Source organism: Dendrobates tinctorius, unplaced genomic scaffold, assembly GCF_039654945.1.
Source record: "Dendrobates tinctorius isolate UK_male_01 unplaced genomic scaffold, ASM3965494v1 ptg000095l, whole genome shotgun sequence".
In the NCBI taxonomy this organism is placed as follows: domain Eukaryota; kingdom Metazoa; phylum Chordata; class Amphibia; order Anura; family Dendrobatidae; genus Dendrobates; species Dendrobates tinctorius.
The window spans coordinates 14,451,684-14,595,862 of NW_027361763.1; positions in this window are offsets into that span (position 1 = coordinate 14,451,684).

The following is a 144,179-nucleotide window of genomic DNA, read 5'->3' on the forward strand; positions in this document are numbered from 1 at the left end:
GCATGCCGCATGCAGAGGCCAATGGGCAGCGGTTTTTATGGAGGTTGTGGACTACTACTGATTCTAACCATGCTCCACTTAGGCCTCTGGCTCCACTGTCTCTACTATTTACCCTGGCCTCCAACCCCGCCAGCTACATCTCTGAAGTGGCGTCAGCACAATCTACACTTGTTCCTGTGTTACTGGTGCTCAGTCCCATCAGTTGATCCCCTGATGTTTGTCCGGCAAGTTCGCCAGCTCTGTCCTCATTCCCACTACTGGTTATGGGAATGTGGACAGAGCAGGAGACCTTGCCGGACACACATCAGGGGATAAACTGATGGGACTGAGCCACAGGAACACAGGAACAAGTGTAGATTGTGCTGACGCCACTTCAGAGATGTAGATGGCGGGGTTGGAGGTCAGGGGAAATAGTAGAGACAGTGGAGCCAGAGACCTAAGTTGGGCACGGTTAAAAATCAGTAGTGGTTTGAATGTTGATGGAGCTGGTGACTCTGCCGTCCACACAGCAGGGGATCAGCTGGCATTACTGAACCCCAGTAACACAGGAGCTAGTGTGTTTCTCTGTGCAGACGACACATCTGAGCGACAACTGGCTGTGTTGAAGCACAGGGATTATAGTTCAGGTGGTAGAAAAATGAACACACCAGCAGACCTGGATACAGTTGCCAACCACTAATTTAGTCTGTAAGAGGAATGGCAAAGTCTTTGGAGATCCAGGCCTTGTTCATTTTCAGAAAAGTCAGCCGGTCAACATTATCGGAAGATAGTCGCGTGCGACGGTCTGTTAGTACACCACCTGCGGCACTAAAGACACGTTCCGATAATACACTGGCAGCAGGGCAAGCCAGCACCTCCAATGCATACTGGCTAAGCTCTGGCCATGTATCCAGCTTAGAGACCCAAAACTTGAAGGGGGAAGAGCCATCTGGGAGTACAGCGACAGGGCAAGACATGTAGTCTGACACCATCTGACGGAAGCGTTGCCTCCTGCTGACTCGAGGCGTCGCTGATGGTGTAGACAATTGTGGTGGACACACAAAACTTTGCCACATTTGGGCCATAGTGGTCTTGCCTTGTGCTGCGGCACTGCCTCTGCTCCCTCTTTGTGCAGAGTTTCCTCCACTGCCTCGACGCACAGAGCTGCTTTGTAAAGCACTTGCAACAATGCTGTCGGGTGGAATGGAAAACATTATGGACTGCACCAGTGACTCTTCGTACTCCCGCATTTTACGCTCCCGGTTCAACGTTGGTATGAGCCTTTGTACGCTGTCCCGGTAGCGAGGATCTAGGAGGGTGTACACCCAATAATCAGCCGAGACGAGAATGTGGGCGATGCGGCGGTCGTTTCTCAGGCACTGCAGCATGAAATCAACCATGTGCTGCAGACTCCCAACTGCCAAAGAACCGCTGTCCCCTGTTTGAGGCGTGACCTCGACCTGCTCTGCATCACCCCACCCTCGCTGTACATACTGAGTAGAGGTTTGTGTACCTCCCTCCTCTGGAGAGATGTCTTCCTCCTCCATCGACTCCTCCTCATCCTCCTCACAAAGTGTCCCCTGCCTAGGCCTTTGTGAGGAAACACGTAGCGCAGACTGTCCAGAAGCAGATGGCATTTGGGACTCCTCATCCTCCACCTCTTCTGAAACCTCATCCCTTAGTGCTTGCAGTGTTTGTTGAAGCAGGCAGATAAGGGGGACAGTCATGCTGACTAGTGCATCATCTGCACTCGCCATCCGCGTGGATTCATCGAAGGCACGCAAAACGAGGCAGATGTCCTTCATAGAGGCCCACTCAATGGTGCTGAAGTGTGAACGGCGCACAGTGCGACTTGTTTGCGCCTGATGCAGCTGGTACTCCATGACTGCTGCCTGCTGCTCACACAACCGCTCCAACATATGTAACGTTGAATTCCACCGGGTGGGTAGGTCACATATGATGCGATGTTCTGGAAGGCCAAATCGTCGCTGCAGAGCAGCGAGGCGCGATCTTGCCGTGCTGGAACGTCGCAAGTGAGCGCACTCTATGCGGACCTTGTGCAACAGTGCATCAAGATCCGGATAGTCCCTCAGAAAGCTCTGCACGACCAAGTTAAGAACATGTGCCAGACATGGGATGTGTGTGAGGTTGCCTAGGCCAAGAGCTGCCACCAGATTTCGGCCATTGTCACACACTACCAAGCCCGGCTGGAGATTCGCTGGCCCAAACCACACATCGCTCTCCAGCTTGATAGCATTCCAGAGCTCCTGCGCTGTGTGGCTTCGATTCCCCAAAGAAATTAATTTGAGTACAGCCTGTTGACGTTTGGCCACGGCTGTGCTCATATCGGTCGTAACAGGCTCCTGCTCTGCTGTTTCTGAGGAACTTGAGTAGGAGGAGGAGTCTATGTGTACAGACTGGAGTCCTGCAATCCGTGGCGTTGGAAGAACACGTACAGCGCCACTCTCCAGATCCGTACCCGGCTCCACAACATTGACCCAGTGGGCAGTGAGGGAAAGGTATCGTCCCTGTCCATGGTTACTGGTCCACGCATCGGTGGTCAGGTGGACCTTGCTACTAACGGCGTTTAGTAGCGCATGTTTTATTTTGCCCTCAACATGTTTCTGCAGGGCAGGGACGGCTCGCCTGCTGAAATAAAAGCGGCTGGGCACGTTGTATTGGGGGACTGCCAATGCCATTAAGTCCCGGAAGGTGTCAGTGTCCACCAGCCTGAATGACAGCATTTCAACTGCCAGAAGTTTGGCAATGCCAGCATTCAGAGACTGTGCTCGGGGATGGTTTGCCGAGTAAGGGCGCCTTTTATCCCATGCCTGTGCTACCGATGGCTGTGATGGATGGGAACGTGCTGTTATGGGTGGAATCTGACAGGGTCTCCGGACAACAGTGGCAGAGGTTCTTCCTTGGCGATCCTGTGAGGAAGCCGAACCAGCAGTGTGTGAGCTGGAGGAAGAGGGCCCAACACGAACTGAAGAGGTGGTAGGTGGTGCTGTACGTTGGCCTACGTCTTGAGGGTGTCTCTGCAACTCCAACTCGTGCTTGGTGCGCACATGTTTCCACATATTTGTGGTATTGAGGTTGCTGACATTTCTCCCTCTTTTGACTCTCTGATGACACAGCTTGCATTTGACAAAGCAAATGTCATCTGCAACTGTGTCAAAAAAGGACCACGCACTGCAACTCTTGTGAGCGCCCGGTTTGCCTTTGGAAGGAGGAATGCTCCTAACGGGTGCCGAAGTGGAGGGTACAGGCAACCAAGTCTTCCCCCTCCCTCTGCCTCCTGTTTTGGCCGGTAGGGGAATCTCTTCCTCCGAGCTGCTCCCACCACCTTCCTGTTGCTCACGCCATGATGGGTCAAGGACCTCATCATCTTCCCTCCCCTCTTCAAACAGCTGCTTCTCCGGGGTTGTCTCGCCAGCACCGTACGCACCAGAAAGTGGCAACTGAGTCTCGTCATCATCTGATGCGTACTGAGGTGTGCTGACCATAGGCACTGGCCCACTCGCCTCTTCAGATTCAGAGGGACAAAGAAGTTGCGCATCACTGCATACTCCCTCTTCTTCACATTCAGGAATGCTGCTTGGCTGGCCCCCTCTTTCCAAGCCAACAGATTCCGAGAACAGAAGTAGAGATTGTGATGGCTCCTGTCCATGTCTCTCTGACTGCCTGGGCACTTTGGCAGGTGGTGAAGAGACAGATGGTTGCTCTTCGGTGCTCTGACCCTGAGAGGATGCGGAAGTAATTGAAGTCGATGCGTTAGCTGCCATCCATCCGACAACGGCTTCAATTTGTTCCTCCCGCAGCAGTGGGGTACGTTGAGGTCCTACAAAGCTGCGCATAAAGGACTGTTGCCTGCTAAAACTGGGGGATGCTGATCCACTGGTGCCCGCAGCAGGCCCAGAATCCCCACGTCCTCTACCTGTAGAATCCCCACGTCCTCTCCCTGCAGAATCCCCACGTCCTCTCCCTGCTGAAACTCCACGCCCACGCCCACGCCCCCGCGCCTTACTCCCTGCCTTCTTCATCTTGCAAGACTGCTTAAGATAGGCAAAAAAGGACAAAGGGGGGCCTTAGTGTGCTTATTCCTGAACAGCTGGTTACAGGTACAAGAAACACTAATTTTATGAAGTGTGTGTGTGTGGACTAGACTTTAATAGGAGCTGATGTGGCCTACACAAGTTCAAAATGTAGTGTTTGGTGAACTTTTTATGTGGTTTCTTTGTTTGAAACAAACTCAAAGTATGAGAACAAAGAATTGAAACTGATAGTATCACCAACTTTTTGGAGCTATTACAATGCAGGCAGGTAACCTACAATGCAAAAGATGAGGCTCCAAAAAAATTGGGTAATACTAATCTGGCTGCGCCGGCAGGGCACAAGCCAGAAAAAAAGGCTCCTCTATCTACTCCTATATAGTGTTTGCAACCAACCAATGTTGATGGATACGGATGGATGCACACTAATAGGAGAAGAAAAAATGAGCTGCACTCAGAGACAAATATGTGTGAGGCAGTGACGCACGTTGAGCGTCCTACAACCAGACGTAGCTGCAGGACACTCTACTCAGCGTGAGCTGCACTCACACACAGTCAGAGACCTCTCAGACAGCCGTCAACAGTGCAGCTAAGTGGGCACTGGCACTGACAGGCTGCAGAAAGGCTCCGCTGTGTACTCCTATATAGTGTTTGCAACCACCGTAGATGGAGACGGATGGATGCACACTAATAGAAGAAAAAATGAGCTGCACTCAAATAAAAATATGTGTGAGGCAGTGACGCACGCTGAGCGTCCTACAGCCAGACGTAGCTGCAGGACACACTACTCAGCATGAGCTGCACTCACACACAGTCAGAGACCTCTCAGACAGCCGTGAACAGTGCAGCAAAGTGGACACTAGCACTGAAAGGCTGCAGAAAGGCTCCGCTGTCTACTACTAGTGTTTGCAACCAACGTATATGGATACGGATGGAAGCACACTAGATTGAAATTATTTAAAAAATGCAGCTCAAAAAATAAAAGATGTATGAGGCAGCAGTGATCACACTGGGTGGCCTACAGCCTGACGTGGCTGCAGGACCCACTCCACAGCGTGAGCTGCACTCACACAGCCCTTGCAGACAGCTGTGAAAACAGCGCTGCTAGGGAAAAGCAAGCTACAGTGGTGGTTTATGTAGCCTGGATAAAGCACAATATTGTTTTTAGAATCGCTATTTCTAACTGTCCCTCACAGTCTTCTACAGCAGCCTGTCCCTAACTGAATTCACAGCAGAGTGACCAGAAATGGCGGCTGCGGTGGCTTTTATAGTGCATCATGACATCATTTCGGCAGCCAATCACAGCCATGCCAATAGTTAACATGCCTACATGCCTAACAGGATGTGCCCACACTTCGGAGGATTCCCATTGGCTTAATCAAAGCAAGCAGGCTCATAGCATGATGGGAACTTCCTATTCCGATTCCGATCCCGGAATCCGATATGAAAAAAGTATCGGAATTAAGTATCGGAATTCCGATACCGCTGATATCGGCCGATACCCGATACTTGCGGTATCGGAATGCTCAACACTAATTACCAATCTACATGTATGAATACCTGTCTATGTTCATCAGCTCATGAAATACATTTACATTTGACCAGCTTGCTTTTTCTGAAATCGCCTGTACCCCCGACGACCAATGTGCGAAAATTTTGCACGGGCCAAGCTGGCATTTTTAAATTTTTTTTTCACTTTGTCTTATTTCACTTTATCTTTAGTTTACATTGCTTATGTACAGTATACATACAGGATATATGATATTGTATACTATATGCTATATATATACGATACAATATATATGTAAACTTCTGGTTTCAACTGTATATATACAGTATATATAATATACTGCAACACTTCAGTATTGCGGTATAAAGGGAAAATCATATCTTCCTCTGCTAAGGCTTCATAGTAGTACCAAAAATGGCAATGTCTGGGGTCATTGGGGTCCATGACTCCCATGGTAATCCAATCATTACCCCATCAGGAAAGAGCCACTTACATTTACCTAAGAGTCAGTGATAAGCGGTCATAGAGGAGCGCTTAGGAAGCAACCCAGGGGCAGACAAAAATGTCAGGTCTCCACCGCAGCTCCTGCCGAAAACCTCCAATGGAGGATAGGAGCAATGAGAAAATGGAAACGGTCTTAGGAGCGCAGGAAAGAGACTCAGATAGGAGGTGGGGTTAAACCACAACGCGTTTAGACGGAGGAAAACTTCCACCTGATGAAGACGGATCCTCCGTCGAAACGCGTTGTGGTTTAACCCCACCTCCTGTCTGAGTCTCTTTCCTGCGCTCCTAAGACCGTTTCCATTTTCTCATCACTTACATTTACCTGTCAGAATTTAACAGCAGCATATATCTGGTCACACAGCAGCGTTCAGAGCTAGGTCTGAGAAGCAGATGCCGGCTATATGAGACAGCCGGCACCTGCCCTCTTCTCCATACACCAATATGCACACTCCATGATGTAATAATATGTCATGGCCCATGGGGCAGAAAAATGTTAATGATGGCTCACACCATATGTAAATTTCTATATTACAGGCAAGGAGATGGAGACAGTGTACCAAAAGGCTGACCGTACCTAAAACCCACCCAATCTAATTTGATTGATGTTCCTGAGGATATGCTAAGTCATTTATGCCCTTTCCTTAGAGATGACAAGCCAGACATGACAGGATAATTGTTTGGCCAACTTAACTTCTTTAAGTTATCCCGCTACGGCAGGGGTGGGGAACCTCAGGCCCCAGGGCCATTTACGGCCCTCGATGACCTTTAATCAGGCCTCCGAACAGATTCTCAGGGACCGCATTATTGGGCAGGGAGCTGTATTTTGATTGCCACAATCTTATTAATTTCTTCTTGTTCTGTTAGCACACACATGCAGTGTTCACTACTGAACATTGAAGGGCATGCAATGAAAGATTAAGTCATGAAACCAGTGCCAGAGTCAGGATGTAGTTTGTGGGCAGAGTTTGTATGGCCCCCGAAGGATGGTATAAACATCCAAACGGCCCTAGGCAGAAAAAAGATTCCACACCCCTGTGCTACGGGAAATATAAAGCCTGCTTGAAAAGAACTAGAGGAGAGGTAGACAGTGGTGGTGGTCTGAGGGCAAGCAATCCATGATCATTTCTAGTCCATGATGATTCCCAAAGGATCTTCCCAAGTCGGCCTAGCCCATAGCTTGCTCCTGATCACAGTAGAAACATTTCCAGAAGAAGCAAAATGCATAAAGAAGTACAGGGAATAAAAAAATACAAGAAAAAGTGGCAAAAACTGATATAAAGAAAAGTAATTACAATGTATACCATATTCTGCTAAATTGAAATCTTCACAGAGTTTAGAAAGCAATTACTTGTTTCTTCGCAGGGGTATTGAGTCACACAGCTTCTTGATTTCGCTCGCAGACTGCCGATGTTTCCTCCGGAATATTTCCCTCTGAACGACGATTCGTCAATACTTAGCTGTAAAATGTAAATTGGTTATACAAAGTGTAATAATAAAAAAAAGTCCAATATGGGTGGAAGTCGGGTCTGGAAAATCCAGGGAATAGATTTAATTAAAATCAATTTATTCTGTTCTTTTTTTTTTGCCACTTGTACTTATCATAAAATGAAGTGAACATTATAAACAAAGCTGAAACCTGTTAATGACCGCCAACGCAAATTTTTTAGGTACTTAGAAATAAGTGTATAGCGCTCCCCGATGGGACAAAATGCCACGGATGTCCGAGGTATCCTGTAACTGATATTGTGCTGCATCAAACACAATAGATGTTAATACTCCCCATAGATGCAGCTGTCAATAGCAACCGCGGCATCTGGATGGTTAACAAAAGGAAGGCGCTCCTACTGTAACCCCATCGGTTCCCCTTGATCTGCGATCCAGTGTTGATATCCATCCGATAGCAATCTGAGGCCAAGTATAGCTATATTTTAGAGAAAAAAAATGTAATTTTTCATTTTTTTTATTCCAAATTCTGTAAATTCCTGTGAATATATCTGAAATTTTATACAAAAAAAATTGTGGAAAAATTTGCAATTTTCAAACTTTGGATTTTTATAGCTTAACACGTACATGTGGTATCTATCAAACGTTAAAGGGACGCTTAAAAAAATGGCAGCAACAGTAAACAAAATATATTGGCATTTACAATAGATTATTTTTGCTGCCTAAAAAACAGTATTAGACGGAGAAATTCTGCATATTTTTGCCCAATTTTGGGTGCGTTTTTCAAGCATTTTTTCCAGTCGTTTGAGTGAAAATTGCTGCAAAAATTCTGAAAAAATTGAAGCGCTGCAGATTTTTTTAAAAAAAATTGCTTGGAAGGTTCAAATCTGCAAGAAAAAATAAAGCAGAATGTTCATGAGATTTCATCATATCATACTGTAGAGAACAAGGCATGAACTCAACATGCGAACAAGCCTTTCGCGATCGACTCGTATGGATTTCTACAAGATTTTGTTTCGGGAATCGATTATTATTTTGACCAACAGTGGGGCCAAGACTGTCTCATGTTTACTTTCAGCAGTCACTTCGAGATTTAGTCTTCCGTGTCTGGATTGGGTTCTCTAAGGAGGGATAGTGATGTCACTTGGTTGGTGTATTGTTGAGCTTGTGTGGATGAATGCTTTCAAAATGGAAATAAAGTGTAAAGAATTAACAAAAAATTGTAAAATGAAGAAAAATATATCGACATCTATTAGATACTCCGATTTAAAAAAAATCTAAGGCGTCAAATCATTAAAACTGGCCAGACTTAATGAGGAGTATGCAAGAATAAGATGCATCGAATTTATCGTGTGCATGCCGCTTACCGAATGTGCCCCACTTCATCAATGGTGAGCTCCTCCGTGCTCTTCACCAGGACTGTCACTGCAGTTAGGGACTAGAGTAACATTTTTGATGTAAGAAATGGTGCCGCCATAGATGAATTTAATGATTGGGCGAGGCTCCTTTCAAGCGCTGCCCATTGTTGTGAAGCTACACCAAAAGCTGTAAAATTTTGGAGTTCTAGAGCTGTGCAGAAATCCTATAATTTGTTTTACACCATTTTTCTGATGTGAATGCTTTGATGAATTAGGGCCAAAGTATTTTTACAATACTATGCATTACTCGGACATCTTTGTCGTATTCTTCTCTACAGTACAGTGCATATAGTGGCAGATACAAAATAGAAATTAGAAAAAAAAACAATTTGACATAACTTTGCGGATGAGCTCTTTTCTAAATATTGAGCCATGTAAGACAGTGACATGTAAAAGCATGAACAGGTATAGTAATGTAATGCATTAGCCTGCAGATGGCTCTAACTATTATTTCAGCCCATTTTCAGAGGTGTTAAGTGGGTTCAGGAACTCAGTTCCCATTTGATATTCAGTAGTTATTGTTGGGAAATAGTGGAAGGAGCAAGAACTATTGTGGGAAGACTAGAATCGATTAATGATGTTGTGTGTGTATGTGTAAGGCGGCCAGGGTGGTATTCGCAACAATCTTAGTCCGCGGATCCATCCTGAGTGTGATTCTGTTGCGCTGGTGCCCGACTGCACTATTCTCCAGCCTGGGGCCCCTTACTGCCATCCACAGCTTGATCCCTACGGCCTGTAACTGGCTGCCCGGGCTTCTTACTCTAATCAGGAAGTATCCTGACTATACTTCCCTGCTCTGTGCTGTTCCTCCCATTTAGTTAACCCCTGTGCTGCCTATCTTCTACGCTGTTCTCGATCTCTAATGTGCCCCCGCTCTATTCTCCCCCTCTATGGTCCTATACTATCTAAGATCCTATACTAGCCCTCATCCTATAACAGTACATGACATCAGAATGTATAAACATTATATTACATATCACATTAATAACAATGAGGTGCCCTATGTAACCGTGCAAACAGCATCCAGGAGAGAGAAGGCACGTGAGGGTCCCCGCCACCTCCTTACATATGGAGAAGAGAGAAGACTACATTCAGGTAGCAACTTCTGAAGTAACAAAATATCAGGTGGCACAAGAGTGCCTTTATAGCAGGTAAAATGGGCACAGCAAGTGTTATCTATGCTAGATAAGAAAGTTCAAGTGTAGCCAGACCTGAGGGTCAAGCAAAGATTGGTCAGGCTGTGACACCTTATCTTCTAAGAGTTGCAGTTCGGAAGTTGCAGTGGCCCACCCGGATGAAGGGGCACATATGAATCAGAATCTTAGAGTAGTTGTGAGGGGCTGTAGTGACCCACCTGCTGCCCTCACAAGAAGGGAAGATAGAGGCCCCTAATGTATCCTGCTTTTCCAGTGCAACAAGTATGAAGAGAAATGTTCCACCACATGTGACCATCAAGCCTTTACCTCTGAATTGTGCAGCAGACGTTTTCCTTAAGTGCTATTCCTACTACCGTATTTACATATGTTTTACCAGTTCCTTTAGTAAGGAAAGGTTTATTTTACTACTCCGGTCTCTCTCTTTCATCTCTATTTCGTCAGGTCCTGGCCTGCCATGTCAAGCGGCAGCATGCGGTCTGAAGTTGAATCTACAAGAGGTAACAACCCGCACACAATGCCAGGTACCCTTTTCTGTAGTGTTTGAGGACGTGGAAACGACCCTCGGCCAGGGAGCCCAGGATCGCTATCTGTAGACGGATGAAAGACAGAATACATTTCAGCCTACATCGCATTATATGTCTAGAATGTAGCTACACAGTAGGAAACGTTCCCACTGGCAAAATGTCTGCATAGAATATTAAAACAATATCCATGAATGTGTGGAATGAGGCTACAATCTTTCATGGTCCATTTTACAATTTTAGGACTTCCAAACTGTGCTGCCACGTTCTAGCTTTAGTGTTTGGTGCTGCACAGCAGGTCAGGCAGATGTGAGCCATTTCTAAAGCATCGGACCTTCCTAATAAAAATGTTACTGTAGAATACCCTTTTTCAGGGCATTCTCTATTAACTTGCCGTATCATTATTGCTAGGCTCGATTCGCATTTATAGAGTGTTCTACGCAGAGCACAGCTCCAGACTTTCCTTCAAAATCTGGAGAACAGCAATCAGGTGACACCCCTGAAGTCACTTTTCACTTCCTTTTGACCGTGATTCCACCTGCCTCTTTTATACTTGATTGCTCAGTGGGGATTCAGTTAAAATCCAGTTTTTGGGGGAATTTATACGGAAACACAAATGCAAATGCTCAGCACACAGCAATATATAAAAGTGACTAGGAATTATAAGGATCCATTGCTGACCATCAGCAAGAAGCCTCAGTGGTTAGGACTGCTAATTGCAGCGCTGGTCCTGGGTCCAAATTGCATCAAGGACGACATCTGTAGGGGTTGGTATATTTTCCCCATGTTTGTGTGGGTTTCCTCCGGGTACTCCGGTTTCCTCCCACAAACCAAAGACATGATGATAAGGAATGTAGATTGTGAACCCCAATTGGGACAGTGACTATGGTGTCTATAAAGCGCTGTGCAATTAATGGCACAACGTAAGCAAGTAAAAAAACAGGTGCGTAACTGAGCCCCCCGATGATCACATGTAATCTAATACATAAAGCTCAATGTGTGTATGATGTATGCATCTAATATATAAAGCTCAATGTCGGTGTGTGTGTATGTGTGTGTGTGTTTGTGTGTGTGTGTCCGGGATTGGCATCCGCACCGTCGCAGCTACAGCCACAAAATTTGGCACAGTCAGAAGTCTGGACCCCGAGAGCGTCATAGGCTATGTTGTGAGGTGAAATTTTAAACCAGCGCGTTCCAGTTCACCAAAAATTTTTACCCCTATCTACATAATGGGTAAAAGTGTATGTATGTATTGGCATTTGCACCGTCGTAGTGTAGTGGTGGGGGGCTGACGGCTGAGGGTGGCGATTAAGGGGGTGCTGAGGAGATTCTGATGATAGTGCGGATAAACGGGGAAGGTGTGCTGTGATGCTGATCCCACAGAACTGGGGGGTGACCCACCTCTCGGCGTCGACAGGCACGAGACAGAGACAAGAGTTATATTCAACAGGCTCCGCTTTTATTGGCCGCTCTTCTGATGACCAGAACACTTCTTGACAAGAATGTTACACAGTTCCTTTGTTCACAGGGCTGAGTACCTTCATTTATTGATTGTCACCGTCGTGGTGCCCTTCGCGGCTCTTTCCACCGTGGCTGTCCTAGGACAATCCACCACGGCGTTTCAACCTTTGAAGTACACCGAACACCTGGTACTCACAGGCTGTCTCTGTCTGCGACCGCTGTCTTTTAGGGTCACCCCCCATGACCGTCTCCACTGTCAGTTAGACTCGGTAGGGGTATTCCACTTTCCTTCCTACAGCAGGTTCTCCTCTCTAGTGAGCTCCCTGGGCTGACTGAAGCTTCTAGAAGCTTACCTCAGGATTTATACTGTCAGCCCAGGTAGCCCCACGCACTGTCACCTGACAGGCACCTCTGACTAATGAGAGTGACCTTGACCTCTGGCAGTTATGTAACTCTCTCTTGACAGTTACATAACCACCCTTTGCAAGCTCCTCACTGCCCTCTAATGGTCACTCTCATTATGACACCCTTTTTCATCGATCTGAGTGTCCCTGTCAGGTCAACCTCCCACAGTAGCTACAGCCATAAAATTTGACACAGTCACACGTCTAGACCCTGAGAGCGTCATAGGCTATGTTGTGAGGCAGAATTTTAACCCCGCGCATTCCAATTCACCAAACAATTTTGCCCTTATCTACATAATGGGGAAAAAGTGAAAGGAAAAGTGTTGGAGGCAAATTGACAGCTGCCAGATGTGAACTGGGTCGCCCTCCCAGGGCTGTGGGGTACTCGGTACTGGGCCAGTGTCAGGGGAATATGTCACAGCAGCAGTGACCCGGTCCGTGGCCCTGGGCGCCCAATATCAATGGAGGTGGTGTTAAAGGTGTTAGAGTTTATTGGTATAGTTCGTGACGCCACCCGTTGTATTTGGCAAGTGAGGTGTTAGCCAACGCTGCGTACAGATCCTCTGGGACTGATGGTGTGGTGCAGCAGAGATGGTATAGCTCCCCACAGGTGGAGCTGTAGTCCCAGGGCAGTGTAGGTGCAATGGATGAGGAGAGGCACAGGATGGTGTAGATGTTGTTACCCAGGTATAGCGATGCGGGAATAACTGGAGGACACCCGAATATGCGGTTCCAAAGCTTTACTCACTGTTTCAGTTCCCACCACTGCCTGCCTCTGTACTGTGTTCTCCAGGTCAGGGCTCCAGCTAACCTCCAGGCAGGATAGGATTCTCCCTTCCACACTCCGCCAACATGTACCTTCACTGAACGACACCTCAAATGCGCCTTTAGGTGTGAAGCACTCCAGTACTTAGTTACCCTGGAATGCCTCTCTCTAGGTGTTCCTAGTCTCTACTTGTATGACAGACAGCTGTAGCCTGCTTCGGGGACTCCTCTCCTGAGTCCCGGCTCTCTATCCGTTTCGCTGTTGTGTCCCAAGTCTATGGTGGGAGTAAGGCGTTAGCGGTTCACTACTCCTCCGGTGTCTGTTGCCGGATATAAAGATCCAATCAACCTCGGGGACCGGGCCCCGGCCTTTGCGCTGAGAACCTATAGGCAGGGTTCCTATTCAACCCACTCCTCCTCTCTGTTCTCCTTCGTTCCGATCTGTTCTATCTCTCTCTTATGGAATCTGTAGTCTTCAGTCTATGTCTCTTTCTCCTTCTCTTCCTTCCCTGAGAAGCTTGTTCCACTAAGACCAGTCCTCAGCCTCTCCTGTCTGACTGCCTTCCTCCGCCTTGAGCTCCTCTCAGGCTGACCTCCTGTCAACCTGCTCTCTTCTCTGGGTCTCTCTCCAGACTGACCCCTTCTGGGTCTCTCCCAGACTCCTCTCTGGGTCTCTCCCAGACTGACTTGAAATCCTACACTTTCCCTCTCTTTTATATCATCTACCTCCACCCACCTCCCAGCACATCTCGTGTTACGAAGCAGGGTTCCACGAGGGGTGCTCTGCTAACCCCCAGCATGAAGCTGTTAGGTGGCCCCACTGAACTATCCTGTGTGTGGAATGCAGGTGTGGACCGTGGTCAGGAGTTCTCACCTTACCTGGATGGTGGGGCACTACACCTTAGGAGAAGGTGCAGTACCTCTGTGGCGACTGAAGCCTCAGTGGCGCCACATGAACAAAGGGGACTTAAAGAATGAGAGCGATGGCGCCGAAGAGTATATACTGTATAGTTGCTAAGGTGAGGCCCTGACATGGGATACTCACCACACACGGGGATATGAACACACACACAAAATGCGCCACACACTACCACATGCTTCAACACATATACCACCCTCAGCACACATTTCACCACACATGCACCAACCTTGCCACATAAAAGTCGAAACACAAAAGCCGCCACTCAAAACTCACCACGCTGTCCCAGAGCTGTTTAAAAGATGAAAAATGAGCTGTGATTGGTTGCTATCAGCAACAGTTTTCTTTGTAGACAGTTGTGGTAACTGAGGCCTATTATTCTTATCATTTCTATGATGTTAGCGTCCTTCTGTAAAGCTGGAAATAACACAATTTATTACCGTGCCAACACAGACCACCCTCTGACACAGACTGCAGGGGGAGCCCAGTATCACACAGGATAGGATTAGATACACGGCTCAGCAGTCAGTATCACACAGGATAGGATTAGATACACAGCTCAGTAGTCAGTATCACACAGGAGAGGATACTTGGGTAATCGTTTAGTTAATTTGTGTTGCAAATCTGTAGTGTTGAATATATGATGTGAAATGGTTTTATGTGCAATATAATCATTATAATTTGTTATAACTAACCACAGTTGGTTACTATGCCCAGGCAACGCTTTTCTCCTTCACTGGACATGCACATTCTCTTTGGTGTCTTCTCGGTGGGCCTTGACCATGAATCTGATGATACTACACACTCTATCATTGAGATGAATGACATGACGTCTTGAGGTCACGACATGCATTGCCAGTGGCCAAATCAGAACCTCTGGAGATGCATGTCGGTAATGATGTGTACTGCAGCAGCTCATTGTGCACTGATTTCAGAGGCTTGCTTGAATGGGAAGTCCCAGTCGAGAGTGGAGAAGGCCTAAGAAGATGTGGGTAACCGGGAAGGATGAAACGAAGAGCAAAAAGTACCAGATGGTGGGCGGTGGGGATGTAGTTCAAGGTGAGCAGTGAGCTGAGCATTAATATTGTTTTAAACCTTTTGATGACCCTTTATGGTTCAGAACAGCAAATTCATGTGGAGCGAATTGTAAAAAATCTCGTAAAAATTGTAAAAAATTAAAAAGAGATTTCTATTTCACTCATCTGTAATCAACCATATCATTCAAGGTCTAGTCACAATGTTTCATACAACGTCGTGCATTGCACCATGAGGTCATAGGACAAAGTAAGTGGAAGAGGCTCCTAGGGTGCCAGACTGAGGATGCCGGCTGGGACAGTGAAGGCTGCCATAGAGGACTAGACTGGATTTCAGACCAGGACAACATGAACTTTTACTTAACCTTACTTCCAATAAAATCCACACATCCACTTTTTAGTTTAGGGTTATCATGGTCCCTTCACCCCTCCATTGGTGGTCAGAACAGGCACTGAACAATTCTCACTATTGATCGGCTTCTCAAGGCGTACATGTTAGCCTTTAGCCTTATACCGACTGACATATGCAAAACTTAGAGCAAATCAGAGAATTCTACCTGAGTGAAGGTTGTCCAATAATATAATCTTACCTTGCTGATTTAATATAAGTGAAATATACACACTTCCCAGTAATCCCCCTCCATCACATTCAGAGACTGAATTTTATGGCTCCGTGGTGATAGCAGGTTATGTGTTTCATTTGACAGAAAGTATTTGGAAATTTAATTGCTTTTCTTACGTTTGGTGATCGTTGCCGGCGGAATGTTGTAATTTTCTCACTGAACTGTAGCTGAGGTTCATTGCTTTTACCTGCACCTGTAATATTTTGTCTCATTTTGTTAAAATGGATGGTGCTTATAATTGTAAAGTGCTCCGAACGCCTCCATTTTACCATCATGTATCAAGAACGACGTATTACAGAGCTACAGAAACCGGGTGAAAAATATTAACAAGGTAAATTATCTGTAAGGAATGCTGGACAAGACACAGAATCCATGAAAGGAAGTTTTTCTACACATCAAGTTTAACCCCTCTCCTGCATTCAGACATAAATAAACTTCTGGGCAAGAGTCCGCAGTTCTGGTGGTGTCTTAAGAGTTGAGTCCCTCCAACAGGTGGTAGATGCTGGCTTTACTACACAACCGGCATCTGTATCTAGCAGCCTTGTCTGAAGAGAAACGATAGGTGGGTCCAAATGGAGACCCGAAAGAATGGTCCAGGATGCAAGGTAGACGTAGACTTGATGCGGTTTTATTGTCTATGCGTTTCAAAGTCTTCAGACTTCTTCATCAAGATATAACCTCATACAAAGGCAGTGGTGTCCGGAGCTGCTGTTGACCATTTAAAGGGAATCTGTCATCCATTTTTAGTGATATCATGTAAAGATATTACCCAATTGTGCGTCCCATAAGAATTCTATTAGTGTTTTTGATTCCCCCCGACCCCGCAACTTTGATGCATAAATACCTTTTTTAACCTTGGTGGAGATGTATGTAAATCGCCGCTGCCTGGTCCGATGGGCGGGGCTTATTCGTCTCCCACCTCGGCTTGCTGAGCGTAATCTTCATCTGTGAATATCACAGATATTGTTGTTTTCCGGGCTTGCACATTGACAAGGCCTCCAGCGCCTGCGCCACATGCAGGACACACTTCTGGGGCATAGACCGCGCTGAAAAATACCGGCGCATGCGCAGTACCGATTATATGCTTCACCCACAGTTGGTCAAAGCATACTACGCAGGCGCCGGAGGCCTTTTCTATGTGCAAGCGTGGAAAACAACGTTATCTGTGATATTCACAGATGAAGATTACGCTGCAATTTTTTTTGCAATTGCCATAGGTGGAACTTACAGAAGACCAAGATTTTTACTACATACAGTAATACTTTGGTATTGCAGTATACTGTATAGTACAAATAGTCAAACAACTGCAGTCCCCAAAAGGGACTAAAAAAATGTAAAAGTAATCTTTAAAAAATGTAAATAATATCTAAAAATTCTAATAATTTCTGGGGCGACTGAGGATTGATCTTATTAGTGAGAAAGGGGCAATATTCATGGACCTTCCCAGCCTATTAATATCAGCTCCCAGCTGTCTGCTTTGCTTTAGCTGGGTATTAAAAATATGGGGACTCCACATCATTTTTTTAGCGTCCCCCCAATTTTAATAACCACTGAAAGCAAAGATGACAGCTGGGGCAAATATTAATAGGTTGGGAAAGCCATGGATATTGGCCCCTTCCCAGAATAACAAAAAAAATTACTTGGCGTCCCCCTTATTTTTGAAAATCAGCCAAGGTAAAGCAGACAGCTGGTGGCTAATATTCTCAAACTGGGAAGGTCCATGGATATTTGGCCTTCAGGCTGAAAATTGCAGGCCGCAGTCCCACCAGAAAATGCGCATCCATTACATGTGCCAATTCTGATGCTTTGCCTGGCTTTTCCCACTTGCCCTGGTGCATTGGCAAGCAGGGTAATATCTTGGAGTTAATTTCAGCTGTGTAATGTCCACGGACATCAAGCCCAGAGGGTAGCAATGGAACGGCATTTATCAGACACCCCAATTTCTAACCTGGTAAGTGTCAGTGACATGCAGGAGGGTGAGAATTTCGGTGCCTGCTGCTGATCGTAAGTTACACTATTGAGCCTCATTCTCAGAGTGAGACTCCATAGGGTTACTTGTGGACAGGGGCAAGCAGTAGTATGAGAATTTCCATACCTGCCGCTGACCACGAGTGAACTATGAAGTCCTGTTCTGAGAGCTTTCTCACAACGAGACTCCATAGGATTTGATGGGCTTTGTAGGACATTACACTCTTGGATTGCCGTTAGAATTTCCTGGATTTATATTTAATTAATAAATGGGTAAAGGAGAGAGTATAGGGGAGTTTTTATTCAAAGAAAATATTTTTTTTCTGTATTTTATTAACTATTCAAATACCGGCTTAGTAATGGGGCTTGATGTTAATGAATGATACACAGCTGACATCAACACCAAAATATTACCCTCCAATGCACCAGAGCAAGCAAGAAGAGCAGGGCAAAAATCTAGAATTGGCACATCTAATGGATGCGCCTTTTTTGGGTTGACTGTGGGATTCTATTTTTAGGCTGGAGAAGACCAAATCTTTATGAACCTTACCAGCATGGGAAAAACAGCTAGCAGCTGTTTGCATTACCTGTGCTTGTTGTAAAAAATAGAGGGGATCCAATGTCTTTATTTTATTTATTTATTTTTACATCCTGTAATGGGGCCATAAGTGCCCAAACTGGAAAAGCTTGCTGATTGGCTATGCTGCTGTAAAGGTCGGCCAGGGCAGTAGTCGTGGCTGAGGTTGTTGGGCATTGAATACCATGGCCTCCCTTTACAGGAAAATGGTATTTTTATCTTGCATGGCACGGTCAGTACTCACTGTGCTTTCAACACCTTCCTTGCTGTGCTGGCAAGCTGCTACTCCTGGTTTCCACTGAATTGAGTCACAGTCCAGGATAACTCTTAAATTAATCATTTTATTCACTTCAGGACACAGCACATCCATGTAGTTTCCAGCATTTCCATCACAAGAAAAACGGCACAACACTTCATCTTTCCCTTCTCTGTTTCTTACGTCACTAAGTGTTTCAGCGGGACGGAGCATCTCAGATGAGCCCTCAGTGTCCTCCTTGTCAAGCGTTACCACGATGAAGCGCTCTCCTGTCCATTTCACCCCATACATCAGAGACTCAGCCCACGAAGTTATACGTCACATTATGGAGTGACCTGCATGTACACTTTTACGGTGACTGGTGTGCCTTCTCTACTTCCTTTCTTCTTCCTACATGGGAAACTGCTGTACTCTCTTCCTTCCAGTGTACCCTGGAAGGCTGGGCACATTCTTAAACGTTGCAGGGTTATAAGCCAGCTCGGGCATATAGCCCTTCTGAGCACTATGGGGTCTGACCCCTGACTGACTACAACAGGAAAACCTTTCTGGCTTATTCCCCCATGAACCCCTCCTACAATAAACTCCTATATGTCCTACAGTGTACCTAACATGTAATGGACTCAGTTCCCCCATCTAGTGACTACAATACAGACTGCACTATCTCTATCACATACATGTTACAACATATTATACATGGGTAAAACAGCAACAACAGTATAAATACATTATAGATATCTACACAGTATGAAGGATTGCAAACGGTTAAATCTCCAACCCCTTACACTGCAGCCTTTCAACAAGCTAAATTTACAATTTGAGTTTGCCCATCACTAAATACAAAAAATTTACATTATCTATATCCTCCTGTCCCGAGATTTGACACCTTTTTACATTATGTGACCCATGTTTAATCCTCTCTTGATGTAAAAAAAAAAAGCCTTTTTTGCATCAATTTTCTGCAGCAAAACCATTATGATTCAATTACAACCATGGCAAAATAAACAAAAAAGCAATGGAGCCACAATGTGTCAGTGCACAAAGAGGGGCTATCAGTATCGGTGGTTTCAGCCAACATTAGTCTAATGTTTATGGGTGCCTTAAATGTTGCTAGTTCTGTAGGTGTTTTATTCCATCTAGAGGCTCCCATACACCTTAGACTAATGTTGAGCAGACGCGCTGATATCGACAGCTTCAGCCGACAGTCTAATTTGAATAGGGGCCTTTGACAATAATAATTTGGGGAGATAAGTATCCGACATGCATGATTCAATCCGTTTGTTCTCCAAAGATAAGCCACCACCATAGAAATCTAAAAAAGGCTCTCACATAGAAAACACTTGAGCGCTCGGCAGAGCTGGCGCCCCTGTGTGTGGGATAGTTGGGCAAGAAAGCAGCTAGCTAATCGATCTACTGAATCATTGTGCGGCCAACAGCTAGCTAATGTGTACAGGGGGCTTAGGACCCTGTAACTGATGAGAAAGCAAGATTCCTCAAGCTAAAAGTAGAAAATATAATCTTGCTACAACATGGTCCATTACCAGACCCTGTCCAAATATCAGTAATCTGTAGGCTACTATTTTGAAAAATCAGACATTAAACATTAGGCAACCTTTGTACTGAACACCAGTGTATAATGGTTGTAACCTTATGAAGACATTGAAGAACATTTACTCTAAGTTTGGCATTTCTATCACTCAAGTTTAGACCAAAGTCTTAGAGACAAGGAAGAAGGTAGAGAATCCATGGGGAAAAGTTAAAGGGGATCTGTCACCCCATTTTTGGCCTATGTGCTGCGCCACCGCCATCAGGGGCTTATCTACAGCATTCTGTAATGCTGTAGATAAGCCCCCGATGTAACCTGACAGATAAGAAAAACGAGTTATATTATATTCACCCAGGTGCGGTCCCGGGTCCGGTCCAGTCCAATGGGTGTTGTAGTCCGGTCTGGCGCCTCCCATCTTCTAGAGATGACATCCTCTTCTTTGCTTCCCTTCGCGCCTCCGGCGCAGGCGCACGGCTCTGCCCTGTTGAGGGCAGAGCAGAGTACTGCAGTGCGCAGGTGCCAGACTGCTCTGACCTTTCCCAGCGCCAGACCTCTCTGACCTTTCCCAGTGCCTGTGCACTGCAGTATTCTGCTCTGCCCTCAACAGGGCAGAGAAAGTACGCCTGCGCAGGAGCCGTGGCAGAAGTAAGGAGGAAGACGTCATCTCTAGAAGATGGGAGGCGCCGGACCTCGGCACCCACCGCCCCCGCCCCCCGGTGAGTATAATCTAACTCCTTTTTCTTATCTTTCAGGTTACATCGGGGGCTTATCTACAGCATTACAGAAGGCTGTATATAAGCCCCTGATGGCGGTGGCCACAGCTTTTAGGTCAAAAATGAGGTGACAGATTCCCTTTAAGTCTTCAGCCTAGTTAAAAAGCAGGAAACTATGGAATTATAGATCCTTCTATTCTTAAGAAAGGAGAATAATTTTAATAAGAAATAAATTGCAAAGTTGCTTGGTTTTACAAACATTTTGCAATTGTAACCATTTATCATGCTGAGAAAACCCCTTTAAATGGTACGTATATGTTTAACTCTATGGGATAGTATCATATTAGTCTTTGTTTGGTTCAGTTTCAGTACTAATAGTCATAATAACGCACCGCACCCTTAAGGGATTTTAGAATTTATCCATTATTAATTATATAATTGTTTCATGACAGCACTAGGATGAAACTTGCTTGACAAGACATCGAAGGAAGGAAAAAAAAACAAACTTTTGAAAAAGTTCAAAAAACAATGATTTTATTGAACAGAAAAAAATGGATAATAAAATGCTAGATGCTTCTCTCCTTTAAAGTGACATTTTTGGTAATATGATCGGGCAGGATTTCTCCCATTGCCATTCCTCTGTATTTTGCTGTTGCTTTTAAGCTTTGTGCTTTATTCCTTTTATATTTCCTTCTGATCCCGGCAGGAGTTATGTCTATTTTAACATTTCCACAGCATAGCGAATCCTATATTAATTCATCTTGTTTACAATTGTTTTAAATATATGTGTTTGGGAGTGTGGGAGCGAATTTCTGGAAACAGAGTGAAAACATGAAAGAAATTCAAAGAGATAAGCAAAGACATTGACTTAAGGCATTAATGGCCACCTAGGGGAGTAAAAAACAACCATAAGGACGGCACAAAGGATTGGCACTGGGCCTAACTAAGAGGCATTGATTTCCTATTGCCTATACAGTAATCAACATTCTCAATAGTCTATACATGTGTGAGAGGGTCAGGGCCTAGCCCTGTAGAAATGTATATTATCTGTATTCCTGACATGACATGGGTGCAGTATGTGTGTTATGTGCATGTGGGTTTGCGGCCACATGACATTAGTTTGTTAGATAAGCGTAGTGTGGGTAAAGGGACACTAGATGGGGGCACTAAGCACACTAGGATGGGGCCATTCTGGAGGACACTAGAGGGTTAATATTAGAGGAGTGGTTAGTTGGTACTAGAGGAGAGAGACTTCCTGTTTGAGCTCAGTGTAGCTGGGGGTTAGTGATGGGCAGTCCGGCTGTTTTTGGTGATCCAGCTCTCATGGCTCCGCTCACCAAAAAGAGCCGGCTCTTTTTGGATCCTAAATGGATCCCTATTGCATCCGTGTTCAGGCGTCCGAAACTCCGCCCATCTACCGCATAAACCCCGCCCACTTTCTAGGAACAAATTCAACCGCAGAGTGGGCGGAGTTTTGTTCGAGTGGGCGGAGTTGCGTCTTTCGAACACTGGGATTTTATGCCCAATGAGAGCCATTCAAGGATTTTAGTGGCTCTCACTGGGGTGCCGACTCCCGTCGGTCACAGCTGGGAGCCGGCTCTTTGTGTCAGATCATTCGCGAATGACACATCACTACTGGGGGTAGCCTCAAGGTACCAAAGTGGAGGCAGAATAACAGAACAGAGAAGTGGAGAAGTGTTCTCACAGCAGTAGTCTTGGAAGAAGTCAGCTTGAGTATGAGAGCTGTTGAGCCAGGGATGAGAATAGTGGAGTCCCTGTGGAAAGGACAGCCGGAGTCTGGAAGCTGTTAAGGCAGGGTGTACAGAGAGTCCCTGTGTAGAGGACAGCAAGTGTGTGGAACGGAAGTGATACTGAAGCCAGTCTGTGACACCAGACCGTGTCTGGTAGTGGTCAAGCCAGGGAGGTCAGTGAGTGAGTCCCTGTGGAAGTGACAGCGAGAGTACGGGAGCTGTTCCAAGAGCCAAGTGAGCTACAAGCCTAGTACACGTACAGGAGCAACAGTGCCGTAAAGGGGTGAACTATAACGGAGTGGACAGGTACCTTCGTGGGCTGAAAACGGTCGCAGGAAGAGTGGTCGTAGTGCCGTGTTCACCGTGTTCCATGTTCCGTTGCTTGTTTGGTCCATCCATGTGTAACTGAAGAGGAAATGGTGTTCTGCTGTAGAAGACGATGTACTGTTGGTATCATGTTAAGAGTCCTGATGGCGTTTGGGATGTGCTGTGCCCTGAAGAAATTAAAGTTGAACTGTTTAAGTTGTTCCCAGCTGTAACAACCCTGCTGGCATCACTGCATGGCCTCCAATCCCCCGCACACCAACTTACTTTCTGCTTCAAGCCATGCTGTGAAATCTGTCTGTTGCCTGTCCTGTGCTCCGTACTTCTGCTCTCCATGTTTCCTGACTGTGTGTATAGGGGGCGGTGCCAGAACTCTCTGGTTCTTATGCAGTCAGGGTGCACCTGCCTAATCTGTCCCTGACCAATCACCTAGAGCCCTTGACTATTTAGTTTCGCCACACCCACTGAAAAATGGCCTGTGCAATGTCTAATCTCTGTTAGTATCTTGCTGCTGAGGAAGCCAGGCCTTGTTCTGTGTATTTCCTCCTTCTCTGGAGGAATACTTCTTGTCTTGCCTTGTACCTTGTCTGCCTGCCAGGAGGCTGAATATCCCGGCCCTTGAGTCTTGGTTCCAGTACCCTGTCTGTACTCTGTCCTACCTTAATCTCCCTTTCTCCTTGTCCGTGGCATCCTTCCCTGCTGTGTCTTTCCTTGTGTCCTCTCTGTCTGTGAATCTGCACCCTTGCAGCTCTGTCTGTGAATCTGCACCCTTGCAGCTCTGTCTGTGAATCTGCACCCTTGCAGCTCTGTCTGTGAATCTGCACCCTTGCAGCTCTGTCTGTGAATCTGCACCCTTGCAGCTCTGTCTGTGAATCTGCACCCTTGCAGCTCTGTCTGTGAATCTGCACCCTTGCAGCTCTGTCTGTGAATCTGCACCCTTGCAGCTCTGTCTGTGAATCTGCACCCTTGCAGCTCTGTCTGTTCATCTGTACCCTTGCAGCTCTGTCTGTGAATCTGCACCCTTGCAGCTCTGTCTGTGAATCTGCACCCTTGCAGCTCTGTCTGTGAATCTGCACCCTTGCAGCTCTGTCTGTTCATCTGCACCCTTGCAGCTCTGTCTGTTCATCTGCACCCTTGCAGCTCTGTCTGTTCATCTGCACCCTTGCAGCTCTGTCTGTGAATCTGCACCCTTGCAGCTCTGTCTGTGAATCTGCACCCTTGCAGCTCTGTCTGTGAATCTGCACCCTTGCAGCTCTGCCTGTGAATCTGCACCCTTGCAGCTCTATCTGTGCTTGGCTCCCTAGCCGCTCTGCCTGCTCGGCTCCCTAGTCGCTCTGCCTGCCCGGCTCCCTTGGAGCCCAGCCTACTCCGCACTCCTGCGGCTCTGCCTACTCCGCACTCCTGCGGCTCCGCCTACCTGCACCTCCTGTGTTAACAGGTCCAAACCTGTTCCTTCATATTCCACTCCTTCCTGCCTATATCCATACCTGCACCTCCTGTGTGAACAGGTCCAAACCTGTTCTCTCATATATCACTCCTGCTTGCCCTGTGTCTCAAGCCATCACCTACCTGCTCCGTGTCTCCAAGCCATGCCCGCTTGCCCAGTGTCTCCAAGCCGTGCCCGCTTGCCCAGTGTCTTCAAGCCGTGCCCGCTTGCCCAGTGTCTCCAAGCCGTGCCCGCTTGCCCAGTGTCTCCAAGCGGTGTCTTCAAGCCGTGCCTGCCTGCCAGTGTACCAAGTCGTGCCTGCTTGCCCAGTGTCTCAGCCTGCCTGTTAGTCACACCTGTCCAAGTGACTTGTCCCCGAGTGGGATCAGGGGATCAGCAGCCACAGCCAGACACCACCCTGGAGTGGCACCCGACAGCTACCTGCCGCACAAGCCTGATCTCACCATCAGAGGCTCCAGTGAAGACTGAGGTAGCTGTCATAGTCACGCCCCTTCCAGGGTAGCCTGGTTTGTGGCACAGTGGGGCCACAACCCCCCGGCTCATGGCATTCAGCCAAGGCATGAGCGTGACACCAGCCTCTGCCTGCAGTCATTTGAACCTCAATGGTGAACGGCGTACCAGGGAAGGAACAGCCTCCAGCACAGTGAGTACAGAAGCGGCTGAGGAGGCTACCCCCCGGCGGCCATGGTTTTACACATGGACAAATTCCAACTTCCATTTTTAATAATTGTTAGATCAAAACTTTCCTCTCTATTTTGGAATAGACGATAAGCTTTGTTATATTGGCCAGTGTATGATTTTACCAGATCCTCTCTCCCAGTCTCTGACTACAACCTTCTTTCATTCTCTGTCAAGAACTGTCATCCCGCTCAGGACACCCCCACTTTCCACATTTATAGAAATATAAGTGCCAATAACACCCAGAAACTTATGAAGAATTTGCAGTCATCATTGGCCCCTATCTCCTCCTTCTCATTTCCTGATTCTGCACTGCAGCATTATAACGAAAGACTGCAAAGTGCACTGGATGAAGCTGCACCTCCTGTACATAGAACAGCTCGGCATGTGAAGTACAGTATTCAGTTGTACAGGATATCTTGTTCTTCAGACTCCATTTTTGTGCTTGCGACGCCATTTTGTTGTTTACAAGATAAATTTTGTAATTAGGTGAAACTTCGCAGCTGTTATGAAACTAGACTGTTCTAGGATGTACAAGATATGAGATATGAGACCCTAAAAGAATGCGCTATTGTTCTATTTTCTACGTCACGCAGCTAGGGACATATTCCGATTTTCTTGCAATACTATTGGCTTTTAAAGTGAATGTATTACGACGATGCTATTGGTAGCTGAATACTTTGCACAATTAAGCAAAATACTATAAAAAGGTGACAAAATAAAGGGGGCAAGTGATCTACCTTGATCCTCCCGTACAGAGACACCCATCTCCGTGTGATCATTCCCAGTTGCTAGCAACGCCCTATGGACTAATTTGGAAATCACTGGATCAACTCAACCGTGAAGGGTTAATTTAGCCCTCCCTCAACAGGCACAGGCTATGACAACCCTGGCACATGCTGCAAACACATTTTCTCCAACAATCCTCCAGGTGCACCATACGTCTATGGAGAAAATCCAGTCTGCCCGAAGATTCATCCATTATAAGTTTATGCTTAAAACATTCAACTCTGCCCTTCACCTCTCCAAACAAAACTATTTCAACACCCTCATCACCTCACTGTCCAATAACCCGAAACGTCTCTTTGACACTTTTCATTCTCTACTCAACACAAGAGTGCAGGCCCCAACCACGGAGCTCCGAGCTGACGATCTGGCCAAAAAACATTGTCCATATCCGACAGGAAATTATCTCCCACTCACCTCATACCATGCACTGTCCTCCCTCCCCCACTGCATCTAGCTCACTCTAGCTGACTTTGAACGAGTCAAAGAAGAAGAAGTGATTATATTGTAATTTTTACTGTGATGTATTAATGCACTCTGTGATATCTTTAGTGTGGCTTCTATGCCTGCTGTGGCTGCTGCTGCTGATGTAAACACAAAATTGTGGAAATGAGAACAATCTGCTGGGTTAGCTGTAGTGGAAGACGTCTTGGTCCCAATTATACTATCTATTCTTGTGACAGTTGTTCCACTTCATTGGTGTTAGGCCCTCCTTTTTCAAAATGTGAACACTTCTGGTTGGGTGTCCATCTGATGGATTGGGTGTAGTGGAAGCATGGTGGCTCAGTGGTTAGCACTGCAGCCTTGCAGTGCAGGAGTCCTGGTTTCAAATCCCACCAAGAGACAACATCTGCAAGGCGTTTGCGTTGGTTTCCTCTGGGTTATCTGGTTTCCTCCCGCATTCCAAAGACATACTGATAGGGAAGCTAGATTGTGAGCCCCATCGGGGACAGTGATGATAATGCGTGCAAACTGTAAAGCGCTGCGGAATATGTTAGCGCTATATAAAGATTATCATTATTATTACCTGTCAGTCCCTATTATACTATTTCTACTCTGGTGAAATTGATGCCACTTTGGTGGTGTCTGCCAGTAATTTTTTGTAAATGTGAACCGACCTGTTGGGTGTCCATCTGCTGGATTGGGTTTAGTGGAAGAACTGTCGGTCCCCAGGGAAACTATTTATACTGTGAGAAATTGATGCCTCTTTTGTGGTGTCTGCCAGTAATTTTTGGAAATGTGAACACTCCTAGTTGGGTGTCCATCTGCTGAATTGGGTTTAGTGGAAGATCTGTTGGTCCTTATTATACTATTTCTACTGTGGTGAAATTCATGCCATTTCTGTGGTGTAAGGGCCTCTTTTGCTTAAATGTGAACGCTCCTCCTTGGGTGTCCATCTGCTGGATTGGGTTTAGTGGAAGACCCGTCGGTCCCTATGCTATTTCTACACTGGTGAAATTGATGCCACTTTGGTGGTGTCTGCCAATAATTTTTGGAAATGTGAACATTCCTGGTTGTCTCTCCTTCATGCGTGTTGTCTGTAGCAGTAGGCCACCGACACCGTCAGGCCTCCACCTTCTTGGACTCAACTACCCGATCATTAAAATTTTCTGACAAATTTTCAGATCCTTAAATTTTTTTTTTACAAAACTGATATTTGTGCCACCTGAGTGTGGCTCAGCATGAAAACAGGTAGAGGTGTTGAATGTGGCATCAGGGCTCCCAGCAAAGGGGGCCTACACTGATCCCTCACCCACCTCGTCTTACTGTGACGTTCAATTGAAAGCTGTAAATGCTGTCCCAGACCCCGATACCTCATGTCTAGCTGATTGCTGCAGTTCCATGCTAACATTTGAACTGTGGGTGAATTGAGGCCACTTTCCTGGTATCTGTCCCTCATTTGATGTGTTTTGGTAGCATTTGGGGCCGTTATAAGGTGTTGTGCATGCGTTTGTTTTTGCCTACCTTTGAGATCAATGGCGTTCGGTTATGTTTGGCGATTATTTGACAAATTAATCGGCGAATATTGCAAATTTGGCGATCATAATCCAAACCGAACATTGAAATATTCGTTCATCTCTATCGCAGAGTATTATATCAGCAATCAATAAGGGAAAGTTGATGTCTCATCCTGGGACAATGTAAAAACGAAAAAAAAAAAGTTATAAAAAATAGTAAAAATATTTTTACAAAATAAAGAGCAAAAAAAAAATATATATAATACAATAAATACATTTATTTATGTAAACGCTAAAATAATAATAAAAAAAAGAACACGTATTTGGTATCGCTGAGTCCGGGACAACCCGATTTATAAAACTGTCCTATTAGTTAACCCCTTCAGTGAACACCGTACAAAAATAAGAGGCAAAAACGATGCTTCATCATCGTCGCCAAATAAAAAATGGAATAAAACACAATGACAAATGTATGAATTTAAATAAAAATGGTACCACTGAAAAAGTCATCTTGTCCCACAAAAAACAAGCCACCATACAGCTTTGTCACAAAATTGCTGAGTGGGTGAGAAATACATTGAGGCTGTGGGGACCCTAAGGATTGTAAGATGCTGTAAGATTAAATTGTAATATACTAAGTGAAAATAAATTAGGATAATACTATGTATTCAGAGGTCTCTAGTAATTCCACATGTGGCCACCATGAATTATGATCTGATAGCATAAACAATTAAAAGTATGACCCACAGTCTGTATATAATGCAGTGTATCACAGTGCTAAGTCAGTAGGCACATTAGACAAAAGGTAAAGTACAACAGATATAAATTGCAACATTTTAAGCAGAGATACTAACCCACCAGGCACCCGACGCGCGTTTCACAGTTGTTTAGTCAGGGGTGACTGGTCAGTAAATGGCATACAAGATGACATATGCAGGTGCACATAATCATAAAAACAGCCCATGGATTGGGTACCTGCAGTAGTGTTGAAGCTGACCCACCGTTAAAGGGCTCCAGAGTTATTAGCATATAAAGTGACACTGGTAAGAATTGTAAAATTTGACCTAGTCATGAAGGTGAAAACAGACTCGGGGGGGTGAAAGAGTTAATGACTGCACCATGTGGTTTACTCTCAATGGTGCAGTGCCCATCAAGGACTAGACGACACAATGGGATTTAGTGAAGAACACTGAACTAGGATTGAGTTTGACCACTTGGGTCCTTCTTCCTATTTCTGGCTCTTGTGAATGACAGCTCCAGTTTCCTTACAAGAGAACTAAAGTTTGGACAGGTGGGGCAATGAAAGCTTCTCCCCGCCAAATGACAGTGACTGGCAAGCCTTTACCTGTTTGCACATTTAGAAGCCGCTCGGGGCCAGCCTGTGCGACTAGTCACCCGTCCCCGGCGGCTATTAAAAGTATGTTTTTCTCTGAAACACCGCAGCTTTCCAGACAAACATACAAGTCTGTGATCACACAGCAAGTGCCCGTAAGTACTGTATGTTGCGCATTGTGTGGGCAGCATGTACCGTATCTTTAGTGGTTGCAGACTTTTTTTGTGAAATCTGGTGACAAATTGCTTGAAATTATAAAAATCCTTTTATTTATTCTTTGGTACAAAAAGGATTAATGCAAATTTTTTCTTTACGCCTTTAAGGAGTGCAAACTACAGGTGCTTTCAACTTGATTCACTCTGCACTGTAAATCTGACTTAGTAGCGAAACTTACAAAATTTCTCTTGGTTGCAATAATCCAATCAAACAAGAGGAATTTCAGTAGCTCAACACGAATTTAAAATGTGGACTGGTGGCTGCACCTCACAATTATAAGAAAAGATGTATATGCTGAAATGTGGACTGGTGGCGGTTGCTGGAGCACAGAATCGGTAGCACTATGGATTTATATGCAGCAGCAGCCTCACTACGCTATGACACTCATAAAATGGTGCCAATGCCGCATGTCCACTTTTTATATGGGGTCTAAGGGGTAAGGTTTCTCCTTGTGGAGAGTGACATACCAGCTCTGGCTTGTCAAGGTAAGGAGGCTTAACCCCTTAGTGACAGAGCCAGTTTGCAGCTTAATGACCAGGCCAATTTTTACAATTCTGACCACTGTCACTTTATGAGGTTTATGAGGTTACAACTCTGGAACGCATTAACAGATCCCGCTGATTCTGAGATTGTTTTTTCGGCACATATTGTACTTCATGTTAGTGGTAAAATTTATTCGATACGTCTTGCGTTTATTTATGAAAAAAAAAACGGAAATATGGCGAAAATTTTTGAAAATTTTGCAATTTTAAAACTTTAAATTTTTATGCCCTAAAATCAGAGAGATGTGTCACACAAATATCTTAATAAATAACATTTCCCACATGTCTCCTTTACATCCGCACAATTTTGGAAGCAAAATTTTTTTTGTTAGGAAGTTATAAGGGTTCAAAGTTGATCAGCGATTTCTCAATTTTACAACAAAATTTACAAAGCCATTTTTTTTAGGGACCACATCATATTTAAAGTCATTTTGAGAGGTGTACATGACAGAAAATACTCAAAAATGACACCGTTCAAAAAACTAGACCCCTCAAGGTGCTCAAAACCACATTCAAGAAGTTTATTAACCCTTTACTTGCTTCACAGGAACTAAAGCAATGTGGAAGGAAAAAAATTAACATTTAATTTTTTTTTGCAGAAAATTTAATTCAGAACCAATTTTTTTTATTTTCACAAGTGTTAAAAGAGAAAATGAACCACAAAATTAGTTGTGCAATTTCTCCTGAATACGCTGATACCCCATATGTGGGGTTAAGCCATTTTTTCAGTGCACGGCAGAGCTCGCAAGGGATTTAGCCTGTTTGACTTTTTCAACACAGAATTGGCTGGAATTGATATCGGATGCCATGTCGCGTTTGGAGAGACTCTGATGTACCTAAACAGTGGAAACCCCCCACAAGTGACCACATTTTGGAAACTAGACCCCTTAAAGAACTTATCTAGATGTGTGGTGAACATTTTGAACCTTCAAGTGCTTCACAGAAGTTTATAACGTAGAGCCGAGAAAATTAAAAATATTTTTTTTCCTCAAAAATGATGTTTTAGCCCGCTATTTTTTATTTTCACAAGGCTAACAGGAGAGATTGGACCACAAAAGTTTTTGTGCAATTTGTCCTGAGTACGCTGATATCCCATATGTGGGGGGAAACCACTGTTTGGGTGCATGGGAGAGCTCGGAAGGGAAGGAGTGCAATTTTGGAATGCAGACTTTGATGGATTGGTCTGCGGGCGTCATGTACGTTTGGAGAGCCCCTGATGTACCTAAATAGTGGAAACCCCCCACAAGTGACCCCATTTTGAAAACTAGCCCCCCCCCAAGGAGCTTATCTAGATGTGTGGTGAGCACTTTGAATCCCCAAGTGCTTCACAGAAGTTTATAACGCCCGTGCGTGAAAATAAAAAGTCTTTTTTATTTCCACAAAAGTGATTTTTTAGCCTCCAATTTTTAGACCCCAAAATTGGTAAATAGTGGAAACCCCTCAATTATTGCTCCAACCCTAACCCCAACACACCCTTAAAGCTAATTCCAACCCTAACCCTAATCCCAACCCTAATCCCTAATCCTAATTCTAACCCTAATCCTAATTTGCCCTAACCCTAATTCTAACCCTAGCCCTAACCCTAGCCCTAACTCTAGCCATTACCCTAGCTCTAACCCTAGCCCTAACCATAACCCTAGCCCTAGCCCTAACCTTAGCCCTAACCCTACCCTAACCCTAGCTCTAGCCCTAACCCTAATGGAAAAATTTCTTTATTTTATTATGTTTGCCTAGCTAAGGGAGTGATAAACGGGGGGGGGTTATTTACTGTTATTTTATTTTGATCACTATGATAGTTTATCATAGTAATCAAAATGAATGAATGGAATCTGCCAGCCGGAGCCTGCAGATTCCCGACAGGCGCACTGCGCATGCGCCCGACATTTTCTCCGGATCCAAGATGGCGGCGCCCACTGGAGGACGCCGGCGGGACGCAGGACCACCGGGAGGGGACCCTGGAGCATGGAGAGGTACCAGGGACCCTATTTCTCTCTCCTCTGATGTGTGATCACATCAGAGGAAAGAAAACTTAAATGCAAAATTGCGACTTTTTTTGCGATTGCCGTTATAGGGTTAATAACGGTGATCGCAAAAACGGGGTCAGTAAAAACCAACCTGATTTCATATTCTCTGGGGTCTCGGCTACCCCCCTGCTGCCGAGACCCCGGAGAAAATCCGACACTGGGGGGCGCTATTTACTTACTCCACAGCGTTGTGAATTCACTGCGCTGTGGTTTAACTACCCTTAATTACTGCCGTTAAAAGGCATATCGGCGGTCGTTAAGGGGTTAAGGTACTGTCCCACTTAGCGATGCAGCAGCAATCCTGACCAGCGATATGACGCGGTCAGGATCACTGGTGCATCGCTAAGTGGTCGCTAGTGAGCTGCCACACAGGCAGATCTCACCATCGACATAGCAGCAGTCGGGGGTCGCTACTTACCTGTCAGACACGGCGATCCTGACGTCCTCCCACCCGCGTCCATGCATTGCTCGTTGGCGCCACAGGAAGCCCAGCACGAAGTGGCCGACGAGAAATGGCCCAGGACGTTCTCGTGCGATCAGCGATAATCAGCGGGGGAGGCGGTCGGAGGTAAGTATCACACATGGCGATATCGCTAGCAATATCGCTGCTGCGTCACAAAAATCAGTGACGTTATAGCGTTATTGCCGGCGATATCGCTTAGTGTGACAGGCCCTTTATTCGCCGTGCAATGCTCCTCTGGGAAATTTAATATGCAAATTGCCTCTTCAGAGAGAAAGAGGACTTGAACTCAATAGCGCCACCTGTTGGTAGTAGCGATCCTACTAGTCACAGTCAACCCTTTAATGAGTCTTGCAATATGGATTAGGATTAAAGCCAAATCAGAATCTCAATTTGCAGACGAGGTGTTTCCCCTCGCTTATCGTAGAGCACCACTATCCTAGCCAAAGTCCTAACAAAAGGATTAGCGGAACTTCATTTTCCTGATTTGAGCATTTGGCCAGGATCACACTTGTAACTGCAATGGAAGAAACTCGCGCTAGTCTCTCGCATCAACACCTTACACTGTCGCCGGCACTCAGGACTGGAGCACTCAGCTGCATAGAAATACATGCAGCCATGCACTCCAGTCCCAAGTGCCGGGTATTGACTTGAGGGACTCGTGTGAGTTTCTGGCATTGCTGTTGCAAGTGTGACCCCGGCCTTTGAGGAAAACACTCCGGAATCCAAACATGAATCCGAATGTGCAAAGTTCATGCCTAATTTTAGATTGTCGAAAGTTTTCCGAACAAGTTCTCCCACCTCTAGTTGCCACCAATTCTTGATGAAGATTTTTTGGAGTCATGAGAGGTGACCACCAACCTCCTCCATCTGACAGCTTCTTTTTTCTGTGACCTTCAGTTTCCTTTAACTTTGAACTTGTGAACTCTGCTCCGATTTGCATCTCTAGGAAAATTCAACTCTTTTTTTTTTAATCATTTTTCCTTAGTTGAATAAGGAAGCAAACGATCTGTTCTTTTAACCGCACTATGAATTCCTTCCTGCTAAATATGGTGGAAATGTGCAACAGTCCGGCCCGTACTCCATTCTACGCTATTGATCAACCTGAATTGATTTTAAAATTGTATGTAAATGTGTAGACGCATGAAACATTTCTGACCAATTAATGGCAAAAGCAGCAGAAGACAATCACCTCCCAATAAACTATGACGTGTTAATAATTACATGCTGTCAAGCTTTTTACTAAGTCTGACTTATAATAACATCACAGAGAATAAAAGAACTTTTTATTCTTCTTCTATTATTCCAAACAATAACTCACCCGGAGGGCAAGTGAACACGAAAAGAGAGAGCGAGTCCTCAGCATATTCTCCGGATCTTCAGATTGTTGTTTTCACGTTCGGAATCCTGCAGAGTATTTTGTTCTGTTGAGTGCATCGTTGGGTTTTTTGTGCTTCACTTTTATTCTGTACTTACTCCTCTATAATTGAGATAACACTTGTCTTCTAAAATACACCTAGATTTTCTTTGGTTTCCTTTGTTCCTTGGGATGTTTCAAACCAGAACCCATACTGTCTGGTAGGTGTGGAGGAAAATGCCTGAACAATTACAATGTCAATCGAAACGCGGGAGTTGGCTGAACTCGTACTGTACCGCTCTATTCACCAATCATCTAACTATGCTGGTTAATAAAATGTGCTGCACTTAGTCATTATCTTCTTTGCCTCAAATCATAGACAATGCTTGTACTGTTTTACTCTGCGTGTTCGACTCTGGCTTATGTTTTTTTCTCTGGAAATAGAATATTAAATACAAATTCCCTGTGTTTCGTTCTTCGTTCTCAGAATGGAAATTTGACAGTAAAAAAAAAATAACGGGCAAAAAAAGTCTCTACAAGACCAGCACGAGGCTACAATTACTCGTGCCCATGAAGAAAATTATTCTGGTGGCCAATAGAGAGGAGCGAATATGTTAGGAAAACGATCGTCGATTAAGAATTTGCCAAATTTATGTTTGACGGTTGCTTTCGAACTTATTCGCTCATCTGGACACCCATTGACTCCAATTGCGTTCAGCCATGATCGGCGAATATTACAAACACGGCAATTGTAATCCGAGCGAAATATTGATATATTTGCTCAGGTCTCGTAGCCGACCCTCCCCAAAGATGACACATTATCTCTAAGCTCTAATAGGCAACTAAGGCCGGGGTCACACTAGAGAAGAATACGGACGAGTGAGAGGCGTTAAAAGCACGCATTACACACGGACCAATGATTGTCTATGGGTTTGCTCCCATCAGCCATATATTTCTCGGCCGTATTCTACGGTCCGTGCCAATCGCAGCATGCTGCGATTGTCAGCGTACTACGCCCGCAGTACACCAATGCAAGTCTATGGGTGCGCAAAAAATACGGATTACACACGGACCAGATGTGTGACTTGCGAGAAATACGCACCAGGTGTCTTTTAGAAAAGCCGGCAATTCAGTGCGCTATACAGTAAACTCACACTGACAGGTTTAATAAAGAAAGAAAGAATAGATATATACACATAGAATTCATATGCATATATATACATATATATATATATATATATATACATATAAGTCATTGTGACAAACATATATAGATATATTTATTTTTCACAGAGTTCTTCAAAGCAGAATAGCCGCTAATTAAATTGCCGGCTTCTATCAAATAATTCCCCAACCCGACATGAAATGACACATGGTTTACACTAAGTAAAGCATTTCATTTCATGTTTTTTTATATATCCCTGACTAATAATTAGATGAGGGTTTGTGTGCAAAATTTGGGAGTTGTAGTTGTTGTTTTAATGGGTTAATTCGTTGTTTAAAAATGCGTGGGCTTCCCATTGCCCTATAGTGGTGGCGAGTGGGTTAATCTAACAAAGTGTTAATGTCACCATTCGATTGTAAGGTGACATTAACCCTTTGTTAGATTAACCCATTAATTGGCCGGTCCGTGACCCGGTCCGTGGCCCTGGGCGTCCAATAAAAGGGGATATTTACAGGGGAAAAATAAAGAGCTTGTAATAAGTGTTCATAATGCCACCTGTGGTTTCTGGTCAGAGGTGACTGGGACTGATGGTGTGATGCAGCAGAGTTGGAGTAGCTCTCCACAGACAAAGCTGTTGTCCCAGGGCAGTGGTTGCTAGAAGAGATGTTGTGGTTAATGATGATAGATGTAGCAGAGCAGAGTGAGTGTTGCAGAAAGAATTCAGAGGACACAGCTGGCTCCTTTTTTTGGTGCAAAATCATGTGAACTTTTTTAGGAATTTGCTGAACCTAACAAAATCAACCGATTTATGATTCTATGAATAGACAACACCATTTTGCACATTGAAGAAGATTGCATCAGCCAGAGAAGGCTCACAAGACTGCAGGCTGGGTGGACTTCCCATAATGCCTTTCAGCTATCACATAGCACAGCATAGTCCAAAAGGAAAGACTATCGTAACATAGTAACATAGTTATTAAGGTTGAAGGAAGACTTTAAGTCCATCTAGTTCAACCCATATCCTATCCTAACTTGCACTAACTTGTTGATCCAGAGAAAGGCAAAAAAAACCCATGTAGCCAGTTTAAAAGCTGACACATGGAATGCAGTAGCCATGTTGTGGTGAATAAGGAAAGTGAGAGGGCGTCACAGCTCAACAATAGAGATTGAAGAGAAATCTATAGAACACTGGATTAATTGTACAGTGTTATGAATGAGTCACCGTAGGAGGCAAAAGCAGAAATACAAGCTAAGTCCTGAAAACCAGAGAAGTTGGCAACTATCAGATTGCAGACCCCTGAACCTATCAACACAACTAGCAGTAGCCGTGGGGGGTTCCTACGATGCCCTAGACCCCTCGATCACAGCCGGAGAAATACATAGGCCTAAAGAAAGAAAGGGGAAATCTAAACTGCCCCAGAGCAGACCCCAAAGCAATAGGCAGCCCCCAACATATAATGACGGTGAGGCAAGATGAAAATACTAACACAGACAGAAAGATAGACTGAGCAAAGACGGGGCCCCAAAACTACCTAGATAGGAAAGGACAGGAAGGCTGCTGTCTGCAATCTGCCAAAACCCTATCAAAGACATAAGCCAACCAGCTGATATGAAAAAGGCCCTGAAGCAGCTAGGCTTCAAAAACTGAATCAGCACTCAGGTATTTTCAGAAGACAGAGCTAAATTAATTCAGCACACCCCAGCAGGGAATGGCAGAAATCCAGAAAAACAAAGCAAAAACAAAGTCAAAGCACAAAAGCAAAAGGCAGAGCAACAAACTTAGCTTTGGAGGAGCAGGAATTCAGACTGGTCTCCAAGGATCCCACAGAGAAATCACCTGCTGGGCAGAAGGGCGTCGGCAGCATTATATCCAGTCCGTAACTCCACTCAGCCAGTCACAATCATCAGCCTCAGGTGTTTGACAATCAGGCTCACTACCTTTCTTTACCAGAAGAGGGAGTTCCTCGGGCCTCAGTAATGAAGGGGAAAATGAACTCACAACAGTACCTCCCCCTTGAGGAGGGGTCACCAAACCCTCATCTATGCCACCAGGGCGATCAGGGTGAGCCCAATGAAAGTCACGCACCAATCGTTTGGCATGAATATCAGAAGCGGAGACCCAGGAATTATCCTCCTGACCATAACCCTTCCACTTAACCAAATACTGGAGTCTCCGTCTAGCCAGACGGGAATCCAGTACTTTCTCTACCTCATACTCCATGTTACCTTCAACCAATACAGGGTCTGGAGGTGCCACCCCCGGAACAACAGGTTCAACAAACCTCTTCAACAAAGATTTATGGAACACATTATGGATTTTAAATGTGACAGGAAGAGCCAAACGAAAAGAGACCGGATTAATAATCTCCACAATCTTGTAAGGTCCAATAAATCTAGGCTTAAACTTAGGAGAAGCCACCTTCATAGCAATATTTTTTGATGATAACCACACCATATCACCAACCTTAAACTGGGGACCAATGGTCCTATGTCGGTTGGAAAACCGCTGGGCCTTCTCCTGGGAGAAGGATAACTTATCCACCACTTGGTCCCAGATCTGGTGCATTCTCTCCACCACAGTGTCAACACCTGGGCAGGCAGAGGGCTCCACCTGCCCTGAAGAAAATCGAGGATGAAACCCAAAGTTACAAAAAAAAGGTGACATCAAAGTGGCAGAACTAGCTCTATTATTCAAAGCAAATTCGGCCAAGGGCAAAAATGAAACCCAATCATCCTGATCAGCAGAAATAAAACATCTCAAATATGACTCCAAGGTCTGGTTTGTTCTCTCTGTCTGCCCATTGGTCTGAGGGTGAAAAGCAGAGGAGAAGGACAACTGAATTCCCAGCCTGGAACAGAAAGTTCTCCAAAATCTAGACACAAACTGCACTCCTCTGTCAGATACAATGTTCTCAGGAATCCCGTGCAAACGAACCACCTGTTGTAAAAACAGGGGCACCAACTCAGAGGAAGACGGCAACTTAGGGAGTGGTACAAGATGAACCATCTTAGAGAACCTATCACAAATCACCCAAATAACTGTCATCCTCTGAGATACAGGCATATCAGAGATGAAATCCATTGAAATATGGGTCCATGGCCTCTTGGGGACAGGCAAAGGCATCAACAACCAAATAGAGCGAGAGCATGATTTAGACCGGGAGCACGTCCCACAGGACTGCACAAAATTCCTGACATCACGAGACAAGGAGGGCCACCAAAAAAACCAACTCACCAGATCTCTAGTACCAAAAATACCTGGATGACCAGCCAAAGCAGAGCAATGAACTTCAGACATCACTCTCTTCTTCCACTGGTCAGGAACATACAACTTTCCACTGGGACAACGCTCAGGTTTGTCCTCCTGGAACTCTTCCAGAGCACGTCTCAAATCGGGCGAGATGGCAGAAAGAACTACCCCTTCGCCTAAGATGGTAGCAGGCTTGGTCACCACAGGAGAATCAGCAAGGAAGCTCCTAGAGAGGGCATCTGCCTTGACATTCTTTGTTCCAGGAAGAAAAGAAACCACAAAATCAAAACGTGTAAAAAACAAGGCCCACCTAGCCTGTCTAGGGTTCAAGCACTTAGCCGACTTTAGGTAAATCAAATTCTTGTGGTCAGTGAGGACCACGACTTGATGCTTAGCTCCCTCCAACCAATGTCTCCACTCCTCAAATGCCCATTTCATGGCCAACACTTCCCTATTCCCCACATCATAGTTACGTTCAGATGGAGAGAACTTTCGGGAAAAGAAAGCACAGGGATTCATTTTAGATGTTACAGGATCCTTTTGGGACAAAACAGCTCCTGCACCAATCTCAGAAGCATCCACCTCTACCTGGAATGGAAGTGAGACATCAGGTTGCCACAAAACCGGGGCGGAGGTGAATCTTTGCTTCAACTCCTGAAAGGAAGAAACAGCCTCCGGAGACCAATTTAACACATCAGCACCCTTTTTAGTCAAATCAGTCAATGGCTTGGCAATACTAGAAAATTTTGCTATAAATTTCCGATAAAAATTAGCAAAACCCAAAAACTTCTGGAGGGCCTTCAAAGAAGTGGGCTGAACCCAATCGTGAATGGCCTGTACCTTGGCCGGGTCCATTTCAATAGTTGACGGGGACAAAATAAATCCCAAAAAAGAAATCCTCTGTACTCTAAAAAGGCATTTAGATCCCTTGACATACAGGGAATTCTCCCTCAAGATCCGGAACACAGTCCGAATATGTTCCACATGAGAATCCCAATCCTTGGAGAAGATCAAAATATCATCCAGATAGATAATCAAAAATTTATCCACAAAATCTCGGAAAATATCGTTCATGAAGCACTGGAAGACAGAAGGGGCATTAGTGAGCCCAAAAGGCATCACCAGGTACTCAAAATGTCCCTCCGTAGTATTAAACGCCGTGTTCCATTCATCCCCATGCTTAATGCGAATAAGATTATACGCCCCCCTGAGGTCAAGCTTGGTAAACCAGCAAGCACCTTTAACTCTGGAGAATAGATCAGAAATCAGGGGTAACGATTACTGATATTTAACAGTAATTTTGTTGAGGGCACGATAATCAATACAAGGTCTTAATGATCCATCCTTTTTGGCTACAAAAAAAAAACCGGCACCCAAGGGTGACGAGGATGGTCTAATATGACCCTTCTCCAACGCCTCCTTAATATAGGATCGCATAGCCTCGTGCTCGGGTACAGGTAAATTGAAGAGCCGACCCTTGGGAAATTTACACCCCGGGCTCAGTTCAATTGCACAGTCATAACTCCTATGAGGAGGCAGAGACGCAGACTCATTCTCACTAAATACATCATAAAAGTCCGCCAAATAATCAGGAACATCATGCGACTGAGGAGAGGTGGAAAACACCGGAGCCTCACTAAAGGCACACCGACAACCCCAACTCACCACAGACACAGATTTCCAATCCAAAACTGGATTATGAATCTGTAACCAGGGAAACCCCAGAACAACAGTATCATGCAGATTATGCAACACCAGAAATCTGCAATTTTCTTGATGGCCTGGGGCGACCCGCATTACCACCTGGGTCCAAAACTGGGGTTTATTTTTAGCCAAAGGAGTAGCATCAATTCCCCTCAAAGGGATAGGCGTCTGCAGAGGTGTCATCGGAAATCCACAACGTTTAGCAAAATGCAAGTCCATTAGGTTTAGGGCTGCTCCCGAATCCACAAACGCCTTGGTGGAAAATGTGGACAGGGAGCAGATCAGAGTAATAGCCAGAAGAAACTTAGGTTGAACACCCCCAACAGAAAACGTGTGTGCAAAGTGTTTCTCTCGTTTGGGACAGACAGAAATAATATGCGAGGCATCTCCACAGAAAAAACACAACTTATTACGCCTTCTGAACTCCTGACGCTGCTCTCTGGAAAAAACTCTATCACATTGCATAGGTTCAGACATTTGTTCAACAGGTGGCAACACCTCTCTTGCAGCTTTGCGTTCGTGCAAACGCCGATCAACCTGAATGGCTAATGACATAGAATCGTCAAGACCAGAGGGAACAGGAAATCCCACCATAGTATCTTTTACGGCTTCTGACAACCCCTTCCGAAAGAGAGCAGCCAAGGCATTATCATTCCAGGTAGTAAGTACTGCCCACTTTCGGAATTTTTGACAGTACAATTCTGCAGAATCACGACCCTGGCTCAATGCCAGCAGGGTCTTTTCAGCCTGATCAATGGCATTAGCTTCGTCATACAACAACCCCAAAGCTTGAAAGAATGCGTTCACATTAGTCAGAATAGGATCATCTAGTTTCAAAGAAAACGCCCAATCCTGGGGATCGCCACGCAGCAAAGAGATGACAATTTTAACCTGCTGCGCGGAGCTCCCTGATGAGTTAGGCTTCAAGGCAAAAAATAATTTACAATTATTTTTGAAATTCCAAAATTTAGACCGATCCCCAAAAAATACATCAGGTGTAGGAATCTTTGGTTCAGCAGCATGTGAATGAGCAAGGTAGGCGGAAATTCCCCGCACTTCCGCAGCGAGCTGCTCCACACGATCTCTCCATTGAGAGAAAAAAAAAAATTCCCCCTACGGCCTCAGAGATATAGAGGAAAAAATATACACACTTTTTTTTTTTTTTTTTTTTACAATTCTTTTCTGCTATTGAGTACCCTAGAATCTGCGGTTTGGCGGGTGATTCTGTTATGAATGAGTCACCGTAGGAGGCAAAAGCAGAAATATAAGCTAAGTCCAGAAAACCAGAGAAGTTGGCAACTATCAGATTGCAGACCCCTGAACCTATCAACACAACTAGCAGTAGCCGTGGGGGTTCCTACGATGCCCTAGACCCCTCGATCACAGCCGGAGAAATACATAGGCCTAAAGAAAGAAAGGGGAAATCTAAACTGCCCCAGAGCAGACCCCAAAGCAATAGGCAGCCCCCAACATATAATGACGGTGAAGCAAGATGAAAATACTAACACAGACAGAAAGATAGACTGAGCAAAGACGGGGCCCCAAAACTACCTAGATAGGAAAGGACAGGAAGGCTGCTGTCTGCAATCTGCCAAAACCCTATCAAAGACATAAGCCAACCAGCTGATATGAAAAAGGCCCTGAAGCAGCTAGGCTTCAAAAACTGAATCAGCACTCAGGTGTTTTCAGAAGACAGAGCTAAATTAATTCAGCACACCCCAGCAGGGAATGGCAGAAATCCAGAAAAACAAAGCAAAAACAAAGTCAAAGCACAAAAGCAAAAGGCAGAGCAGCAAACTTAGCTTTGGAGGAGCAAGAATTCAGACTGGTCTCCAAGGATCCCACAGAGAAATCACCCGCAGGGCAGAAGGGCGTCGGCAGCATTATATCCAGTCCGTAACTCCACTCAGCCAGTCACAATCATCAGCCTCAGGTGTTTGACAATCAGGCTCACTACCTTTCTTTACCAGAAGAGGGAGTTCCTCGGGCCTCAGTAATGAAGGGGAAAATGAACTCACAACAGTACAGATAATTTGTGATAGCACATCAGTGATGAACAGTTACCATTCGTTTATCCATAGACAGATGTGTTGAAATCACTTGAATTTCATTAAGACTGTGTTTCCATTAAAGAATTTGAAGGTGGTTCAATATAGCCCTTGTGGATCGCAGAGTGTCAAATATGTCTTTTCAGGACAATTGAAGTACTTGCAATTTACTGCAAGATTAATATTTTTGAAAAATTTGGTGAAGCTGGTAAATTTTAATTTCAAAATATTTTCTCATCTATATTCACTATCCAACCAGTTTTCTACTTTTTCTCATTTCAAGCTATAGAGGTTTCATTTACATTGACCGTTTTGCCCCATTTTCTCAGCACTTGTGTAAATTAACCTTTACCTTAATTATGTGATGGCTTTACAGTGAATTTACTGCATTGATTAGGATGTGGTAATCCATTCTATCTGAAAGGGAATGACCGTGTAGTATTCTTTACGTCCTTACATTATCCTGGGACTTTATTTAATCTTATCCATCAGGGACAATGACTCAGTGTATCATCAACTACATAACTTCCCAGTTCCCATTTCTCGATGAGCTTACATGCCTCCAAGGTCAATATACAGTTGTACTCAAAAGTTTACATACCCCAGCAGAATTTTTGCTTTCTTGGCATTTTTTTCAGAGAATATCAATGATAACACCAAACCTTTTTCTCCACTCATGGTTAGTGATTGGGTGAAATAATTTATTGTCAAACTACTGTGTTTTCTCTTTTTAAATCATAATAACAAACCAAAATGTCCAAATGACCATGATCAAAAGTTTACATACCCCATTTCTTAATACCGTCTATTGCCCCCTCTAACATCAATGACTGCTTGAAGTCTTTTGTGTTAGTTGTGGATGAGGTTCTTTGTTTTCTCAGATGGTAAAGCTGCTCACTCTTCTTGGCAAAAAGCCTCCAGCTCCTGTAAATTCCTGGGTTGGCTAGCATGAACTGTGCGCTTGAGATCTCCCCAGAGTGGCTCAATGATATTGAGGTCAGGAGACTGAGATGGCCACTCCAGAACCTTCACTTTGTTCTGCTGTAAATAAATAAATTTATATAATTTATACAAGGTGATTTTCTGGATTTTATATTTGAAATGCTCTCTCTCAATGTTAAAGTTATCCTACCCTTAAAATTTTAGACTGTTCATGTCTTTGTCAGTGGCCAAACTTACAAAATCAGCAAGGGATCAAATACTTATTTCCCCCACAGTACATAATAACTGTGGTGTAGTAACCACTGTGTCCGCTAGGGGGCGCTGTGTGGATGTCCCAAGAGAGAGGATGAGTGGCAGAATCCTGAAGGACGGTTATGTATCTCAAGGTGGGTGGCCTTGAGATGGAGACTTATGTGCATGTTGATCAGCAGTGATACTGCTGAGGTGCTGCTTTAATGTGTCAGGGAGAAGTCTCCAGGTAACTAGAGAGTTGGGCCTGGTTACCTACAAACCCACCAAGGGGGTGTGTTTAACGCTTGTAGTAAGAGACTGTGAGTGTGTGAAGGACCTGTGATGAGGTCATAGTCATGTGACCTGGTGGGCATGGGTATGGACCATATAATGTGGCCAGGGTAGGTCACATGGGGTGAATGCTGGGACCTGGTTGGTCCAGTGTGGAAGGTCCCGCTGAGATGGGGCCTCCTGCCTCACAGCACGTGTGGACGCTGTGTTTAATGGCTGCAAGTGCCTGAGAGTTCCCTGGAGGGAATGAATGTCTGCAGTATGGAGAAGCAGCCATGAGAGAACCCTGACGGGGTGAGATATAACTGTGAGGCTGAAAAGCCTGCGTATTGGACACTGCTAACAGAGTGAAGCTCTGTCATGGGACACTATGCCGTTTATATAATGCTGGTCATGGTTTATGATGTTTAATAAACAGCATGGACCATTCTGAGTTTATGGAAATAATAATAATAATATTAATAATAATCTTTATTTATATAGCGCCAACATATTCCGCAGCGCTTTACAGTTTAACAGTTTCAAAACACAAGTTATAAGTAACATTATTAATAATACAATAATTAAAGCAAAATAAGACGAAATAAGCCGCCCCTGCTTGTGAGAGCTTACAATCTACAATGAGGTGGGGGAGATACAGAGTACAGGTTAGTATTTACAATGGTGTATTTACAATGAAGGTCCAGCCATCTTGAGGGAGTGAAGGATGGAGATAGTGAATGGGCTACACGCTCACACTTACACATAGAATGACTGTGATTAGTGAACGTGATAGGCCGCTCTGAACAAATGTGTTCTGAGGGAGCGCCTAAAACTGTGCAAATTGTGGTTAGTCCTAACAGGACTAACAGTCCGGCACAGGAAAACCTGTGCCGGATCTGATTTTGTGGCTGCCAAGCGAGTGATCCCCTACTTAAATGACAGCGCTACCTCACATAACATTTTGGGGAATTCTAAGCTCTAGTGGAGATTACTATATCTACAGTTTATAGGACTGGTATTCTTCCAATCTCAACTATTTAAAAAGTGAACATTTCTTCTTTTACTAACCGTACCATTTACAGGATGAAAATTGTAGAAGAAACAGTAATTCCCTTCTATTCCTGAAGCATCTGAAATGGATGGAAAAAAATATATCATCCTCCACTTTCATAGAATTAGGACTATTGTGGGATTAACAAGATGAACTAAAAAGCTAAAAAAAAAATAGAATAAAAAAAGTGATAACAAATTTGTCTTATAAAAAAGAAAAACAAAAAAAGTCAATTTATTGAATTTTTGCAAACAAAATTCTTATTATTTATTATTAAATTACAAATATGTTTTTGTCATGCTCACGCCTTGGCTGCTGGGTGCGAGCCAGGGGGTTGTAGCCCTACTGTGCCACAGACCAGACTACCCTGGAAGGGGCGTGACTACGACAGCTGCCTTGGTCTTCGCTGGAGCCTCTGATGGTTAGGTCAGGCTTGTGCGGCAGGTAGCTGCCGGGTGCCACTCCAGGGTGGTGTCTGGCTGTGGCTGCTGATCCCACTCGGGGACAAGTCACTTGGTCAGGTGTGACTGACAGGCAGGCTGAGACACAGGGCAGGCTGGTACAGACGAGACACAGGGCAGGCGGGCACGGCTTGAGACACAGGGCAAGCGGACACGGCTTGAGACACAGGGCAGGAGGGCATGGCTTGAGACACAGGGCAGGCGGGCACGGCTTGAGACACAGGGCAGGCAGGCACGGCTTGAGACACAGGGCAGGCAGGCACGGCTTGAGACACAGGGCAGGCGGGCACGGATTGAGACACAGGGCAGGCGGTCACGGCTTGAGACGCAGGGCAGGCAGGCACGGCTTGAGACACAGGGCAGGTGGGCATGGCTTGAGACACAGGGCAGGCGGACATGGCTTGAGACACAGAGCAGGCGGACACGGCTTGAGACACAGGGCAGGCGGACACGGCTTGAGACACAGGGCAGGCGGGCACAGCTTGAGACACAGGGCAGGCGGGCACAGCTTGAGACACAGGGCAGGCGGGCATGGCTTGAGACACAGAGCAGGCGGGCATGTCTTGAGACACTAGGGCAGGCAGGCATGGCTTGAGACACAGGGCAGGAGGGCACAGCTTGAGACACAGGGCAGGTGGGCACAGCTTGAGACAGAGCAGGCAGGTGTGGTGTATGAAGGAACAGGTAGGGACCTGTTCACACAGCAGGAACGGGTACTGATACAGGTAGGAAGGAGTGGAATATGAAGGAACAGGTTTGGACCTGTTCACACAGCGGGTACAGGTACAGATATAGGCAGGAAGGAGTGGAATATGAAGGAACAGGTTTTGGACCTGTTCACACAGGAGGTGCAGGTATGGATACAGGCAGGAGTGCAGAGTAGGTGGAGCTGCAGGAGTGCAGAGTAGGCGGAGCCGCAGGAGTGCAGAGTAAAGCTGAACCACAAGGTCTGTGGAGAGAAGCTGCAGCAAGAGGTTCTGCAACAGCAGAGCAAGCAGAGCTGCAAGGGTGCAGAGGCACAGACAGGGGTGCAGAGGCTCAGACAGAGCTGCAAGGGTGCAGAGGCTCAGACAGAGCTGCAAGGGTGCAGAGGCTCAGACAGAGCTGCAAGGGTGCAGAGGCTCAGACAGAGCTGCAAGGGTGCAGAGGCTCAGACAGAGCTGCAAGGGTGCAGAGGCTCAGACAGAGCTGCAAGGGTGCAGAGGCTCAGACAGAGCTTGCAAGGGTGCAGAGCACAGACAGAGCTTGCAAGGGTGCAGAGGCTCAGACAGAGCTGCAAGGGTGCAGACCCTCAGACAGCGCTTGCAAAGGTGCAGAGCCTCAGACAGAGCTTGCAAAGGTGCAGAGCCTCAGACAGAGCTTGCAAAGGTGCAGAGCCTCAGACAGAGCTTGCAAAGGTGCAGAGCACAGACAGGGAGGACACAAGGAAAGACACAGCAAGGAAGGAAGCCACAGACAAGGAGACAGTACCAGACAAGGTACAGGGAACAGGAAATACAGCCCCCTGGAGGGCAGTAGGACAAGTAAACACAAAGCTAGGACTGAGACACAGGGACCAGGATAAGCAGCCTCCTGGAGGGCAGACAAAGAATACAAACCAAGGCTAGGAGTATTCCTCCAGAGAAGGAGATGCACATAACAGGGCCTGGCTTCCTCAGCAGCAAAAAACTAACTGAGTTTTAGACATTGCACAGGAAATGTTCAGTGGGTGTAGTGGATCTAAATAGTCGAGGGCTCTAGGTAATTGGTCAGGGACAGATTGAACAGGTGCACCCTGACTGCATAAGAACCAGAGAGTTCTGGTGCTGCCCCCTATACACACATAGCCAGGAAGCATGCAGGAGAGCAGAGGCACAGAGCACAGGACTGGCAGCAAACAGAATTCACAGCATGACCCGGAGCAGTGAGTAAGTTGGTGTGCGGGGGATGGGAGGCCATGATGCAGTGATGCCAGCAGGTTTGTTACAGTTTTATTTCTATCACTTTTGCTTGATTACTTTTCCATTTTCTATTTCTTATGTATTCTTCTTTTTATAATTTCAGTCTTTCAGCAATTGTATTATTTTATTTTGCTGCTAGTCTATTTTTTGTTTTATATTAGTATCTTTTTCTTTTTTTTTTTTTTTTTTCCAATATGGCTTTAGCTTCTTCCGTCTTCTCTCGTGAATACATTTTATACTTTCCGTCCTATTGCAGACAGTGGACAGGAAATTATATACAGCATGCTTTGTTTAGCTGGATTACTCTTTCATTAGCTCATGGCGAGACTTTTTTTTTTTTTGGTTTGCAGGATGTTTAAGTGTTTTTTTTTCTTCTGTCTTTTATCGGCAGTATTCTCCATCATCCCGTCCTTGTTGCTTAGCAAAACATAAATATAAGCCCTAATCCTTTAAAGGAGCAGAAGTGGAAGCCTCCGGAATAGATAAAGCTAATTTATGGCTCGCGAGCGTGGAAAGCCTGTTTGTCGAGTTCTGCATAATTACAAACACTTATATTATTTACTTAAACAATTACGACTGAACAATGGAGCTCTTTGGAGGAACAAATTAATTTTCTGGAAACAGTGACCTTCCTTATGTGTACAGTATGTAAACCCTCAAAATCCAACCGCATGGAAGAGGCCAGATGGTGCAATCTCTACTTTATAGAATGTCTTTCAGCTGTGATTGAGAATGACTTTATTACCCATTATGTCCCATACAATATTATCAGAATTATCGAAAAACAGACGACGACTGGAAGTCACTGGGAACTCACAGAGGGAAATGTGTGGAAGTATTAATCATTCTTAGATGCTAATGGGTCATTCCTGTTCACCGGATGACAATATTTTACACTCGGAGGGTTTTTTATATGAATTTGATCAGAAAATACTGAGATGAGGGACAAGAAAATCTTTGCACATTTAGATTCTGGGTTTAGGTTTATTATTTGCAGGGTAAATCAACAGCTATTTACAGACAAACCTCCTAGGAGAGTTTTAAAATTCCTCCAATTGAATAGTACAGGCAGCACGGTGGCTCAGTGGTTAGCACTCTGCCATATACAGTATAGGGCAGCATGATGGCTCAGTGGTTAGCACTCTGTCATATATAGAGCAGCATGGTGGCTCAGTGGTTTGCACTCTGCCATATATAGGCCAGAACGGTGGCTCAGTGGTTTGCACTCTGCTATAGGGCAGCACGGTGGCTCAGTGGTTAGCACTCTGTCATATATAGGGCAGCACGGTGGCTCAGTGGTTAGCATTCTGTCATATATATAGGGCAGCACAGTGGCTCAGTGGTTACCACTCTGCTATAGGGCAGCATGGTGGCTTAGTGGTTTGCACTCTGCTATAGGGCAGCATGGTGGCTCAGTGGTTAGCAGTCTGTCATATATAGGCCAGAATGGTGTCACAGTGGTTTGCACTCTGCTATAGGGCAGCACGGTGGCTCAGTGGTTAGCACTCTGTCATATATAGGGCAGCACGGTGGCTCAGTGGTTAGCACTCTGTCATATATATAGGGCAGCACAGTGGCTCAGTGGTTAGCACTCTGCCATATATAGGGCACCACGGTGACTCAGTTGTTAAAACTCTGCTATAGGGCAGCACGGTGGCTCAGTGTTTAGCACTCTGCAATAGGGCAGCACGGTGACTCAGTGGTTAGCACTGTTGCTTTGCAACGCTGGAGTCCTGGGTTCAAATCCCACCAAGAAAAACATTTGACATGAGTTTGCATGTTCTGCCAGTGTTTGTGTGGGTTTCCTCCATGTTTTCCAGTTTTCTTCCAAAGGCATACTGATTGGAGAACTAGATTGGGAACCCCAAAGGGGTAAAGGGCTGTGGCAATTAATGGTGCTATGTAAATCAGTAAAATAAATAAATAAAACTAAATAAATAGTGCAGCTAGTATAGAAAACATAAAGCAATGCAAGACAAGGTTAGGTTTTGTTTGAGGCTGATCTAGGGTCAGGGTCTGTATAAAGTTGGTCTAGGTGCTGGTTTTGCATAAGATTTCTGTATGGTCAGGTTGTGTATAAGGTTAGTTTAAGGTGAAGTTCTGTATGAGACTCATCTATGGTCACGTTCTTTATGAGTCTGATTTAGGGGCAGAGTTCCATTATGTTGGAGGCTTGTCTGGGGTCAGTGGTCAGATTCTGTACAAGTCTGGTCTATGGTCTGTTTCTGCATAAGATTAAAGAGGACTTTGAACCAAATATTTCATGTTGAACTTGTTACACGATATATTAGTAACCGCACAGCAGAATACAATGTTTTTTGTTTTTAAATTTCCCTTTACATTTCAGAGATATTAGCAATCAAAGCATTCGGCACAGAATGAGTTAACATTTGTTAAATCAAACTGTGTGTTATCAGAGAGCTTTCAGTGTAGGCATGTGCTTCTCCTTATATGATGCTGACCAATCATAAGCATCTGGAGAGAGAAGACGCCCTCATCATAGTTCAGAGCAGGTTCCTCACTGTGCGAGATGTAATAACACTGCCCTGAATTTCTGGTATAACTTTATACTTGATTAGAACATGCTGGGAGTAGACCACATATGACTAACATCTTTCAGATATTGTTCCAGAAATCAATGTGGGGGAAGGAGCAGCACAGTTGAACTTAGCTCTGTCATATTACAAACATATCGATCAGCTTTCCTCCTCTCATACCTTTATCACCTTTCCTGTACCACCCCTCTACCCTGACATTGCCTGTCCAGAGATGAGCTCAAAGGTGTCAGTATAACACTTATGTAGGTTGTGTTCACAGCAACTTGTAATATCTCTGCAGTGAGAACAGAGCGGGCTACTCCTGCGTGAGACATAAAATGACAGACCACTTTGCCCATAAAATGTCCTTATTTAAAAAATGCTAGTCATCAGTGCTCTACTGTCAGTGCTTTGTAATCCTGCACAATGTTAGACACTAGCTGTCTGGCATTACATGTCTCACACACTGAGAAATCTGCTCTAAGTTATGGCGGGGCAGGTTCTTCTTTTTCCAGTGTGTTCCTGCCTGCTGCCAGCGTGTTAAGGTTCTACATGAAGCTGGTCTATTGTTAAAGAGGACATTTCACCGAATTTTCCATGTTGAGCAGTACACATGATGTAGTAGTAGAATAAAACATTTTTGGCTTTTTTTTGGTTCACCATTATGGAGATATTAAGAAAGTGTTTGGCACCCAATGAATTGACTTTTGGAAAGCCCAAGTTGGTGTTATCACATTTTTTTTGCTGGTGGCATGTACTTCTCCCTGCATGATGCAGACCAGTCATAAGCAGCAAGGAATACACTGGAGAAAGGAGAACACCATAGCTTAGGCTACTTTCACACTTGCGTTTTTTTGCCCTGCGCTGCATGCGCAGTGCAAACACGCATAAAAAATGCATCATGCGTTTTTTATGCATTTTCTTGTTTTTTTGCGCATGGTTTTTGCATGACCATGCGCACGTTTGTGTTCCCATAGACTTTATTGTGTTTTTGGGTGAATTTCATGCGCATTGCGTGCGCATGCATTTTTTTGAGACAGGTCGGACGCACCAAAAATGCAACAGGATGCATTTTGTGCGCTCGGGGGCACACTACAAAAAAACGCATGTGCATGCAAACGCGTACAAACACATGACAATGCGCACCAATGTTAAGTATAGGGGAAAAAAACGAATGCGCATGTATGCGAAAAAACGCAGCGCAAAAAACGCAAGTGTGAAACCAGCCTTAGAGCATGTTTCTCAGCTTGTGAGACATATGGGGATTGACCTTCGGAAATGTCGCATCCTGTGAATTTCATGTAGACTTGGCATTTCGTCTGTTGATTTGGGTTAGGGGTTTTGGCTCTTTTTCAATAAATGTCAAAACTAGGGTCAATAAAGACCACAGTATGTAAGTAGCTCATTTATAAACCAGCGATAAGTTGCCGTTAACACCATTTATTGGTTACATTTGCATTGGTTGAGCTTTGTGACAGCCTGGAGCTGGGTGTTGGCTGTTATACCATTATTCTCCTGGTAATTTGAACTATTATTTGGAGCCCTGAAATTCTGTCCTTTCTGGTGTCAGAACAGAGTTTTCACAGGAGGCATGTACTTCGTCTCCCTGTAGGATGCTGACCAATCATAAGCAGGCAGCAACACTCTGGAGAAAAAGAACACGCCCTTGATGTAGTCATTTCCATATGCTATGCACAGTTGTTACTGCACAGTTGTTACTACTAGCATCGACAGGGCGAAGAAGAACACCTACAGGGTCAGCGATGCACTGATAAGTTACTGGTGGGACTCTGTAGCCAGGCCCAACAAGATAACAACAAACCAATGATAGCATTTTTTTGGGGGGGTAAGACATTTTGGAATCTCAAGAACAGGAGCTCTGTGTGACGCTGTCAACAATGGCTAGAGGACAGTTGGATTGGACATAGGTGTCATATCTTGTTTATATGCCATAAATGTGCCTAACTGGACAAATCCTTTAACCCCAGATGTAAAAAGGTTATTCTATCCAACTGTCCAAAGATGGGGGTCTAGATTTCACTACTCAATTGAATGATTTCCTATTTTGAAAGAGAAAAAAATACAAAGACCTTAGATACAAAAAATATTTAATGACATACCAATAGAGGAAAACAGCCTTTTTTTTCGAATATGAGCTGCTGGCAGCGCCATCAGGGGCTTATCTACAGCATTCTGTAATGCTGTAGATAAGATCCTGATGTAACCTGAAAGATAAGAAAAACAAGTTAGATTATTCTCACCGGGGGAGTGGTCCGGTCCGATGGGTGTCGTGGTCCAGTCCGGCGCCTCCCATCTTCTCACGGTGATGTCCTCTTCTTTCCTTCCTGTTGTGGCTCCTGTACAGGTGCAGTGCTCTGCCCTGTCGAGGGCAGAGTAGAGTCCTGCAGTACGCAGGCACCGGGAGAGGTCAGAGAGGTCCGGCGCCTGCGCACTGCAGTATTCTGCTCTGCCCTCAATAGGGCAGAGCAGTGCGCCTGTACAGGAGCCACGACAGGAAGGAAAGAAGAGGACGGCATCGTTAGAAGAAGGGAGGCGCCGGTCCGCAACACCCATTGGACCAAGACTGGATCGCCCCCCGGTGAGTATAATATAACTTATTTTTCTTCTCTTTCAGGTTACAGCGGGGGCTTATCTACAGCATTACAGAATGCTGTAGATAAGCCCCCGAAGGCAGTGCCAGCAGCTCATATTCGAAAAAAGTGACAGATTCCCTTTATGGAACAGTGGGTAAAAAAACAACTAAATCTGAGGATTGGACATCGAATAACCCCAAATTGCAGTTATATTACATCTTATATATTATATATAATGCTGTTACGTCACATTTTTAAAATTAATTTTATTCCTTTTTTCCCCGCTATTATAATGACCCTTTTCTATAAATGAGTAGACATTCGATTCATCCTTCCGTTTGGTGAGAGCATTAATCTGCTATGTAGTCTGATTTCAGCTATATCGCAAACATTTATTTCATTTTTTTACTGCATCCATCACAGGTTCTGACAGTTCACTTAAACATGTGTATGAATTAATGCCTGGAAGAATATCACTGTACCTACTGCAGTTTTACGGAAAGTTTTGGAAGATTTAAGAGCCTTCTAAACTGTGTGATTAACGGCGGCATTAATGGCAGTTGCTGTCAGGTGACAGGTTGATGTATTGTAGTATGAGAAATGCCCAAGGAAATCGTACTTATGTTGTAAGCACAACCTCGGCATTACATTATTTATTTTAAAGAGTTTATTTTTTTCCCCTTGTAGCCAAGATACATTGAAAAGATACAATAGGAACAGGTCGTAGCGGGCATAGACTTCACTTTCGGGTGGGAAAAGCTCACTTTGGATAGACTGGTGTGGGAATTTTTTTCCAGTCTCCTTTGTTTCGGTGTTGTTTGTACATGTAGAAGCAGCAGGGTGCATTTGTTTTATGGCAGCTGTAATCAGTGGGAGTAAATGAACAGAAATTTGCACATAAAGCCCATAAATCTAAAGGTGATATAAGGAGATGTTTATGTTTCTGGAATGCAGCAAACTTTCCACCTGGAATTTTGGATGGAAAATCCGGTCAAGTCAACTTGCTGCAAAGCGAACAAATCTTGCCGACATGTTGCAAACAGAAATTGATTTGAGGTCCCTCTGGAAACCTCTGGGACCTGCTCTGGGTCCATAATTGGTTCTGTTATCCTGCTCGATGATGAAGGGCCAGAAGGCAGAAGGTGGCCTGCATTCTGGGCAGTCTGACTACGGGTGACATCGGTTATGTAGGCTGTCTCCCCTGGGGATAACATCTTTCCCACATCCTGACAAGCTGTGAATATCATTTTCCCTTTATACTGACAGGCTAAGGGTACCACTTTCCCATCCTCCCCTAATACCTCAGGAACAGTGCTAATCTTAGGGTGGCTACTACTGGCTATGTTACATTCTGTTGTGACATTGGCCAGCTGCACGTGACCATCTTCTTCATGGGCCTAGTGCATCTCCCCATCACCCTTAGCAAGGATCCTAACTCCTTTTAGGGGGATCCTCAGTAACAACATGGTGACCAATAGTCGCTTGACCCACTGCTCAAAGTTGGTTCTGAGCTCGTCCTCCACATCATCATAGCTGTCGTGAGGTCCATGTCGGAGGATCCGGAACTCTATCTGGTACACTTCAGAGGTCATCTGATATTTCCATATCATAACATGCTGGATGGCTCAACAACAGGGGGTAGAGTGCACTACAATTCAATAATGATATTATGATTCAGGGTGCTGCATGATGCATAGAATCATAGAATCGTAGAGTTGGAAGGGACCTCCTGGGCCATCTGGTCCAACCCCCTGCTCAAAGCAGGATTCGCTAAATCATCCCAGTCAGATGTCTGTCCAGCCTCTGTTTGAAGACTTCCATTGAAGGAGAACTCACCACTTCTCGTGGCAGCTTGTTCCACTCATTGATCACTCTAACTGTCAAAAAGTTTTTTCTAATATCTAATCTGTGTCTCTTCCCATTCAGTTTCATCCCATTGTTTCTAGTCTTTCCTTGTGCAAATGAGAATAAAGTTGATCCTTCTACAATGTAACAGCCCTTTAGATATTTGTAGACAGCTATTAAGTCTCCTCTCAGTCTTCTCTTTTGCAAACTAAACATTCCCAAATCCTGCAACCTTTGTATACGTTTGTTTGGCCTCCCATTTAATCTAAAGGGGTTCGGGTATGTTTGTCGAACCGTTAATGGAACATGTTCGGCGAACGTCTAATTGTTCATCACTAGTGGTGACGAGTTTCTATTACACTTTTCCTCTGATTGTTCAACTCCTGGTTTTGGCTTACAAATACTGATTTAAAATACTGACCAAATACTAAATGTGTGAACATGGCTTAAAGATTTCAGATTTACAGTGTTGAACATAATGGCCCATTAACTGGAAGACTGCCATGTAATGCTACATTTCTAATGCGTGGAGACAGCAGATCGACCTAGAATCAATGCTGATGATGTAACCCATATATATATACTGTATATATAATAATTACATGAATATACTAATGTAAAAAAATTAAAAATAAATCTGAACGTAAAATAGGAATTGAAAAAAAAAAGAAATAGTAAAAACCAATAAAACATGAACGTACAAAAGGATTTAAATGAAATACTTTATTTTTCGGATTATAAGACACACTTCTTTTCCCCCAAATATGGGGGAAAATTGGGGTGCATCTTATAATGCGTATATACCTTACTGGTACCATTGCTGCAGGCCACAGGCTGCCATATGCTGCCCAATAAGACGCTCCATAAATTATGCCCCCATAAATTGCTCCTTAGATTATGCCCCCATAAGATGCTCCATAGATTATGCCCCCATAAGATGCTCCATAGAATAGGCCCATTATGCTGCTGCAAATAAAAAAAAGTGACATACTCACATCTCATAGCTGGGGGCAGGTGCCGGTGTCCTGAGCAGACAGAGACACTGGCTCGCTATGGGGGACAGGTGCTGGTGATGACTCTGCAGCCCCGCTTCTCCGGCAGCTATTCCTTCCTTCAGCGGTCACGTGGTACCGCTCATTAAAGTCATGAATATGTTCTGAAACCCCGTTCCCCCTCCCCCGCCAATGGGCTGAAAATCTCGGATTATACGCGAGTATATATGGTAAATAAGTACAGTGGGGAAAAAAGTATTTAATCAGCCACCAATTGTGCAAGTTCTCCCACTTAAAAAGATGAGAGAGGCCTGTAACTGACATCATAGGTAGACCACAACTATGAGAGTCAAAATGAGAAAACAAATCCAGAAAATCACCTAGTCTGATTTGGCAAGTTTTATTTTTCAAACTTTGGTAGAAAATAAGTATTTGGTCATTAACAAAAGTTCATCTCAATACTTTGTTATATATCCTTTGTTGGCAATGACAGAGGTCAAACGTTTTCTGTACATTTTGACAAGGTTGGCCCACACTGTTGGTGGTATGTTGGCCCATTACTCCAAGCAGATCTCCTCTAGAGTAGTGATGTTTTGGGCCTGTCACTGTGCAACACAGACTTTCAAATCCTTCTAAAGCTTTTCTGTTATGAATGGGTCACCGAGGAGGAGAGCAGGCCCAGGCTAAGCCACGAGAAAACCATAGAGGTTGGAAACTAAGCGGATTGCAGACCCCTGATCCTATCCACACAACTAGCAGTAACCGTGGAGCGTACCTACGATGCCCTAGACGCCTCGGCACGGCCGGAGAGCTAACTAGCCTAAAGCAAGAAAGGTGAAATCTAAACTGCCCCGGAGCAGACCCCAAAGGAATAGATAGCCCCCAAACATATATTGTCGGTGAGACAAGATAAAAACACAAACGCAGGCAGAAAACTAAACTGAGCAAATGATGGGGCCCAAACTGACTAGACAGGACAGAAAAGGAAAGACACTGTCTGCAATCACGCAAAAAACCCTGAAAAATCAAACACGTCTGATGCACAAAAAACACTGAAGTTACACGACTTCGCCCCCACTATATCAACACTCTGGTATATACTGAAAGCAAAGCAAAAAGAGACCAATACAACAGGGGACAGAGCAAACTGACACAAGTAGTAACATATGGGCGGTGATCCAGCACAGCCCCAGCAGGAGCAAGCTGACCCGCACAAAGCAGAGATAGACAAAACCAGATCAAATGCAAAAACGATTAGCAAATGAACCACTTAGCTGAACCATGCAGGAACCGAGCAGGAGACATCAGACCTCAGAAGGCACAGGAAGAAAATCACCAGCAGGGATTGAAGGAAGTCAGCTGTCTTAAATAATCCAGTCAGAAACCCCACATCTCCAATCATCATCATCATTATCAGGTGGCAAGCCTCTGTCAATCTGACCAGCTCTACTACCTCCAGTAACCACCAGAGGGAGCCCAGAAAAAGAACTCGCAGCACCTTTGTCAATCTGACCAGTTCCACTACCTTCAGTAACCACCAGAGGGAGCCCAGAAAGGGAATTCACAACACTTTTCTATGCGGTTAAGATCTGGAGACAGCCTAGGCTACTCCAGGATCTTCATATGCTTCTTATGAAGCCACTCCTTCATAGCCCTAGCGGTGTGCTTGGGATCATTATCATGCTGAAAGACCCATCTATGTCTCATCTTTAATGCTCTTGCTGACTGAATGAGGTTTGCATGCAAAATCTCACGATACATGGCCCCATTCATTCTTTCATGTACATGGATTAGTCATCCTGGTCCCTTTGCAAAGAAACAGCCCCAAAGCATGATGTTGCCACCACCCATGCTTGACAGTAAGTATGGTGTTCTTTGGATGCAATTCTGAGTTTTATTTCTACCAACAGTTCTACCTTGGTTTCATCAGACCATATGACATTCTCCCAATACTCTTCTGGATAATCCAAATGCTCTCTAGCAAACTTCAGATGGGCCCAGACATGTATTGGCTTAAGCAGGGGGACATGTCTGGCACTGCAGGATCTGAGTCCCTAGCGGCGTAGTTTGTTACTGATGGTAGCCTTTGTTACGGTGGTACCAGCTCTATCCAGGTCATTCACTAGGTCACCTGTGTGGTTCTGGGAGTTTTGCTCACCGTTCTTGTGATCATTTTGCCCCCACGGGGTGAGATCTTGCGTGGAGCTCCAGATCGAGGGAGATTATCAGTGGTCTTGTATGTCTTCCATTTTCTTATTATTGCTCCCACAGTTCATTTCATCACACCAAGCTGCTTACCTTTTGCAGATTCAGTCTTCCCAGCCTGGTGCAGGGCTACAATTTTGTTTCTGGTGTCCTTCGACAGCTCTATGGTCTTCACCACAGTGGAGTTTGGAGTGTGACTTTCTGAGGCTGTGGACAGGTGTTATACTGATAACAAGCTCAAACAGGTGACATTACTACAGGTAATGAGTGGAGGACATTGGAGCCTCTTAAAGAAGAAGTTACAGGTCTGTCAGAGCCAGAAATCTTGCATGTTTTTAGGTGACCAAATACTTATTTTCCACCATAGTTTACAAAATATATCTTGCCAAATAAGACAAGGTGATTGTCACGTGGACATGTCCTGTGTGACGCGACCAGCTGGCCGGTAACTAAAACAACAGGACGCAGCACGTGATACTGTCCTGTGTGACACGGCTCGCAGGCCGGTAACTAAAACAACAAGAAAAGGGGTAGGGAAATAGTTACAACGGTGGACCCTGCGATAGGGAAAGGGGATGTGGAGACCTCCTGCACTCCCCTGAGTCAGTGTCCCTAATGCTCCTAACGTTCCCTATGCCGGTTCCGCACCGGGCACCAATCAGGAACCTGTCGCCCTAGCACACCCTACACCTATCACTTGCTAGGGAGCTGGGTGGCACAGGCACTGGCCCCACCGCTGTACTAATACAAACTAAGGAGAAAACACAAACGGGGAAACAAAACTTAGCTTTACTCTGTTGCACTTGCTCCTGGCAACAGAGTCCACCACCAGCATGCAGCTCTCCTAAATAGCTGCCACCAAGCTCTGTCAGAACTGCAAGGAAATCCCCTCGGACTCCTTTCACACCAGGGCTAAGACAGTGCTGCAAGGAACGCTCTCCAGCTCCTTCCTCTGCCAAGGATGGCTGAAATGAACACTATCACCAACACTGATTGCAACACCTGTGACTCTTTTATAGCAGAGCCAGCAATCACACCTGCATTATAATCATGTGCACTTAACTAAAGAAACTAGAGTGCAATGACGCTCACCACCACTGGGGGCAAACTTAGAACAAACGACACCACAGTGCAATAATCCTAATGGCCACCGGGGGCAAAAACCAACCTTAAGCACAGCTTAGGAAAAAAAAGGTTACCTGTGCCTTTTATCAGTCCTGATCCAGCATGAATCATGACAGTACCCTCCCCTTAATGAGAGGCCTCTGGACCCTCAAGACCGCTCCCCATCAGGGAACCACCTACAGTGGGGATGCCCAGATCCAGAGTTCACCCCTGCAACTACCTGCACCTCAGGTTTATGACAAACAAGCCGGCTGGTATTGGCAACATATGTTCTGGAGGCAACACACATATCCGAAGCTCTGACCTGGGGAATGGGTTGTGTATATGTATGTTTGGTATGGACTGGTAACACTCCACAACACACTTCCACTGGATGTTTTTAGGTGGCCACCCATACACGCTCGTTCACACACAGGTCAGGACCTGAATGTTTATTGCAACTCGTTCGTTTGTCACCACTTGGAAAACTCTTTCTGGGATTGACAACAGAGGTGTCCCCCTGTGTCACCACACTCACACCCCCGCACCTCACCAAGGGGTACACCACCCTCCAACCCCTTCCACCACGAGGTCTGCGTCTCCCAGGGTTGGCCAATGGCGAGGGTTGAGACTTGTCCCTACTCTCCTGCAGCACATCTGCAGCCCTCACCGGAGAGGAAGGGGTCCGTTGAAGAGAGACGGCAGAGACAGTAGTTCCTAGGCAGCAGCCCTCACACAAGTGCTCCCAGCTGACCACTTCCCTCACCCACCAATCTATTACCGGGTTGTGTCTCTTCAGCCAAGGGAGGCCTAAAACAATAGGTACTGGAATTCCCTCCAAGACTAAGCATGACAAGGACTCCTCATGATGTCCTATACGCAGATGGATATTCTCTGCGAACTTGGTCAAGCTCCCCTGGCTCAGTGGAACAGAGTTTATGGCCCGGACACTTATAGGCTGGGCTAGCGTCCTACACCTCAGACCATGAGTCTGGACAAAGCGAGCATCCACCAGACTGACTCCTGCTCCGCTCTCCACAAACACCCGTATCACCTCCGGTACCCCGCCAGCCAAGACCTCTGCTGACATGGTACTTTGGGAGGGCAAAATGGAGGAAATGTATACTCCCTGGTCGCCTCCCTCCAAGCGACCAGGGGAATGCGGCTTCTCATATGCAGGCGCACAATGGGCAAGCCTTCAGGACATGACCAGTCTGCCCACAGTACAAACATGCCGACACCACTCCCCGAACCGCAGGCAGCTCCGAATACAACCTAGCTCCTCCTACTTGCATGGGTTAGTCAGGAGACTTGGCATGAACTGGGCAGGCTCTCATAAAATGGCCAGGCTTCTCACAGGAAAAGCATACCCCCCCACCAGGACAAGCCACAGACACCCCCTTTTTTGTATCAACAACACCAGGCTGTCTGGGTTCCTCCGTCCGCACTGGTGGGTCCTCCTACCTAGTGACCTCAGGGGGCACTTTTTGTATATGTCTTTCCCTAAGGCGTCTATCCACCCGGATGGCGGCCTCCAGCGACCTGGGGGTGGCGTACTGCTCCAGAGTATTCTGCAACTTTGGAGACAAACCCTGCACAAACTGACTCCTAAGTGCAGGGTCATTCCACTGAGTATTAGTGGCCCATCTCCTAAACTCAGAGCAGTACTCCTCAGTGACCCGGGCTCCCTGTTTACACCTACGGATTCGAGATTCCGTCAGGGCGACGCCATCAGGATCCCCATACACAAGCGCCAAAGCCGCAAAGAACTCATCCACGGCCTCTAAAGATGGAGAATCGTCCGGTAGGGAGAAGGCCCAGGATTGGGGATCCCCTTTAAGAAGGGACATAATGATTACCACCTGTTGCTCTTCACTCCCTGATGAACGAGGGCACAGCCTGAAATACAATTTACAGGCTTGTTGAAACACCAAAAATTGATCTCTCCCTCCAGAAAATCTGTCAGGGAGGGATATCCTGGGTTCTGGCTGAGCCTGTTCCTGGACCAAGCCCCCAGAACCCACCAACAGCCGCAGCTGCCGCTCCAACCCTCCGTGCAGCCCCCTAATCTCATTAGTAAGGGTCTGCAGCAATTGGGCAAAGGGCTGAACTGGGTTCATGGCTCAGCAGCAAAAAAAAAGTTGCGGTTCGTGATAATGTCACGTGGACCCGTCCTGTGTGACGTGACCAGCAGGCCGGTAACTAAAACAACAGGACGCGGCACGTGATACTGTCCTGTGTGACACGGCTCTCAGGCCAATAACTAAAGCAACAAGTCAAGGGGTAGGGAAATAGTTACAACGGTGGACCTCCGATATGGAAAGGGGATGTGAAGACCTCCTGCACTGCCCTGAGTCAGTGTCCCTAACGCTCCTAACGTTCTCTATGCCGGTTCCGCACCGGGCGCCGATCAGGAACCTGTCGCCCTAGCACACCCTACACCTATCACTTGCTAGGGAGCTGGGTGGCACAGGCACTGGCCCCACTGCTGTACTAATACACACTAAGGAGAAAACACAAACGGGGAAACAAAACTTAGCTTTACTCTGTTGCACTTGCTTCTGGCAACAGAGTCCACCACCAGCATGCAGCTCTCCTCCTGAATAGCTGCCACCAAGCTCTGTCAGAGCTGCAAGGGAATCCCCTCTGACTTCTTTCACATCAGGGCTAAGACAGTGCTGCAACACTATCATGAACAATGATTGCAACACCTGTGACTCTTTTATAGCAGAGCCAGCAATCACACCTGCATTATAATCATGTGCACTTAACTAAAGAAACTAGAGTGCAATGACGCTTACCACCACTGGGGGCAAACTTAGAACAAATGACACCACAGTGCAATAATCCTAATGGCCACCGGGGGAAAAAAACAACTTAAGCACAGCTTAGGAAAAAAAAAGGTTACCTGTGCTTTTTATCAGTCCTCATAGAATCATAGAATCGTAGAGTTGGAAGGGACCTCCTGGGCCATCTGGTCCAACCCCCTGCTCAAAGCAGGATTCGCTAAATCATCCCAGTCAGATGTCTGTCCAGCCTCTGTTTGAAGACTTCCATTGAAGGAGAACTCACCACTTCTCGTGGCAGCCTGTTCCACTCATTGATCACTCTAACTGTCAAAAATTTTTTCTAATATCTAATCTGTGTCTCTTCCCATTCAGTTTCATCCCATTGCTTCTAGTCTTTCCTTGTGCAAATGAGAATAAAGTTGATCCTTCTACAATGTGACAGCCCTTTAGATATTTGTAGACAGCTATTAAGTCTCCTCTCAGTCTTCTCTTTTGCAAACTAAACATTCCCAAATCCTGCAACCTTTCCTCATAAGACAGGGTTTGCAGACCGGTCACCATTCTGGTCGCTCTTTTCTGAACTTGCTCCAGTTTGTTGATGTCTTTTTTAAAATGTGGTGCCCAAAACTGGACACAATATTCCAGATGAGGTCTGACCAAAGAGGAGTAGAGGGAAATAATGACTTCACGTGATCTAGACTGTATGCTTCTGTTAATACATCCTAGAATTGCATTTGCCTTTTTTGCTGCTGCATCACACTGTTGACTCATATTCAGTCTGTGATCTATTAGTATACCCAAGTCTTTTTCACATGTGCTGTCACTTAGCCCTATTCCTCCCATTCTATATATGCTTTTTTTCATTTTTATTGCCCAGATGTAGTACTTTGCATTTCTCCCTGTTGCATTTTCTCCCAGCATGGATCATGACAGTGATTATCTGAATTTGTTTTCTCATTTTGACTCTCATAGCTGTGGTCTACCTATGATGTCAATTACAGGCCTCTCATCTTTTTAAGTGGGAGAACTTGCACAATTAGTGGCTGACTGAATAATTTTTTTACCCACTGTATAGAAAAAATAGTAAAAACAAATTAAATATAAACATAGAAAAGAATAAAATACCTAAAATAAGTAAATAAATAAAATGATAAAAACTAGCATAGCTAATAACAAATAAACAGAAAAAGGAATTAAGGCTGGTTTCACATTAGCGCTTTTTAAGCGCACGCACGGCCGGGGGTACCTCCGCCCCCGAGCCGGCTCTCTGCCCGGCGTGCCCGCCCCTTGCTTGTAGCGCCGCCTCCTAGCGCACAGCGGCGCCTGCGATCGGCGCACCCTATCTTTAGCATAGGGTGCGCAGATCGTGCGCAGGCCTTGCGCTAGTTGCGCTTTGACCTGCGCTGCGCACTTTTGACGGTGCGCCGTGCGCGCCAAAATCAAACTTTTCGGATTTCGGCGTGCTCGGCGCACCGTTAAAAGTGCGCAGCGCAGGTCAAAGCGCAACTAGCGCACGGCCTGCGCACGATCTGCGCACCCTATGCTAAAGATAGGGTGCGCCGATTGCAGGCGCCGCTGTGCGCTAGGAGGCGGCGCTACAAGCAAGGGGCAGGCACGCCGGGCAGAGAGCCGGCTCGGGGGCGGAGCTACCCCCGGCCGTGCGTGCGCTTAAAAAGCGCTAATGTGAAACCAGCCTAAGTAAACAAAAGTAAATACTAAAAATCTAAAAAATAGTAAAACGGAAAACACACATAAAAAAGGAATTATATAAAAAGTAAAAAAATAGTGAAAGCAAAAAAGATATAAATATAAAAAACAAATTAAATAAAAATGCAACAGTAGTAAAAACTAAGAAAATATTAATATAAAATGATTTAATAAGTAAAATATATAAAAAAACAATTAACAGAATAAGTAAATAAAAACACTAAGCAAAAAAAAAATCGAAATTGTCTAGCTGTGACTGATATTCGTAGGTTCTCTTAGACTATGGTTGCACTTTTGCAAGGTGCTGTCTTAGGTTTAATGCTTCTTTAAATACTGAGAGATTGTGTTTGCTGCAAAGTCAAGATTTGTCTCCCTGTTGTCACAGAGCAATGTCAGCCAGACCTAATCATCATCATCCAGCCTAGTGCTGGAAAGCTAAGATGTTAACTCCTTCCACAGAGCTTCTGTTCCATTTACTCTGCTGACGCAGACATGATCGCAGACAGATAGATAGTCACCGGGGATCACCGAGGCTCAGCACTCTAATTACTAAAGCTAGCATCTACGGAACAGTTTGCTTTTGGCAGACTGATAGCAGACTCAAGAATCTCACTACCAACACAATGCTGTCTGTATATCCTCGCCAAAACCAATAAAATTATAAAACAAGAGATTTAGTTGGATAGAGCTTTTCCCGGTAGGACTGGAAATATGGAACATAGTGGGAGAGTATATTAGGTATTGATCTGCCCGTCTTTTCCTTTTTGCAAATTTTGTCTAGAATTTTTCGCAGCCATCCACTTTCGAGACATGAGAGCAAAGTCCTGGACAGATTGTAATTCATGTCCCATACATTAGGTGATGAGTGATGACATATAGACACATCTATTATATACTTACCTAAAATTGTCCATCATCCACTTCCAGACATCCTCGAATCCCACAATCCACCGTGCCATACCAGAAGTGCGACAACCAAAATATTGGAATACCCAAGTGATGGGTATTCCAATATGGCACCCGCTAGTGGTACCAGGCCCTTCCACAGTACCACCAGCTGGACACCGCCAGGGCACCCATGCTGGACCTCCCTGCCGCTGCTTGACCCCCTGCTGGACTCACGCCAGGACCTGCCGCCGGACCCGCCACAGGACCCGCCGCTGGAAAATTAGTCAGTCATACTGTGCAAAATAATTTATAAATAACATTTCCCATAAGTCTACTTTATATCTACATCATTTTTGAACCATATTATTTTAAGGAAGTTAGAAAGGTTAACCCCTTAAGCCCCAAGGGTGGTTTGCACATTCATGACCGGGCCAATTTTTACAATTCTGACCACTGTCCCTTTATGAGGTTATAACTCTGAAACGCTTCCATGGATCCCGGTGATTCTGACACTGTTTTCTCGTGACATATTGTACTTCATGTTAATGGTAAAATTTCATTCAAATAACTTGCGTTTATTTGTGAAAAAAATGGATATTCGCAATTTTCCAAATTTGAATTTTTATGCCCTTAAATCACAGTGATGCGGCACACAAAAAACTTAATAAATAACATTTCCCACATGTTTATGTTACATCAGCACAATTTTGGAACCAAATTTTTTTTTGTTAGGAAGTTATAAGGGTTAAAAATTGACCAGCGATTTCTCATTTTTGCAACACCATTTTATTTTTACGGACCACATCACAATTGAAGCCACTTTGAGGGGTCTATATGATACAAAATACTCAAAAGTGGAACCATTCTAAAAACTGCACCCCTTAAGGTGCTCAAAACCACATTCAAGAAGTTTATTAACCCTTTAGGTGCGTCACAGGAATTTTTTGAATATTTAAAAAAAATGAACATTTAACTTTTTTTCACAAAAAAAAACTTCAAGTTCAATTTTTTTATTTTACCAAGGGTAAAAGGAGAAATGGGACTGCAAAAGTTATTGTGCAATTTGTCCTGAGTACGCTGATACCTGATATGTGGGTGGGAACCACTGTTTCGGCGCATGACAGACCTCAGAAGGGAAGGAGCGCCGTTTGACTTTTTCAATGCAAAATTGGCTAGAATTCAGATCGGACGCCATGTCACGTTTGGAGAGCCCCTGATGTACCTAAACAGTGAAAACCCCGACAAGTGACCCCATTTTGGAAACTAGACCCCCCAAGGAACTTATCTAGATATGTGGTGAGAACTTTGAACCCACAAGGGCTTCACAGAAGTTTATAACGTACAGCTGTACAATTAAAAAATCATATTTTTTCCACAAAAATGATCTTTTCACCCCCAATTTTTAATTCTCCAAGGGTAACAGGACCCTAAAAGTTATTGTGCAATTTGTCCTGAGTACGCTGATACCCCATATGTGGGTGTAAATGGCTATTTGGGCACATGGCAGAGCTCGGAAGGGAAGCAGTGCCATTTGATGTTTTTGGCTAGAATTGAGATCGGACACCATGTCGCGATTGGAAAACCCCTGATGTACCAAAACAGTATAAACCCCCCTACAAATGACACCATTTTGGAAACTAGACCCCCCCAAGGAACTTATCTAGATGTGTGGTGAGAACTTTGAACCCCCAAGGGCTTCACAGAAGTTTATAAAGCCCGGGCGTGAAAATAAAAAAAATCGTATTTTTTCCACAAACATGATCTTTTAGTCCCCATTTTTTTATTTTCCCAAGGGTACAAGGAGAAATTGGACCCCAAAATTTGTTGTACAATTTGTCCTGAGTATGCTGATACCTCATATGTGGGAGAAAACTACTGTATAGGCACACGTCGAGGCTTGGAAGGGAAGTAGTGACGTTTTGGAATGCAGACTTTGATGGAATGATCTGCTGGTGTCGTGTTGCTTTTGGAGAGCCCCTGATGTACCTAAACTATTGAAACTCCCCACAAGTGACCCCATTTTGGAAACTAGACCCCCTAAGGAACTTATATAGATGTGTGGTGAGCACTTTGAACCCCCAAGTGCTTCACAGAAGTTTATAATGCCTGGGCGTGAAAATAAAGAAATCTTTTTTTCCACAAAAATGATTTTTGCCTGAATTTTTTATTTTCCTAAGGGTAACAGGAGAAATTGGACCCCAAAAGTTGTTTTGCAATTTGTCCTGAGTATGCTGATACCCTATATGTGGGGGTAAAACACTGTTTGGGCGCATGGCAGAGCTTGGAAGGGAAGGAGCACCATCTGACTTTTTCAACGCAGAATTGGCTGGAATTGAGATCAGACGCCATGTTGCATTTGGAGAGCACCTGATGTGACCAAACAGTGGAAACCCCCCAATTATAACTCCAACCCTAACCCCAACACACCCCTAACCCTAATCTCAGCCCTAGCCCTAGCCCTAACCCTAACCCTAACCCTTGCCCTAACCCTAACCCTAATGGGAAAATGGAAATAAATATTTTTTTAATTTTATTATTTTTCACTAACTAAGGGGGTGATAACGGGGGGTTTGATTTACCATTTATGGGGGGTTTTATGTTTGGCAGCTGTCACATGCTAAAAGATGCTTTTTATTGTAAAAATAGTTTTTGCATCACTACATATTGAAAGCTATAATTTTTCTGTATTTTGACCCACCGAGTCATGTGAGGTCTTATTCTTTGCGGGACGAGTTGACGTTTTTATTGGTTCCATTTTCGGGCACGTGACATTTTTTGATCGCTTTTTATTCCGATTTTTGGAACGCAGAATGAACAAAAACCAGCCTCTCATGAATTTCTTTTGGGGGGGTGCGTTTACACCGTTCCACGTGCGGTAAAATTGATAAAGCGGTTTTATTCTTCGGGTCAGTACGGTTACAGTGATACCTCATTTAGATCTTTTTTTATGTTTTTGTCGGTTTTATGCAATGAAAACTATTTTATATAAAAAATAATTATTTTTGCATCGCTTTATTCTGTGAGCTATAACTTTTTTATTTTTTTGCGCATGATGCTGTATGGTGACTCGTTTTTTGCGGGACAAGCTGACGTTTTCAGCGATGCCATGGATATTTATATGCGTCTTTTTGATCGCGCGTTATTGCACTTTTTGTTCGGTGGTATGATAATAAATCATTATTTTTTGATTGCTTTTTTATTTTTTAAGGGGTTCGCTAAAGGGGTTAAATAATGGGACAGTTTTACAGGGCGGGTCGTTACGGACGCGGCAATACCAAATATGTGTACTTTTATTATTTTGGGTTTTTTTATTTTCAAAAAATGGATTTATTGGGAAATATTTTTTTTTTTTTACTAATTTATTTAGCGATTTTTTAAAAATTATTTTTACACTTTTTTTTTTAACTTTATTACGTTGTCCCAGGTGGGACATCACTGTCCTGTGACAGATCGCTGATCTGTCACATCACAGATCACTGTGACAGATCAGCAATCTGTCACAGTCAGTGTGCAGGTTTCCTCCTTGCCTGCGCTTTGCAGGCAGTGAGGAAGTCAGCTCCCTACAGGCCCCCGAAGGTCCCCGTCGCCATCTTGGATCCAGGGGCCTGTAGGGAAAGAGCCCCCCACAGCAGCGCTGCACATTGCGCTGCTGTGGGGGGCTCAGGGAAGCACGGAGGGAGCCCCCTCCCTGCCGATGCTTCCCTTTAACCCCCGGTACACCGCGATCGTGTTTGATCGTGGTGTGCAAGGGGTTAACGTGTCAGGGGTGGTCCGTGACCACCCCTGACACATTGTGCCGGGTGTCAGCTGTGATAATCAGCTGACACCCGGTCGCGATCAGCGGCGCTCACCACGTGGGCGCCGCTGATCGCATTAGACGTACCATCCTGTCCTTGGGAATTAAGTCCCAGGGCACATGGCCGGGATAGTACGTCTCATGGCAGAAAGGGGTTAAAAGTTGATCAGCAATTTCTAAATTTCCAATCAAAATTTACAAAAAAATTTTTTGTGTCAACCACAATTGAAATGACTTTGGGCGGTCTTTATGACTGAAAATGCCCAAAAGTGACAGTATTCTATAAATGGCACCCCTCAAGCTGCTCAAAACCACGTCCAAGAAATGTATTAATTCTTCAGGTGCTTTACAAGATCAAATGCAACATGGCAGGAAAAAATTACCATTTTTTTCACCGAAAAAATTACTTTAGCCCCCTTTTTGTTCTTTTCACAAGGGTACCAGGAGAAAATGGACCCCCAAAACTTGTTGTGCAATACCCCACATGTCATGGAAAACTACTGTTTGGGCGCACCGCAGGGCTCAGAAATGAAGGGGAGCACCATTGGATCTTTTCAATACAAAATGGCTGGAATTGGGAGCTGAGCCACGTCGCATTTGGAGAGCCCCTGATGTGCCTAAACAGAAGACACTTCTACAATTGATGCCCTTTTGGAAACTAGACCCCTCAAGGAATTTATCTAAGTGTATGGTGAAAACCTTGAACCCCGAGGAGTTTCACAGAAGTACATAGCGTACAGGTGCTTCTCGCAAAATTAGAATATCATCACAAAGTTAATTTATTTCAGTTCTTCAATACAAAAAGTGAAACCCATATATTATATAGAGTCATTACACACAGAGTGATCTATTTCACGTGTTTATTTCTGTTAATGTTGATGATTATGGCTTACAGCCAATGAAAACCCAAAAGTCATTATCTCAGTAAATTAGAATAATTAACAAAAACACCTGCAAAGGCTTCCTAAGTATTTCAGTAGGCTCCACAATCATTGAGAAAACTGCTGACTTGATAGATACCCAAAAGGCAGTCACTGACACACTCCACAAGGAGGGGAAGCCACAAAAGGTCATTGCTAAAGAAGCTGGATGTTCAAGAGCGCTGTATCCAAGCACATTAATGGAAAGTTGAGTGGAAGGAAAAAGTGGGGTAGAAAAAGGTGCACAAGCAACCAGGATAACCGCACCCTTGAAAGGATTGCTAAGAAAAGGCCATTCAAAAATTTGTGGGAGATTCACAAGGAGTGGACTGCTGCTGGAGTCATTGCTTCAAGAGCCACCACACACAGACGTATCCAGGACATGGGCTACAAGTTTCGCATTCCTTGTGTCAAGCCACTCATGACCAAGACACAGCGCCAGAAGTGTCTTACCTGGGCCAAGAAGAGAAAGACCTGGACTGTTGCTGAGTGGTCCAAGGTGATGTTTTCAGATGAAAGTAAAGTTTGCATTTCATTTGGAAATTCAGGTCCCAAAGTCTGGAGGAAGAGTGGAGAGGCCACAATCCAAGCTGATTAAGGTCTAGTGTGAAGTTTCCACATTCAGTGATGGTTTGGGGAGCCATGTCATCTGCTGGTGTAGGTCCACTATGTTTTATCAAGAGCAAGTCAGTGCAGCCATCTACAAGTTGCTTTTTGGAGATGGAAATTTCATTCTCCAGCAGGACTTGGCACCTGTCCACACTGCCAAAAGTACCAATACCTGGTTTACAAACAACAGTGTTAGGCGTCAGGTTTCTGCCGCTGCACAGCAGGAATCCTGAGCCTTGTACTCGGCGGTCTCCCATTCTCCTTCGGCCGCAGAGGAGCTTGCTCAGCAGACTTGTCATTCCCAGTGCTCTGCTCAGACCAGCACTGTGGGCTTGCTTGATGCTGCCACCTCTGGTCCACCTTTAGCAACGCAGGCTGGCCAGCAGCGAGTCTCTCCAAGTCCTCCTTGCGGTCCACTGAGCATGCCCTTGGTGTGATCTCCCATTGGAGATCGAAGGTCACGTGCTCAGGTCCTTCTCCAGCTAGGATTGGTCCATCCGTAAGGCCAGGAAGTTCCCGGAAGCACGCGGCTATAAAAGGTTCGCATGGCCGCTCGGCCATGCACTAGTATAGACAGCATTAGCTGACTATCAAGAGTGTGTGTCACATGCATGTATGAATGTCTCTGGTGAATTACTCATTAAGAACCCCTACCCTTGGTACGCATGTGTTGTGCAGCCTAGCCTGTTAAATGTCCAGGCTTAGGTGTAGGTAGGTCTGAGTCGGTGACAGGCATTGGTCTCCATCAGTGGCTCGTCACGCCACAGTGCACGTTCTCTACACACTGAAGTCAGCATCTATACCGGCGTCCGCAGTTGCGATGCCACGAGCTCAGAGGGTCTAGAGGGACTCTGACCCCATGTCCTTGGGGCAGGGTTCTGTGACCGCTTTCTGTGTGCTCCTTGGCCGGGCTTTGTAAGTTAAACAGGCACTGGTATTTATGTTCAGCGGTAGTGTGGCTCTGTGAGTTAACAGAGTCGCTGCTGTTCACACTGGGTGACGTTAACCCATGTGCGACCTTCCCACACCGCTTTATACTTCCGCCTTTACTTAGCAGTGTACCACCTCTGCATGGTGGACCCCGGGCTGCGAACGCACCTACTATTATTTTATAATTTGGTGTGCTCCGCCAGCCCTAACATTATACTAGCGCCAGGGTCTGGCTAGTAATGGCGGATAAACAGGAACTACTGCAGCAAATTCGGCAGCTGGGGGGCAGGTTGGCAGCTCTCGATCGTTCAACCTCAGCTGCGAATGTTACTGTGGCCGCTGCCCAGGCAGCCGCGGAGGCTGTTTCTCGTGTTCCCACTTCCATCCCTGCACCAATGTTATCCCACCTCCTGCTGCCCGAGAAGTTCTCGGGTGATAGTGCCTCCTGTAGGGGATTTGTCAGCCAGTGTGCTATTCCCCGTGCGATTCCCCTCTGAGCGGACTAATGTCGGATTCATCATTTCCCTTCTGGCTGGCAGGGCTCTGGAGTGGGCCACCCCACTGTGGGAGCGTGGTGACTCCGTGATTCAGCGAGCCTCTCAGTTCCTAGGTTCTGTGAAGCAGGTCTTTCTGGGACCACGGGTCACACACAATACCACGCTCCAGCTGTTGGCCCTGACACAGTGTGCCATCCATTTTCAGACACTTGCCTCCGAGTTGGAGTGGTCGGATAAGGCCCTAATACCAATATTTTGGAGGGGTTTGGCTGACCACGTTAAGGACGCTCTGGCCACTCGGGAGGTTCCCGATACTCTGGAGGAGCTTATTACCATCTCCACCCGCATTAATCTTCACTTCCTAGAGCGAGGGTTGGAGCGCTCCCAGTCCAGACAGAGGTTTAGGTTGGCTCCAACTTTCTCTAAACCTCTGGAGCCACCCGATCAAGCGTCCGAGTCGTCGGTGGTTATGGAGGTGCCACGCACGGGCTCTAAGTTCCGCCCTGCTCGAACCTCTAAAGCTCATTCCTACTGCCGACAGTCTGGTCACGTTGCCAATAGGTGCCCACAGCGCTCGGAAAAACACCCGCGTCTAGTGGCAACAGCAGAAGAGTCACGTGACACCACACCATTTTTCTCCAAGCTAACCTTCAAGGGGGAGCTGGAGTTTGGTTCCTCCACTCTGGAGGTGGAGGTTTGCGTGGATTATGGACTGGAGTGTAATTTTATGTGCTCAGCCTTCTCTCTTCAGCACGCGATACCCTTAGCCAGGTTACCTCAACCGGTCACCATCAGTCTGGTGAACGGCTTGACATTTCCCTCGCAGATTACCCATCAGACTGCTCAATTAAGACTCTCACTGCCTCCGTCCCATCACAAGACAGTGTCCCTCCTTATTATGCCCGAGGGTATCGATCAGGTTCTCTTGGGAGTTCCCTGGTTGTGCTGCCACTCTCCCCATATTGAGTGGTCCTCGGGGGCAAATTCTTAGTTGGAGTAAGTCTTGAGAGGGTAAATGTCTGAGTGAGTGTGTTCAGGTTGTTCCACTGTGGCTCCCGCAGATCTCTCTTCACTCCCTAAAGACTATCAGCAGTACGCAGATGTGTTCTCCAAGAGAGCGGCAGAGACTCTCCCGCCGCACCGCCCCTACGACTGTCCTATCGACCTCCTGCCTGGTGCAGAGCCTCCCCCGGGTCGTGTGTATCCCTTGTCTCTTCCGGAGATGGAAGCCATGTCACAATACATCAAGAAGAACCTGGCCAGGGGATTTATTAGGAAGCCGGTGTCACCAGCAAGGGCGGGATTCTTCTTTGTGCAGAAGAAGAGCAGTGAATTGCGGCCCTGCATCGATTACAGGGGTCTTAATGCCATCACCGTTAAGAATAAGCACCCTCTGCCCCTGATATCGGAGCTGTTCGATAGGTTGCTGCGAGCAAGAGTATTTACTAAACTCGATCTGCGTGGAGCATACAACCTGATACACATACATGAGGGAGACGAGTGGAAGACAGCTTTTAGTACCAGGGATGGCTGTTATGAGTATCTGGTCATGCCCTTTGGCCTATGTTATGCCCCGGCCATCTTTCAAGACTTCGTAAGCGATATTTTTCGAGATATGCTTTCGGTGGTGGTTTATCTGGACGATATTCTCATCTTCTCTCCAGATTTGGAATCCCACCTGAGAGAGGTTTGCAAAGTCTTCGATCTCCTATGGGCAAACGCCCTATGCGCCAAGTTGGAGAAGTGCATGTTTGAGCAGGAGTCCTTGCCTTTCCTGGGCTATATCATCTCAGCCCAGGGGTTGGTCATGGATCCTGCCAAACTGCAGGCGGTAATGGATTGGCAGGAGCCTCACGCCCTCAAAGCGGTGAAGCGCTTTATTGGATTTATTAATTATTACTGCCAATTCATCCAGCACTTCTTGACTTTAGTAGCTCCCTTGGTTGTCCTCACCAAGAAGGGAGCGAATCCTAAAGTGTGGTCGGAGGAGGTATCTAAGGCCTTCCTCTCCATCAAGTCTCACTTCACTAGTGCTCCCATTTTACATCGCCCAAATATGGATAAGCCGTTTATTCTAGAGATGGATGCCTCGTCCGTCAGTGCTGGAGCAGTCCTGTTCCAGAAGGATGCTCAAGGTTGGAAGCATCCTTGCTTCTTCTTTTCCAAGACCTTCTCGCCGGCGGAGAGGAACTATTCCATTGGGGATAGGGAGTTGCTAGCCATGAAGTTTGCCTTTTCTGAATGGAGACACCTCCTGGAGAGGGGCTCACTATCCCTTCCAATTTTACACTGACCACAATCTCCAGCTAGGATTGGTCCATCCAAAAGTCCAGGAAGGTCCCAGAAGCACGCGGCTATAAAAGATTTGCATGGTCGCTCGGCCATGCACTAGTATAGACAGCATTAGCTGACTATCAAGAGTGTGTGTCATATGCATGTATGAATGTCTCTGGTGAATGACTCATTAAAAACCCCTACCCTTGGTATGCATGTGTTGTGCAGCCTAGCCTGTTAAGCGCCCAGGCTTAGGTGTAATAATAATAATAATAATAATAATAATAATAATAATAAATTTTATTTTTAAAGCGCCGACATATTCCGCAGCACTTTACATTTCAGAGGGGATTTGTACAGACAATAGACATTACAGCATAACAATAATCACATACAGTAGATTATAGCAAATACCAAGAGGAAAGAGGGCCCTGCTCGCAAGCTTACAGTCTATGAGGAAAGAGGTAGACACGAAAGGTGGGTGGTAACAGTTGCCCTGATTGTATGGACCAGCCATAATGTTAGGTATGTGACAGTACGGACACAGAGGGCTAATGGATGCATAAAGCATGTGGGAGAATGATGCGGGGAACCTGGTTATGGTAAAACTTTTGGCTCTACCACACAGGGATAGATTAGGTTAATGTGTTGAGGTGGTAGGCCAGTCTGAATAAATGCGTTTTCAGGACACGCTTAAAATTGTGGGGATTGGGGACTAATCGTATTGACCTGGGAAGTGCATTCCAAAGAATTGGCGCGGCACGTGTAAAGTCTTGGAGACGGGAGTGGGAGGTTATGACTATTGAGGATGCTAACCTCAGGTCATCAGCAGAACGGAGGGCGCGGATAGGGTGGTATACTGAAACAAGGGAGGAGATGTAGGGTGGTGCTGAGCCATGGAGGGCTTTGTGAGTGAGGGTAATAAGTTTATACTGAATTCTGGAGTGGATGGGTAGCCAGTGTAATGACTGGCACAAGGTAGAGGCATCGGTGTAACGATTGGTGAGGAATATGATCCTGGCTGCAGCATTCAAGACAGATTGCAGCGGGGAGAGTTTGGTAAGAGGGAGACCGATTAGAAGAGAGTTACAATAGTCAAGACGAGAATGAATAAGAGAAACAGTAAGAGTTTTTGCAGAGTCAAAGGTAAGAAAAGGTCGAATTCTAGAAATGTTTTTGAGGTGCAGATGACAAGAGCGAGCCAGTGATCGAATGTGGGGGGCAAAGGAAAGCTCGGAATCAAGTATGACCCCAAGACAGCGGGCCTGTTGCTGGGGAGTAATAGTGGAACCACACACAGAAATGGCAATGTCGGGTATAGGTACATTAGTAGAGGGAGGAAACACCAGGAGTTCAGTCTTTGACAGGTTCAGTTTCAGATATAGTGAGGACATGATATTAGACACAGCGTTTAGACAATCGCCGGTGTTTTCTAGAAAGGCTGGCGTGATGTCAGGAGAAGAAGCATATAATTGGGTGTCATCAGCATAGAGATGGTACTGGAAACCAAATCTACTGATTGTTTGACCAATAGGGGCAGTGTACAAGGAGAAGAGGAGGGGGCCTAGAACCGATCCTTGGGGGATCCCAACAGTAAGGGGAAGATGAGAGGAGGAGGAACTGGCAAAAGATACAGTAAAGGAGCGGTCAGAGAGATAGGAGGAGAACCAGGAGAGAATGGTATCCTTGAGGCCAATGGAACGGAGCATAGTGAGGAGGAGCTGATGATCCACAGTGTCGAATGCTGCAGAGAGATCCAAGAGAATTAGCATGGAGTAGTGACCATTTGATTTAGCTGTTAGCAGATCATTAGAGACTTTAGTGAGGGCAGTTTCAGTGGAGTGTAAAGAGCGGAAACCGGATTGGAGAGGGTCGAGAAGAGAGTTTTCTGAGAGATAGCGGATAAGACGGGAGTGGACCAGGCGTTCCAGGAGTTTAGAGATGAAGGGAAGATTAGAGACAGGTCTATAGTTAGCGGCACAGTTTTGGTCGAGGGATGGTGTTTTAAGTAGTGGATGTATGATGGCATGCTTAAATGAGGAGGGAAAAATACCAGAAGAGAGAGAGAGGTTAAATATTTTAGTTAGGTGATGGGTGACAGCAGGGGAAAGGGACTGGAGGAGCTGTGACGGAAATGGGTCACTGGTGCAAGTAGTTGGGCAAGAAGATGCAAGGAGCCTGCTTACTTCTTCTTCTGTGACTGGTTCAAAATCAGAGAGTGAGTTAGATGCAGTGGGGGAGGGAGGACAGTGCATGGTATGAGGTGATTGGGAGATAATTTCTTGTCAGATCTGGTCAATTTTTTCTTTGAAGTAACTGGCCAGATCGTCAGCTTGGAGCTCCGTGGTTGGGGCCTGTACTCTTGGATTGAGTAGAGAATGAAAAGTGTCAAAGAGACGTTTCGGGTTATTGGACAGTGAGGTGATGAGGGTGTTGAAATAGGTTTGTTTTGAGAGGTGAAGGGCAGTGTTGTATGTTCTAAGCATAAACTTAAAATGGATGAAATCTTCGGGTAGATTGGATTTTCTCCACAGACGTTCGGCGCACCTGGATCACCGCTGCAGGAAACGTGTTTGCACCGTGTGCCAGGGTTGTCGCCGTCTGCGTTGTGGTGTTCTATTTATAGTGGGTGCAAATTCATCCAGGGCAGTTTGAAGTGTTTCATTGTAATGCTTCAATGCAGAATCAGGACATGAGAGGGAGGAGATAGGGGCCAATGAAGACTGCAAGTTCTTCGTAAGTTTCTGGGTGTTAATGGCCTGTATGTTTCTATAAGTCTGGACAGTGGGGGTGACCTGAGCAGCCTGGCAGTTCTTGATAGAGAATGAAAGAAGATTGTGGTCAGAGAGCGGGAGAGGGGAGTTTGCAAAATCATCCACTGCACAAAGCCGAGAGAAGACCAAGTCGAGGGAGTTTCCGTCTTCATGCGTTGGAGAATTAGTAAGCTGCGAAAGGCCAAACGAGGAGGTTAGAGATAAAAGGTGAGTAGCAGATGGTGAGAGGGGAAGAGCAATGGGGATGTTGAAATCTCCCATGATGAGGGTAGGGATGTCACAGGAGAGAAAATGTGGAAGCCAAGTGGCAAAATGATCCAGGAACTGATGGGAGGGGCCGGGAGGACGATACATCACCGCCACTCGCATGGAGAAGGGGGTGTAGAGTCTGACGGCATGGACCTCAAAAGAAGGGAAGACAAGTGAGGGTACTTGAGGGATAACCTGAAAGGTACATTTTGGTGATAGGAGCAGACCAACGCCTCCACCAGCTCTACTGTCTGATCTTGGGGTATGAGAGAAGTGAAGCCCCCCGTATGAAAGAGCAGCAGCAGCGGTAGTGTCTGACTGCTGGATCCAGGTTTCAGTAAGAGCCAGGAGGTTAAGAGAATTAGAAAGGAAAAAGTCATGAATGAAGGAGAGTTTGTTACACACTGAGCGAGAATTCCAAAGTGCACAATTAAGAGAGACAGATGGCATGCAGGGAATATTAATAAGATTAGAGGGGTTTCTAAGTGTAGCAGTTGGGGGGTTTGACTCTCTATAACATGGGGGACCAGGGTTGGGAGCAATGTCTCCTGCGACTAGGAGAAGGAGGATAGAAAGAGTGAGCAGATGGTTAAGTGATTTGTGAGAGCGTCTCTGATGTTGAATGGTGGGACTGACTGGATCTGTGCAGTTTAACAACGTGAAAAGAGCATGAGTGGTATACATAGGAGAGGAAAGAAGCGAGGGGCCAATGTGGATGGAGTGTAGAGAGTTAATGCCAGGGCGGTGGATGTGTGTGAATGCGGCGGCCAGGATATAAATTACACAAATGCATATGGTATATATTTGATGTGCTCCAAATGTACAGGGAGTAGATGTATATAAATGTCTTACCTGTCTCCTGCCCTGTCTATCTGCCATGTTATAACTGCCAGTACTTTGATAAACTGTACTTCGATAAAGTGTGCATAAATGCCCCCTGCATAAATGCTATCCCCAAGCTATGTCTGAATATATAGGAGGATAAGACTTAGAAATTTTTTTTTTTGCCTCTCTCTCTTCTCGTTAATCAATCACACTAAATTGAGACACCTGGACCCAATAAAATGTTGTGGTCAAATAAACACATGTCCAGCACTACATGGATCATAAAGCACTTTGAAAAGTTTCTTGACCTCACAACATAAGGGGACAAGCAGAGTAAGTTGAAAAAAACTATATACCATATATAAGCTTGCAGAGTTGAAAACACAGAGATAGCATTCAGGATTAACTGCTTGCTGACATTGAATGGAGACACAGGAGTGGATTCAGAGCAGAGATTGGAAAAGCTGGTTACCATATATAAGCTTGCAGAGTTGAAAACACAGAGATAGCATTTAGGATTAACTGCTTGCTGACATTGAATGGAGACACAGGAGTGGATTCAAAGCAGAGATTGGAACAGCTGGTTACCATATATAAGCTTGCAGAGTTGAAAACACAGAGATAGCATTCAGGATTAACTGCTTGCTGACATTGAATGGAGACACAGGAGTGGATTCAGAGCAGAGATTGGAAAAGCTGGTTACCTGTATGAAGAGAATAGAGATGCGTGTCACATTCATCCATGTTATAACTGCCAGTACTTTGATAAACTGTAGGTGTAGGTAGGTCAGAGTCAGTGACAGGCATTGGTCTCCACCAGTGGCTCGGCACACCACAGTGCACGTGCTCTACACACTGAAGTCAGCGTTTATATCGGCGTCCGCAGTTGCGATACCGCGCACTCAGACAGTCTAGAGGGACTCTGACCCCGAGTCCTTGGGGCAGGGTTCTGTGACCGCTTTCTGTGTGCTCCTTGACCAGGCTCTGTGAGTTAAACATGCTCCGGTGTTTATGTTCAGCAGTAGTGCGGCTCTGTGAGTTAACAGAGTCGCTGCTGTTCACACTGGGTGACGTTAATCCACGTGTGACCTCCCAACACCGCTTTATACTTCCGCCTTTACTTAGCAGCAGTGTACCACCTCTGCACGGTGGACCCCGGGCTGCGAAAGCACCTATTATTATTTTTTAATTCGGTGCTTTCCACCAGCCCTAACACAACAGTATGTTTGATTGGCCAGAAAACTCACCGAACCTTAACCCCATAGAGAAGCTATGGGGTATTGTCAAGAGGAAGATGAGAGACACCAGACCCAACAATGCAGATCAGCTGAAGGCTGCTATCAAAGCAACCTGGGCTTCCATAACTCCTCAGCAGTGCCACAACCTGATCGCCGCCATGCCGCATTGATGCAGTAATTGATGCAAAAGAAGCCACAACTAAGTATTGAGTGCATTTACTGAACATACATTTCAGTAGGACAACATTTCGGATTTTAAAATAATTTTTCAACCACTTGTTATAAAGTACTCTAATTTACTGAGATAATGACTTTGAGGTTTTCATTGGCTGTAAGCCGTAATCATCAACAAAAATTAATGTGTGAAATAGATCACTCTGTTTGTAATGACTCTATATAATATGAGTTTCACTTTTTGATTTGAAGAACTGAAATAAATGTACTTTTTGATGATATTCTAAATTGGTGAGAAGAACCTGTGAAAATAAAAAAATCACATTTTTACTACAAAACTGTTATTTTAGCGCCAAATTTTTATTTTTTCATAGTTAACAGGAGAAAATGTACAACAAAACATGTTGTGAAATTGCTCCTGAGTATGTAGAAACCCCATATGTGGGGGAAAGCTACTGTTTTGGTGCACAGCTGGGCAGGAATGGAAGGAGTTACGTTTTGAAATGCAGACTTTGTTGGTATGGTCTGCGGATGTCATGTCATCTTTGGAGAGCCCCTGATGTGTCTAAACAGTGGAAACTCCCCACAAGTGACCACATTTTGGAAACTAGACTCCTTCAGGAATTTATGCTCCATAAAGAGTAGGTCCCATATAATGTTTCATATAGAATATGATGGGCCCCATATATTGCTCCAAACAGAATGGGCCCCATTTTATTCTCCATATATAATGGGCCCCATATAATGATTCATATACTATATATATATATATATATATATATACACACACACATAAGAGCAGATACTGAGAATTACACATGTATACAGGACAGGAGAAGTATACACAGCATAACTAGCTCTGCAATATACAGTATACTGTATTAAGGAATATACTGTAGAGTGGAGCTGTGTATATAGTACTAGCTATCAACCTGTTCTACACCCGGGTGGCGAGCATTTTTATTGGTATATGGTCTCCCATCCTGGTATGTGCTGACCCCCTCCTATCCTGGTATGCATGGCACACTTCATTCCTATCCTGGTATGCATGGTACCCCTCATCCCTATCCTGGTATGTATGGTACTCCTCATCACTATCCTGCTATGCATGGCCCGTCATCCCTATAATGGTATGCATGGCCCTCTCATCCCCCCCAATCCTGGTATGCATGGTACCCCATCTTAATACTGTTTAAACGTTCTTCTGCAATCTATTGATTCATGAGGCATACTTAATTTTTTACAGACTGCTTCTGTATTTTGTAAAAAGCAAAGAGAAAAATATAACTAAATAGCTGGAAGTAAATAAATAAACTGCAAAAGTGCATGAAAATAATATAGGGGACTTAGTTAACATAATTTTGATCTTGATCAGAAAAATGCAAAAGCCATCCCACCACTTCATAGTGACCCTAGTTGGGATGGTTCTAACTCTAATATTAAAACCTTACTATTTGTCAAGTGACAAGCTTGTGGATAAGGGCTGAGCAGGACCGAACCCAGCTAGTAGACACACAGTAATGGTGAAGAACATGAATAGAATGTCCAGCTCAAGGAAAAGGGAGGCCACACCTTTACATGCACATGGTGCAAACAGACTCAAAAAACCTAAAGAAATGAACTGTGACTTGTGCATGCAGCATGTATACACCTGTTCACACTAGCCACCGAACAGAATTAAAACAAAGACAAAACATAATAATTAAATACCCAGCAATAAATAAGCAGCAATAGTGCATGGAAATAATATAGGGTGCTTATTTAACATAATTTTGATCTAAAAAAATGCAAAAGCCATGCCACCACATCACGGTGACCTTAGTAGAGATGGTCCTAACTCTATTATTAAAACCTTACTTTTTTTTTAAGTGACATGCATGTGGATAAGATTGAGGACAGAGCCCAGCTAGTAAAAACAAGAAAATGTGCGGTCTGTTGAGGAGCGCTGAGGGACGGAATGGATGAGGATCAGATTAAAAAGGTGCAAACCTTTATTAAGGGGATAATTCCACAATGTGTTTCAACGGCAGGACGCCGTTTTCTTGTTTTTAATCTTCACCCCTTCGTGAGGGCACGTGGCTGGAGCTGCAGTATATGGGACAATTCAACACCATCCCCTTCAGAACCTTTCATCACGTGACCCTCAGGACCTGTGGTCATGTGTTGCAAAGTGTGCATGGCGGTTGCACTGAACTCTCTGCACACCAGCCCCAACTGGCACAGCAGATCCCTGGCATCCATCCTGTCTGCCTCAGCGTGTACCCCAGCCGCTCACCAGCCACAGGACACACCAGAATCATTCGGGATCTGAAATTGCCAGCTTTCTATCACGCAATACTCTTTCATATCCGTGCCATTCACCAGGGTTATGTAGGGTTTGCATAACCCTATAAGGTTAGTAGCTATTGGCTTTAATATCTGCTCCAATACTATATTGGTGCTACTCATGTGTGCTCCCTCACTTTTATTTTACGTGCTTTGAGCCCAGCTAAAATACACATAGCCATGGGGAACAACATTAATGTTTCTGTGTTTTGGCCTAGGTTTTGCTAGGTTCTTGAGTTTTTGAAAATCTATGGTTGCACTTATTTATTTTTAAGACTTTTCAAGGAATATATTTTTGTTTTTCAAAAAGGGTTACGTAGTTTTCCTCATCACTGTATGATTATAGGGGACAGAGATCTGTTTCATTGTACAGAGCTCTAAATAGCTTATTCTTGCAGCTTGACGTCACCACTACAGGGACCTCAGAGCTTACGCTTTTGTTAAGGATACAATGGGAGCTGTATAAGACCTGGAAGAAGCTATTTTCTGCTAGCAGTTCTGGCATCATTTTAACCCTCATAGCGTACCTGTCCTTTCAAACAAAACCTGTAGAAACTCATGATCTTGTTGCTCTCAAAAAAGTAACATTGCTTTTGATGTACCCACCAGCATTATAAAATATCTGTGAAATTCCCTAATTCATAAGCTACTGTAAATACTGTTTAGTGGGTGCTTCGTTTTCATTAGCGTTGTACCAGCACTATACGTGCTGCAACTTCCTTTTCCCCTTTTTCACTTCTTGTACCAAGACAAAAAAACCGCACCCACTTCATGTAGAAAAGCAAAAAACCTGCCTCCGCTTCTGAAGAAAACTTCCTGCAGAAAGGTATAGGCCAACCATTATTTCCTGTAAAGAGACAGAGACCAGCCTCCACTTAAATGGAGAAATAAAGACTGCAAAACTTTCTATAGACAGGCATGGACCCGCCCTCACTTCTTATAGAGAGGTAAAGAGAAGAGATGAGCGAATATTTCAATGTTCGGTTCAGATTACGATCACCGAATTTGCATTATTAGCCAATAGAGTTGAGCGACTTTTGTTTTTTTATGGTCGAGTTTCGTTTCGTGAAGCCCGACTTTTCCAAAAGTCGGGTCGAGCAAGATCGGTCGATTATAGGGAAATGTCGGGGTCGTCCCGAAACACGAAACCCAATGTAAGTCAATGGGGAATAAAAGTCGGCAGTGAGAGGAGGACAGGAAAAACACCTACAGTGCTCATTTGAATGCCAAAAGCATCAAATCTTCTTACTTAAGCTTGTCAACCTTAATTAACTTCATAATACAAGTTACGCACTGAAAAATGGGGGTTATTTGGCTAAAGTTGTGGGGGGGAGGGCTGGCTCCAGGTTTTCATGTGCCCTGGGCGAAAGAGCGCCCCTTTAACACATACCACAACTAGAGTTGAGCGATACCGTCCGATACTTCAAAGTATCGTATCGGATGGTATCGGCCGATCTTTAAAAAAAGTATCGGTATCGCCGATTCCGATACCGGAAGTCCCATTCAAGTCTATGGGACTTCCGGTATCGGAATAAGAAAAACCCTTTCCTGCCCTTCTACAGCCTCTCTGGGGTCTGTACGGGCCTTTCGGGGGGCTGTGCCGGCCTGCCAGGGGGTCTGTGCAGGCTCCGGTGGTCTGTGCCGGCCTGCCGGGGGGCTGTGCCGGCCTGCCGGTGGTCTGTGCAGGCTCCGGTGGGCTGTGCCGGCCTGCCGGGGGGCTGTGCCGGCCTGCCGGGGGGCTGTGCAGGGTCCGGGGGGCTGTGCCGGCCTGCCGGGGGGCTGTGCCGGCCTGCCGGTGGTCTGTGCAGGCTCCAGGGGGGCTGTGCCGGCCTGCCGGGGGGCTGTGCCGGCCTGCCGGTGGTCTGTGCAGGCTTCGGGGGTCTGTGCAGGCATCGTCCGATGGGACTACAAGTCCCATCGGACGATGCCTGCTACCATGACAGTGATTGACACATTAGCCAATGATGGGACAGTAATAGTCCTATCATCCGGCTAATGTGTTGAATGTAAAAAAAAATAAAAAAAAAATTACATGCTACATACATACTACATACTACATACATGCTACATTCATACTACATACATGCTACATACATGCTACATTCATACTACATAAATACTACATGCAACATACATACTACATATATACTACATGCATGCTACATACATACTGCATGCTACATACATACCACATATATACTACATACATACTACATACATACTACATGCATGCTACATGCTACATACATAACACATATATACTACATGCATGCTACATACATAGTACATGCTACATGCATGCTACATACATACTACATGCTACATACTACATATATACTACATGCATGCTACATACATACTACATGCTACATATATACTACATATATACTACATGCATGCTACATACATACTACATGCTACATACATACTACATGCTACATACATACTACATATATACTACATGCATGCTACATACATACTACATGCTACATACATACTACGTATATACTACATGCATGCTACATACATACTACATGCTACATACATACCACATACATACTACATACATGCTACATGCTACATATATACTACATATATACTACATGCATGCTACATACATACTACATGCTACATACATACTACATATATACTACATACATACTACATACATACTACATGCTACATACATACTACATATATACTACATGCATGCTACATACATACTACATGCTACATACATACCACATACATACTACATACATGCTACATGCTACATATATACTACATATATACTACATGCATGCTACATACATACTACATGCTACATACATACTACATATATACTACATACATACTACATACATACTACATGCATGCTACATACATACTACATACATACTACGTGCTACATACATACCACATACATACTACATACATACTACATGCTACATACATTCATACATATATACTACATGCATGCTACATACATACTACATATATACTACATGCATGCTACATACATACTGCATGCTACATGCATGCTACATACATACTACATACATACTACATGCTACATACATACCACATATATACTACATACATACAATACATTCATACAATACATACATAGACATACAGTACATATAACATAGAGTAACATACTTACCAATACTTGTCACATTGTTCCCCGAAGCCATTGTCTTTTCCGGAATAAATATTAACATAACAAACCACAAAAATACTCACCCACGATCCGAAGCAGTCCACGAGTGTGTCCCACGACGATCTTGGGTAGAGAACTGCAGCATCAGATGATGCTGCCGTTCTCTACGGGCTGCAGGAATCCAATGACGGAAGGTAGGTATCCTTCCGCACTGTATTCCTCCGCCACTTAAAAAAAAAAAGTCCCTAGTCTCACTTTATGCCATTGCTGTGTGGGAAATTCCCACGCAGCAATGGCATAAAGTGAGACTAGGGACTTTTTTTTTTTAAGTGGCGGAGGAATACAGTGCGGAAGGATACCTACCTTCCGTCATTGGATTCCTGCAGCCCGTAGAGAACGGCAGCATCATCTGATGCTGCAGTTCTCTACCCAAGATCGTCGTGGGACACACTCGTGGACTGCTTCGGATCGTGGGTGAGTATTTTTGTGGTTTGTTATGTTAATATTTATTCCGGAAAAGACAATGGCTTCGGGGAACAATGTGACAAGTATTGGTAAGTATGTTACTCTATGTTATATGTACTGTATGTCTATGTATGTATTGTATGAATGTATTGTATGTATGTAGTATATATGTGGTATGTATGTAGCATGTAGTATGTATGTAGTATGTATGTGGTATGTATGTAGCATGTAGTATGTATGTAGCATGCATGTAGTATATATGTAGTATGTATGTAGCATGCATGTAGCATGCAGTATGTATGTAGCATGCATGTAGTATATATGTAGTATGTATGTAGCATGCATGTAGTATATATGTAGTATGTATGTAGTATGTATGTAGCATGTAGTATGTATGTAGCATGCATGTAGTATATATGTAGTATGTATGTAGTATGTATGTAGTATGTATGTAGTATGTATGTGGTATGTATGTAGCATGTAGTATGTATGTAGAATGCATGTAGTATGTATGTAGTATGCATGTAGTATGCATGTATGTAGTATGTATGTAGTATGTATGTAGTATATATGTAGTATGTATGTAGCATGTATGTGGTATGTAGTATGTATGTAGTATATATGTAGTATGTATGTAGCATGTATGTGGTATGTATGTAGCATGTAGTATGTATGTAGCATGTAGTATGTATGTAGCATGTAGTATGTATGTAGCATGCATGTAGTATATATGTAGTATGTAGTATGTATGTAGTATGTATGTGGTATGTATGTAGCATGTAGCATGCATGTAGCATGCATGTAGTATGCATGTAGTATGTATGTAGTATGTATGTAGTATGTATGTAGTATATATGTAGTATGTATGTAGCATGTATGTAGCATGTAGTATGTATGTAGCATGCATGTAGTATATATGTAGTATGTAGTATGTATGTGGTATGTATGTAGCATGTAGTATGTATGTAGCATGTAGTATGTATGTAGCATGCATGTAGTATGTATGTAGCATGCATGTAGTATGTATGTAGCATGCATGTAGTATGTATGTAGTATGTATGTAGTATGTATGTAGCATGCAGCATGTATGTAGCATGTATGTAGTATGTATGTAGTATATATGTAGTATGTATGTAGCATGTAGTATGTATGTAGCATGCATGTAGTATGTATGTAGTATTTTTTTTTTTTTAACATTTAACACATTAGCCGGATGATGGGACTACTACTGTCCCATCATTGGCTAATGTGTCAATCACTGTCATGGTAGCAGGCATCGTCAGATGGGACTTGTAGTCCCATCGGACGATGCTTGCACAGACCCCCGGACATCAGCACAGCCCCCCGGCAGGCCGGCACAGCCCCCCGGCAGGCCGGTACAGACCCCCACAGGGTGCACAGACCATCGGCAGGCCGGCACAGCCCCCCGGCAGGCCGGTACAGACCCCCACAGGGTGCACAGACCACCGGCAGGCCGGCACAGCCCCCCGGCAGGCCGGTACAGACCCCCACAGGGTGCACAGACCACCGGCAGGCCGGCACAGCCCCCCGGCAGGCCGGTACAGACCCCCACAGGGTGCACAGACCACCGGCAGGCCGGCACAGCCCCCCGGCAGGCCGGTACAGACCCCGGGCAGTCCACACAGCCCCCCGGCAGGCCGGCACAGCCCCCCGGCAGGCCGGCAGAGACCCCCGGAAGGCCCGAAATGACGGCGCATCATGATGCGCACACACCGCGCATCATGATGACGTCAGGCTGTCAATCAACTGAACTTCCGATTCCGATGCCGAATTCCGATATTGAAAAAATATCGGAAGTCGGTATCGGAATTCCGATACAGCAAGTATCGGCCGATACCCGATACTTGCGGAATCGGAATGCTCAACACTAACCACAACTCATCATGCTCCGATACGGCAGAGAAATAGCGGTATAGTACAATGAAAAATACTTCACTTTTTACATCTCTTGACGAGTCCCATCTATTTCTCCATACAGAATCATTGGTCCCATATAATGTTTGAAACAGTATATGATACGCTCCACATAATGCTACAGTATACGTTGGTCCCCATGGATGAAGCTCCACTGTCTTATGGGCCCAAATAATGCTCCAAACATGATGGGCCCTATTTCTAATGCTCTAGTGTATAATGGGCCCTGTAAATGCTGCTCCAGTGTCTGATGTCCACCTTTGGAATGTTCCAGTGTATGGTGGGCCCCATCTATCATTCTCCAGAGTATAGTGCTCCCCAAAAATTGCTGTCCCAACATTGAAAACAATCAAATAAGTCTCCTCGCTAGGGAATCCCTGTACTAGTCTGGACTCCTCGTCGTCCCCATCTTCCATCTCACTGCACAGTATTTCAACCTTGCAAGTGCTGTGATCCTGAGCAAGCAGGGGGGGCCCACTCATTGGCGACGGCACTGGCACAGGGCCCCTGATAGTACGGTGGTGTGTCTGATGGGGGGTGGGCCGAACCTGCACTTTCATCTGCAGCTTCCTTTGTCACCGTGTAAGATGGAACTGTATATGGGAAGGGTAACCTGAGTTTCATCAGGGTCAGATTCAGGCCGGGTAGCGTGCGAGGGGAATGTAGTGGTCTGGGTCAATGTACCAGCAGATTCATCGAGCAGTGGCTGGGCATCAGTGCACTTGTGTCGCCCCCCAGGAGTACGGTCGCCACAGTGGCATTACCTTCCTCCTAGGGAGTGTGATGTCATGCTTGGGAGCAACGAAGGATCTCTCTAGCAGGTTAACTGATTGGGCGGCGTTATTACCACGAGTCATGACCCTCCAAACAGCGTTCATGAAGGCAAAGTGTTTGTTTTACGTGGGCAGTATGGTTGCAAAGCTGAACCTTAAAGGAATGTCCAGAAGGGCACCACTAGGAGTGGAGCCTACGGCGTAATTTGACTCAACACGGGCAACCTCAACCATGCCAGCTGCAGAACAGATGCACACATTGCAAGCTTAATTCCGTTAACGAACGAGACTCCGTCATGCCCCGCGGTCTGAGTCCGGCTTACTAGAGGGACACGTGAGGCTCTGGCACATGAGATTGGCCAATAACTGGTGTGTCATGCCCTTAAATGTCCGTGGCTGCATGTGCGCTACACTGAAAAGGCCAGCGTTTGTCGCTTACAGGTGCAGATAACCCGCTGAACAACATTAGTGATGGGGATCACTGATTACAATTATTACTTGCGAACGATGATTTCCCAGTAAGTGCAGGTCAACCGCAGTTCCGGAATTAGGCCTAACCGTCATTCCTGAAAAAAATGAAAAACTTACGTGTGCAAACCACAGGTGCTGTAGCTTGCTTAACAGCTCGCCAGCCGTTCTCACGCCCAGTATGGATTACACGTGATTGCACAAAGGTGAGAAAGGGTACCGTATCCCCGGATAACATGTATGGATAGCGTACACATTCAAAAGATATGTCTATACATCAGGAGGCAGGCTCAGACGGTGTAAGGCCCAGTATGGCTTGCAAGTGATTGCACAAAGGTGAGAAAGGGTACCGTATCCCCGGATAACATGTATGGATAGCTTACACATTCAAAAGATATGTCTATACATCAGGAGGCAGGCTCAGACGGTGTTAGGCCCAGTATGGCTTGGAAGTGATTGCACAAAGGTGAGAAAGGGTACCGTATCCCCGGATAACATGTATGGATAGCGTACACATTCAAATGATATGTCTATACATCAGGAGGCAGGCTCAGACGGTGTAAGGCCCAGTATTGCTTGCAAGTGATTGCACAAAGGTGAGAAAGGGTACCGTATCCCCGGATAACATGTATGGATAGCGTACACATTCAAAAGATATGTCTATACATCAGGAGGCAGGCTCAGACGGTGTTAGGCCCAGTATGGCTTGCAAGTGATTGCACAAAGGTGAGAAAGGGTACCATATCCCCGGATAACATGTATGGATAGTGTACACATTCAAAAGATATGTCTATACATCAGGAGGCAGGCTCAGACGGTGTAAGGCCCAGTATGGCTTGCAAGTGATTGCACAAAGGTGAGAAAGGGTACCGTATCCCCGGATAACATGTATGGATAGCGTACATATTCAAAAGATATGTCTATACATCAGGAGGCAGGCTCAGACGGTGTTAGGCCCAGTATGGCTTGCAAGTGATTGCACAAAGGTGAGAAAGGGTACCGTATCCCCAGATAACATGTATGGATAGCGTACACATTCAAAAGATATGTCTATACATCAGGAGGCAGGCTCAGACGGTGTTAGGCCCAGTATGGCTTGCAAGTGATTGCACAAAGGTGAGAAAGGGTACCGTATCCCCGGATAACATGTATGGATAGCGTACACATTCAAAAGATATGTCTATACATCAGGAGGCAGGCTCAGACGGTGTCAGGCACAGTATGGATTTGACGGCCCAGACTACACAGCGGAGGAGCAGGGAGAGGTAAAGATTGCAAATGCTGGGGCCCTGCCCAAGCAAGGGGGGCCCACTCGTGGACGTTGGTACTGGCACTGGGCCCCTCATAGTACGGCGGTGTGTCTGACGACGGGTGTGCACCACCACCGTCAGAGACACTTGATTGCACTATGAGGGACCCTGTGCCAGTGCCCGTGCCCAAGAGTCGGCCTACCCACCTGTCCAGGGCAACGGCACTCGCACGGTGTCGTGCGCTATGTGGTGACCCCGGCCATGGGGGGGGAGGCAGCACAGTTAGGGAGCTTTAGAAAGTGGCATATGTTGATGTTGGACATTCAGCTGATGCAAAAGGTGAAATAGGTCAAGTCCCAGGAAGAGGTGGATCAAAGCAAGCCATTTTTCTGTCACCCTATGTGTCATCAGGGGAAGGTGGGACAAAATCCTTGGAAACCCATGCATGGTTCATTTTAATGAAGGTTAGATCATCCACATTTTGGGTTGACAGACGGGTCCTTTTTTCTGTCAGGATTGATCCAGCTGCACTGAAGACTCTTTCCGATAGCACACTTGCAGCTGGGCAAGCGAGCTCCTGTAAGGCATATTGTGCCAATTCAGACCAGGTGTCCAGTTTAGCAGCCCAATAGTCAAAGGTGAATGACCTGTGTGGGAGAACATCGATATGGGAGGAAAAGTAGTTTGTAGCCATAGTTGACAACTGCTGTCTCCTGTCACTTTCCATCGATGCTGTATTACCAGTTGTGTGAGCGGTACTTGAAAAATCAGTCCACAACATTGTCATGAAACCCCTGTCTCCAACGCCACTTCTGCTGTGTGCACCATGAACACCTCTGCCAGCTGCCCCCGGCCCGTACGGCTCGTGTGAGAACCATCACCGCTGCTGTGTGCTGGGAATGCCTCAAGCAACCGATTTACCAGAGTTGCTTGTTTATTAGCCAATATTAGGTCAAGGTTCTCCTGTGGCATGATGTTTTGTAATTTGCCTTTATAGCGTGGATCCAGGATGCTGGCCAACCAGTAGTCGTCATCGTTCATCATTTTGGCAATGCGGGGGTCCCTTTTTAGGATCCGCAAGGCATAATCTGACATGCGGGCCAATGTTCCCGGTGTCAATGATGCACTGCGAGTGCTGGTTGGAGGAGCACTTTCTGGCAAATCCACATCCCTCCAGTCACGCACAAACCCTGTACCAGACCTTGCCACGCCAACATTTTCACTTGCCCCACGAGATATATCCTCCAACCCTAAGTAATCATCCCCATCATCATCCTCCTCCTCCTCTTCTTCCTCCAACTCGTCCAGGAGAGGTCCCTGAGCAGACAATGGCTGAATGTCTTCAAGGATTCCCTCCACCTCTTCCTCCTCGTCAACATTGGCTGCAGACGCCTGCTCCTTAAGGTGCGTCAAAGTTTGCATGAGCAGACGCATAAGTGGGATGCTCATGCTTAGGATGGCGTCGTCTGCGCTTACCAGCCGTGTGCATTCCTCAAAACACTGAAGGACTTTACAGAGGTCTTTCAGCTTCGACCACTGCACACCTGTCAACTCCATGTCTGCTCTCAAAGTGCCTGGCCGTGTATCCTCCCACAAATGCATTATGGCCTGCCTCTGCTCGCACAGCCGCTCCACCATGTGCAGGGTGGAGTTCCACCTTGTTGCAATGTCGATAATGAGGCGGTGGTTGGGAAGGTGGAGCAATCGCTGCAGCTTCTGCATACGAACGGAGTGTACAGGCGACCGGCGGATGTGCGCGCACAGTCTTCGCACCTTCTGGAGCAGGGCTGTTAACTCCGGATAATTTTTGAGGAAGCACTGCACCACCAGGTTCAAGGTGTGAGCCAAGCAAGGTATGTGGCTGAGTTTTGAAAGTGCTATGGCTGCCACAAAATTACGGCCGTTATCACTAACTACCTTGCCTGCCTCAAGATGTACACTGCCCAGCCATGACTCAGTTTGTCGCTTCAAGTACTCGGCCAGCACCTCGGCGGTGTGTCTGTCGCCCAAACACATCATCTGCAACACAGCCTGCTGACGCTTTCCACTAGCTGCTCGATAGGGGGACACCTCGTGTGCAACAGTGGCATCTGCAGATGGAGTGCTCGTACGACTGCGCTCTGTAGACGAGCTTTCGCTTCTGGAGGAGGAGGAGGAGGGTCGAACGCCTACAGCCAACTGTTTCCTATACCGTGGGCTAGGCAGCACTGTCCCACCACTGCTGTCCCCTGTGGACCCTGCATCCACCACATTAACCCAGTGCGCAGTGATGGACACATAACGGCCCTGGCCATGCCGACTGGACCATGCATCAGTTGTGAGGTGCACCTTTCCACTCACTGACTGCTTGAGTACATGGACAATGCGGTCTTTCACATGATGGTGGAGGGCTGGGATGGCTTTGCGAGAGAAGAAGTGGTGACTGGGTAGGTCATAGCGTGGTACTGCATAGGCCATGAGTTCGCGGAAAGCTGCGCTTTCCACCAACCGATAGGGCATCATCTCAAACGAGATTAGTTTGGCAATGTGGGCGTTCAAACCCAGTGTACGCGGATGAGAGACTGAGTACTTTCTTGACCTACTCATAGTGTCTGGGAGGGTGAGCTGGACTTGAGAGCTGCATATGGTGGAAGTAGCGGTGGACAGGCCGGACTGAGAGAGGGTTGATGATGGTGATGGAGTTGGTGTTCTTTCTGATGGCCTAGATTCAGTGTTTCGTTTATATAACAGTGGGATTCCCTGACTGCTGTGGCCTTGCAACGACACCTCAACATTTGATGCTGTGCTAACAGGTGGGCTTACAGTGGGGGAAACAATGTAGCGTTGCTGACTACCTTCTTTGTGATCAGTTGCACATGTGGCACTTGAGGTTTGGTGTTGTGTCCACGCTTGCAAGTGCATGCTGGTTAAATGTCTAAGCATACAACTGGTATTCAAATTTTTCAGATTTTTCCCTCGGCTAAAGGTCTTTGCGCACTTCTTACAGATAACCTTGGCCTGATCATGAGGATTTTGTTCAAAAAAGTGCCACACTGCACTCTTCCTACTTTGGCAGACATTTTGTGGCCTAGCACGCTGTGATGTTTTGACCCTCTGGACAAGCTGTCCAGCAACTCTTTTGATTTTTGGAACCTGTCTTTGGAGTGCTCCGGGCCTGCCAGATAACAGCTGTTGCGATGTTGATGTTTGCTGTGGATGCTCCTCATCTGAGCTATTGGAAGCAGCACCCTCTTCCCCCAATGGATGCCAATCTGGGTCAACAACTGGGTCATCCATCACCTCCTCTTCTATGTCATGTGCACCTTCCTCTGTGTCACCGTGTATGGTGGTATAGTGTGCGGGAAGGGGCACCTGAGTCTCATCAGGGTCAGAATCTGGCTCTGTACACTGCGAGGACAATGTAGTGCTCTGAGTGAATGTACCAGCAGAATCATCTATCAGCGGCTGTGCATCAGTGCACTCCATGTCAGATTCATCTTGGCCTGGGTAATTCACCATTTCACTTGATAATCCAGGCATGGTATGTGAAAACAGCTCCATGGAGTAATCAGTAGTATGGCCTGCGTCATCCTTCAATCTTGGTTGTGGTGAAGGACACAAGGAAAGGTGTGGTTCATGAACATGAGCCTCCAATGACGACTCAGTGCTTTTACTTTTTACAACTTCAGAAGAGGAGGCGATAGAGCTGGAGGCTGAGTCAGCAATGTAAGACAAAACTTTTTCCTGATGCTCTGGCGTTAAAAGCGGTTTGCCAACTCCTAGAAAACTAAGCCTTCGAAGCCTTATGGAGCCAGACGATGACACAGGCTCAACACCTCCTGCATTCGGTCCTATTTTGCTTTTGCCACTACCATCAGATCCACCACCAACACCATCATTACCAGCTGCCAACCCCCGCCCAATTCCATGGCCTCTTCCACCAGCCTTCCTCATTTTTGGTAGAAATGTAGACAAAATCCTACAAACTATATAGTAATGTAAAACAAGGTACAAGGTGTCTATAGGACAGGGGAGATTTAGATTTTCTGCAGACACTTGTGGACACTGGACACTTTTGGATTGTGTGAGGCCCACTGAATATCACAGCGCTATGTCACAGGCTCGATGGCACAGGTGTGAAAAAAGTGACTACAGGATAAGGGAGATTTTGAATTTCTGCAGACACTTGTGGACACTGGACACTTGGATTGTGTGAGGCCCACTGAATATCAGAGCGCTATGTCACAGGCTCGATGCAGCAGGTGTGAAAAAAATGACTACAGGATAAGGGAGATTTTGAATTTCTGCAGACACTTGTGGACACTGGACACTTGGATTGTGTGAGGCCCACTGAATATCACAGCGCTATGTCACAGGCTCGATGGCACAGGTGTGAAAAAAGTGACTACAGGATAAGGGAGATTTTGAATTTCTACAGACACTTGTGGACACTGGACACTTGGATTGTGTGAGGCCCACTGAATATCAGAGCGCTATGTCACAGGCTCGATGCAGCAGGTGTGAAAAAAATGACTACAGGATAAGGGAGATTTTGAATTTCTGCAGACACTTGTGGACACTGGACACTTGGATTGTGTGAGGCCCACTGAATATCACAGCGCTATGTCACAGGCTCGATGGCACAGGTGTGAAAAAAGTGACTACAGGATAAGGGAGATTTTGAATTTCTGCAGACACTTGTGGACACTGGACACTTGGATTGTGTGAGGCCCACTGAATATCACAGCGCTATGTCACAGGCTCGATGGCACAGGTGTGAAAAAAGTGACTACAGGATAAGGGAGATTTTGAATTTCTGCAGACACTTGTGGACACTGGACACTTGGATTGTGTGAGGCCCACTGAATATCAGAGCGTTATGTCACAGGCTCGATGCAGCAGGTGTGAAAAAAGTGACTACAGGATAAGGGAGATTTTGAATTTCTGCAGACACTTGTGGACACTGGACACTTTTGGATTGTGTGAGGCCCAATGAATATCAGAGCGCTATGTCACAGGCTCGATGCAGCAGGTGTGAAAAAAGTGACTACAGGATAAGGGAGATTTTGAATTTCTGCAGACACTTGTGGACACTGGACACTTTTGGATTGTGTGAGGCCCACTGAATATCAGAGCGCTATGTCACAGGCTCGATGGCACAGGTGTGAAAAAAGTGAATTGTAGAATTGGGCAGAATAGGAATCTCCCTAGAGTGTAGGTCTGTAAGAACGGAACAAGTCCTCAACTTATCCTTCCACAGTGACACACAGATAGCTTCACTGTGGCTGTGATAACAGCCGTTACACGGTACTGTGTGAGGAGCGTACACCGCTGTATGGTGTGAATAAATGCACGCTCAGTACCTTAGCAGGACAAAAAAAGAAATTGGGATTGCTTTTAAAAAAGCAGTTTGCAGAGCAGTGGGGAAACAGCAATGCAGCTGTCAGGAAGCCTTAGAAGGCAGCCTAACAACCAACACCGCTGATCCACCACAATATAGCCTCCCCTTGCACTGCACACACAGTGACTGGTGTGTTGCACAGGCAAAATCGCTAGCAGCAGAAGCAGTTTTTTTGTCTTCTTCCCTGCCTAACGCTCTCCCTACAGAATCAGCAACCTCTCCCTATGCTAAGATCGGCAGAAGTAAGATGGCGGTCGGCGTGCATGCCCTTTTATAACCCCTGTGACACCCACCAAAGCAAGCCAATCACTTGCATGCCCTTCTGAAAGATGGTGGTGACCCCTGCCTATGTCATCACGTTGCCCACAGTGTCCGTGGATCCTGATTGGCTGAAAAAGAGCGCTAAACAAACTTTTGAAACGCGACTTTGGCGCGTAAGTCGCCGACCTCGTGGCCGACCTCATCCTAGGGTCGGGTTTCATTTCATGAAACCCGACTTTGCCAAAAGTCGGCGACTTTTGAAATTGTTCGACCCATTTCGCTCAACTCTATTCTCCGATTTATTTGTCGAATATTGGCTGAACATAACCGAATGCCATTCTACTCAATGGGAGAGAAAAAAAACAAAACATGCACAACACCATATAAAAGCCCCCAAATGCTGCCAAAAAAACATCAAATGAGAGACAGACACCAGGAAAGTGGCCTCAATTCACCCACAGTGCAGATTTTAGCATGTCTCTGCAGCAATTCATCAGGCATGAGATATCAGGGTCTGGGACAGCATTTACAGCTTTCAATTGAACGACCCAGTAAGACGAGGTGGGTAAGGGATCGGTATAGGGCCCCTTTGCTGGGAGTCCTGATACCACATGCAACACCTTTACCTGCTGTCATGCTGAGCCACACTCATGTGGCACAAATATCAGTTTTGTAGACAACCAATGTCAGAAAAATGTAAGGATAGTAACACGGGTAGTTGAGTCCAAGAGGGTGGAGGCCTGATGGTCTCAGAGGGCTACTGCTACAGGCAACACGCATGAACGAGACCCAACCCAGAGTCTACACATTTAAAAAAAATTTGTGGTAGACACCAACAAAGTGTCATCAATTGCAATAAATAGAATTAGGATAGCAGGGACCGATACCTCTTCCACTACAGCCAACCCAGCAGATGGAGACTGTAACGGGCAAGGTGTTAGAATCACTGTTCCATCAGAAAGCCTGGAAGGGGTGTAACTAGGTGGCCAACCAAATCCCTACTCGGACAGGTGGCAGCAGGTGAAAACTGTGACCCAAGGAGGTACAAAGAGGTGGCACCAGGTGCTACTCCATGGCTGACCAACATAATGCGACCTACAGCGGGTAAGCTGCTACGGCCCAAAGGAGGGATGAAAAATGCAGGCAGGCACTGTTGGGACTCTGGAACCGGGAGTGCAGATGGGACCGGCTGAAGAACAGAAAAGCACTGGTTGGTGCAAGCTGGGCCAGGTGTTAGACAGATAGGCACTGGTAGGTGCGATCTGGACAGGCTGATGGACAGAAGAGCACAGACAGGTACGAGCAGGTGGGCACAAACAGGTAAGAGCAGATGGGTACAGGGTAGACAAGCAGACCTGGGGAACCTGACAACTAGTAAGCATGAATCACTGTTGTGATAACCATGTAGTAAACACAGGGCACCACTGAATGGTATATAACATACCAATCTTCTTTATTAATAAAAATTAAAAACACATGTGAAGACAAGGTGCTGAATAAATAAAGAGAAACACACTGGCCATGGAATCACCACAAAAAATGTAGCCTGACCGCAATGAACAGATTTCAAAATGTAAACAAATCAATAAAAGACCACAACGTCCTGGCTGTCATAGATTAATCATAAGCCAAAAAAAGGCACCCAAATACCAAGGACTGCGCATCAATTTATCCCAAATTATAAGCTGGCCTGTGCCAATGCTATCCTGTGAACAGATTATGATAAGTTTGTGTCTGTGTACAAACCAGTGGCAAATCAGCGGTGATCCCTGGACGTCCCTCTGCCCCGACACGCGTTTCGCTGAACTGAAGGTAAGGGTTCTCGAACATTGTCTTGACATAAACAAAGCAAAAACGGTGACAGATGTCACGGTTTTGAAAACTCTACCAAGGCACTTTAGGCAGCATCTTCAAAGCAGTTCCAGGTTTCTTACCATCAAAGGTCTTGATGTGGTTGACCTTGGACCTCGTGAGGGAGATATGTCCAAAAGATTGACTAAGAAAGAATGCAAATGGATTTTTAGATAAGGGACACTCACTCCACACGGATTAAATGAAACGTCAGGGTTTGGCGCATTTTTGTAAATCTATTGGAAATGTTTTGGGTGGGGGCTGTTTTTAGTATACTGTTATATTGTCTGTATTTTAACATTTTTATTCTTATCATTATTTAGTGCTGATCTGGTTGTTTGTTGTCATCTCATGGGAATGATCACCCTTGCTTGCGGTTATCTGGGTTTAGCCATATTGAAGTCTCCAAGAAATGAAGAATTCTCTGGATTCATCCTTATATGTTTACATCCATCTGTTCTGAGTTGGACAATATGGACTGCTGGATGAATATTTTCATCTTGTTATTAGGGAGTTGCCTGCTTGTGTAATTGCATGTATTTATGTTTTTGGATATTGGTAATATCACTTTGTTATTCACATTATATTTATGAATTCATGTACTTTTCACATATATGATATACATATTTTATGAAATATTTTTGAGATAGCCATTTAACATAGTATTAACTATGTATGTTTTAACATAATATTGCCACTGTTAGGGATGTGTATCTATAGTGTAGTATATTTAGTTAACATTCATTGTAGTATTATGTCACATTTTTCAAATATAGGTCCATTGAGACACGTCATTATGATGGTGCACTGTTAGTGCTCAATAGGTCACATTCATTATTATATATATTTTGTTAGTTTCACTTGTATTGTTCCTGCACACTATTTATGCACATTCATATAGAAGCAGAGGGCATGCACATTTTGTGAGGCTGCTGAGAGACAAAGGGTGATCTCCTGTGGTCCCACTGTTCTAGGGTCCTTTCGGATCTGTGAATTACTGGGTCACGTGATCGCCTGCTGTCTCTCCCATTGGTGTTTGCAGATTCTTATATTTATCCATGAGTAGTATGCATGAACACATTTATGGAATAGGACCTTTGATAGTAGTCATGTGGTCATTGGCCGTCATTTTCTTTGGTCCAATGTAAAGTATTCAGAACAGAGTTGTGATGGTGTGATATGTTATGTGGGTATCATTTTGTGTATATTTATAGTTTACGGATTTCCATAGTGTTCTCTTGTTGCCCTGTATCATTCTGTGTATTTCCATATTGTCTGGAGTCTCAATTACTTTCCAAACATCTGATAATTGAATTAGCTCACTTACTGTCTGTAGCCTGACCGTATCTATGCCTCTTGATGAACCCCCTGAAGTGCCTTAATCCCCAAGGCACCTTTGTCAGGTCTGGGAGGCCTGAAAACCACCATAAACCTGTTTGACTACCCCTGGACATAAGGAGGGTGCTGAAGAGGACAGGAGCTGTTCAAGTCAGACCCTGTGTGGTGATGATCGTGTGAAGACAGCAAGTCAGAGAGAAGGGGAAGCATATGGACCCATTTTATCCTCTGTCTGCTGGATTATTGGACTCTCTTCTCCTTGGACATTCATCCTGTTACTGAACTGCATTCGTGTTCTGGACTATTGTAGCATCAATGTGGTGTATTGTTTATGGACCTTTTAGTTTTGCCTATAATAAAGGTCTTGGGATTGATCACACGTCCCTTGCTCTGTTGATTGTGTGGTATCGGAGAAGGACCTTCCTGTGCATATGCGCAGTACATAGGAGTTGTTCACGCTAGGTACTCATCACTTAGACACATGAATGCAATTAAGAGCTTCCAATGGCATAAGCCGACACATTATTTAAACCGGATCGCCCCCTGCCCTGACACGCCTCCCGAAGAAGCAGTGTGAAATGCGTGTCGGGGCAGAGGGACGTCCAGGGATCACCGCTGATCTGTTGCTGGTATGTACACAGACACGAATTTATCATAATCTGTTCACAGTATAGCATTGGCATAGGCCAGCTTATAATTATGGATAAGTTGATGCGCAGTCCTTGGTATTTGGATGCCTTTTTTTGGCTCATGATTAATCTATGACAGAACGTTGTGGTCTTCTATCGATTTATTTAAATTGTGAAATCTGTTAATTTCGGTCAGACTACATTTTTTTGTGGTGATTCCATGGCTAGTGTGTCCCTCTTTATTTATTCAGCACCTTGTCTTCACATGTGTTTTTAATTTTTGTTAATAAAGAATTTTTGCATTTTATATACCATTTAGTGGTGCCCTGTGTTTACTACATGGTTATCACAACAGTGATTCATTCAGTTTGTGGTATATAGTACCCACTATTGTTGTGGGGGTATTAAGGTTTTTGGGCATTTCTGTGAATTAACTAGCAAACATGCAAGGTAAACTAACAACGTAGCTCAGGCACCTCCATATTGGAGGAGAAGCCTTAAATAGAAGGTGTCGCCCAGCTATAGGTTGGGAATACCTTAAGTTGATGTGGGTTGTCCCTTTAAGAGGGAAGAAGTGCACAATTGCGACCTCTAAGCATAGTTCCCAGTCCTACAACTGAACCTTGGTGGACGCTGACTCATGGGGGGCGAAACGAGGAGGTGGTGTGTGAGCAGGAGACACTGAATGTATTTCTGTTAGGTACAAGGAGATCCAACATATGGCCAAGTCTGTAATGTCAACAGATCAGAAAGTCTGTAGCAAGAAGGAATGGTCCACTGTGTCAAAGACAGATACCAGGTCCAGGAGAAGGAGGACAAACTCACGTCACTTTCATTTGGTGGTTAGTAGGTCATTGTTGACTTTAGTCAGGGCAGTTTCAGTGGAATGGTGAGGTCTGAAGTCAGATTGTACGTGGCCAAAGAGGGAGCAAAAGGAGAGGTAGGAGTACAGTTCAAAATGAACATGTTGTTCCAGTAGTTTGGTGGCATAGGGGAGAAATTATATGGGGAGATAGGTAGACACAAAGGATGGGTCAAAGGTGTGATCGAGGTATGTTTCAATCAGGATGGAAGACACTAGTTGTTCGTGACAGATTGAAGAGGTGGGTTATGCTTGTGATGAAGATTGTGGTAAAGTTTGGAATGAGGTGGGATGTTATTGTGTCAAGGTCACAGGTGGTTGAGCCAAAGTATTTAGCTGAGATGAGAGGAGAGGGAGGGGAATCTGGTGGACAACCACCTAACTAACTAGCTAAAATCTTGCTGTTAACAGTAGCAGTGTCAGGAGCAGCCTCTCTGCACTGTTACAGTGTCAAAATGGTGCTAAAACAATATGTCCCCTATTTATATGGAGAGGGACAAATGATTTCAGCAGCCAATGACAAAAGCCATAGTGTCAGGATATTGTGAATGTTTCCTGAGCCATGATTGGCTAGCCGCAATGTGCACACATAAAGGTAGGAAAAAAAATTGACTGCTGTGCTGGGTTTACAAGAATGCCACGCCACTGAGTTCTGCAAACCCCCTTCCCTCATCAAACACGTGCCAAATGCTCATGATACACCACCATTATCACTGCTTAAGTGCTAAAAATATTTTTGTGGCAACGTAAATATTTTCCCGCACTTTTACCAAATATTAATGATTTTTACCAATTTTCTAAAATTTTGCTCGTGTTTCTGATCACGAATGCAAATGTGCCATATTCATGCCAAATTTATGTTTGACGATTGTTTTTCAAACAAATTATCTCTTCACAAGTAAAGAGCAGCCCCCCATTATATGTAGAAAAGTAAAGAACTGCCCCCTTCCTGTAGACAAATGTGGACACCCCTCTCACTTCCTTTAGAGAGGTAAAAACCATCCCTTACTTCCTGTAGAGATACAATAACTGGCCCAAACTTTATGTACAGAGGTAAAGGCCTGACAACTTTTCTTTAGACAAACAAGGACCCACCCTCACTTCCTATAGAGAGTCAAAGGCTGATCCTCACTTTATGTAGCTAGGTAAAGAACTGCCCACTTCCGATAGAGAGATAGGGACCAGCCACCACATTCTGCAATAAGATAAAGACCAGCTCCCATTCTATGTAGGTAGCTAAAGAACAGCCCACTTCTTGTAGACAAATATGGACAACCCCCCGCTTCCTGTAGAGAGGTAAAGAAGACCAGCATTTATTTCTGGTAGAGAAACAAGCACAGGCCCTGCTATATGCAGATAAGTAAAGAACCGCCTCTTTTCTGTAGACAGACATGGACCAGCCCCCACTTCCTGCAGAAAAGTAAAGACCAGGCCACACTTTATGTAGATAGATAAATAACTGGCCACTTCCTGTAGACAGAAATGGATACCCCCTGCTTCCCACAGGGAGGTAAACATCTGCCCCATATTATGTAAAGAGGTAAACCTGACAATTTTCTATAGACAGACAAGGACCCACCCTCATTTCCTATAGAGAGGCAAGACCATCTCTCACTTTATGTAATGAGGTGAAGAACTGCCCACTTCTTATTGACAGACAGGGACGAGCCCCACTTCGTGCAGAAAGGTAATTACCAGAACACACTCTATGTGATACAGAACAACCGACTTCCTGCAGACACATATCAACACACCCTCATTTTCTGTAGACAGGTAAAGATCAGCCCTTAAATCCTGTAGAAAGACAAAGACTATCCTCCACTTTAAGTAGATAGGTAAAGACCTGACAACTTTCTATAGACAGACAAGGAAACACCCTAATTTCTTGCAGTGAAAAAGATTGACCCCCCCACTTTATGTATAGTTAAAGAACCACCCACTTCCTGTAGACAGATATGGACACACTTCCACTTCCTGTAGACAGATATGGACACACTTCCACTTCCTGTAGACAGATATGGACACAATCCCACTTCCTGTAGACAGATATGAACACACCTAAACTTCCTGTAGATAGGTAAAGACCAGTCCTAACATTCCATAGAAAGACAAGGACCTGCCCATACTTCTATAATTTGCCTTTGTGTCACCAGCAAGATAATCGGAAGAGAGACACCTAATGCTTGGCACTTGAGAGGTTTTTTTTCATGGTGGGACAACATAATTTATAAATAAGGTGATTTTCAGATTGCTTATTTATCACATCATTCATGAAATGAGATCACATTGACTTAAAGCACAAATACAATTTTAGTAGTAGGTTATCTTACGTAAGGCTTACAGTTTCCAGAATTTTCTTTGGTATGAAATGTTCATGTCTGTAAATTGGACCTAATTCTAGAATTTCTGCCAAATAATATGCACTGATTGGCTTCTGAATTTAATTAAACAGAGGCCAGTAACAGAACTTGCTAATCAGTTGCTCTGATTACTATTTGGCTCCTTCTCACTAGTGCGGAGGTGCCAAGCATATAAAGGCTAGCACTTAAGTAACATTTGCCAACATCATTTTCCAATAGAAGCTTTGGCGCCAGAGGAAGAAAGAAATAAAGATGACCAAGGATGTAATTTAGTAATTCATAATGTGCAGTTTGAAAATGATGAACTAATGTGCTCCTAATTTCTTCCTCAGCTGTTTGCACAAGTAAATCATTCACATGTGTTTTCAATTCATCTTACCTTCCAAGCGAAGCGTGATTGCAAATTACCCAGACGTGCCAGGTCTCGTCAGCACATATTATGTCTTCTGATGGGATGACTATATTCTAAATTAGGATCTGGCCCCATGGCAGACTTCCTTCTCCATAGGTATCTAATATTCATGTTCCAGTTGTGGACAGTAAACCAAGGAGTCAAGGCCAAGAAGAGCCTAGAATATGTGGTCTTACAGAAAGTCTATGCATCTAAAGAGTGCCCCACCTCCTCGATTAGGGATGTAGGGACTAGAGTTGAGCGACTTTTGGTTTTTTAGGGTCGCGTTTCGTTTCGTGAAACCCGACTTTTCCAAAAGTCGGGTCGAGCAAGATCGTCCGATTATAGGGAAAAGTCGGGGTTGTCACGAAACCCAATGTAAGTCAATGGGGAATAAAAGTCGGCAGTGAGAGGAGGACAGGAAACACACCTACAGTGCCCATTTGAATGCCAAAAGCATCAATTCTTCTTACTTAAGCTTGTCAACCTTAATTAACTTCATAATACAAGTTACGCACTGAAAAATGGGGGTTATTTGGCTAAAGTTGTGGGGGGGGGGAGGGCTGGCTGCAGGTTTTCATGTGCCCTGGGCAAAAGAGCGCCCCTTTAACACATACCACAACTCATCATGCTCCGATACGGCAGATAAATAGCGGTATAGTACAATGAAAAATACCTCACTTTTTACATCTCATGACGAGGCCCATCTATTTCTCCATACAGAATCATTGGTCCCATATAATGTTTGAAACAGTATATGATGAGCTCCACATAATGCTACAGTATATGTTGGTCCCCATGGATGAAGCTCCACTGTCTTATGGGCCCAAATAATGCTCCAAACATAATGGGCCCCATTTCTAATGCTCTAGTGTATAATGGGCCCTGTAAATGCTGCTCCAGTGTCTGATGTCCACCTTTGGAATGTTCCAGTGTATGGTGGGCCCCATCTATCATTCTCCAGAGTATAGTGCTCCCCAAAAACTGCTGTCCCAACATTGAAAACAATCAAATAAGTCTCCTCGCTAGGGAATCCCTGTACTTGTCTGGACAGGTGCTGTAGCTTGCTTAACAGCTCGCCAGTCGTTCTCACGCCCAGTATGGATTGCACGTGATTGGACAAAGGTTAGAAAGGGTACCGTATCCCTGGATAACATGTATGGATAGCGTACACATTCAAAATATATGTCTCAGGAGGCAGGCTCAGACGGTGTCAGGCACAGTATGGATTGAACGTGATTGCACAAAGGTTAGAAAGGGTACCGTATCCCTGGATAACATGTATGGATAGCGTACACATTCAAAATATATGTCTCAGGAGGCAGGCTCAGACGGTGTCAGGCACAGTATGGATTGCACGTGATTGCACAAAGGTTAGAAAGGGTACCGTATCCCCGGATAACATGTATGGATAGCGTACACATTCAAAATATATGTCTCAGGAGGCAGGCTCAGATGGTGTTAGGCCCAGTATGGATTGCACGTGATTGCACAAAGGTTAGAAAGGGTACCGTATCCCCGGATAACATGTATGGATAGCGTACACATTCAAAATATATGTGTCAGGAGGCAGGCTCAGACGGTGTCAGGCCCAGTATGGATTGCACGTGATTGCACAAAGGTTAGAAAGGGTACCGTATCCCCGGATAACATGTATGGATAGCGTACACATTCAAAATATATGTCTCAGGAGGCAGGCTCAGACGGTGTTAGGCCCAGTATGGATTGCACGTGATTGCACAAAGGTTAGAAAGGGTACCGTATCCCCGGATAAAATGTATGGATAGCGTACACATTCAAAATATATGTCTCAGGAGGCAGGCTCAGACGGTGTCAGGCACAGTATGGATTTGACGGCCCAGATTACACAGCGGAGGAGCAGGGAGAGGTAAAGATTGCAAATGCTGGGGCCCTGCCCAAGCAAGGGGGGCCCACTCGTGGGCGTCGGTACTGGCACTGGGCCCCTCATAGTACAGCGGTGTGTCTGACGGCGGGTGTGCACCACCACCGTCAGAGACGCTTGATTGCACTATGAGGGACCCTGTGCCAGTGCCCGCGCCCAAGAGTCGGCCTACCCACCTGTCCAGGGCAACGGCACTCGCACGGTGTCGTGCGGTAGGTGGTGACCCCGGCCATGGGGGGGAGGCAGCACAGTTAGGGAGTTTTAGAAAGTGGCATATGTTGATGTTGGACATTCAGCTGATGCAAAAGGCGAAATAGGTGAAGTACCAGGAAGAGGTGGACCAAAGCAAGCCATTTTTCTGTCACCCTATGTGTCATCAGGGGAAGGTGGGACAAAATCCTTGGAAACCCATGCGTGGTTCATTTTAATGAAGGTTAGATCATCCACATTTTGGGTTGACAGATGGGTCCTTTTTTCTGTCAGGATTGATCCAGCTGCACTGAAGACTCTTTCCGATAGCACACTTGCAGCTGGGCAAGCGAGCTCCTGTAAGGCATATTGGGCCAATTCAGGCCAGGTGTCCAGTTTAGCGGCCCAATAGTCAAAGAGGAATGACCTGTGTGGGAGAACATCGATATGGGAGGAAAAGTAGTTTGTAACCATAGTTGACAACTGCTGTCTCCTGTCACTTTCCATCGATGCAGTATTACCAGTTGTGTGAGCGGTATTTGAAAAATCAGTCCACAACATTGTCATGAAACCCCTGTCTCCAACGCCACTTCTGCTGTGTGCACCACGAACACCTATGCCAAGCTGCCCCCGGCCCGTACGGCTTGTGTGAGAACCATCACCGCTGCTGTGTGCTGGGAATGCCTCAAGCAACCGATTTACCAGAGTTGCTTGTTTATTAGCCAATATTAGGTCAAGGTTCTCCTGTGGCATGATGTTTTGTAATTTGCCTTTATAGCGTGGATCCAGGATGCTGGCCAACCAGTAGTCGTCATCGTTCATCATTTTGGCAATGCGGGGGTCCCTTTTTAGGATCCGCAAGGCATAATCTGACATGTGGGCCAATGTTCCCGGTGTCAATGATGCACTGCGAGTGCTGGGTGGAGGAGCACTTTCTGGCAAATCCACATCCCTCCAGTCACGCACAAACCCTGTACCAGACCTTGCCACGCCAACATTTTCACTTGCCCCACGAGATGCATCCTCCTCCCCTAAGTAATCATCCCCATCGTCCTCCTCCTCCTCCTCTTCTTCCTCCACCTCGTCCAGGAGAGGTCCCTGAGCAGACAATGGCTGAATGAAACCAGGGGAAGAGTCTTGAGGAGATCATTTGCATATTCCCAGTGCCTTCTGGGATAAGTGAAGAGTCTCCGCGAGCTCAACGATCACTGGGTTTTGGCCGTTGCAGCTGAAAAGAGGAAATCGGAAAACCAGGGGAAGAGTCTTGAGGAGATCATTTGCATATTCCCAGTGCCTTCTGGGATAAGTGAAGAGTCTCCGCGAGCTCAACGATCACTGGGTTTTGGCCGTTGCAGCTGAAAAGAGGAAATCGGAAAACCAGGGGAAGAGTCTTGAGGAGATCATTTGCATATTCCCAGTGCCTTCTGGGATAAGTGAAGAGTCTCCGCGAGCTCAACGATCACTGGGTTTTGGCCGTTGCAGCTGAAAAGAGGAAATCGGAAAACCAGGGGAAGAGTCTTGAGGAGATCATTTGCATATTCCCAGTGCCTTCTGGGATAAGTGAAGAGTCTCCGCGAGCTCAACGATCACTGGGTTTTGGCCGTTGCAGCTGAAAAGAGGAAATCGGAAAACCAGGGGAAGAGTCTTGAGGAGATCATTTGCATATTCCCAGTGCCTTCTGGGATAAGTGAAGAGTCTCCGCGAGCTCAACGATCACTGGGTTTTGGCCGTTGCAGCTGAAAAGAGGAAATTGGAAAACCAGGGGAAGAGTCTTGAGGAGATCATTTGCATATTCCCAGTGCCTTCTGGGATAAGTGAAGAGTCTCCGCGAGCTCAACGATCACTGGGTTTTGGCCGTTGCAGCTGAAAAGAGGAAATCGGAAAACCAGGGGAAGAGTCTTGAGGAGATCATTTGCATATTCCCAGTGCCTTCTGGGATAAGTGAAGAGTCTCCGCGAGCTCAACGATCACTGGGTTTTGGCCGTTGCAGCTGAAAAGAGGAAATCGGAAAACCAGGGGAAGAGTCTTGAGGAGATCATTTGCATATTCCCAGTGCCTCATCTTTCATCGTCTTTAAGAAATCTCAAGATGGAAGAGGCCAGGAGCCATTTGGTGAGCTGCATTTCTTGCTACATGTTCACAGATTTACCAGTGGAAAAGCCAAACTTCACATGCCACAAATGCAAGCTTGTGTCCCTGTTGGAGGAAAAGTTGCAAAATCTCGAAGAGAGGTTAGCTACGTTGAAGATCATTAAGGAAGGTGAAGAGTTCTTAGACAGAGCAGAATTATCTCTTCATGTTACAGAAAGAGAAGAAATTCGAAGTGCACCTGAAGAAACAGAGGAATGGAGACATGTGACCCAGAGAAGCAGGAGGATCAGGAGGCAGTCAGCACCCATACTGCTCAGGAACCAGTACCAGGCTCTCACGCAGGAAAACGATGAAGAAATACATCAGGATAAGACTTTGCCAACAAACAACAACCTTGTACGCCTTCAGAGTCCTCCTGGATGGAGAAAGAAAAATGTTGTGAAAAAGAAACGGAGAGTGGTGGTCATGGGGGATTCCCTGTTGAGAGGAACAGAGGCCGCTATCTGCAGGCCGGATATAACTTCAAGAGAAATGTGCTGTCTTCCAGGTGCAAAAATTAAAGATGTGTCTGACAGGATATCAGGACTCTTCAGACCTACAGATGACTACCCATTCCTGCTACTACATGTGGGGACAAATGACACCGCAAGAAACGACCTGGAAACCATCTGCAGAGACTTTGAAGACTTAGGCAAGAAAGTGAAAGAACTGGGAGCGCAGGTGGTCTTCTCTTCCATCCTCCCAGTGGATGGCCATGGAACAAGGAGGTGGAATAAGATTCTGCAGGTGAACAACTGGCTACGTCGATGGTGCCGTCAGCAACGATTTGGATTTCTGGATCACGGAGTGAACTACTTATACGATGGACTACTTGCTAGAGATGGGGTGCACCTTACGAAGACTGGAAAGCATGTATTTGGAAGTCGCCTTGCTACACTTGTAAGGAGAGCTTTAAACTAGAACAACATGGGAAGGGAAGCAAAAGACCAGAAAAAGCCATACACCTGACAAATGGTATTGAGAACTCTGCTATTAGAAGTGGAAAAGAAGAACAAAGACGAAAGAATCTAATTAATAAAAATATTGGAGAAAGAGAAACCAATCACAAACTAAAATGTTTCTATACTAATGCACAAAGCATGGGCAACAAACAAGGAGAATTGGAACTACTAACACAGGAAAAGAAATATGATGTCATTGGAATCACTGAAACTTGGTGGGACAATACACATGATTGGAATACAAGACTAGAAGGATACAACTTATTTGCAAGAAACAGACTTGATAAACGAGGAGGGGGTGTCGCATTGTATGTTAGAAACAAGTATATCTGCACAGAGATTGAAGCTTCAGAGACTGGGAGTTCTGTGGAAACTGTTTGGGTAAGAATACAAGGACATAACAATGGAAAGGACACCATTGTAGGCATTTACTACAGGCCGCCTGTGCAAGCTGAAGATATGGATGAACTCTTTATGCATCAAATGGCCAAGTTCTCCAAAAAATATGACATAGTTATCATGGGAGATTTCAACTATCCAGACATTTGTTGGGAATCTCTCTCAGGCAAAACTAACAGGTCAAGGAAATTCTTATCCTCTCTTGCTGACAACTTTATCTTCCAAAAGGTAAGGGAGAAAACAAGGGGAACTGCTACCTTGGATCTAATCCTTATAAACAGGGAGGAAATGGTTGAGGAGGTAAAAGTGGCTGGGACCCTAGGAGGTAGCGACCATGCTATTTTAGAATTTTGGATAACTAGAGGCGGAAGACCTGTGAAGACTCAGACGTCAAGGTTAGATTTCAGAAAGGCAGATTTTAAGGGATTCAGAAAGAGAATTGGAGGGATCCAATGGCTGGATATCCTAAAAGACAAAAATGTCCAGGAGGGATGGGAAATCTTGAAAAATGAAATTCTCAAAGCACAGTTGTTAACAATTCCGAAAAGAGGGAAGAATAGGAAGCATTTAAGGAAACCAGGATGGATGAACACAGAACTTAAGCACATGCTAAAAAGGAAGAAAAAAATGTTTATAAAATGGAAAGAGGGAGGCATATCTAAAGAAGAATATAATGCTGTCTGCAGAACCTGCAGGGCACAAATCAGATTATCTAAAGCTGAAAATGAATTGAGGCTTGCAAGAGATGTCAAAAGCAATAATAAAGGATTTTGGGGATATGTCAAAAGTAAAAGAAAAGTAAAAGATGCTATAGGATTTTTACAGGATGAAAATGATGAAATGGTAAGACAGGATGTTGAGAAGGCTGAACTTTTAAATTCCTATTTTGCATCTGTTTTCTCTCAGAAAGGAAATGTAACATCAACTGTTATTCACTGTCCTATTAAGGGAATAGAAGAATCCAGGATATCTATAAACAGAAAGATAGTGAGGAAACACTTAGCTAACCTAAATGAATTCAAGTCTCCAGGTCCAGATGAATTACACCCCAGAGTACTGAAGGAGATAGCAGAAGAAATTTTTGAACCCCTCTCCATAATCTTTGAAAATTCTTGGAGAACAGGAGAAGTGCCAGAAGACTGGAGAAGAGCAAATGTTGTTCCTATCTTCAAAAAGGGGAAGAAGGTGGACCCAGGCAACTATAGGCCGGTGAGTCTGACTTCTATACCAGGAAAGATCTTTGAACAAATTATTAAACAACATGTATGTCAATACCTGGATAAGAATGAAGTGATTAAACAGAGTCAGCATGGGTTTGTAACTAATAAGTCATGTCAGACTAACTTAATTTCCTTCTATGACGGTATCACTGATTGGGTGGATCAAGGAAATGCTGTAGATATAGTATATCTTGACTTCAGCAAAGCATTTGACAAAGTCTCTCATACAATTCTTATTGAAAAAATGACTAAGTATGGAATGGACAAGGCAACTGTTAGGTGGATTCATAACTGGCTTAGTGATCGGACCCAAAGAGTGGTCGTAAATGGCTGCACATCCAGTTGGAAGAATGTCTCAAGTGGGGTACCACAGGGCTCTGTCCTGGGCCCTGTATTGTTCAACATCTTTATCAATGATTTAGATGAAGGAATTGAGGGTAAACTGATTAAATTTGCTGATGACACAAAGCTAGGAGGGATAGCTAATACTAGAGAAGAGAGAGAGAGGATTCAAAAAGATTTAAATAAACTGGAGAAGTGGGCAGCAACTAACAGAATGGTTTTTAACAGGGAGAAATGCAAAGTACTACATCTGGGCAATAAAAATGAAAAAAGCATATATAGAATGGGAGGAATAGGGCTAAGTGACAGCACATGTGAAAAAGACTTGGGTATACTAATAGATCACAGACTGAATATGAGTCAACAGTGTGATGCAGCAGCAAAAAAGGCAAATGCAATTCTAGGATGTATTAACAGAAGCATACAGTCTAGATCACGTGAAGTCATTATTTCCCTCTACTCCTCTTTGGTCAGACCTCATCTGGAATATTGTGTCCAGTTTTGGGCACCACATTTTAAAAAAGACATCAACAAACTGGAGCAAGTTCAGAAAAGAGCGACCAGAATGGTGACCGGTCTGCAAACCCTGTCTTATGAGGAAAGGTTGCAGGATTTGGGAATGTTTAGTTTGCAAAAGAGAAGACTGAGAGGAGACTTAATAGCTGTCTACAAATATCTAAAGGGCTGTCACATTGTAGAAGGATCAACTTTATTCTCATTTGCACAAGGAAAGACTAGAAGCAATGGGATGAAACTGAATGGGAGGAGACACAGATTAGATATTAGAAAAAACTTTTTGACAGTTAGAGTGATCAATGAGTGGAACAGGCTGCCACGAGAAGTGGTGAGTTCTCCTTCAATGGAAGTCTTCAAACAGAGGCTGGACAGACATCTGACTGGGATGATTTAGCGAATCCTGCTTTGAGCAGGGGGTTGGACCAGATGGCCCAGGAGGTCCCTTCCAACTCTACGATTCTATGATTCTATGATTCTATGTCATCAAGGATTCCCTCCTCCTCTTCCTCCTCATCAACATTGGCTGCAGACGCCTGCTCCTTAAGGTGCGTCAAAGTTTGCATGAGCAGACGCATAAGTGGGATGCTCATGCTTAGGATGGCGTCGTCTGCGCTTACCAGCCATTTGCATTCCTCAAAACACTGAAGGACTTTACAAAGGTCTTTCAGCTTCGACCACTGCACGCCTGTCAACTCCATGTCTGCTCTCAAAGTGCCTGGCCGTGTATCCTCCCACAAATGCATTATGGCCTGCCTCTGCTCGCACAGCCGCTCCACCATGTGCAGGGTGGAGTTCCACTTTGTTGCAATGTCGATAATGAGGCGGTGGTTGGGAAGGTGGAGCAATCGCTGCAGCTTCTGCATACGAACGGAGTGTACAGGCGACCGGCGGATGTGCGCGCACAGTCTTCGCACCTTCTGGAGCAGGGCTGTTAACTCCGGATAATTTTTGAGGAAGCACTGCACCACCAGGTTCAAGGTGTGAGCCAAGCAAGGTATGTGGCTGAGTTTTGAAAGGGCTATGGCTGCCACAAAATTACGGCCGTTATCACTAACTACCTTGCCTGCCTCAAGATGTACACTGCCCAGTCATGACTCAGTTTGTCGCTTCAAGTACTCGACCAGCACCTCGGTGGTGTGTCTGTCGCCCAAACACATCATCTGCAACACAGCCTGCTGACGCTTTCCACTAGCTGCTCGATAGGGGGACACATCGTGTGCAACAGTGGCAGCTGCAGATGGAGTGCTCGTATGACTGCGCTTTGTGGACGAGCTTTCGCTTCTGAAGGAGGAGGAGGAGGAGGAGGAGGGTCAAATGCCTACAGCCAACTGTTTCCTATACCGTGGGCTAGGCAGCACTGTCCCACCACCGCTGTCCCCTGTGGACCCTGCATCCACCACATTAACCCAGTGCGCAGTGATGGACATGTAACGGCCCTGGCCATGCCGACTGGACCATGCATCAGTTGTGAGGTGCACCTTTCCGCTCACTGACTGCTTGAGTGCATGGACAATGCGGTCTTTCACATGATGGTGGAGGGCTGGGATGGCTTTGCGAGAGAAGAAGTGGCGACTGGGTAGGTCATAGCGTGGTACTGCATAGGCCATGAGTTCGCGGAAAGCTGTGCTTTCCACCAACCGAAAGGGCATCATCTCAAACGAGATTAGTTTGGCAATGTGGGCGTTCAAACCCAGTGTACGCGGATGAGAGACTGAGTACTTTCTTGACCTACTCATAGTGTCTGGGAGGGTGAGCTGGACTTGAGAGCTGCATATGGTGGAAGTAGCGGTGGACAGGGCGGACTGAGAGAGGGTTGATGATGGTGATGGAGTTGGTGTTCTTTCTGATGGCCTAGAATCAGTCTTTCGTTGATATAACAGTGGGATTCCCTGACTGCTGTGGTCTTGCAACGACACCTCAACATTTGCTGCTGTGCTAACCGGTGGGCTTACAGTGGGGGAAACAATGTAGCGTTGCTGACTACCTTCGTTGTGATCAGTTGCACATGTGGCACTTGAGGTTTGGTGTTGTGTCCACGCTTGCAAGTGCATGCTGGTTAAATGTCTAAGCATGCAACTGGTATTCAAATTTTTCAGATTTTTCCCTCGGCTAAAGGTCTTTGCGCACTTCTTACAGATAACCTTGGCCTGATCATGAGGATTTTGTTCAAAAAAGTGCCACACTGCACTCTTCCTACTTTGGCAGACATTTTGCGGCCTAGCACGCTGTGATCTTTTGACCCTCTGGACAAGCTGTCCAGCAACTCTTTTGATGTTTGGAACCTGTCTTTGGAGTGCTCCGGGCCTGCCAGATAACAGCTGTTGCGATGTCGATGTCTGCTGTGGATGCTCCTCATCTGAGCTATTGGAAGCAGCACCCTCTTCCCCCAATGGATGCCAATCTGGGTCAACAACTGGGTCATCCATCACCTCCTCTTCTATGTCATGTGCACCTTTCTCTGTGTCACCGTGTATGGTGGTATAGTGTGCGGGAAGGGGCACCTGAGTCTCATCAGGGTCAAAATCTGGCTCTGTACACTGCGAGGACAATGTAGTGCTCTGAGTGAATGTACCAGCAGAATCATCCATCAGCGGCTGTGCATCAGTGCACTCCATGTCAGATTCATCTTGGCCTGGGTAATTCACCATTTCACTTGATAATCCAGGCATGGTATGTGAAAACAGCTCCATGGAGTAATCAGTAGTATGGCCTGCGTCATCCTTCAATCTTGGTTGGGGTGAAGGACACAAGGAAAGGTGTGGTTCATGAACATGAGCCTCCAATGATGACTCAGTGCTTTTACTTTTTACAACTGAAGAAAAGGAGGCGATAGAGCTGGAGGCTGAGTCAGCAATGTAAGACAAAACTTTTCCTGATGCTCTGCCTTTAAAAGCAGTTTGCCAACTCCTAGAAAACTAAGCGTTCGAGGCCTTATGTAGCCAGACGATGACACAGGGTCAGCACCTCCTGCATTCGGTCCTATTTTGCTCTTGCCACTACCATCAGATCCACCACCAACACCATCATTACCAGATGCCAACCCCCGGCCAATTCCACGGCCTCTTCCACCAGCCTTCCTCATTTTTGGTAGAAATGTAGACAAAATCCAACAAACTATATAGTAATGTAAAACAAGGTACAAGGTGTCTATAGGACAGGGGAGATTTAGAATTTCTGCACACACTTGTGGACAGTGGACACTTGTGGATTGTGTGAGGCCCACTGATATCTGAGCGCTATGTGACACGCTCGATGGCACAGCTGCCTGTGACCAAAGTGACGAGAGGATAATGGAGATTTTGAATCTCTGCGCACACTTTTGGACACTGGACACTTGTGGATTGTGTGAGGCCCACTGATATCTGAGCGCTATGTGACACGCTCGATGGCACAGCTGCCTGTGACCAAAGTGACGAGAGGATAATGGAGATTTTGAATCTCTGCGCACACTTTTGGACACTGGACACTTGTGGATTGTGTGAGGCCCACTGATATCTGAGCGCTATGTGACACGCTCGATGGCACAGCTGCCTGTGACCAAAGTGACGAGAGGATAATGGAGATTTTGAATCTCTGCGCACACTTTTGGACACTGGACACTTGTGGATTGTGTGAGGCCCACTGATATCTGAGCGCTATGTGACAGGCTCGATGGCACAGCTGTGACCAAAGTGACGAGAGGATAATGGAGATTTTGAATCTCTGTGCACACTTTTGGACACTGGACACTTGTGGATTGTGTGAGGCCCACTGATATCTGAGCGCTATGTGACAGGCTCGATGGCACAGCTGCCTGTGACAAAAGTGACGAGAGGATAATGGAGATTTCGAATCTCTGCGCACACTTTTGGACACTGGACACTTGTGGATTGTGTGAGGCCCACTGATATCTGAGCGCTATGTGACAGGCTCGATGGCACAGCTGTGACCAAAGTGACGAGAGGATAATGGAGATTTTGAATCTCTGCGCACACTTTTGGACACTGGACACTTGTGGATTGTGTGAGGCCCACTGGTATCTGAGCGCTATGTGACAGGCTCGATGGCACAGCTGCCTGTGACCAAAGTGACGAGAGGATAATGGAGATTTTGAATCTCTGCGCACACTTTTGGACACTGGACACTTGTGGATTGTGTGAGGCCCACTGATATCTGAGCGCTATGTGACACGCTCGATGGCACAGCTGCCTGTGACCAAAGTGACGAGAGGATAATGGAGATTTTGAATCTCTGTGCACACTTTTGGACACTGGACACTTGTGGATTGTGTGAGGCCCACTGATATCTGAGCGCTATGTGACACGCTCGATGGCACAGCTGCCTGTGACCAAAGTGACGAGAGGATAATGGAGATTTTGAATCTCTGCGCACACTTTTGGACACTGAACACTTGTGGATTGTGTGAGGCCCACTGATATCTGAGCGCTATGTGACAGGCTCGATGGCACAGCTGTGACCAAAGTGACGAGAGGATAATGGAGATTTTGAATCTCTGTGCACACTTTTGGACACTGGACAATTGTGGATTGTGTGAGGCCCACTGATATCTGAGCGCTATGTGACAGGCTCGATGGCACAGCTGCCTGTGACAAAAGTGACGAGAGGATAATGGAGATTTCGAATCTCTGCGCACACTTTTGGACACTGGACACTTGTGGATTGTGTGAGGCCCACTGATATCTGAGCGCTATGTGACAGGCTCGATGGCACAGCTGTGACCAAAGTGACGAGAGGATAATGGAGATTTTGAATCTCTGCGCACACTTTTGGACACTGGACACTTGTGGATTGTGTGAGGCCCACTGATATCTGAGCGCTATGTGACAGGCTCGATGGCACAGCTGCCTGTGACCAAAGTGACGAGAGGATAATGGAGATTTTGAATCTCTGCGCACACTTTTGGAAACTGGACACTTGTGGATTGTGTGAGGCCCACTGATATCTGAGCGCTATGTGACACGCTCGATGGCACAGCTGCCTGTGACCAAAGTGACGAGAGGATAATGGAGATTTTGAATCTCTGCGCACACTTTTGGACACTGGACACTTGTGGATTGTGTGAGGCCCACTGATATCTGAGCGCTATGTGACACGCTCGATGGCACAGCTGCCTGTGACCAAAGTGACGAGAGGATAATGGAGATTTTGAATCTCTGTGCACACTTTTGGACACTGGACACTTGTGGATTGTGTGAGGCCCACTGATATCTGAGCGCTATGTGACACGCTCGATGGCACAGCTGCCTGTGACCAAAGTGACGAGAGGATAATGGAGATTTTGAATCTCTGCGCACACTTTTGGACACTGGACACTTGTGGATTGTGTGAGGCCCACTGATATCTGAGCGCTATGTGACACACTCGATAGCACAGCTGCCTGTGACCAAAGTGACGAGAGGATAATGGAGATTTTGAATCTCTGCGCACACTTTTGGACACTGGACACTTGTGGATTGTGTGAGGCCCACTGATATCTGAGCGCTATGTGACACGCTCGATGGCACAGCTGCCTGTGACCAAAGTGACGAGAGGATAATGGAGATTTTGAATCTCTGCGCACACTTTTGGACACTGGACACTTGTGGATTGTGTGAGGCCCACTGATATCTGAGCGCTATGTGACAGGCTCGATGGCACAGCTGTGACAAAAGTGACTAGAGGATAAGGGAGATTGGATTGCTTTTAAAAAAGCAGTTTGCGGAGCAGTGGGTAAACAGCAATGCCAGCGTGTCACGAAGCCTTAAAAGGCAGCCCAACAACCAACACCACTGATGCACCACAATATAGCCTCCCCTTGCACTGCACACACAGTGACTTGTGTGTTGTGCAGGCCAAATCGCTAGCAGCAGAAGCAGTTTTTTTGTCTTCTTCCCTGCCTAACGCTCTCCCTACAGAATCAGCAGCAACCTCTCCCTATACTAAGATCGGCAGAAGTAAGATGGCGGTCGGCGTGCACGCCCTTTTATACCCCCTGTGACGCCCACCAAAGCAAGCCAATCACTTGCATGCCCTTCTGAAAGATGGTGGTGACCCGTGCCTAGGTCATCACGTTGCCCACAGTGTCCGTGGATCCTGATTGGCTGAAAAAGAGCGCAAAACAAACTTTTGAAACGCGACTTTGGCGCGTAAGTCGCCAACCTCGTGGCCGACCTCATCCTAGGGTCGGGTTTCGTTTCATGAAACCCGACTTTGCCAAAAGTCGGAGACTTTTGAATTTTTTCGACCCGTTTCGCTCAACTCTAGTAGGGACATAACACTTGGGCAATTAATTGCTTCTGATGCTTAGTTTCAATTCTCACTATTCGGATCCCAACAAGTTTAAACTTGTCAAAAGTTTTATTAAATAACATTTAAGCACATTTCAGTTAGTAGAGGATTACATAGGTAGGTCATGATAACTATACCAGACCATTGTTGGTGCTTCTTCTCCCCTAAACAGTCTGATAATTAAAAAAAAAATCAATCCAATAGTAATATCAACTACATGGCTATGTGTTACAGCTAGGACATGCATCTAAAGAAATGCAGATATGTGGCATTGCCGACTTCAAGAAAGACCAATCTGTCAAAATTTAAAAATTATTAATAATTAACCAGGTCGAAAAAAAATTCAAGAAGCTCAAAATTTAATATTTTTGGTGGCTGCAATACCCCAAAAGATACTATAACCAGCATTTAAGACATCATATCTATCCCAAAATGGGATCAATAAAAACGTTGTTTTGCTTCACAAAAAATATGCCCTCACACCTCTCCATCAACAAAAAAAAATGAAAACATTGCGGGTCTCAGAAAATGGCTCCACAACCCGTCAAATTTTTGTTTTCCCAACTTCAGATTTTTTTTCACCACTAAAAGAATAAAATAGCTGGACATGTTTGGTATCACCATAATCGTGTTGATGAGGAGAATCATCCTGAAATGTCATTTTTACCACAAAATACACCCCGTGGAAAAATTGTCAGCAAACGATGTCAGAATTGAATTTTTTTTTTCACGGTTTCTCCTCACTTGGAGATTTTATCCCGTTTTCTCGGGACACTATGTGGTAAAATGAATGATGTCATTCAACAGTACAACTTGTCCCACAAAAAAAATAAAACCCTCATATGTCCATGTGGTCAGAAAGATAAAAAAAGTTATGGCTCTGGGAAGGAGGGGAAGAAAAAGAAAAAAGCATTTTTACACATCGTGAATGGCTTAAATTAAAGGGAATCTGTCACCGCATTTTTCCGATATGAGATGCGGCCACCGCCATCAGGGACGTCCTCCGCCTTACTTCTGCAGTGCACAGGCGCCAGGAAAGGTCAGAGAGGTCCGGCGCCTGTGCACTGGAGTACTTTACTTTGCCCTCAACAGGGAATATAAAGTACGCGTGCGCAGGAGCCACGGCAGAGGTAAGGAGGAGGACGTCATCTCTAGAAGACGGGAGGCGTCGGACTGGACCGCAACACCCATCGGCCCAGACCGGACCCCCGCGTGAGTATAATCTAACTCGTTTTTCTTATCTTTCAGGTTACATTGGGGGCTTATCTACAGCATTACAGAATGCTGTAGATAAGCCCCTGATGGCGGTGACCGCATCTCATAGGGCAAAAATGAGGTGACAGATTCCCTTTAAGTCTTCCTGTCAGGCTCTTCCGCCGCTTGCACTCTTTGTCATAGTTATGTGTTAATTCTGCTATTTTTAATAGAAGTTACTATTTCTGTTGTGTTTGGAGCTCGTTAAACACTTTGGCCTCTGGAGGGATAATGTGGAGGATTTGCCCCCCAGCTCTTCTCTGTACGTCTGTGTGGTGTAATCACTGCTGATGGCTGAACTCTGGAGAGTAAATGGAGGAGCGGAGAGAGGGATGGAGGGAGCGGCGTCTACTAAACGCACAAGATACAGAGTCTCATTCTTACATGCTGTCATCTACATTTCTGGGCTCTGTGGATCTGTATCTTTGCTGACTTTACTGGATACTCGCACTTTCTGCTCATGTTCCAATTTACTGTATATTGCACATTACCGCCTGAGGTTGTAATACTATGACTCCCTGCGGGCACACTCGAATAGTAGCTGCCGTTTCACAATACTTTGCCCATATCAATAATATAGGAAACTTTGCAATACATCTCATTCTTTCTCCACTTATAAGCCACATCTTTTTCCTTCTTCTGCCTTCCGAACTCAATAGGACTCTAAAATCAATAAAATAAAAAAAAAACACAAATCAGCTCACTGAGGTTTTTAACAACATCTGCCTAATGAAATCTAAGGAGAGGGTAAAAATGAGGGGAAAAATTAGAGAGAAAGGTAGAGATGCAAACAGATAGTGATGCCTCTGTGCAATATTGTTTTCTATCTTCTCACCTGTGCTTTTTTCTCTCATCCAACATAATCGGATCACAATAAGCTGTCACTGGGCTCAAGCTCTGATCAGAGTCTGATCTGAGTGTCATTTAAAGAATCGATCGAGTCTGTCACACGGGAGAATCATCACTTGTATGACCCCGGCCTAAATCTCAAAGTTTTTTTTTGTAGGACTTGCTGTCACTAATACTTTACTGGGAGATTAAGGGTAAAGTATACTTTAGAAGTAATATGCAAACTAGCCTGGAAGTGCTCTGGGTGGTTCTGAGTGGTGCCACAGCTCATAACTCTGTTCTCAGCCTATCTCCGCCCTCCACTGCCACAGGTCCCTGCTATGTTCTCAGCCTAACTCCACCCTCCACTGTCACAGGTCCCAGCTCTGTTCTCAGACTAACTCCATGCTTCACTGCCACAGGTCCCAGCTCTCTTCTCAGCCTAACTCCATGCTTCACTGTCACAGGTCCCAGCTCTGTTCTCAGACTAACTCTGCTCTCCACTGCCACAGGTCCCAGCTCTGTTCTCAGCCTAACTCCGCCCTCCACTGCCACAGGTCCCAGCTTTGTTCTCAGCCTAACTCCGCCCTCCACTGCCACAGGACCCAGCTCTGTTCTCAGACTAACTCCGCCCTCCACTGCCACAGGTCCCTGCTATGTTCTCAGCCTAACTCCATCCTCCACTGCCACAGGTCCCTGCTTTGTTCTCAGCCTAACTCTGCCCTTCACTGTCACAGGTCCCAGCACTGTTCTCAGCCTAACTCCATGCTTCACTGTCACAGGTCCCAGCTCTCTTCTCAGCTTAACTCCATGCTTCACTGTCACAGGTCCCAGCTCTGTTCTCAGACTAACTCTGCCCTCCACGGCCACAGGTCCCAGCTCTGTTCTCAGCCTAACTCCGCCCTCCACTGCCACAGGTCCCAGCTCTCTTCTCAGCCTAACTCCATGCTTCACTGTCACAGGTCCCAGCTCTGTTCTCAGACTAACTCTGCCCTCCACTGCCACAGGTCCCAGCTTTGTTCTCAGCCTAACTCCGCCCTCCACTGCCACAGGTCCCAGCTTTTTTCTCAGCCTAACTCCACCCTTCACTGTCACTGGTCCAGACTCTGTTCTCAGCCTAACTCCACGCTTCACTGCCACAGGTCCCAGCTCTGTTCTCAGCCTAACTCCGCCCTCCACTGCCACAGGTCCCAGCTTTGTTCTCAGCCTAACTCCACCCTTCACTGTCACTGGTCCAGACTCTGTTCTCAGCCTAACTCCACGCTTCACTGCTACAGGTCCCAGCTTTGTTCTCAGCCTAAAAGGGCCGTCACACTAAGCGATATCGCTAGCAATATCGCTATAACGTCACTGGTTTTTGTGGCGTTATAGCGATATCGCTATGTCTGATACTTACCTCCGACTGCTCCCCCGCTGGTTATCGCTGATCGCGCGAGAACGTCCTGGACCGTTTCTTGTCGTCAGCTTCCTGCGGCGCTTCCTGCTGTGACGACGAGCGACGGGTGGACGCGGGCAAGGAGGACGTCAAGATCGCCTCGTCTCACAGGTAAGCAGCGACCCCCAACCCCTGCGATGTCGCTGGTGAGATCTGCCTGTGTGGCAGCTCACTAGTGACCACTTAGCGATGTACCAGCGATCCTGACCGCGTCATATCACTGGTCAGGATCGCTGGTGCATCGCTAAGTGTGACACTACCTTAACTCCATGCTTCACTGCCACAGATCCCAGCTCTGTTCTCAGCCCTTCTCTGCCACAGGTCCCAGCTCTGTTTTTAGCCTAACTCCACCCTCCACTCATTGACATTTAGTTACCACTTCTACAGCATGTCAATCACCCAGCAGATGGCTGAGAAGCGAGATGTGAGCTCAGGCAGTGGATGCACTCCTTCCCGCCCAGATCACATCCTCCGTCCTCCATCATGTTAAGATAAATTCTAGAGTGGATTTCTCTGCAATAGAGCAGAGTTTTCCTTTGGAAAATTTATGAATCCACTCGTATTCTTATAGCCTACTCCACAAGAAATCAATTTGGCTTCTTTTATTAGGTGGCGGGGAGATTTGACTTCTACCTACCTAAAACCTTCTCTTAAGGATGCCATGTATAGAAATATTCAGGTATCATACACAGCAGATCCATTTAGCAATTTCTATCCTAATGCAATAAAGTGTGACCACGAAGACACCAATAAGAATATGGTGTAATCATAGGAAACAATATAATACATCACTTGTTGTCTTCATAGGATGTTACTTCTTCCAACACGCTTTTACAGGAGCATGGCGGCCGGATTTTGTCCTAGCAGAGTTTTCTGCTAATTTGAGGGTTCTGAACTTTTGCTGCAATGTGACTTTTCAGCAGTTGCATCTTTTCTAAAAAAAAAAAGCTTTGTAAGCAAAACAAGTATGAGGAGGTCGTAACCTGTGACTGAGCGGAGGCTGGAGCGCATTCAGGTAGTGTTGGTGTGCGTGCTGTCATTATGGATTTAGAACAGAGACAAAAGCTCCTTCTGACATCCAGACGATCCTCATCCCATATAATTACGCATTCTCCTATTGTGATGGGTAATAATAACACAGCAAAAAAAATTTGTTCTCAATTTTTTGTATTGTGCTGTTAGGGAATGGCACACATAGCAGTTTCCTTGTATGTACTGAGCAATGGAATTATCATATAGACTTTGAGCATATTTAATTATCATTATAATATGGTCAAAAGATACAAACAGATTTAAGAGGACCAATCATTTGCCACAAATATGCATTTTTGACTGCTGCAAAAGCCGCTGTTCTCCTGATTCCGGCGATGGTTTTCTTTTGTTCCTCCACCTCCACATTCCTGAGATATTGCCCACTTTTTCGTGTAGACAAATCTATCTTTTTTTAGCCAATTGGGTGTGGTCTTAAATTGAAACACCCACCGAGAAGATATGAGGATCATGCCCATGCATAAAACCCAAGATCCATATCTCAGGAGTAGAAAATCACAGGAGTAAAACAAAACATCACTAGATTCAGGCATTTAGACCAAGTAAAAAAAATATATGATTCTGGTAAGTGACTAAACCTCTATAACATCCTCAATCATTCATTCTATGGAGCCCAGGAGTGGTGGGACAGATACCTAAGAGGGAACAGCCTCAGCATTGCAATGAAGGGAGTATTTTAGCTGGGGGAAATATATTGCAGGGGCAGGACATGTTCAGATATCTCTGAAGGAACTGTTAGGTACTGGTAGCAGGGATGGATGCCACACGGTTGGCAGCGCAGTTAGATGTTGTGATGTATTTTTTACTAGTTTAGTTATTTTTACAAAATGTTTATATATGCATGTAGTGTAGTGTGAGCATGCTACTATATTCACCTACCACCATCTTCTCTGGGATCTAGGGCATTTCTGCTCGGCTTCTCAGTAATGTCAACACTCCTCCGACTTCTCCGGGTCACATTGACCTCTGTGGCTTTTATAATGTAAGTCTATGGAGTCCCAGAATGAAGTTCCATAGGCTTTCATTGATAAAGACACTTCCGAGACACAGAGCATAGAGAGAGCTGGAGAGTCTGAATAGCGTCAACGTCACAGAGAAGAGGAGCAGAAGAGTGCTGGATCCAGGACCGGGCGGCGGTGAGTATATTAATTCACTCACACTACACTATACTATATACATTTATACAGTGGGTACGGAAAGTATTCAGACCCCTTTAAATTTTTCACTCTTTGTTTCATTGCAGCCATTTGGTAAATTCAAAAAAGTTCATTTTTTTCTCATTAATGTACACTCTGCACCCCATCTTGACTGAAAAAAAAACAGAAATGTAGAAATTTTTGCAAATTTATTAAAAAAGACAATCTGAAATCTCACATGCTCATAAGTATTCAGACCCTTTGCTCAGTACTGAGGAGAAGCACCTTTTGAGCTAGTACAGCCATGAGTCTTCTCGGGAATGATGCCACAAGTTGTTTTTCACACCTGGATTTGGGGATCCTCGGCCATTCTTTATTGCAGATCCTCTCTGGTTCTGTCAGGTTGGATGGTGAACATTGGTGGACAGTCATTTTCAGGTCTCTCCAGAGATGCTCAGTTGGGATTAGGTCAGGGTTCTGGCTGGGCCAGTCAATAATGGTCACAGAGTTGTTCTGAAGCCACTCCTTTGTTAATATAGCTGTGTGCTTAGTGTCATTGTCTGGCTGGAAGGTGAACCTTCAGCCAAGTCTGAGGTCCAGGACACTCTGGAAGAGGTTTTCATCCAGGATATCTCTGTACTTTGCTGCATTCATGTTTTCTTCAATTGCAACCAGTCATCCTGTCCCTGCAGCTGAAAAACACCCCCATAGCATGATGCTGCCACTACCATGTTTCACTGTTGGGATTGTATTAGGCAGGTGATGAGCAGTGCCTGGTTTTCTCCACACATACCGCTTAGAATTATCACCAAAAAGTTCTGTCTTCATCTCATCGAACCAGAGAATCTTATTTCGCATAGTCTGGGAGTCCTTCATGTGTTTTTTTTAGCAAAATCTATGTGGGCTTTCATTTGTCTGGCACTGAGGAGAAGCTTCCGTTGGGCCACTCTGCCATAAAGACCCGACTGGAGGAGGGCTGCAGTGACAGCTGACTTTGTGGCACTTTCTCCCATCTCACAGTGATCTTGGGGTTCTTCTTTACCTCTCTCACCAAGGCTCTTCTCCCACAATTACTCAGTTTGGCTGGACGGCCAGGTCTAGGAAGACTTCTGGTCGTCCCAAACTTCTTCCATTTAAGGATTATGGAGGCCACTGTGCTCTTAGGAACCTTGAGTACTGCAGAAATTCATTGTAACCTTGGCAAGATCTGTGCCTTGCCACAGTTCTGTCTCTGAGCTCCTTGGCCAGTTTTTTTGACCTCATGATTCTCATTTGGTCTGACATGCACTGTGAGCTGTGAGGTCTTATATAGACAGGTGTGCGCCTTTACACATCAAGTCCTATAAGTTTAATTAAACACAGCTGGACTCCAATGAAGGAGTAGAACCATCTCAAGGAGGATCAGAAGGAAATGAACAGCATGTGACTTAAATATGAGTGTCTGAGCAAAGTCTGAATACTTATGACCATGGGATATTTCAGTTTTTCTTTTCTAATACATTTGCAAAAATTTCTCCATTTCAGTTTTTTTTTCAGTCAAGATGGGGTGCAGAGTGTACATTAATGAGGAAAAATGAACTTTTTTGAATTTACCAAATGGCTGCAATGAAACAAAGAGTGAAACATTTAGACAAGTATGAATACTTTCCGTACCCACTGTACATACAGATAGTAGTTTTTTTCAAGGGAAGAGCTCTTCAAGCCTTAGGCTGCCAAATCACCTTCTGTCATAGCCATAGGTAATGGTGGTAGCTTTGTATGATCCACACTCTCTCACCTAAAATGTATTGAAGAGTTTCATATAGATTTCAAATTGATAAACTGCAAGAGGTCTGGTATCCTCGCAGCAGAAGGGCGTCTCTCATGAAGGACATCATGGAGGAGGAGGTGGAGCATATTCAGCAAGGCAGTGGTGGACCGCAGCTGATGCTGTGGGACTTACAGTTCAGGTAGGGCAGGGATAGTCCAGGTGTTGGAGTAAAGAGTACATCTCATAATGAATTTGGTATATTTTCAGATGCCATGCTCCACCGCACAGAATGTACTCCAGTCGGGGTCTGGAGTATATTTCTGTCAGGAATTCCATCGGTTTTGTGGCATAAATTATGAAGAACTTGCTGACCACGTTTACCCATGCATTCTTCCCGCTATGCTTCGCCCACTTTTCAAAATGTTGATGAAGCTTGTCGAGACGGGTATAAAAATGCCAAGAGTCCCCAAAGTCATGAATAAACTTGAGTTGTGCAAAAAATTATCAACAGAATTCTGGCAAAAAAAATGTTTGATGAATGGGCTCCCTAGAATTCTGCTAGGCACACTAACACTGCACTACTTTAGTACCAATTCATCCACCATTTTCGGGCACAATTTTTTCATAGAAAATATGCAATTTTTGTCCAATTACAAGGTGCACAAAATTTTTTGATTATGTCATTTTTATGCCAGACGAGGGCAGCTCTGACAGCTATTGTACAAGTGGGTGGATCTAAGAAAGTAGGGGGTTTGGCAGAGAGCAGCCAAGAAATTCAATATAACTTGTGCTTGATGGGGTGCGGGGAGCTATGAGCTCTATGTCATTTCTACACTTCTTTTACAGTATTTTTTTGTTTGTTTTTGCTTTGTGGTATGAGCACCCTTACCTAATTTGGCACCACCGCTCTGCTATAGACTCTGTAAGATTCTGTAGGCTTTGAGCATGTGTAATAAGGTGCTAAGAATGCAGAATACAATGCGTATGCCATGTATTGAAGCAGTTTTTTATGGCTAATAAGCAGATAAGATATTAATCACCATCAGTTACATGTGTGTGATCATCACCAATTATGTACACTAGGCATACACTGAGTACTGGCGCTTATTATCCTATAGGGGACTGTCTACATGAACCCTTTACGCAATTTGCTGATAGAGTCATACACTTAGGGAATATCATACTAATTTACAGATAATGGTTGATCTATCACTATCTAATTATGATGCAATTTTTCCATCTATAAATATGTGCACCCTACAACCCGTACTCGCTTAAGCAGGGTTAATTGCATTCTGTGCAAAAACACTGCCACATACGTGCTAATAAAATCCACTTTATAGATACAATGGCTTGCAAAAGTATTCACTAGAGTTGAGCGAAACGGATCGGTCAATTTCAAAAGTCGTCGACTTTCACAAAAGCCGGGTTTCATGAAACGAAACCCGACCATAGCGTGAGGTCGGCCACGAGGTCGGCGACCATGGCACCAAAGTCGCGTTTCAAATGATGCTTCAGCGCCCTTTATCAGCCAATGATGGAGGGCGCACAGTGGCATAGCGTGGGGGCGGTCCACCCAAGGCGGCACATGTGTGGGGGCGGCGCGGCAGCAGCAGCAATTCCTCTCTGTGGGAGAAGCGCGGCGGCAGTGAGGCACAGTGCAGTGCAGCGGCGGGCAGGGAGCAATCACAGCAGCTCCGCTGCCTGCAAGCGGGAATAGCAGGAGCGGAGCTGCAAGGGTCCATCCTGCTTCCTGCCTGGAGGCTGCGCTTCCTGTTTGACACAGAGAAGCGCCGCTGAATGACGTCATCATTCAGCGGCCACTGCTGTGTGAGCGAGGAAGCGCGGGCGATGCTGCGGACAGGTGAGAGGAGAGAGGTGGTGTCTGTGTGTGTATGTATATGTATGTGTGTGTGTGTGTGTATGTCTGTCTGTGTGTGTATGTATGTATGTGTGTATGTATGTGTGTGTATGTCTTTGTGTGTGTCTGTGTGTGTGTCTGTGTGTGTGTAGGTTAGCCTGGCCCTGGAGGAGATGGGGACATGAGAAGACCGTGATGGGGAGAGAAGGCCATAATGCCTGGGGTGATGGGAGAAGGCCATGAGGGGGTAATGGGAGAAGGTCATGATGGGGGTGATGCAGAGAAGGCAATGATGGGAGTGATGGAGTGATGGAGCAGGCAATGATGGGGGTGATGGAGCAGACAATGATGGGAGTGATGGGGTGATGGAGCAGGCAGTGATGGGGTGATGGAGAAGGCAATGATGGGGAGAAGACTGATGGGGTGATGGAGCAAGCAATGATGGGAGTGATGGGGAGAAGGCAGTGATGGGGTGAAGGAGAAGGCAATGATGGGAGTGATGGGGTGATGGAGCAGGCAATGATGGGAGTGATGGGGAGAAGGCAGTGATGGGGTGATGGAGAAGGCAATGATGGGGAGAAGACAATGATGGGGTGATGGAGCAAGCAATGATGGGAGTGATGGGGAGAAGGCAGTGATGGGGTGAAGGAGAAGGCAATGATGGGAGTGATGGAGCAGGCAATGATGGGAGTGATGGAGCAGACAATGATAAGAGTGATGGGGTGATGGAGCAGGCAATGATGGGAGTGATGGGGAGAGAGCAGTGATGGGGTGATGGAGCAGGCAATGATGGGAGTGATGGGGAGAAGACAATGATGGGGTGATGGAGCAGGCAATGATGTGAGTGATGGAGAGAAAGCAATGATGGGGAGAAGGCAAGGGTGGGGGTGATGGGGAGAAGGCAATGATGGGGGTGATGGAGAGGCCAATGATGGGGTGGTGGAGGAAAAATAAATGATGATGGGGTGGTGGAAATGGCAATAAATGGGGGTGGTGGAGGAGGAGGAAATGATGGAGGTGGTGAAATGGGCAATGATGGGAGTGGTGGGGGAGAAAGCAAAGATAGTGGTGGGGGAGAAGAAAATGATGGAGATGGTGAAGAGGGCAATGATGGGGTGGGGGAGAGGACAATAATGGGATGCGAGGGGAGGAGGACAATGAGGGGTGTGGGGGATTGGGATGGGAGGAAGGGGGACTTATAATGGCCTTAGGAACAGGGGGAGGTGGAGGAAGGCATTGTTTATTATGTCTAGCACAGTCCCTTAGTATATAGTGTACTCACTATGTCTAGCACAGTCCCTTAGTATATAGTGTACTCACTAATTCTGTATAACACCATCCTTAGTTACATAGTTTCCTCTTTTATTATGTATAACACCATCCCTTATTACGTACCATCCTCTCTAGTTATATATGATGCCGTCCCTTATTATATAGCTTCCTCTGCTGTTATGTATAGTGCTGTCTCTTACATAGTGTATTCTTGTTAATTTTGTTATTTACAGTGCCCTCTTTTATTACATAGTCCCCTCTCTTTTTAGATATAAAATGACTGCTGATCGAGGAGCCGGTGACCAAGCTACCAGTCCATCAGCTCCTCCATTAGAAAGGAAGCTTTCCCATGCTCCATCAGCCATCATTGCATTATACAGCCAACAAGACAGGACGGAATGTAATAAAAAAAGGGCTCTATATAATCCATTATGTAAGGTCTGTCACATTATTAAAAATTATTATTAAAAAAGCCATTAGATCTTCATCCAGGATCATCAAGCTTATACATACATATATATAGAGAACTGCAAGAAGATGAAAGTCTAGAAATAATAACAGCAGAGTTAGTAGCAGACTAAAAATTAGATCTTTCAGTGTAGTGTGGGGTCTTCGGATGCATATGGATTATCAACGACCAACGGGGCGCCCCAGGCGCCACAAACAGTTGCTACGCCAATGAGGACGCACACTGTGGGCAACGCGATGACATAGGCAGCGGTCACCACCATCTTTGAGAAGGGCATGCAAGTGATTGGCTGGCTTTGTGTGGCATCACAGGGGCTATAAAAGGGCGTGCACGCCAACCGCCCATCTTACTTCTGCTGATCTCAGGATAGAGAGAGCTGCTGCTGATGATGATTCTGTAGGGAGAGCGTTAGACAGGGAAGAAGATACAAAAACTGCTTCTGCTGCTAGCGATTTTGTCTGTACAACACACCAGTTAGTGTGCAGTGCAAGGGGAGGCTATATTTTGGAGCATCAGCTCTGTTGGTTATTAGGCTGCCTTATAAGGCTCCCTGATAGCTGCACTGCTGTTTTCACACTGCTGTGCAAACTGCTTTTTTAAAAGCAAAAATACTATTCTTCCTCTTTTTTGCCCAGTTACCAAGTGTTCATTTTTCCACACTTTTGTGTGCAGCGGTCCTGCTTATTACGCTGCCTGCTGCCATACTTGGGACTGAGAGCATCATTGTCAGCCTCCTAAAATCTCTAGGGAGATTCAAATTCTCCCCAGTCCTATATGGACATTTTATACACCATCCAATTTCAGCCTGTTATATTGAGATGTAATCTACACTGGGCCTGAGATATTAGTTCAGTGTCCTCAAGTCTGTAGGGAGATTCAAATTCTCCCCAGTCCTATATAGACATTTTATACACCATTCAATTTCAGCCTGACTTGAGGACTAGTCTGTAGGGAGATTCAAATTCTCCCCAGTCCTATATAGACATTTTATACACCATCCAATTTCAGCCTGTTATATCGAGGTGTAATCTCCTTGGGCCTGAGATAATAGTTCAGTGTCCTCAAGTCTGTAGGGAGATTCAAATTCTCCCCAGTCCTATATAGACATTTTATACACCATTCAGTTTCAGCCTGTTATATTGAGGTGTAATCTACACTGGGCCTGAGATAATAGTTCAGCGTCCTCAAGTCTGTAGGGAGATTCAAATTCTCCCCAGTCCTATGTAGACATTTTATACACCATCCAATTTCAGCCTGTTATATTGAGGTGTAATCTACACTGGGCCTGAGATATTAGTTCAGTGTCCTCAAGTCTGTAGGGAGATTCAAATTCTCCCCAATACTATAGACACCTTGTACCTTGTTTTACAGTACCATATTGCTGGTGGTATTTTGGATACATTTTCCCAAAAATGAGGAAGTGTGTTGGAAGAGGCCGTGGAAGTGGGTGTGGGTTGCCAGCTGATAATGATGGTGTCGGTGGTGGTGGTGGATCTGCTGGTAGTGGCAAAAGCACAATAGCACCTAATGCAGGAGGTGTTGAGCCTGCGTCATCATCTGTCTCCACAAGGCCTCGAAGGCTCCCTTTTCTGGAAGTAGGTAAACCGCTTTTAAAGCCGGAGCTTCAGGAGCAAGTTTTGGCTTACATTGCTGACACAGCCTCCAGCTCTATCGCCTCCTCTTCTGAACTTTCAAAAAATAAAAGCACTGAGTCATCATTGGAGGCTCATGGTCAGGAACCACACCTTTCCTTGTGTCCTTCACCCCTATCAAAAGTAAAGGATGCGGCAGGCCACACTACAGATTATGCCATGGAGCTCTTTTCACATACCATGCCTGGGTTATCAAGTCAAATCATGAATTACCCAGTCCAAGAAGAATCTGACATGGAGTGCACTGATGCAAATCCACTGCTAGATTTATCTGCTGGTACATTCACTCAGAGCACTACATTGTCCTCGCAGTGTACTAAGCCAGAATCTAACCCTGATGAAACTCAGGTGCCCCTTCCTGCATACTATACCACCTTACATGGAGACACAGAGGAAGGTGCACATGACATTGAAGAGGAGGTGATGGATGACCTAGTTGTTGACCCAGATTGGCATCCATTGGGGGAAGAAGGTGCCGCTGCCAATAGCTCAGAAGAGGAGGAGAAGCATCAGCAGCAGGCATTGACATCGCAACAGCTGTTATCTGTCAGGCCCGGAGCAGTTCAAAAACGGGTTACAAAAACCAAAAGAGTTGCAGGACAGCTAGGTCAGATGGTCAAATTAGCGCAGCGTGCAAGGCCTCAAAATGTCTTCCATAGTAGGAAAAATGCAGTGTGGCACTTTTTTGAACAAAATCCTAATGATCAGGCAAAGTTTATCTGTAAGAAGTGCGCAAAGACCTTTAGCCGAGGGAAAAATCTGAGAAATTTGAATACCAGTTGCATGCTTAGACATTTAACCACCATGCACTTGCAAGCGTGGACGGATTACCAAACCTCACGTACCACATGTGCAACTGCTTCCAATGAAGGTAGTCAGCAATGCTACATCGTTTCCCCCACTGTAAGCCCACCGGTTAGCACACCACCAGCAGCAGATGTTGAGGTGTCGTTGCAAGGCCAAAGCAGTCAGAGAATCACAATGTTATTGCTACGAAAGACTTAATCTAGGCCATCAGAAAGAACACCAACTCCATCATCATCATCAACCCTCTCTCAGTCCGCCATGTCCACCGCTAGTTCCACCATATGCAGCTCTCAAGTCCAGCTCACCCTACCAGAGACTATGAGTAGGACAAGAATGTACTCATCCTCTCATCCGCGTACACTGGGTTTGAACGCCCACATTGCCAAACTAATCTCGTTAGAGATGATGCCCTACCGGTTGGTTGAAAGCGAAGCTTTCCGCGAACTCATGGCCTACGCAGTACCACGCTATGACCTACCCAGTCGGCACTTCTTTTCTCGCAAAGCCATCCCAGCCCTCCACTTTCATGTGAAAGACCGCATTGTCCATGCACTCAAGCAATCAGTGAGTGGAAAGGTGCACCTCACAACAGATGCATGGTCCAGTAGACATGGCCAGGGCCGTTACGTGTCCATCACTGTGCATTGGGTTAATGTGGTGGATGCAGGGTCCACAGGGGACAGCGGCGGTGGGACAGTGCTGCCTAGCCCACGGTATAGGAAACAGTTGGGTGTAGGCGTTCGACCCGCCTCCTCCTCCTCCAGAAGCAAAAGCTCATCCACAGAGCGCAGTCGCACGAGCACTCCATCCACAGCTGCCAGTGTTGCACACGAGGTGTCCCACTATCGAACAGCTAGTGGTAAGCGTCAGCAGGCTGTGTTGAAGATGATGTGTTTGGGCGACAACAGACACCGCGGAGGTACTGGCTGACTACTTGCAGCGACAAACTGAGTCATGGCTGGGCAGTCTACATCTTGAGGCAGGCAAGGTAGTTTGTGATAACGGACGGAATTTTGTGGCAGCCATAGCCCTTTCCAAACTCCGACACATACCTTGCCTGGCTCACACCTTGAACCTGGTGGTGCAGTGCTTCCTCAATAATTATTCGGAGTTAACAGGCCTGCTCCAGAAGGTCTGAAGACTGTGCTCACACATCCGCCGGTCGCCCGTACACTCCAGTCATATGCAGAAGCTGCAACGATTGCTCCAACTTCCCAAGCATCGCCTAATTATCAACATTGCAACAAGGTGGAACTCCACCCTGCACATGGTTGAGAGGCTGTGTGAACAGAGGCAGGCTGTAATACATTTGTGGGAGGATACACGGCCAGGCACTTTGAGGGCAGACATGGAGTTGTCGGGTGTGCAGTGGTCGAAGCTGAAAGACCTCTGTAAAGTCCTTCAGTGTTTTGAGGAATGCACATGACTGGTAAGCGCAGACGACGCCATCATAAGCATGAGCATCCCACTTATGTGTCTGCTCATGCAAACTTTGACGCACATTAAGGAGCAGGCGTCTGCAGCCGAGGAGGATGAGGGAAGTCTTGATGACAGTCAGGCATTGTCTGCCTTGGGATCTCTCCTGGACGAGGTGGAGGAAGAGGAGTAGGATGGGGATGATTATTTAGGGGAGGAGGATGCTTCTTGTGGGGCAAGAGATAATGTTGGCATGGCAAGGTCTGGTACAGGGTTTGTGCGTGACTGGAGGGATGTGGATTTGCCAGAAAGTGCTCCTGGATCCACACTATAAAGGCAATTTCCAAAACATCATGCCACAGGAGAATCTTGATCTAATATTGGCTAACAAACAAGCAACTCTGGTAAACCGTTTGTTTGAGGCATTCCCAGCACACAGCAGCAGTGATGGTCTCCAACGAGCCGTAGGGGGAAACATGGAAGAGGTGTTCGTGGTGCACACATCAGAAGTGGTGTTGGAGACAGGGGTTTCACGACCATGTTGTGGACTGATTTTTCAAGTCCCGCTCACACGACTGGTAATGCTGCATCGATTGAAAGTGACAGGAAACAGCAGTTGTCAACTATGGTTACAAACTACTTCTCCTCCCATATCGATGTTCTCCCTCACAGGTCATTCCCCTTTGTCTATTGGGCCTCTAAACTGGACGCTTGGCCTGAATTGGCACAATATGCCTTACAGGAGCTCGCTTGCCCTGCTGCTAGTGTGCTATCAGAAAGAGTCTTCAGTGCAGCTCTCTCAATCCTGACAGAAAAAAGGACCCATCTGTCAACCCAAAATGTGGATGATCTAACCTTCATTAACATGAACAATGCATGGGTTTCAAAGGATTTTGTCCCACCTTGCCCTGATGACACATAGGTTGCCAGAAAAATGGCTCGCTTTTGTCCTCCTCTTCCTCGGACTTCTCCGATTCCTCGATTTGCAGCTGCTGAATGTCCAACATCAACATATGCCATTTTTTAAACCTCCCTAACTGGGCTGCCTCCCCCCCATGGCTGGGGTCACGACCTAGCGCACGCAACCGTGCAAGTGCCATTGCCCTGGACAGGTGGGTGGGCCGACTCTTGGGCGCCGGCACTGGCACAGGGTCCCGCACAGTGCAATCAAGTGTCTCTGACGGTGGGGGTGCACACCCACCGTAAAACACACCGGCGTACTATGAGGGTCCCAGTGCCAGTACCAACCCCCACAAGTGGGCCCCCCTTGCTTGGGCAGGGCCCCAGCATTTCCAATATTTACCTCTCCCTGCTCCTCCGCTGTGTAGTCTGGGCTGTCAAATCCTTCCCTGGGACAGCCACTACAAATTTGGTGAACTAATAGATGATGGTTAAGACGTAGCTATGCCCTGTCCTGCTGGCTGTGCTCTAGCTTCAGATGATCAATGGCTTCCATTTCTTATGGACGTCGACTCACAATGGGATGCAGTGGTGGTTTATCATCATCTTTCACAGTTTTTCTACTCACAGACGTGTGACATTCCTGCCCACATTTTTAAATGTGCCCTCTCATGCCAATCCAATAGAATCGCCTACAACCTGTGGCTTCTGTCTTTTGCACTCCAAAGTTACCTGACAGATCATGATAGGCAGTGAGCATCATGTCTACATCTACAGGGTCCTCTCCCCTCTCTACCAGTCTGTCATTGTAAATTTGTTTACTGTTTACGATAACTATAACTTTGTATGTAACCCCCTTCTCATGTACAGCACCATGGAATTAATGGGGTTATATAAATAATAATAATATTAATAATAATAAATAGACAGATAATGGATAGATAGATAGATCGCATGATCGGGGAAACCCGACCAACGAGTATACTCGCTCATCACTAACATATAATAGATAGATAGATAAATGATAAACCAAATATATAAAGCTGAATGTGGGTGTGTATGTATGTATGTATGTACAGTCATATGTTAAAGTTTGGGCAGATTCTTGACAATAATGTGCAAGAATCAGTGACGAAGTTGAAGTTACGCAGGGGATGGATATTTCAGCAAGACAATGATCCAAAACACCGCTCCAAATCTACTCAGGCATTCATGCAGAGGAACAATTACAATGTTCTGGAATGGCCATCCCAGTCCCCAGACCTGAATATCATTGAACATCTGTGGGATGATTTGAAGCGGGCTGTCCATGCTCGGCGACCATCAAACTTAACTGAACTGGAATTGTTTTGTAAACAGGAATGGTAACAAATACCTTCATCCGGGATCCAGGAACTTATTAAAGCTACAGGAAGCGACTAGAGGCTGTTATTTTTGCAAAAGGAGAATCTACGAAATAGAAATGTCACTTTTATGTTGAGGTGCCCATACTTTTGCACCGGTCAAATTTTGTTTAAATGCAGATTGCACATTTTCTGTTAGTACAATAAACCTCATTTGAGTCCATCACTTATTAGATATATGAAACTGAAATAGCTGGTGCAAAAACCAAAATTGTTATAAAGAAAAAAGTTAACATTAATAGGGGTGCCCAAACTTTAACATATGACTGTATGTCTGGGATTGGCACCCGCCCCATCGCAGCTACAGCCACAAAATTTTGCACAGTCACACGTCTGGACCCCGAGGGCGTCATAGGCTATGTTGTGAGGCGAAATTTTAACCCCGCGCGTTCCAATTCACCAAACAATTTTGCCCCTATCTACATACTGGGGGAAAAAGTGTGTGTGTGTCAAGCCCCGCCCCTCATTATGATGTCATAATGGTTGCCATGGTGACGCTGATGTCATCATAGGTTGCAAGCCCCACCCCTCATTATGATGTCATAATGGTTGACTATGGGATGGAGGATGTGTGATGGGTATATGGGCACTGGACTATGGGATGGAGGATGTGTGATGGGTATACGGACATGGGACTATGGGATGGCGGATATGTATGATAGGTATGTGGGCACGGGACTATGGGATGGAGGATGTGTGACGGGTATATGGGCACGGGACTATGGGATGGAGGATAATTATAATTTGTTATAACTAACCACAGTTAGTTACTATGCCCGGGCAGCGCCGGGCTCTTCAGCTAGTTATAATATATTATTCCTTTAATAAAATCATTATATATGAAAGTTATAAACCCCTCTTTTCAGTAATTTTATTATACGCAATTTTTTTTTTGCGATCACTGTATCTCGAGCACTAGGTGCACCTGCACAGTTTAGGCATTGGTGTTTCCTTTTATGAGTGCTCCACACTTAGACCTCTTGCATGTCAGCTTGGAGTCTAAGGGAGCGCATAATTGGGAAGTGATTCATACATCAGTGCAGCTCTAGGCATGCGCCATAAAAGGTGCTTCGTGATGTCACAGATAGTTCACGCCTTCATTACCTTATGATGCTCTCTGATTGGTTCCTGGGTATATTTAAACACACAAGGCCCACCACATAGACACGCCCCTGGAAGAAGCTAGTGCGAAACACGTGTTGGGGTGAGGGAGGTCACGTCATTCACATTCACCAGAGACCCGGCATCAGCGTTTTCATAGGTATCACCCTTCTTTACCTTTATTTTGAACCTTTGTGGATTTATGCAGCAATCCTCTAGTACTTTCTCAGCCGTGATATTATTTAATCGTGCTGACATTGAGATCATTTACTTTTACCTGCAGCATATATCAGACTGAGTTAGATTCATTCAGGTGCAATTAATTGTGGGTCTCTATTACATTCAGAGTGAGTTGCCTGTAGTGTTGTCACAGATTATTTCCAAACAGGTTATTTAATTAACCCCTTCACTACCAAGGGTGGTTTGCACGTTAATTCCCGGGCCAATTTTTACAATTCTGACCACTGTCCCTTTATGAGGTCATAACTCTGAAATGCTTCCATGGATCCCGGTGATTCTGACACTGTTTTCTCGTGACATATTGTACTTCATGTTAGTGGTAAAATTGCATTCAAATAAATTGCGTTTATTTGTGAAAAAAATGGAAATTTGGCGAAAATTTTGAAAATTTCGCAATTTTCCAAATTTGAATTTTAATGCCCTTAAATCACAGCGATACGGCACACAAAAAACTTAATAAGTAACATTTCCCACATGTTTACTTTACATCAGCACAATTTTGGAACCAAAATTTTTTTTTGTTAGGAAGTTATAAGGGTTAAAAATTGACCAGCGATTTCTCATTTTTGCAACACCATTTTATTTTTATGGACCACATCACATTTGAAGCCACTTTGAGGGGTCTATATGATAGAAAATACCCAAAAGTGACATCATTCTAAAAACTGCACCCCTTAAGGTGCTCAAAACCACATTCAAGAAGTTTATTAACCCTTTAGGTGCGTCACAGGAATGTTTTGAATATTTAAAAAAAAAATGAATATTTAACTTTTTTTCACAAAAAAAATACTTCAGGTTCAATTTTCTTTATTTTACCAAGGGTAACAGGAGAAATTGGACTGCAAAAGTTATTGTGCAATTTGTCCTGAGTACGTTGATACCTGATATGTGGGGGGAACCACTGTTTCGGCGCATGGCAGAGCTCAGAAGGGAAGGAGCGCCGTTTGACTTTTTCAATGCAAAATTGGCTGGAATTCCGATCGGACGCCATGTCGCGTTTGGAGAGCCCCTGATGTACCTAAACAGTGGAAACCCCCCCAAGTGACCCCATTTTGGAAACTAGACCCCCCAAGGAACTTATCTAGATATGTGGTGAGAACTTTGAACCCACAAGGGCTTCACAGAAGTTTATAACGTACAGCGGTACAATTAAAAAATCATATTTTTTCCACAAAAATGATCTTTTCACCCCCAATTTTTATTTTTCCAAGGGTAACAGGACCCTAAAAGTTATTGTGCAATTTGTCCTGAGTACGCTGATACCCCATATGTGGGTGTAAATGACTATTTGGGCGCATAGCAGAGCTCGGAAGGGAAGCAGCGCCATTTGACGTTTTTGGCTAGAATTGAGATCGGACACCATGTCGAGATTGGAAAACCCCTGATGTACCAAAACAGTAGAACCCCCCACAAATGACACCATTTTGGAAACTAGATCCCCCAAGGAACTTATCTAGATGTGTGGTGAGCACTTTGAACCCCCCAGTGCTTCACAGAAGTTTATAACGCCCGGGCGTGAAAATAAAAAAAATTTTTCCACAAACATCATCTTTCAGTCCCCATTTTTTTATTTTCCCAAGGGTAACAGGAGAAATTGAACCCCAAAAGTTGTTGTCCAATTTGTCCTGAGTACGCTGACACCCCATATGTGGGAGAAAACTACTGTATGGGCACACGTCGGGGCTCGGAAGGGAAGTAGTGACGTTTTGGAATGCAGACTTTGATGGCATGGTCTGCGGGTGTCATGTTGCTTTTGGAGAGCCCCTGATGTACCTTAACTATTGAAACTCCCCACAAGTGACCCCATTTTGGAAACTAGACCCCCCACAGAACTTATCTAGATGTGTGGTGAGCACTTTGAACCCCCAAGTGCTTCACAGAAGTTTATAACGCCTGGGCGTGAAAATAAAAAAATCATTTTTTTCCACAAACATCATCTTTCAGTCCCCATTTTTTTATTTTCCCAAGGGTAACAGGAGAAATTGGACCACAAAAGTTGTTGTCCAATTTGTCCTGAGTACGCTGATACCTCATATGTGGGAGAAAACTACTGTATGGGCACACGTCGGGACCTGGAAGGGAAGTAGTGACGTTTTGGAATGCAGACTTTGATGGATTGGTCTGCGGGTGTCATGTGCGTTTGGAGAGCCCCTGATGTACCTTAACTATTGAAACCCCACAAGTGACCCCATTTTGGAAACTAGACCCCCCACAGAACTTATCTAGATGTGAGGTGAGCACTTTGAACACCCAAGTGCTTCACAGAAGTTTATAACGCCTGGGCGTGAAAATAAAAAAATCATTTTTTTCCGCAAAAATTATATTTTTGCCCCCAATTTTTTATTTTCCTAAGGGAAACAGGAGAAATTGGACCCCAAAAGTTGTTTGGTAATTTGTCCTGAGTAGTCTGATACTCCATATGTGGGGGTAAAACACTGTTTGGGCGCATGGCAGAGCTTGGAAGGGAAGGAGCACCATTTGACTTTTTCAACACAGAATTGGCTGGAATTGAGATCAGACGCCATGTTGCCTATGGAGAGCACCTGATGTGCCCAAACAGTGGAAACCCCCCAATTATAACTCCAACCCTAACCCCAACACACCCCTAACCCTAATCTGAGCCCTAACCCTAGCCCTAGCCCTAACCCTAACCTTAACCCTAGCCCTAACCCTAACCCTAACCCTAACCCTAGCCCTAACCCTAGCCCTAGCCCTAACCCTAGCCCTAGCCCTAACCCTAACCCTAATGGGAAAATGGAAATAAATACATTTTCTTTTAGTTTTATTATTTTTCCCTAACTAAGGGGGTGATAATGGGGGGTTTGATTTACTATTTATGGCGGTTTTTATGTTTGGCGGCTGTCAGACGCTAAAAGACACTTTTTATTGTAAAAATAGTTTTTGCATCACCACATATTGAGAGCTATAATTTTTCCGTATTTTGACCCACCAAGTCTTGTGAGGTCTTATTTTTTGCGGGACGAGTTGACGTTTTCATTGGTACCATTTTCGGGCACGTGACATTTTTGATCGCTTTTTATTCTGATTTTTGGGATGCAGAATGAACAAAAACCAGCGTTTCATGAATTTCTTTTGGGGGATTGCGTTTACACCGTTCCGCGTGCGGTAAAACTGATAAAGCGGTTTTATTCTTCGGGTCAGTACGGTTACAGCGATACCTCATTTAGGTCGTTTTTTTATGTTTTGTCGGTTTTTTGCAATGAAAACAATTTTATACAAAAAATAATTATTTTTGTATCGCTTTATTGTGCGAGCTATAACTTTTTTATTTTTTTGCGGATGATGCTGTATGGCAGCTCGATTTTTGCGGGACAAGATGACGTTTTCAGCGGTACCATGGATATTTATATGCGTCTTTTTGATCGCGCGTTATTGCACTTTTTGTTCGGTGGTATGATAATAAATCATTATTTTTTGCTTCGTTTTTTATTTTTATTTTTTAAGGGGTTCACTAAAGGGGTTAACTAATGGGACAGTTTTATAGGGCGGGTCGCTACGGTCGCGGCGATACCAAATATGTGTACTTTTATTGTTTTTTTTTTTGTTTTGAAAAAATGGATTTATTGGGGAATATTTTTTTTTTTTTTACTAATTTATTTAGCGATTTTTTTTAAATTATTTTTAACACTTTTTTTTTTTTTTAACTTTATTACCTTGTCCCAGGTGGGACATCACTGTCCTGTGACAGATCGCTGATCTGTCACATCACAGATCACTGTGACAGATCAGCGATCTGTCACAGGCAGTTCTGCAGACTTCCTCATGCCTGCGCTTTGCAGGCAAGAGGAAGCCAGCTCCCTACAGGCCCCCGAAGGCCCCCCGTCGCCATCTTGGATCCGGGGGCCTGTAGGGAAAGAGACCCCCGCAGCAGCGCTGCACATTGCGCTGCTGTGGGGGGCTCAGGGAAGCAAGGAGGGAGCGTTTAATCGCGGTGTACAAGGGGTTAACGTGTCGGGGGCGGTCCGTGACCGCCCCTGACACATGGTGCTGGGTGTCAGCTGTGATAATCAGCTGACACCCGGCCGCGATCAGCGGCGCTCACCACGTGGGCGCCGCTGATCGCTGGGATGTAATATTCCGTCCATGGGAATTAGGTCCAGGGTCACATGGACGGAATATTACGTCCATTGTAGGTAAGGGGTTAAGCTACATATCTCGGGCCTGATTTATATTCAATATATTTTTTAATACTGAGGTGTGAATATTCTCTACATTTATAGAGATATTATACTCTTGTTGGAAATTATTTATAATTACTTATGTGCAAGGATTCACATTTGCCTGTGTGACTATATGAACTAATGGCATGAATGTTTTGAGCGCCTCCTGCTGGGCATTTTTGTAATTTTATAATATTTTTATGCTTTTTCAATAAAATTTGATATTTTTTTCTCATACTGGATCTCTTCATGATTTTTGGTGCCGTCATGGTATTTTGGTCCGAAAATGTTTGTTTCTGATATTTTGAAGTGCCAGAATTATATGTAGTATTTGGACTAATTTCAAGTATAGCCACAAAATTCTGCAAAGTCACACGTCTGGACCCCGAGAGCATCATAGGCTATGTTGTGAGGCAAAAATTTAATCCCGCGTGTTCCAGTTCACCAAACAATTTTGCCCCTATCTACATAATTGCAAAAAAGTGTATGTATGTATTGGCATCTGCACCGTCGTAGCTACAGCCACAAAATTTTGCACAGTCACACGTCTGTGAAGCGGTAAGTTCCAGACTGGACAAAGGGAATGCAGTGGACGTGGTGTACATGGACTTTTCAAAAGCTTTTGATACGGTGCCACACAAAAGACTGATACATAAAATGAGAATAATGGGGATAGGGGAAAATATGTGTAGGTGGGTTAAGAGCTGGCTCAGGGATAGGAAACAAAGAGTGGTTATTAATGGAGCACACTCGGACTAGGTCACGGTTAGCAGTGGGGTACCACAGGGGTCAGTTTTGGGCCCACTTCTTTTTAACATATTAATGACCTTGTAGGGGGCATAGAGAGTAGAATTTAAAAATTTGCAGATGACGCTAAACTCTGCAGGGTAATCAATACAGAGGAGGACAATTTTATATTACAGGAGGATTTATGTGAACTAGAAGCTTGGGCTGATAAATGGCAAATGAGCTTTAATGGGGATAAATGTAAGGTCGTGCACTTGGGTAGAACGAACAAGTTGTATAATTATGTGCTTAATTGTAAAGCACTGGGCAAAACTGTCACTGAAAAAGACCTGGGTGTATGGGTGGACGACAAACTCACATTTAGTGGCCAGTGTCAGGCAGCTGCTGCAAAGGCAAATAAAATAATGGGATGCATTAAAAGAGGCATAGGTGCTCATGAGGAGAACATAATTTTACCTCTATACAAGTCACTTGTAGGTAATAAATAGTGTAAGAAAGCAGGAGGTAAGGTACTGGGTGTCTGATATGTGTAGCCGAGGTGGTTGGCCTCGATAATGTAATATCTGACTGGGTTTTGGTCTGGGTTTTAGGAGCAACCAAAAGCGTCAGGGTGGGAGAGGACTTTGCTATACTCCAGCCCAGGTCTTAAAGGCCTAATAACAGCAGCTTGGTTAGCCCAGCAGGGTGTATTTGTGCTGGAGCTAAACTGAGTGGTTTGTCTGGTGAACCCATTTAAAACAGCTTAGGCTGGTTTCACATTTGCGTTTTTTTGCGCTGGAAAAAAACGCATACCTGCGCATGCGTTTTTTCCCCTATATTTAACATGGGTGCGCATACCTGCGCGCTGGCATGCGCACGTATGCGATTTTCATGCGCTGCGTTTTTTTGGGGTGTGCGTTTGTATTTTCCAGACGCAGCATGTTGCATTTTTTGGCCCTGCAAAAAAGCGCATGCGCACATATGCGCATGTTTTGCACTAAAAATGGCCATTATAGCCTATGGATGCGCATACGTGCGCATTGGCATGCTTATGTATGCGTTTTTTTGCACATGCGTTTTTTTTTTAACATTAGTTTAGACAATGGAATTTAGGGGTTTGGGTTAGAGTTAGGGTTAGTTAAGGGGTTTAGGGTTAGGGTTAGGGTTAGGGTCAGGGTCAGGGTTAGGGTTAGGATCAGGGTATGGTTTGGTTAAGGGTTAGGGTTAGGGTCAGGGTCAGGGTTAGGGTTAGGATCAGGGTATGGTTTGGTTAAGGGTTAGGGTTAGGGTTAGGGTCAGGGTTAGGGTTAGGGTCAGGGTCAGGGTTAGGGTTAGGGTATGGTTTGGTTAAGGGTTAGGGTTAGGGTCAGGGTCAGGGTTAGGGTTAGGGTTAGGATCAGGGTATGGTTTGGTTAAGGGTTAGGGTTAGGGTTAGGGTATGGTTTGGTTAAGGGTTAGGGTTAGGGTCAGGGTCAGGGTTAGGGTTAGGGTTAGGATCAGGGTATGGTTTGGTTAAGGGTTAGGGTCAGGGTCAGGGTTAGGGTTAGGATCAGGGTATGGTTTGGTTAAGGGTTAGGGTTAGGGTTAGGGTCAGGGTTAGGGTTAGGGTCAGGGTCAGGGTTAGGGTTAGGGTTAGGGTATGGTTTGGTTAAGGGTTAGGGTTAGGGTCAGGGTCAGGGTTAGGGTTAGGGTTAGGATCAGGGTATGGTTTGGTTAAGGGTTAGGGTTAGGGTTAGGGAATGGTTTGGTTAAGGGTTAGGGTTAGGGTCAGGGTCAGGGTTAGGGTTAGGGTTAGGATCAGGGTATGGTTTGGTTAAGGGTTAGGGTTAGGGTCAGGGTCAGGGTTAGGGTTAGGGTTAGGGTATGGTTTGGTTAAGGGTTAGGGTTAGGGTCAGGGTCAGGGTTAGGGTTAGGGTCAGGGTCAGGGTTAGGGTATGGTTTGGTTAAGGGTTAGGGTTAGGGTTAGGGTTAGTAAAGTCATGGTTTGGGTTAGTGTGAGGGGCCACCTAATGTTTGGAAAAAACGCAAACGCGGTAAAAACGCACTAAAAACGCTTACAAACGCATAAAAACGCTGCGTTTTTTTCATGCATGCTCATAAAAATGCTTGAAAAAAACGCAGCAGTTGTATGCTTTTGTATGCGTTTTTTCAATGCGTTTTTTTGCGGGAAAAACGCGCTGCAAAAAAAAGCAAGTGTGAAACTAGCCTTAAGCAGCTATTGCCTGGAATATCAAGACTGGTGAGGCTGCTATATTTACTTTGTTTCATAGTGCCTGAAGAAAGGACTGTTTATGTTATTCATTTGTACTGGAGAAAAGCTGTTATTGTTTTGGAACTGTAAAGTTTATAATGGACAATATACCTTATGCTGTATCGATAAAAGAAAAACCTGTGGCGGTGCATAGACAAGCGACTACCAGAGAACTGAAACCCTAGAAAAGATAGATAATAGATAGATAGAAAGTAAATATGACATAGATAATGATCTATTTTTGTAATGTTGTAATGGTCCTATACTAACTAAAGACATAGCTTGGCTTTACTGGTGTTCTTGGTTTCTTTCAGCCTGTAATCAATGACTTGGGAAGTATTTGAAAGCTCTCACACTCACTATGAATAGATCTATATCGGAGCAGTGTAATGGCAGAGATCTTTTGCCGTGTTCTATTTTGATCAATGGCGATATTAACTCTGGAATAAATCTGACATCTCCATGGCAAAATATAATTCCCCTAACAAACTGGCTTAACAGCCCCTGACATTGGAAATCACAGTAAATTATATTATTCTTGGGAGCGTTAACTTATGGCTGCACTCTCGGATGTAGGTCACTGACAACGTCATAGTCCATTACCAGCAATGTATGCTGTCACCGGAGAGGAGAAGCTGGAGGCTGCGCCATGTCCGCACGTTACTTGTGTTCTTTTCAGATCTATGACATCACACGGGATCCTCCTGTACAGATGAAAATGGCTCCTCATATCCTGTAGCGAAGAGCATAGGGAGAACACAAAAGTGCAGAAGTGTTTGTTTGCTTTACTACTTTAAAAAAACAGTTAAAATAAAACTTGCATTAAAAAAATCTATTTTTAGTCCGAAAGCAATCACTTTTTATTTTTCAGTGTGGGGTTAGTTTTGTGCAAAATGAGCGGTAGTTTTAATTGGTCGTAGCCTCTTGTTTATGTACTGTATCTTTATTCCATTTTTTTTAAGATAATGTGAGTGGAGATGAGTGAATATTTCAATGTTCGGTTCAGATTACGATTGCCGAATTTGCAATTTTCGCCGATTAATTCTTCGAATATTCACCGAACGCCATTCAGCTCAATGGGAGGCAAAAACAAATGCATGCACAGCACCTTATAACAGCCTCAAATGCTTTCAAAACACATCAAATGAAGGACAGACACCAGGAAAGTGGCCTCAATTCACCCACAGTACAAATTTTAGCATGGATCTGCAGCAATCAGCCAGGTATGAGATACTGGGGTCTGGGAGAGCATTTACAGCTTTCAATTGAACACCACAGTAAGATGACAGAGGCTGGACAGACATCTGACTGGGATGATTTAGCGAATCCTGCTTTGAGCAGGGGGATGGACCAGATGGTCCAGGAGGTCCCTTCCAACTCTATGATTCTATGAGGTGGATGAGGGATCGATATAGGGCCCCTTTGCTGGGAGCCCTGATACCACATGCAACACCTTGACCTGCTTTCATGCTGAGCCACACTCAGGTGGCACAAATCTCAGTTTTGTAGACAACCATTGTCAGAAAAATTTAAGGATAGTAACACAGGTAGTTGAGTCCAAGGTGGTGGAGACCTAATGGTGTCGGAGGCCTAATGCTACAGACAACACACATGGAAACCCAACCAGGCGTCTACACACTTATCAAAATTAGTGGCAAACACCAACAAAGTGGCATAAATTGCAATAAAGTAGAATTATTATAGCAGGGACTGACACCTCTTCCACTACAGCCAACCCAGCAGATGGATACTGTAATAGTAAAGGTGGTGGAATCACTGTTCTGGTTCCCTTTGAAAGCCTGGAAGGGGTTGAACTAGGCGGCCTACCAAATACCTACTCGGACAAGTGGCAGCAGACGAATACTGCTACCAAAGGAGGTACAAAGAGGTGGCACCAGGTGCTACTCCATGGCTGACCTACAGAATGTGGCAGCTGACCCCCTACAGCGGGTAAGCTGCTACGGCCCAAAGGATGGATGAAAAATACAGGCAGGCACTAAAGGAACTCTGGAACCACAGGTGCAGATGTGATCAGCTGAGGAACAGAAAAGCACTGGCAGGTGCTTGCTTGACCACATGTTAGATAGATGGGTGCTGGCAGGTGTGATCTGGACCAGCTGATGGATAGAAGAGCACAGACAGTTATGAGCAGTCGGGCACAGACATGTAAGAGCAGATGGGTACAGGGTAGATAAACAGACAGAGGGATCTGGGGAACCTGACAACTAGCAAGCATGCAAGGCAAACTAATAAAATAGCTCAGGCACCCCCATATTGGAGGAGAAGCCTTAAATAGAAGGTGTTGCCCAACTACAGGTTGGGAATACCTTAGGTTGATGCAGGTGGTCCCTTTAAGAGGAAGTGAGCACGTGTGTGCACCCTCTAAGCATAGTTCCCAGTCCTACAACTGAACCTTGGTGGTAGCCTACACATAGGGGGTGAGATAAGGAGGTGATGTGTGAGTGGGAGATACTGAATGTCCTGTCTTTTAGGTATGAGGAGATCCAACAAAGGGCCAAGTCTGTAATGTCATCAGATCAGAAAGTCTGTAGTAAGAGAGAATGGTCCACTGTGTCAAAGACAGATGCCAGGTCCCGGAGAAGGAGGAGAACAAACTCGTGTTGGTTTCATTTGGCAGTTAGTATGTCGTTGGTGACTTTAGACAGGGGAGTTTCAGTGGAATGGTGAGGTCTGAAGTCAGATTGTAAGTGGTCAAAGAGGGAGCAAGAGGAGACGTGGGAGGACAGTTCAAAATGGACGTGTTATTCCAGTAGTTTGGTGTCATAGGGGAGAAATTATATGGGGCGATAGGTAGACACAGAGGATGGGTGAAGGGTGTGCTTTTTGAGGATGGAAGACACAAGTTGTTAGTGATAGGTTGAAGAGGTGGGTTATGCTTGTGATGAAGAATGTGGTAAAGTTTGGAATGAGGTGGAATGTTGTTGTGTCAAGTTCACAGGCAGTGAGGCAAAGTGCTCAGCGGTGATAGGAGGGAGATGCAGGAAATCATTGAAAGTAATGAATAGCTGTTTTGGGTTATGAGACAGGTATGATGTAAGGGATGAGAAGTCAGTTTGTTTTGCTGCAGTCAGCATTTGTGCAGCATTTTTACAACTTCTCTTACTGGACGGGCAACTCCCGCTCCTTTTCTTTGGTAGCCGTATAACAGTACGCTTTGTAGATGAGGGCCAGAGAGAACATGTGCTCCAGGAGATGGCAAGCACTGCATCAAGTGGCCTCTGCTCCTCTTCCACCTTAACATCACACACAGTACAGACTTCAGTGGTGGCACCCTAATTAACCATTTTTTTCCTCTACATCACAACTCTCCAA